At 50.9% G+C, this 140078-nt stretch overlaps 1 protein-coding gene across 1 annotated transcript; it reads right to left on the bottom strand.

Annotated features, from left to right (window-relative positions):
* Positions 1-20382: 20382 nt before the first annotated feature.
* Positions 20383-139194, bottom strand: LOC309806870 (death-inducer obliterator 1-like). The gene is given in 21 exon segments (XM_082625884.1): positions 20383-21222; positions 21225-21313; positions 21525-21569; positions 21571-22481; positions 22484-23622; positions 29775-29970; positions 30777-30866; positions 31594-31747; positions 32191-32719; positions 32943-33078; positions 33342-33446; positions 33606-33722; positions 34252-34411; positions 34659-35136; positions 45627-45840; positions 46629-46841; positions 48777-49098; positions 49762-50599; positions 51402-51514; positions 52033-52207; positions 138619-139194. Coding segments are annotated over 18 exon segments (6561 nt in total). The 5' UTR covers positions 50598-50599; positions 51402-51514; positions 52033-52207; positions 138619-139194; the 3' UTR covers positions 20383-20395.
* Between the last annotated feature and the right edge of the window lie 884 nt (positions 139195-140078).

Below are 140078 nucleotides of genomic sequence, written 5' to 3'. Positions count from 1 at the left end.
GGTTACAGTTCCCTCTATAGCACAGGGAACTATATTCAGTATCCTGTGATAGACCATAATGGAAAAGAATATGAAAAAGAATGTATGTATGTATATACATATATATATATATATATATATATATATATATATATACGTGTGTGTATATATATGTGTATATACATACATATACACCTGAGTCACTTGGCTCTACAGCAGAAATTAACACAACATTGTGAATCAACTATACTTCAATAAAATAAATTTAAAATAAAAAGGACAGAATTCCTACTGCACAGGAAAGGGAGAAGCAATAGTACAGCTGCACCTGGTAACTGGGGCTGGTGCGCAAGGACAAGTGGGTGCGGGGCGGCCCCCAGCCCCTCTTCAGGTGGAGGAGGGAAGACAAAGCAGGGGGGCAGCGCCACCGTCCTGCCCAATGACTCTGATGGTGACACGACAGAGGAGAGGGGAGCACTGCCCCAGAGAGTGAGAGACTGCCCCACAGCCCCAGAGCCTGGCTAGGGTTCAAGGTCATGAACCCAAAATGTCACCTCACAACAACTGTGTCACCAGTGATCCTGGATTGGGGCTGGACGGGGGAAAATGGTGTAGAGGATGTTATTGGGACACGAGGCAAAATTTGAATTACATAAGAGTATTACAGCAATGTGAAGTGTCCCGATTTGGGCCATTGTATTCTGGTTATGTAAGATAATGTAATATTCTTGAAAATCACACACTGAAGTGTTTGGGTATCAAGGGGCATGGTGCCCACAGTTTACCATCAAATGGTTGAGACTGCGAGAGACAGAACAAATGGGGCAAAATGTGAACAACTGGGGGTTCTGGGTAAAGCTGGGTGGGCACACAAGGAGCTCTTAGCACTCATCTTGGAATTTTCCTGCAAGTTTAAAATTCTATAAAAATTTTAATTACCATAAATAAATACAACGAATCATCTAAATCCTGGGTTCTACAGGCACCTGTCTGGCCCAATCTCTTCACAATCTCAGTGCCGTAGTAGAAACTGTGGGGTAGGAAGGACTGCTATAGCTTAGAGACAGAAAAACGTCACTGAAGGCAACACAGGAGCATGGCTGGGTGCTGGTGTGGAAAAACACGCAGCCATAAAAGTCACCTTTAGAACATCTGGGGGACATGGGAATACGGACTGGGTAGTAGATGGTACGAGACAATGACTATCGACCTTGTGAGGTGTGAAAACGGCACTGGCGTTACGTGGGCGACGCAGGCGTAAATATTTAGAGGTGACGGGTCATGGCATCTGTCATTGTCTTTGAAACTGTGCTGTGCGCGTGCACGTGTGTGTTAAACATGGTAAATGTTGACGGCTCAGACTAGGTGAGGGGAGGGCAGGTGTTCAGTGAACTCTGTGCTCATTAGAAAAATAAAACAAAGCGAACCACCTGCTAGCAGACTCGTTTACTCATTCTCAACTTCTCCACCTGACGCCTCCTGGGCACTGAAAACCTAGCCCGTCGGACACAGAACGTGGATTCCGCCCCACCCCATCCTGCTCGTCCACACGTCTTCCCATCTCAGGAAACGGCGCCACCCGCCCCCCTGCTCCAGCCAGACGCCCCTCCGTGATCCCCACTTCCTCTGCCCAGCAGCCCTACATCCAGCACCGCGGGCCCTGGCCAGTCACAGCAGAGCGGCTGCGGCCTCTGACCAGGCTCTGTGTCTCCACTCCTGCCCACCTCCAACCTCTCCTCCTGGAGTCCAGTCTCCCTGCTGCGCAGCAGGGAGAGCCATCTTTGCAGCCTGTCAACCAGACCCCACACCGGGATGGAGGTGGTCCATTCACCCTCGACCTCTTAGCCGCTTCCCTCCAGCCCACGGGGTCTCTGTCTTATTCAAGGTGCCCCCAGTGTCTGGGACACAAGCCTGGGTAGAGTCGGAACAGACCTGTGGGATGACATGTGTACTGAAATAATTTAAGAAAATCATGGAAGACTTTTGCGTATCACATCTTTCAAAATGTTCATGCAAGGAAGAGGGGGAAAGTCACTAAGGAAACAGGAAGGACACAAGGGTTTAAGCTACCTACATTCTAATTCCCCCCCAAATTGCTACTGACGTCACTTCAGCCTGTTTCCTGATGGGTCTTGTAATCCGACCCAGAAACAATCTACAACTTCAATGTAACTAAATTTCACAAATATTCAGGAAGCCTAAGACACATAAAAATTAATGGCCGGAAGTTTTTAACCCATTTAATCTTTGAGTAGAGATAGTGACAGTTAAGTTTTTTTATTGCTGTAAACACCTTCAGCATATTTGAAGGAATCATATAAATAAGAGTTTACCACTATTACGTACACACAGCCAACCATTAAATCATTGTTTTAAAAAGAAAAGCTTTATTTTTTTACAATAAACCAAGTCTATCGCTAAAAATTAATGTTAAAGAGTAACCACACTATAAATAACCAGAAATGATCCAATCAGCACAAACTGCACACAGGGATCGCTTTCAAAGGCAACTAAATATACAAGGAAAATAAGGAACTTGACGAACTTACGAAATACACAAGATGGAAATGCCCATAGGCACAGAAAAGGGAAACGGAGAGGACAAACTCTTAGCACTCAGCCCCAGGGGCCTCACTCAAGGCGGCCTGGGGCGCTCGGCCGGCCGCTGCCCCAGGATCTAGATACGGAAGGCTCTTTTGCAAAAGGTTCCACGTTTACAGTGCCAGCCTCAGCTCGGTTCTCTAACCAGGCCCGTGCTGCCATCAACGGCAGCGACTACACGACAGCCGGGACCAGCAGCAAAACCCGGACGCTCTTCACTAAGGCCTCATCTACAGCGGCCAGCTCCCCTTCAGTGGCCCACCAAGCCCAGTTGCGCTCCCTGGAAAGTTTCCTGTTTACTTCTCCTGGGCCAGGAGCAAGGACCAGGTCCAAGTCTCTAGACCAAGGATGGACCCAAACCCCCTGAAACTGGAAGCAAAATTGTGTGTGTGTTTCTTCTGGGCAGGACATTCTTTCACTCACCTGCCCTCCAGGTGCCAAGAAAGTCACAGAAGCTAGGATTCACAGCTTTGATCCTCCAGGGGTCCCGGTTCATAAAGGACCACAGACTACCAGCCGGTTAATATCCCCAAACCTGGTCTTTTTAGGGATGATTTACATCACAACTGGAGTCTTAGACCATCTTTAACTTTTACGTATTACCTTCAGATAATACGGCCCTTGTTTCTATTTCCCCACCTGTACGCTCAGAACTTTAGAGCAACTTTCTAAGGTAACAACAACAGCAGGAATTCACTAGATGCTCTGTAACTGCAGGCACTGGGCCAGACGCTACATTTCAGCTCGTTTACTTCCTGTGTCCCATCTACGCAGTAGGTAATATACCTTATTTTATAGACGAGAGACTCACGTGGAGAGATAATGTGTAGGAAGTTGATAAACTAGGGAATGGCAGAGCAAGAATTTAAACTTTTACCGTCAACATGTAGTACATATAAGGCTTTTTTTCAGACGGTAGGTGCTCAGTAAATGTTTATTAAATAAATATAAACCATGCCCATTATGATTCACGGTGAGTTCAGTGATGCCCATCACTTGGCGTGTATGTGCGGACACACCCTTAGGAAAGGGATCTAGCTGCCTAGCTTTAATATATCCCTTTAAAGAAATAAATTTCCACTGCTCCACACTGTAGGTTCAGAGATGAATATTTGTCTTGCTCAATCTCTATTTCCTGAGCCTAAAACAGAAACCGGTACAAAGTACTCAATAAATGACTAAGTTAATTAACTCTATGTTAGGGAATCATCCCGTACCCAGCTATAACAGAAAAAGTAACCACCTTTTGCTTCTACACAGAACAGCACAAATAAAATCCACAGATAAAACAACTTACATAAGCTGTAACTTCCTCCTTCTTCAATATCCTTAAAAGAACCAAGCAAAACGGAGTAACCCAGTGTGCAGGCGGACTCCCTCCCAGGAAGGCGGCCCCGGCCAGCACCTGGGAACTTAGATTTCGGGGGGGTTCCCACCACCATTGGTCACTGGCTTATGCTAAACACCAGCTTTCCTTCTGGGCGTCTGGGATTTGGCCGCGTGCCACCTAGGGAATACCCCCCACAACCAGCCCCCAGTAGGATCCATGGCCCCGAGTCTCTAAGGAGCTTTGCTGTCCGGGAACATGTCACCAGTGCTGGGGGGTGACAGGCATCCTGAGTGGCTCCACTGAGAGGTGTTCTGGGGAGCTGGCGCCTGGGGCCCCTAGACCTCTCCCCATGCGCCTCTGCTGACTTTGCTGGGTTCTTTGCCCAAAATAAATCAAAGCCATGAGTCCTCCTAACGAATCTTCAAACCTGGGGGTGGTCTTGGCTACCCCCATCCACCTAGCAAAGCAAGGTGACCATTGACTCTTGCCAGCTTTCCCTCCCTTGAACACAGAAGCGCCTGCACCATTGTTTTCTACAAAAAGGTGCCTGTTACCAGCACTGACTCTCATCAGCTTGGCGTCTAGGACAACTGTATACCACCGACGGCACGCATTACCTTCTACCTCTTTCCATGCGGTTGTGCCTCTCCCTCCGCTGGGACCTGCCCCGCGGGGGCCCGCTCTGCCTCTGCTCCCCGAGGGCGGCCTGGGGCGACTCCACCGACGGCCAAGCACCCTGCGCTGCTGTGGAGCCTTCACCCACATTCTGGAGCTCTCCAAGGGTTCTTCGTTCTATGTTTGTGTCCAACTGACGTATCCTACTCCGACTCCTCTTATTTCTTGCTTGTTTACATAGCGCTTCTTCTTTGCAAAAGAAGGAAAAAGTGGTATTTTAATTGTTCGGTTCTTCTAAACTTACCCTCGTGAATCCTGAATATATTTTTTGGTATTTTCGATCCAAGATATAAACATGAATGGGTAAGGAGCACACAGAACCAAACAAGAAGCGCTCCAAAATTCCATAGAAACATCCGGCACAAGGCTCTAGGTTTCAAACTATACAACTGAACATAAACTAAATTAAAATACCCCAGAGGGCTTTCCTGGTGGCGCAGCGGCTGAGAGTCCGCCTGCTGATGCAGGGGACACGGGTTCATGCCGCGGTCCGGGAAGATCCCACATGCCGCGGAGCGGCTGGGCCCGTGAGCCATGGCCACTGAGCCTGCACGTCCGGAGCCTGTGTTCCGCAACGGGAGAGGCCACAACAGTGAGAGGCCCACGTACCGCATAAAAAAAAACACCCCAGGTATTATGTAATCAATGCAGCTTATACAGCAATACAATCAAAAGTCCCCCTTTTAAATCAAGAGCCATTTTAACTGTCATCTATGAATAAAAAAACCAAGAAGTTGTTTGATTTTTCTGATACTCAGAATGGGAAAAAAAAAAACAAACCTAGAAATATTTTCTCCAAAAGATTTTCTTGATATGCAATTATTCTAAGATGACAACTGATATTCTAACTGCAATGCTCAGAAGAGGACAGAACCTAAGTGGTTTAGGATTAAACACGCCCTTCGGCTTCCCTGGTGGTGCAGTGGTTGAGAGTCCGCCTGCCGATGCAGGGGACACGGGTTCGTGCCCCGGTCCGGGAAGATCCCACATGCCGCAGAGCGGCCGGGCCCGTGAGCCATGGCCGCTGAGCCTGCACGTCCGGAGCCTGTGCTCCCCAACGGGAGAGGCCACAACAGTGAAGAGGCCCGCAAAAAAAAAAAAAAAGGGAAGGGATATCTGTATGTGCATGGCTGATGCATTTTGTTGTGCAGTGGAGGCTAACACAACATTGTAAAGCAACTATACTGCAATAAAAAAAAAATATTTAAAAAAAATAAAAATAAAAAAAAAAAATAAACACGCCCTCACCTTACAAGTGAGATTCCCCCCACAAAAGGAGTAATCACGTCATAGCTTTGACCTGTGCTACAGAAATATGTCAAATTTCCATCACAGTACAGCAGGCGTCTAATAAGTACCTGTGGTGATGTGCATTCCCGAGGTACCGTACAAAGCCAAACCCTCTACGGTGAAAGAATCACTTAACACACATTTCAGAATGGTGATAACTTCTCAAAAGACATAGAGAGGAATTCACAAGTATTGGTAATATTTTGGTTCCTCAGCTGAGTAGTCAGTACAGGGACTATTTTAATTTTAACCTTTATACCTTACAAATGCTCACATATACTTTCACGAGCAATGTGATAAGAACAATGGAAAATTAATCACTGGCGTGGGAGAAAGAAGGAGAGCTCCATCCCTACCCTGTCTTTATCAGCTCTTGAAAAGCTGAGTGTAAGCTGTGTTATTGTTGGATAACTCGAAAAAGAATGTTTTCCAGGAAAAACGGATTGAGGGTTAACATCAGGGGTAAGCAAAGTTTGCCTTCAGAAGTTTCTTTCTTTCTAAGACTTTCTGTATCACCTTGTGGCCTCTTGCTCCCAACTCAATCCTTTGCCCATCTGCAGATGGTCCCCTAAAGCTCTGAGCGGATTTCAGACTCCTGCCTCACTCATGAAGTATGAAATAAGAAACAAACAAACAAAAAAACCCTAAATTTGCTGTCAGTATCGAAAATGTACCTAAGTCTATCATGTTTCTGTTTAAGGAGGTTACTGTTAAGAAAAAGCAGCCCCTAAACTCAACGTTTCCAGGCCAAGGATAAAAGTGATGTTCAAACTTCGCAAGGATGTTCCAAGTGAGGTGACTGGGCAGAGGGACAGAAGGATTCCTAAGATGCAAGCAGGCTTCCCAGATCCTTTCATTGGTTTATAAACCACCGCTCTCCCCTCCCCCACCCGTGGCCAAAAAAAAAAAAGGGGGGGGCAGAGACATCAGGCAGGAGGAGAAAGCACCTGCCAGCTTCTGTTTTATCGCTTACCTCCTACTTTAATCCGAACCTGCTCAGGCAAAGCTTTGTTTCTACTACCCAAAGTCTGTTTAGTGGATTCAATTTACTTCTGATAACAGAAAGAAAATGCTCTCGGCAATCCAATATCCTGATGCTTGGTAGCTTCAAGTACACAACGTGAGTTACTAGAACTCTGGAAAACAATGAAGCAACAGCAACGTTATCAACAGGTGACAATCTCCTCTCTACGCGCAAATAAAAGGCACTTAAATAGAAGTAACGTCAAAGTTATTCACATGAACTTGAAGAACTTTAGGTGCACGACGGATTTTTAAATATCCCCGAACCACATAAATACTCTCGATTTTAACAAGTTATCGAGCTCAATGAAAGAAAGAAACATCCTTGGGACCTAACTAAAATACAATTTCTCCATTTAACACAAAAGAGCAAAGCTTCGCAAATCTTTCTCCCTACCTGTGTTTGTGAAAGATTACAATTTCCACTAGTAGAGCAACTCTTTGCAGTAAACAGAGGGCATGTAGATTGAAGAGCAGTAGCTGCAGCAGCGGTTTTGTTGTTCACTAATGTTCTACAGTTGTTTTGTGGCTGATGAAGTGGAACATTCATTAATTCGGAGGGATGGCGAGTAAGAGTTACCAAACTGCCAAGACAAGAGAAACCCAGAAACACATGAAGAGTATGCGGCAGGTAAGTTTCCTGAAACACCACAATCACTAACACTTGATTTTCTGGAATGGAACTCGAAGCTGTTACCACGAATGCCCCCCATCACGGAAATCTCTACAAAACAATTATCAGCTAGTGTTGTAGGGGACAAGTTCAAACTTTCTTCCTCACATTGGAAGGTGTGGCTGTGTGTCATCTTTTAGTTACACCTCCCTTCCCATTACACTTCTGACACCCATCTCTGCTTTTTTTTGGCCATCCTCCAAAATCTGACGACTATGGGCAAAGTGGGGAAAACTACAGGGTGGGGACACACAGAAAGCTGAGGAGACACCCTAGCAGACAGGCTCCTCCTCCCCGATAGTTGTTGCTGCGAGATCACTTATGGGCTGGCAGTCTGGCTCAAGGATGAAGCTGCATTTTACACTCAAAGCCTCACAACATGACGTCTGTCCTCCCAGGGGATGCATCTGTGCAAGATCAGGTCAGCCTCAACCTGAGTCAACAGACCGGGAAGCAGAGGTCTCTCCTGACATTTAGGTGGGTGATTTGGGGACAAAACCTTTCTTCCTCAGGAACATGTGTGCACTTACCTCAACTCCTCTCTCTTCCACATGCACACGCAGAGCGCACGCCGCAAAGGTAATGCTGCAGGCTGTGCACTTGATATCTGCTTGCTGTGCCTGCACAGAGCACACAAACTTTCAGCTCAGCCTCCAGACCCACTGAGGTCTGCTCCCTGTTAAGATGCAAGCTGCAGTGACGCCGCTGGTCTCTGCAGAAAACCCTGGTCTACATCCACACCGAGGCTGGTGCTTCTCTGCACAGGACCCTGGTCTACACCCTGATCCAGCCGGGCCCGCTCCCTGGGGCATGCACCCACTGGTTGAGCGCCATGCCAGGCTCGGGGGGATCCGCACCGCGCGGGGCTGGCGGGGGCTCGGCTGCTATGCTGTTGAAGCCGTCCTCCAGGCGGACGCGCACCGCCGACTTGGCCCGCACCTCGGTCGCGCCCTCCACGTTCTCCTTGCCGGCGCCGTCGGGCGCCTTGGGCCGGGGTGCGCCGGCGCCCGGCCCGTCGGCGCCCGGCGTCTTCTCGGCGGCGCGGGGCGCGCCCGCCTCGCTCAGCAGCATCATGCGCAGCTCCTGGAAGTCGATGTGGCCCAGGCACTGGTTGGCGCCCGCGAAGCCACCATCGGCCAGCGCAGGCGGCACAGCACCGGGTACACGGGCGGCGCGACCCCGCCGCCGCGCCCACGGCCGCAGCGAAGCCCCCCGCCGCTGCGCCCGGCGCCGCCGCCGCCAGGAAGCAAGAGTTGACGCGCGTCTCAGGCTCGCCGGCGGCCGCCGCCGCCTCCATGTGCGAGTAGAGGATGTGCTGCAGCTGCATGTACTCGATCTCCGTCATCTCCACAAGGCTCAGGTCGCTGGTCCTGAAACTCAGCCCCGCCTCGCCGAGCGCCGCGTCCGCGCCCTCGGGGCCCGCCGGCCCGCCCGCCTGCGGCGCCTCCTGCTGCCCGGGGCCCGACAGGCCTGCGCCAAAGGCGTGTGGCGCGCGGGCGGGCCGGCTGGGCCAGGCCGGGCCAGGCCGGGCGGCCGGGTACGCAGACACCGACGGCCGCGGCGGGCCTGCGCCGGCGCCCGCAATGGCGGACCCTCCCCGGCCCCACCTCGCCTCGCCCCGCCCCGCCCCGCCCCGCCCCGCCCCGCCCGGAGGCCCCACCCCGAGGGCGGCCCACACCCACCGCCCGCCCCGCCCCCGACGCGGCGCCCCGTCCCGAGCTGCGCGCACATGTAGGGGGCGCGGCGTTCTGCTGGCGGGGGCGCGGCGCGCGGGTCCAGGCCGTCCAAGTCCAGTGCCTGAGGGGCCAGACCACCCGGGTCGAGTGTCCGCAGGGCCGGGCCGCCCGGATCCCAATGTCCAAGGGGCCAGACGCCCGAGTCCAGTGTCCGAGGGTCAGACACACCTGGGTCGAGTGTCCGCGGGGCCGCCCGGGGCCTGGCCGGGTATCAGGGCGCACGCAAGAGACACCTCTCTAGGTAACGCTTCACCACCAGTCCACGTATCCACGGGGTGCCCTGCGGTCCCCCCCTTCTCGGGACACGAGGCCTGCAGTAAGCCCGAACAGTAGACAGCTGAGACAGCGGCCCCAAATACAGGTGTGACAAGGCAGGCTGTACGGAGGTGAAAACTCAGGCAGGTAAATCAATACACGTGGTGCACGGTTCCTCCTAGAACCGGCAGGGCTCGTGTAATCAATGCACTGGACAAACACTGGCCACTGATGAGCTGGAATGCACGTGCCATGTGGGTTCATCCTTTTAAAGTGCGCTCTTCAGTGGTAGTGTGTTCACATGCCTTCACCACAACCAGTTTTCGAACATTTTCATCACCCCAAAGAATCCCATACCCATTAGCACTCCCTAAACACTAACCTTCTTTTTGTCCCTATGGGTTTGCCAACCCTGGGTACGTCCTATAAATGGTAGCATAGAAGAGGTGGTCTGTAGAAGAATTATTTTTGCAGGCTCAAAATGATGACTGTACCCACCTCTCACCCTTACCCCCATCTCAACCACTGGCTGTTTTCTGTATGGGAACCACGTGGTTTAAAGAAAGGCCTGTGATTTAGGCAGTTTTCTTCCATCAGGCTCTGAATCGCTCATTCTGTCAGAGCTCAGACATCTATGGAGTGCTATTCATTTCTTCTGCAGTATCTTTTCTTTGAACAATGTAAGATCATCCTGCACTTCCCTGGAGGACCAGTGGTTAAGACTCCGTGCTTCCGCTGCAGGGGTTGCAGGTTCAATCCCTGGTAGGGGAACGAAGATCTCACGTGCCACGTGGCACAGCCAAAAAACTTTCAAAAAAAAAGTAAAAAGACAAAATATATATAAATTTGCTTTTCTTTTTGTCGACTTAATATGTCCCCAGTAGGATAATGATGGACCACTTACTCAAGAAAAGGTATCAGGTGTGGGGGGGGGGAAGAGCCCTTTTTCTCACACCTAACATAAAAATTAGTTTCAGATCATCGAAATACCTACATTTAAAAAGAAAATTATACAACTACTAAATATATAGGATGATATCGATAAAATCTTTGAGAAGATTCTAAGCGTGACATCAACACAGACCGTAATGTGCACAGGCTCGCCCTGGGGATCTTGTTTAAAAGCAGATTCTAATTCAGCAGGCCTAGGTGGGACCCGGAATGCCACCTTTCTAAGGAGGCCCCAGCTGACGTGTGTGCAGCTGATCAGTTGACCCCACTTTGAGCAGCAAGATCACGCAGTATGGTGAAATTTACAATGTTTCCAAAAGAAAATAAAATCAAGATTATATGCGACTTGGTTTTTCGCTTATTGGAAATAAAGACCTTTGGCACCTACACTGTTTTCTGTGTTTCTTGATTTGGGCGGATTCCTTGCAGATAACAGTTTTTGAGCCCTCTTTTATTTAGACATGAAACGTGAGAATGATCTGGCTTTAGTGGGACTTATTTTATAAATAAAATGTGAAGAAAATATAAAACATGTTTTTTTCAAACTCTAAACGTGGCTCCAAGTGGTTCTGGTGTAGCCCTCCAGGGGTAGCCCTCCTTAGCTGAGGACCCTGGCTGTAGGGTCAGGCAGAGCCCGGCGGAGCAGGTCAGGGCGGGAGAAAGGCCCCAGCGGGGCGCCCCTGAGCTAAGAACTAAACATGCAAAACAATAAATCAATGAATAAGTAAACAGCATCATGGACCGATGCGAAGGGCTGGCTTTCGAGAACAGGAGGAGCTGCTCTGTGGACAGGCCATCGTGCAGGGGGAGACCCCCAGTGGGTGGCAAAGTCAGTTTAGTGGCTCCGGAGTAACGGCCAGAGACCCAAGCACAGCATCCATGTGAGCCTCAAGGAATGTGGGCAAGCGTCGGACATGACACCGCTGTACAAATATATGCATTCGGTGGAACCAGCAGGGCTGGATAGCAAAACCAGATAGAGAATAGAGACATTACAAGAAATTAAAACTACAAAGCAATATTGGACATGAACAGATAGGCAGACATTCTTAACAAAAGCTTAGCAAATTGAATCCAACAAGATTTCTTAAAAGGAATAACTCATCGTAACCAAGTGGTGTTTATTCCAGGGATGCAAGTTTTGTTTACATTTGAAAATCAACCAATGTAAAATTACGATATTCATAGAGCAAAGTGGAAAACCATATGATTACCTCAAAAATGCAAAAAAAAAAAAGTGGCTGGCAAATCTAACATCCATTCCCGATAAAAATTCGGCAAACCAAGCATGGAGGGCAAGTTCCTCAACCTGATAAAGGGCGTACATGAAATTACCACACTTCACATCATACTTAAATGGCAAAAGACGGAATGTTTTCCCTCTCGATGAGGAAAAAGGAAAGATACCCACTGTCGCCACTTCTATTCAGCCTTGTGCTGGAGGGTCTGCTCGGCGTGACAGGGCAAGAGAAAGAAGAGCATGCAGGTGGGAAGACCAGAAGTGGAACTGTCTACTTTCTCCCTAGGCAGCACGGTGACCTAGGGAGAAACTCCTACAGAACCTACACAAAAGCCAGTGAGTTCAGCGAGGTCGGAGAACATAACAACATCCTAATACCAGTCATGTTCCTATACAATAGCGGTGGACATGCAGACCCTGCAATTAAAGTACAGTAGCGCCTACCATCACTCAAGCGCACACCGAGGTGTGAGTTTCACAGAATACGTATAGGACATGCATGTTGAATAGCATACGGGGTGCTTTCACTGCCCTAAAAATCCCGTGCTCTGCCTACCCAACCCTCTGCCCCTTTGCCCCCTGGCAGCTACCGATCCTCTTACTGTCTCCATAGTTCTGCCTTTTCCAGAGTGTCATAGAGGTGGCATCATGAGGCCTTTTCTGATTGGCTTCTTTCACTTAGTTAAATGCATTTCAGGTTCCTCTGTGTCTTTTCGTGGTTTGATAGCTGATTTCACTTAGTGCTGAATCACATTCCATTGTCTGTGTGGGACACCGTTTATTTATCCGTCACCTGCTGAAGGACATCTTGGTTGCTTCCAAGTTTTGGCAACTATGAATACAGCTGCTGTAAACATCCCTGTGCAGGCTTTTGTGTGGACATGGGTTTTAGCTCCTTTGGGTAGGTACCAGGGAGTGTGCTCCTGGAGCGTATGGTAAGCGGATGCTTAGTTTTGTAAGAAATAATCAAACCATCTTCCAAAGAGGCTGCACCATTCTGAATTCCCACTGGCGTGAACGAGAGCTCCTGTCATTCCGCATCCCCAGCCCCATCTGGTGTTGTCAGGGCTGCATGCTTTGGGCAGTCTACGAGGTGTGCTTGACGGCCTTTGGAAGACTCAGTTACTGTGCCGGCTAGGTGGCAACCCCGTGCGGGCCAGGGCGGGGGCGATGTCTCCCGGGACACGGTCTGGGCTCCGCAACCAGTGGTGCTCTTGCTCCAGGATTGCTGGATCTGGAATCAAGGGGTGCGAAGGGGGTGGCCCCTCTCCCTATTACCTCTCCTGATGCCCCGCAGAATCTGTGCTTCCTGTCCTGGGACTCTCGGTTCTAGAGGGCTCAGTCCCGAGGGGAAGAGAGCTTCCTCGCGGGCACGCAGTGAGGCTTCCTGGGGCCGTTGGTGGAGGCTGTGGCCTGGCCACTTGGGACCCTTCAGGCCCAAAGCTGGGGTGGCAGGGACCGACTATGCAGGGTGAGGAGCCAGAGAACCCAGGTCCTCTTCATCCTCCAGGCCGGTGGACAGCCACAGCGATGCCCACGGGCCTGAGGGATGAGGCTCAGACCCGTTAGAAGCAAAGGTTTGGGTCACCCACCAGGCCACGAACCCCCAGCACCTGCTCGGGGCCCCAGGGAGCGTGGACGGGTTCATGGAGGAGGGTCGTTGTTGGTACCAGCGCCGCGGCTGCAACCAGGAGTGACGGCTGTGACAGCCGCCCCTCCTCCTCCTTCTGATGGAAATGTGCCTGCGTGTTTATCCACCGCACGCTTTTGTTTTCTCCTCCTTGCTCATCCGTGGTCGAGTAGGATGCGACGAGAATGGCCGGCCTTATTCCCATGGTCTGCAGGACCGGGCAGCCCACCCTGAAGTGACGGGAGGTCCGGTCCCCTCTTCTGGGGGCGGGGACAGTGGCGATGGGGGCGCCGCGTTGGGTGGGAGGTGAGTTTGTGCCTGTCTTCCTTTAGGAATTTGGCTCAAAGGGCGGCTGTAAGCAAGGCATGCAGGCGCACGGGGGCCGAGATGATGGGCGCGGGGCGGCTAACTGGGCCCCTTTTGTGAGAAGCCCCTCTGCTGTGTGTTCGCGGTTGAGGGGATCAGCAGAGACAGTTCTGCACGAGATCTGGAGACCAGAAGGGGAGGAACAGCCACACCGATATTTCAACTCGGACGGTCGACCTGGGGTCACACGCGTAGCATTCGCCTTGTTGGGGGCAGTGTCCCCACTGGCCACGCCACCTCCCGGGCCCGCTCAGCCTCCCTCGGGCCAGGTGTGCCTGTAACCTCTATGACAGATTGTGCCAGCTTCTCAGGCCGGCTGTCTGCATCGTCCAGGCTGGAGGTAGAGAGAAACACGTGAGAGTGGCTAGTCCATCCTCGTGGGGCCCGGCCTGGCCTCACCTCGCCCTCCACGCCCTCCCCTCTGCCCATCCTTCCCGTCCAGCTCTGGCTGCAGCATCTCCCACAGCTGGGGCTAAGCCTGCAGACCAGGCCCTGATGCGTCCCCCCATCCCTGTCTCCCTCTTCTCTCCCTCACTCTCCTCTTCTCTCCCTCCCTCTCCTCTTCTCTCTGTCTCTCTCTGATCCAGATAACGAAGAGACGGTGAAACCCACGGCACCGGCGTCTCTAAACCATTTGCTGCGCATCGTGTTATTGCTGTGATTTGTGAGTTTTGTTCGCTCCTTAAGGAGTAAAAGAAACGGAGAAACCTTTGTTAGAGATGTGATTTCAATCAGCGGCTTAGGAGAATTCGATAAAATACCTTTGTGACCGATTTCTAAATATTTGGAAAAATTGTTCAGTATTTAATTTGGTGTTTAAGTGTTCGATATTGTGTTTAAATATCTCTAAAAGTATTGTTTAATAGATTTATAGGACTGAGAAATAGGACATTGAACAAAATACAAGTTTCCTGCTGCTTGCTCGAAAGTTCCTCAGCTAATAAAGTATTGATTAATCACACACACACACACACTCACGCAACGCACAGAAGGAAAGACAAACTAAAGGAAAGTTTGAGCAACTGCTTTTGAACTCCAAAGGAAATTAACGTGAGTTTGAGCTCGCGGGGTCAAGAGATGAACACTCCAGCGACGAGGGGCAGGGCAGCAGGAGTCAGAGGCCAGCAGAGGCAGGGAAGGGTCGAGTCTTCAGTTAAAACTGCAAAATCACAACACAGTAAGAGCAGCAAGTGGTGGAGCCTGTGCTGGAGAGAATCGGGTCCGAATGCCCAGCAGGGTAGAGGGATTCCAGGACTGGCCTAGAATAAGGCACGATGCAGCAGGACGCCAGAGCCAGGGATGCACAGGGCCGTCCTGACGGGGGTGATAGCGTGGCTGAGAAAAGCAGCGGCAGAGGGACCCGAGGCCGCTGCATGGGGCTCCTCTCCTTCCTTCTGCCCTCCTCCTCCCTCCCCACTCCTTGTTTTCCAAACAAAAGGAAAGCTTTCCTTTACCACTTGATTACACGGGTGGGGATCTTTTCTGAAATCCAAGAGTGCGCCACTACAGACGAAAGGTGCACATCGTCCAGGGAGAGAAGCGTGACCGCGGCCGGTTCGCCTTCCACACTTGAGCTGCTTTCTTTTCGTTCCTGACACGTGTGTGCGTGTGTGCCAGTGTGTGCACACGTGTGTGCGTATCCGTGTGCATGTGTGTGCACGGGGGCTGGGGCTTATCCCTGGGAGCTGCACTTGGTCTCCGTGTGCATCTGGGTGTTGCTCACGGTCAAAGTCACAAGTGCAAACAGCTGTGCCTGCGGCGCTGCCATCGGGCAGGACGCCCCCGTCCCCCAGATGCCTCCCTTGTGCTGCCCCTTAGAGGCCCCGCCACCCCCCCCATCTGCAACCTGCCCCCTCCAGCATGTCCCTCAGGGGGTCCTGCGGCCAGTGGCCTTGGTCTGGGGCCTCTCTCACTGGATGCACTTCCCTCCTCCCCGTGGCTGGGCCACGATCCACCCCTGTGTTGACTGAAGGGCATCAGGGTGGTTTCCTGGTGTAGGCAACTGTGAATAAATCACTCTAAGTACTTGGGTTCTCATCTCCTTGGGGTGACATTGCCCTCACTGATGATGCGTGCTTTGGGGTGAATGTCTAGCGGGGGGTGGCCGGCTTGTGTGGAATTTAATGACAAGTCACGGATTGGAAACCCGCAGCTCTTCTCCAGGGCGGTGCCACCTTCCCTCCCCGCCACCCCGCATCCTCGCCAGCGCTTGCTACAGTCACTTTTCTGACCCTTTACGTAAAGGGACACCCTGGGGTGGGGTCCACAGTGGCTGTATTCCTCTTCTTTTTCTCTGGCAGACCCCGATACCCTGATTTGCTGCCTTGTAGCCAGAGGTGGCCGTGTGCCAACCTGGCCAATGAGGTCAAACCAGACATTTCAAAGGGGAACAGAGGCTCTGTCCCTCCTGCTGGCTTCCTCCTATAACACTGAGGTGATGACGTGATGGCTGCAGGGGCAGCCTCCTTGCAAACACGAGGACAAGAGTCATGAGCTGAGGTTGGCAGAGCACGGGGGACCCTCAGTGACATTGCAAGCCGCTCCAGCCACCAGGGCTGCCTGCCTCACCCTCGTGTGAAGCTCGAAGATGGAAAAAGTCTCTGTGCTTCCTTGGTGACCCCCTCACCTGAACACCAGCAACATGGGTACAGGAAAAGTGGGCCAGAAACACCATTAAGAACAGTTGTCTCCAGATGGCGGCATTTGGGAGATCTTGATTTTCTTCGTACACCTCTTTCATTTCCCACATTCTGGGAACACACAGGACCCCACAAATCTCCAGGGAGCCCACATTCTCTGGAAAGTAGAAGTTAGAAACTTTTGAACGATGTGAAAAATGTAAATGATGCCTTTTTTAATATACAAATATATTTATATATTTTTATTTTTGGCCGCGTTGGGTCTTCGTTGCTGTGCACGGGCTTTCTCTAGTTGCGGAGAGTGGGGGCTACTCTTCGTTGCGGTGCGCGGGCTTCTCATTGCGGTGGCTCCTCTTGTTGCGGAGCACGGGCTCTAGGGCTCTAGAGCGCAGCCTCAGTAGTTGTGGCTCGCGGGCTTCGTTGCTCTGCGGCACATGGGATCTTCCTGGACCAGGGCTCGAAACCGTATTCCCTACACTGGCAGGTGGATTCTTTCCTTTTTTCTTTCTTTTTGTTTTTTTTTGCGGTACGCGGGCCTCTCACTGTTGTGGCCTCTCCCGCTGCGGAGCACAGGCTCCGGACGCGCAGGCTCAGCGGCCATAGCTCACGGGCCCAGCCACTCCACGGCATGTGGGATCATCCCAGACCGGGGCACGAACCTATGTCCCCTGCATCGGCAGGCGGACTCTCAACCACTGTGCCACCGGGGAAGCCCGGCAGGGGGATTCTCAACCACTGAAACACGAAGGAAGTCCTAAATGATGCTCTTGATGAATACTTGATAACTTTGGGAATTGCCCAGGTTATAAGAAGTGAAGAAAAGATACAAGAATGTATAGAATCCCAATTTTGTAAAAGAAAAATAGAGGGGAAAAAAGATTAAGGGAAAAGATACAGATGACTGCCCTTGGTGACCGCTGGGTGGAAAGTGTGGGTGGTGTTGGAGGGCCTCCCCTGTCCTAAATGTCTGATGGGAAGCAGGCGTCAGAGCCATCCCAAGCCAGGAGCTCCCACCCCCACCCTGAGGGGCCTCCCCAAGCCTTGCTCAGGCCCCTTCAAGGGCACAGCCAGTTGGTCCCCGTCGCCGTGCCCTCGCCCTGCTGTCTCCCTGGCCCTGGCCCTGCTGGTGCGCCGGTGGGGAGGGTCCGGCCCCTGGGGTGTGATCCTCCCTTGGAGGCTGCTTTCATCCTCCCCGACCGTTGCCTCTGCGGAGCTGGATGGGATACGGGGCCCTGCCAGGCACCGCGGCCCTCGAGGCCTCCAGCGGGAGGGAGTCCTCACGCCAGGTTTCCGGACAGCCAAGCTCTGCACGGCGCACCTGATTGCGTGTGAGTGACTTTGGCTAAACGGGGTCACGGGTTGGAGCCGTCAGGGCTGGTCCTGGAGGAGAGCAGGGGAAGCTGGCAGCGTGAGGACAGAGCTGCGGGTGCCGCGGGAGTATATTCTCTGCAGCAGATAAAGCAGGGGTTGGGGAGGATGCAAATGTCCCAGCTGTACTCCAGGGATGGAGGATTTTAAAACTTGGGTATATTTTCCCCGACGTTTTGGGAAAACTGCTTGGACATCAGCCTGCAGGCCGGAGGGACTCACGCGTTTTGGAGCCGGGCACCGTGCCCAGCCCTGCTCGGCGTCTATCCTGCAGGATTCGGGATTTCCTCTTTCGCAGGACCTCGCCGTAGGGCGGTCTTCGCCAAGGTCAGGCTAGCGCGGTGGGTTCTCCGTAGATGAGCGGCCACCCTCCAGGCCTCGCCTGGCCCGACGCCTTTCTGAGATGGCAGTGATGGCGGCGTCCCCTCGCGGGACCCCTGCTTTGCGACACTTGCCCCTGGTTTGTGCGCTCAGCCGAGTAAACCAGACCGTAAGTTACTGACTCTCCAGCCCACAGGGGTAGAGCCTGTCCTGCCCGAGGGATGTTTTCTGGCTGTCTGGGCTCACGGTGGGCATTGGGTGCACAAACTTGTTGAGAAGCTAAATGCTGGCACAAGGGCCACCACGTTGGGGCCAGTCACCGGTGGCCCTGAAGTTCAAGGGCAAGGCCCACACCTTTCTTCTCTTCTCCTCCCAGCGGCGGCCGCTTCCCTGACCTGAAGGCACCGCATCTGCTGGTCCAGCCCCTGCCCCTTATTCCACCCGCCAAGGCGCCTGGGCCACCAGCTCTGCCTCACCACACGCTCGTGACCAGCCCGGTGCTCCTTTAAGGCCCGAGTCAGCGGCCGGGACTTTTGGGTGCCTGCCGACCCTGTCGGTACCTTTGTCGACCGCCAGCCCCACCCCCACCCGGGACCACGTCTCTGTCATCCCCTGACCGTGCGCTTCTCCGTCCTTCCCTTCGTGGCCTCGGGCTTCCTGCTCGACATGGGGTCCTGTGCTGGAACCATCCCGGGAACGGGGTGCATCCGGCAGGCGTCTTCAGGCCAAAGGGCACCGATGCCCACACCACGCCGACTGCCAAGAAGCGGGAGCTGAGGCATCCCTCTCCAGACCCGACTTTCCAACGCGATGCCACACGAGACAGAAAACCTTCTGTAGGTGCTTATTCTACTTCAAGTAACAAAGCTATGAAGCTCCAGGTTTTAATGTACAGTGATATAATACTTTGCAATATAAAATACAATTTACAGAAATTTCTATCAAGTAAACCTAAACAAACACACTTGATTTTTTACATTTGTTGTATTTAAATTAGAAAAATTTTGTTTTACACCTAAAAAAGCCTTCACATGTCGTTAGATGTCGGAACTCGTCGCCACTTTAACGTAACCTAATGACAGGGTCTCTAACACCAATCACTCCAAATTGCTAAGTTCTCGATGTTCTCATAACTTAAACGTTTGTGCTAGAAACTGAAAAATCTGTAGTGATGTTCAATGGAACAGACTCCAAAGAAAAAATGGAATTCTCTAATTTTATGTTTGCAAAAGTAACTTTATGAAAATATAAAAAAATTATCAAAGTTTCTTGTACAGTCAAATAAATGAGCAAGTTTTTTCTCTCTTTCGCACTTCAGAAGTACTTGGAAAATACACATGACGAGAAGCGGTATCCTGTGTCTCACAGAGAAAAGCTTTCTAGTTGGCAGTTCTTAAGCTAGTATCACTATTTTCATCTCAGGCTTTACACAAATATTGTTCCGTTTCAACGACAAACGTCGAGATTTGTCACCTGACAAGTACCACAGTGCAGAGCTCGTGCACCTTTCCCGGGACAGAGAACGAACCGCTCAGATGGTAAAGTTCAACAAACAAAAACGTTTGTTCCTCATTATCCAAATCAAAGAAACCTACTCCCTCCACCCACCCTGCCTTTTAAAGTACACTTAATTGCTTTCTTTTCTCACTTTCTTTAGGCTGGTAAAATTTACACCTTTCAAAATAAATTGTTCTTTAAAATTCCACAATTTCTATTCAGATGTTGCTTTTAATCCTGTTTGGGGCTGGGGGGAACATGTAAGGCGATACCTAAACACTGAGCAAAACCAAGAAATGTGTTTTTGTTTCCTGGTTGAAATTTGTATTTCAAATTTCTTCATGACAACAGAAAGATGCACCTGTAAGTCTGGTGTTTCTCAACATTCCAGAGACGAGCCGACACAGCCATGCACAGAAACACGCGGCCGCCTGCCCCGAACCCTGTGAAGTTAGCTTCTGGAAACAGGTATCACAGATGAGAAGATGTCAGGAAAGGTATGGCTCTGAGGTCCACTAAACTCCCTTAAAATTTACAACAGTCAAGTTATGAGAAAAGATAACTTTATAATCTGAAAAGCAATATGCTCTTGTAGGTACTTTCCCATTTCAGTACATTCAAATGGACATGTTAAAGAGTTCTTAGTTTTTTGTTTTTACTTAAAAAGCGTCAGAATTGTAAAGGTGTGAAATTTGCTAAGAAATAATCACACACAAAATTACAGTAATTTCTCAAGTCCAGAAGGTTCTGTCCTGTGCGTCAGCTCCCAGCTCTTTCCAAGACCACCTACTTAGCACATGAGCGCGGCTTCACGGGCGGCCCTAGGTCTGGGTGGCGGGGGCGGCGCCCCGCAGGGCCGCGGCCTTGGGGTCCCGGGGTCGCTCCGGGCTCCGACTGCGGTCCCTCCGGCGCTCCTGCTCGCGGACCTTGTCGCCTTCGTGGTCCCTGCTGCAGGACCTCTCCCGGTCACGTCTGCGGTCGCGGTGGCAGCTCCATCCTCGGGCCCAGTGCCACTCGCGCCGCTCGCCCCTGCCCGCGTTGCGCTCGCGGCCGCGGTCCCACTCGCGGCCAGTGTCCTTGTCGCGGGGTTGGTCCCACTCTCGGCCTCGGTCCCAGTCCTGCTCGCGGCTCCAGGTCCGGCCGCGTTCCCCCTCCCATGGCTTCCCACGCTCCCGCTCGCGCCGCCGGTCCTCGAGGGCCTGGCCCAGGCGGCTGTCGGGCGGTGGGGCCTCGGGCTCCTCCGGGGCCTTGTCCCGGGGCCGCCCCTTGCAGCCTGGGCCTCTGTACTCGTGGCCCCTGACCTCGCCGAATTCGGCCTCGGGGCCTGGGGCCGGCGCGGTGGGTGGCGCGGGCGGGTGGCTGGGCAGCTCCAGCAGCGCCCGGGGCGCCGGCTTGGCTCCGGGGGTGGCCGGGCCCTGGCAGTGGAAGTGTGGAAGCACCGATTCGCTCTTCTCGGGGAAGGGAGTGGCCCCCCGGGGACCCCCTAAGGGCAAGGGCGCCGGTGCCCTCTGGCCGGTGAACCTGGGCGGCGAGTGGACCCTCTGCTCTTCGAACCGCTGAGGCTGCCTCCCCCTGGGTCCCGGCACGGATCCAGGAGCTTGACCCCGGGGGCCTTCAAACTGCCCAGGGTGTGGCCCCCTCGGCCCACAAAGTGGCCCGCGGGGGGGCCTCTCTGACCTCTGAACTGAGGGGGAGGAGGGCCACCTCGGGGTCCTTTAAACTGGGACAGCAGGGCCTCCCTGGTGGCGCAGTGGTTGAGAGTCCGCCTGCCGATGCAGGGGATGCGGGTTCGTTCCCCGGTCTGGGAGGATCCCATATGCCGCGGAGCGGCTGGGCCCGTGAGCCATGGCCGCTGAGCCTGCGCGTCCAGAGCCTGTGCTCCGCAACGGGAAAGGCCACAACAGTGAGAGGCCCGCATACGGAAAAAAAAAAAAAAAAAAAAACTGGGACAGCAGAGGCCTCCTCTGGCCCCCGAACTGCAAAGGCGTGGTGCCCGCTTCCCAGGAACGGGGCCTGCTCGGGCCCCTCGCTCTGGCCAGGGGGGCCCGAGGCCTCACCGTACGGGGCCTCCGGGAACTCCCTCTTCTCCCCGTGGGGGTCCTTGCGGTCTCCAAATGGAGGCGGCCCTGCTCCCCTGGGCCCGTCCACGTGGGAAACGGATGGGCCCCTCCCATCCCTGTAGGGAGGTGGCCCGTGTGGCCCTGAGAACAAAGAAGGGATGGGCCCGTTTGGGGGCCCGAATCTGCCTGGTGGAGGCCCCCCTCTCGGCCCATCGTTATTAGAATTCTCTTCCGAGAACGGAGGGACTGGCCCCCGTGGGCCTGTGAAATTGGGGCCGTGAAGGCCCGACATCCCGAGAACGCGCGGTGCAGGCTCCCGCTGGCCTTGGAACTGGGGCACAGGCCCCCCTTTCTCTGCTGCGGTGGGGAACGTGCCGGCCCCCTCACCCGGCCTGGGCTGTGGCTCTCTGTCTCCTGCGGTTTCAGCTGCCAGGGAGTCACGTTTTTCGGGAAACTGCGCATTTCTCTGATCCTCGTACTGGCAAGAGCCCAGAGGTTTTTCCTGAGAGGCGTACACTGGACCCGAGAAAGAATCCCTTCTTCCGGGAGGGTGGAAGGTCTGGCCGTCGTGCTGCCAAGGGAAGAGGGGCTGGAAGGAGGCGCCCTGCAGCGTGGGCAGCAGCACCTTCCGGGCAGGCCTGGCCGCGCCCTCCACGCCGGCCGCGCCCTCAGGCCCCGGGCTTTCTGTGGGCTCGCGCAGGGGGCCGTCCTGCTTGGCCGGCAGTGGGGCCTCTTCGCCCGGAGCCCACGGTGGAGGGGCTGACTCTGGCTCCGCCTGGGCTGGAAGTGGCCCCGGGGGAGCAGCGGCCCCTCCGGGCGCTACTCCGGCCGGCGGGGGCCTCGGGGCGCGGCCTCACTCTCGTTGCCCTCCGTGGCCAGCCGCCTGGCCTGCCGCGGGTCCCGGCTCAGCCGCGCCTCGGCGCTCGGGCCCGGGGCCTGGCTGCCAGCGGGGAGCGCGGGCTTGGGCGGCGGCGGCGACATGAGCGCGTCCGACACGGAGAAGTGGGCCATGGAGGCCCCGATGGCCGCCCTCTGCTGCCTGAGCGCCTCCTCCTGCTCCTCCACCTGCTTCTGCTGCTCCTCGATCTGCTTGGTGAGCTCCTCTATCATCTGCTGCCGCTCGGCCAGGGAGGGCGCCTGCAGGCCAGGCCCGCCGTGCGCGTCCACACACATTCTGGTGGGCAGGTCGTCGACGGTCACTTTGGCTTCTTCTAGGATCGTCTCGTCCTCCGGGTCATAGGCCACCTCCTCCCGCTCAGCTGCCTCCGCGGCCTTGTCCGTGTCCTGGCGTCTCCCGCGGTCTCCGAGCTGAGTGTCCAAGGCTCTCTCAGGACCGTACTCTTCCTCGGGGTCATACGGCCTGTCGTCTTCCTCCTCCTCCAGAGCTCTGTCTTTTGAGAGCTGACCAAACTGCTGGACAATTGGGTCCAGCAGAAGCGCCGACGGCACCCCGCCGCCGGCTTTGGCTCTCGAGTCTTGGTGGGGGGCTGGGGCCGACTCGGCAGGCTCTTTGGTGGGGGTGTCAAACGCCTTCTTCTTCCCAAAGAGAGTCTGCAGGATATATTCTAGGGGTGAAGCTGTTTTTGAAGAAGTAGTAGTGACAGAGGGAGCGGCCACCGCAACCGTCACTGACGCGGGTGATGCTGTGACAGTGTTCGTGGCTCCTGGTTTGAGCGACGACAGTATCCGTAACCCGGAAGATGAGGCCGGCGCACCTGGTGCTTCTGGAGGAGGGGATGGGGGTGGGGGAGACCCCGGGGGTGTGCTGCTGACAGCCGCGTCCCCTGGGCGCAGCGGGTACTTGCGGGGCTTCTTCTCAGGGAGCAGGGCTGCTGGCATTCTGGGGTGGACGGCATCCATTTCTTCTTGTGTCTGAATACGGGGCCGCTTCTCCTCTGTCTTGTCTGATTCGCCAGCATTTGAAGGCCGCTGTATTTTTTGGCAGATTACTAACCCCAGTATTATGTTTGGACGCGGTGACTCAAGACCTAAAAAGCAAAACAGTTGTGCAAATTTTAGAATCGAATTGTAGCTTTTGTCCTTCAGGGGTCAACTCTGGGTGTGAAGGGCAGCGGGGGGATGGTTTCCAGAGGGAGGAGGAGGGGGAAATTCTGTGGCAAAATAGAACCAAGTGTTCGAAGACCGGCTGCAAAAGATGCAGACTGCACCGCGCACCTGCCCAGCCTGACGGGCCCACAAACCACAAAACCAAGGGCCCAATGCACACGTGCGTTTGCCCAGTGCTAAAATTATTAGATTTTCAATTATACACAACGCTAGGGTAGAGGCGCGCTGGGGGAGGTGGGGAAGGCCAGCACGCACACACTCCAGGACGTTCACCTACTGGGAAGGAAGCCTGTATGTACCAGGATGTTTTCTAAACAAACTCTTAGCTGTGTTCCTTCATTTGCCTCTTGCTACAAATCAGGAAGGCAGCACCCCCTTTCGACTTTAACTTATGAGCTGCAATATGTAAATTAAGCTATTCATACTAAAATTAAAGGTTCAATTAAGGACCAATTCTACAACTCAATTATAATGATCAACAAAATTATACGGATCGATATAGCACACGCCCTTCGATAAATTCATGAGTCACTGGTGTCAAAATGACAATTGATGGGAAAAGTGATGCTGACCAAAATGCCTAAAACAAATGTTCTTGCAGGTTTAGAAAGACATTCAATGACCAGTAACTTCTCAAAAGCTACCGAACGCTCAGGTCTCTGTCAACACAGGACGTGCGGCTTAAAGCCCAAAGGTGTTCAGGACAGGGGCAACAGAGGTCAGATCTCGCGCACAACACGCTGGGAATTTCAGAACATTGCACAGTTCTTAAAACATCATGATTTCTTAACACATTCTTGGTCCACACATTCTGGATTGTGGTGCACTGGACCAGGAATGCTACTGTTTCTGTACGGCTCCGCCACCCTCACAGTAATAACAAACCTGGAATACCAACAGGGCAACAGAGAAGCCCACGTCACAGATCAGTAAGTTAGGGAGAAACGATAAACACGGCACCAAAATTTTGTTTCAACAGCATATTTTGAATTAATCAAATTGTATAAACTCAATTTACACATAAATCACTATTGTGTAAAAGACATTCATGCTATATATTTTTGGTTGACTCACTAAAAAAGAAAATCAGCACTGTTTTTCCTATTCTTTCTGTGATTTGAAGTTGATCACAGATCAAAGAGTTGTCCCTAGACACCCATTGTGTAGTTCTGAGCGCCTGTCACCCTTCCTAAATTCCAACAGAGATGGGGTGACATGCCGAGCACGAGGGTGGCGGATGTCCCATCCCGCCCCCGAGGAGGAGGAAGACCTGGCATGCCAGAGTGAGCTGGGCTGGCCCAGCATCCGCATGGATCGGCGAGGTACTGCTGGCCCCCCTCCCCACTGTGCTCAGCGCCTCGTTTCACAGGCTGACATTCAAGGGCTGAGGTGCCCATGAAGACACCCACTCATGATAAGAGGAATGGCTTCCAGAATGTCCTCTGCCTGCCCTTCTAATGACAGTGGTGACTCAGGGGAAGGAGGAGCTGGGCAAAGGAGGGCGTGGACACAGGAAGGCCAGGCCCACTGCACTGAGCATGGCATCCAGATGGTTCTGCTCAGATGTGAAAGATACTCTATCAAGTTCGCTTTCTAATCAAAATGAATTATTTTAACTTAAAATAGTAAATCTCTCACTCGCTGTAACAGCCACTTACTGAATAATTCACAGCTCACTAATATCCAGTCTGGGGCATAGTCAATAGCTCAACTAGCTCTCGTGGCCTTCTCTGGACCGACTCTCACCGACACGGCCCCAGAGCTGGCAGAACAGGTCCCCAGCCGAGCCACAAGCTGGAGCGTTGGCCAGCCCCGTGAGCAGGAGCAGCAGAGGAATGTGCTCGGCCACGCGGGCGGGGGCGGGGAGGGCTGGGGAGCCCTGGCCGGGGGCGTCCTCTCAGCAGCCCAGGGCCCACGACTGTCCTCACTGTCCTCAATGCAGATGGGCTATGCTACCTGTGAAGAGCTTAACCTCTAAGGTGCCAACACCAGGGCTTGCGGCATGAATCACGTTTCAGGTCAAAGATGCTGTGTGTGGAGGCTAAGGCACTGCGTTAAATCCAGGGAGATGGGGTCCTGTCCTCGGGAGGTGTGCCAGCCCTACAACTTGCAACAGCTTTATATGCCTCCTAACAAAAATGATACACCCCCGACTTGGCAAAATTCTCTAGACTCTACCCTTTGCGGTCACAGGCATCACAGGTGAGGGTAGGATTCAATTACTTAACATTTACATTTGTTTCGAAAACAGTAAACTCCCTGGAGACCAGCATCTAACTAAGCAGCTAGTATTTTTAAATGCTTTCAGCTCTCAACTACTTCATCTACACACACCCGTAAGCGATCTAATAAAGCTCCAGAGTTGGAGGAGTGTTAGTTATGCATTTCCCCACTAATCTTCCCCAGGATTTTACATTTGAATTGGGCTGTTTTTGAAGCAGTCAAACCTTCTCTACTTCACCTGTGCACGTTATGGCTGCATGGAGACCTGAAATGTAACTAGCACCGTGGAGATGACTTACTCGTGGAAGAATATGATTCACTGTGCTACCGGGGTCTCGGCAGTGACCTTTAGGGAGGTGAGGGCACGTCTGGCTCCACCCCACTCCGCAACCTCACGACAGGCGCCTGGCAACGGCACGCTGGACACAGTCAAAGGGCTACTACCACTGGGGCGGTGGCAGGGGCAGCTTTCCCCCGAAGGCCCCATTTTCTGCCTGGGGCCCCTGTGGGCGCGCCCACTGTTGAGTGTGACCCCTGGAGAGGAAAGGGCGCCCCGAGACGGCGCAGCAGCAGTGAGCACGCTGCCTGCGTGCAGAGACAGGGCTCCCTCCGGGGGCCCGGGGCGCCCCACCGGCTCCGCACAGGGCCTCTGTCCCATGGTTACAAGGGGGGTGCTTACTTACCGACCTCCCTTTGAGGGCAGTGGTGAGGCTTATGACTCATCAAGTAGATGAGAACTAGGTGGAAGGCCACTGAACTATCATTTCCAGACAAGGGGTACTGGTCAGACTGAGCACCGGGGCGTCAGCACCCCTGCCCGACCCCCTCCAAATTGCGGGAGCAAACGTGTCCACAATGTCCCGTGTGGATGAAACGAGCCTTCCTAGCTGCATGTAGGTCCCCGAGTCTTCACGGTGAAAGAAAGGGTCAGCCCCAGACCACCCGTACAAAGAGAGAAGTGGACAAACCCAGGGACGAGGGACAGCTGAAAAGGTGTGTGTGGATTTCCTGAGCCAAGACCCAAACCAGGATCTGTGTCCGGGTGTGTCAGCAACAGGGCCGCGGGGGAAGCAGCCCCCATGCACCTTGGACGTGGCACGGCGGGAGACGAGGTTTACTTTTAATTAAGAAACCAGCTGAAAGCTGCCCAACTATCAAATGAGGCTTTTACCCCTAAATCAACCTGGCATGCTCCACTATTCAGTATTTACAGTGAACACCTTCTTATGGTCTGAGTCTGACAAGACAAAACGTCCACCTCTGCGGGGACAGAAACTGTGCTGGAGTTAGCAGCAACCATCCTCAAAGAGGACTTGGGCAGAGACCCAGCAAATACAGGGAGAAGCAGCTGCCCGCCCGCCACACTCGGCTCCCATGCAGACTTCGCCCGCTCCCACTCTTGGGTCCCTAAGACCTGAGCAAAGCCAGGGCTCCGCGTCCCAGTGAGGAGAGCGTCGTCCATCCGTCCGTCCGCCCGCCCGTGTCCAGGCGCCCCCAGCGCAGCACCGCCGCCTGCACAGCCAGAAGCACACTGGCGTCGGCTGAGGCAAAGCCAGGTGGAGACACTCCTCCGTCACAGTGCACCTGGATGGGCACCAAGAGCTACCAAATGGTTCAAATTCAGACAAACGATGGCCAGTTTCCATGAAATATTCATTGATTTCAAAGGAGAGAGAAGCACTTTCCATTCAGCACCATTTTGCCTTTGATTACAACACCTGTACACAGCTACGCAGGAAGACACGCAGAAACTGAAGACGTGCTTTTATCTGACAATACTGCAAGTCACGGAAACGGTCTGCTATTCAGGAAGCAGTTAAGAGTGAGGACAGAAGGCAGACACCACGGATGGAGCCAGCCTAAGAGAATGGCCCTCTCCCGGCAGTGCCTCGGAAGGCAGGTCCCTGTCCTCTGCTCAGGGTGGTCCACACCTTAGATGCCCGAGGGCCCTCGACAGGCGCCCCCCACCCCCTCGGGAGGGCCGGGCACCCTGGCCTAGGCCCAGCGTCCCATCTGACTGCTCTTCCTTCCGTGAATAAAGCCCTTAGAATTAAAAACATATATACTAAATTAAACAAGCTGAGATTTAGAAGCCCTTCGATTGAAAAAAAAAGTCTTTAAACGTTTATGGTAAAATTTCCCGTACAATCACGTTTCCAAAACCCCTCCTACTACTTTATTTTAATGAAACATTCGTTCTCTATTGTGGATGAACACCTGCAGGCTTTTGAGCATCCCCTTCAGGAAGTGACAGCCTTGGCAATGCAGGTGGAGGAGTGATGTCCACTCTGCTGGTCATCAAGTGTGGTCACTTAGCAGACGAGGTGGGCGCCCTGCCCAGCCTTCCTCGTCCCCGTGTCACCCCGGAACACCCAGCGCGGCCCCCTCCCTCTGCCAGCCGGGCCCCAACCCAGCACTGCACCAGCTCCCGCCGCGGCTCCGACTGGGGATTTCCTCGGTGGCCCCTGCGCCCCTGCCTCCTCACCACGCCTGACCTCATCCACCTCTGCCCCGCTCAGGGTCTGTCTGTGGCCCCGAACCTGGCAGCCCCCTGCTCGTGTGACCAGGTGCACCGGGACGGTGTCAGGCAAGACCCCATCGCGGGCTCTGCAGGTGGAGCCGTGAGAGGGGCTCCAACACGGGTGAAACAGGGCTTCGTCACCTCCCAGGTCCCGCTGCTACAGACACGCAGAGTGTGCGTGTCACAGGATCTACGCTCACACTAGGCCCCGCACAGGCTTCCGCCCTTGTGACTGACCGGAGGCTCTTCACGGTATCGGAAAGTCGGCTTCACCACCGTCACCGCTGCGTCAGGAACACGGCGTCCAGGGAGCCGGCCGGCGCCCCAGGAGCTGCCCGCCAAGAACCTCGGCCACAGCCCTCCCTGCTGCCCGTCAGGCGGCACCGCTTTAGCGCGAGGAATGGGACAGCCCCCCGGAGAGCTTGGCTTCTAACGTGTTTGGCACTGAGACAGTTCCGTGTGTTGTGTCAGGGGACACGAGCCCTGCGGTCACGGGGACCGACCAGGACGCTGGGCCCAGCCGCAGAGCCGCCGGGGCGCGTAAGTGCCTGGCCGCGGCAGGGGCGCTGGCCATGGACATGGAGGCGCCGGGCGTGGGCATAGCTACTGCCTCTAGAAGCAGGTGCTTCAAGAGCCCTCACCGCGGGTTACACTCAGCATCTTTTAGGCTTAGCCGTTTTGGGGGCGCCATGGACAAGGAGACACTCCCATTTAGGCGAGACTTAAGTCCCGTCAACTTCTCAGGGTTAAGGGGAGTTGGGTCCCCAGAGACCACGCCCCCCCTTGGAATCACCCTTAGCTCCCTTGAGAAGCCTGAACTTTCTTTCTGGTCAGCCTGGAAATAATTCTTTAGAAGCAGCACTTTCTAAGGAATGAGTGAACAAAACGTGGTCTGCCAAAGACAAGAATTCGAGCAGCAGATTTCAAAGTGACTATTTCTAGAACTAGCTCCTGTCTCTCAACGCTATTTTTCGTTTCTCCTCAAAACGAATGCCTGCAGCGAAGAGGCTCTGCCTGACGCCTGCAAGGAGCCAAGCCCGCAGGCCAGGCCCAGGCCCCGCCCTCCCGGCACTGCCCAGCCCCTGCCAGCAACACCCTGCTCATGCCAGGCGGGCGGGCTCCGGATAGGGTTGTCCCTCTTCACAGGACTTTTCTAAGACAATGCACACCTTCCTCAGGGGACCTCCCGTGCCACCCTCCACTATCCGCTGCTTCACCCCTGTTCCCAAGTTCCGCTGCCAAAGGCCGGGTCTAGGTGAGGCACGCAGCTCGCTGGGACGGACTCCGCAGGGCGTGGGGGGGACGTGTGGGCGGAAGCCTGGGGCCTACCTGGTCCCTCAAAGGGCAGGAGTTTGGAGGGGACGGGGTCCGCGGCGCTCAGCGGGATCAGGTAGAAGTCCTTGACGTGCCTGCTGTTGTTTACCACGACGCCAAAGCGGCCGCAGCTACTGAAATAGGAGTACAGAGAGACGTAGGCCACCTCCTCCTCCTCCGTCGCGGGGTGGAAGCGGATCAGACACAGCTCCTGCAACAAACAGAGGGCGGGGAGCATTGACCTGCGGCCACTCGGAAAGGCAGCCACTTCTCCTTGCACCTAAGCCCCAAAAGCAGGAGGGAAGCGAGGAGAGAAGCGACCAGCCCTGATTCTGACTGTCACAGCCCTGCTGCCCAACACATCAGAACAATGAGCTGCTGAAGAGGACACAGGCCCGAGTCTCAAGACTGCTGGGTTTGATCTTGGTTTCGGAGGACCTGCTTTAAAACTACTTAGCCCCACTGTCCTCAACACAGAGCCCACCTCCTGGGGCTCTCGTACTGATGGGGTACTCTGTGTGCAGGGCCAGTCTGGGGCAGCGTCTGACACAGAGCTAAGTGACCACTAAGCGTGCGATGAGCTGCCCGCACCTCCGAAACGGGAGGGCTGAACTAGACCAGGGTCGTAACCCTTCTGTGACCCCAGTGAAAACCAGAGCCCCTCCCCCAAAGAGCACTGCACACGCAGACACACAGCTGCGTCCGCATCTCAGCGGTTCAGACTCCAGCCCAGCCGCCTCCCCCGACCTCTCCTCCATCAGCTCAGACAACAAGGGACACAGCATCTGTATTTCTAACTCTGAACCGCACATGCGCTCTCACAAAGCTTCCACCGTCGTGCTACTCAGACCCCCCTTCACAGGTTAGCCAGCTGTCAACTTCAACGTCCAGCTGCAAACATCTCACCAACTACAGACAGTTTAAGTAGTAACGCGCAAGACGAGATGTCAAAGAAAGAGCCGTGTGTAAACAAACCCCTTCTCCCTTGGGTGCAGAGGTCAGACTGTGGGCAGGTACCTTAGACACCGAAGACCTGAGTTTGCCGACGTAATCCCAGACTGTCTTCGGGGCAATCCGTCCGCCGATGTGAATTGTGTCGGGCAGGTCCTAAGTGAAATGAGCTCTGATTCAATGGCCGGTGGAACCGTGGCCGTCACAGAGAGACACACCCCAAACTACCCGAGATTCACAACTAAGACAACTGCAACTATCCCAAACACAGCGGCAATAACTGTGTCAAATGTTGCTTAGTTGACTAACATCCGGGATTATGAGTGACCAAACCCAAGGGTGGTAGGAGGATAACCTTCTGCTAAATAGGATGACATTTAGCAAAGTGTGTTACTGTTGTCTTTTATGAACATACACATACAGGAAAGATCCAGGTATGTCTCAGAAGAGACTGAGCACTCTTTGTTAAGTCTGAAACGCTAGCGCTGTTTCGTTAATTTTGAAAAATAAAAGACCTGTCATGTGCACCCCTCCACACCAGGGCAGGTCACCCGTGCCTGGCCACACCTGCAGTGGGCACATGCACACCCAGCTTTTGCACAAGCTCTAGCGGAACAGAGGGAGAAGGAAGACAAGCTTCAGCTTTTTCAGAAAAGAGGGAGGGTCTGATTTCTCATTTGAATTTTCGCCACTGTCCAAACTGCGTAACCTGCTGACTCGGCCCGGCAACCCCTATTTTGCCTTCAGAGGTGCTTGTGCGTCCAGACACTCAGCAGGAAGGTGGTCACACGCCTGACTCCAGCGCGGGATCAGACTGCCTTTGGAAAACGCGCGCGTGCACGCACATGCACACACACACACTTCTCTCCCTCCTGGTTCTAACCTCACTGAGATAATCAAAATATCCAGAGACAGGAAACGCCTTAGTGACAAACTTCGCTACACTCTGCATGTTAATGAATCCTTTCCAAATGGTGCTGAGTTGAGACAAAAAGAGGGTGGTATCTCCTTCTGGAGGGGACTGGGACTCCGAGATGCTGTAAAACAAAACCACAGAAAATACGTGAATCTTTCTCTGCCCAAAGAATCCCCAAGATTTATTTATTTATTTATTCATTTAACGTGTTTATAAAAGCAAAGTGAATTCCTGCAAGTTTTGATAGCTTACTTTTTCAAATTAATTACCTTCATCATAATGATATGAACATTCTGGTCAAAGAAATATAAACTATATAGGCAATCAACTGGGTGGCTGTAAATTCAAATTCCAGTTTTCAACAACTATATGTCTAAGGTGATAATTAGTCATCCTAAAACTGAAGCTTTAAAAAAATGCCTTTCTAAAATAGAAAATTGAGGAGAGTTGTATATCTGGGTGGATTTCAGAGCCAAACGACTGAATCACTCATTACTGCTCCTTTGTTCATCTGAAAGAAAGGCCACAGCTCAGCTGCTCAGACCACACACACGGGGGCAGCACCTGATGCTTGGCGACGGCGGGACCGACAGGAGGTATCTGGGCTCGGGCAACGTGGACGGCTTGACCAAGATGGACTTGGGCACCGTCACGGAGGTCGGCAGAGGCTTCGGGACATCCTGTCGGGGCTCTGCTGGGTGGGCGCTGCCTGGGCGGGCTGCCGAGGGAGCCGTGCCCGTGCTCGGCCTGCCTGGTGCAGTCCTGGGGTCTCGGCCGGACACCGTGACTGTGGTGAGCACTGCGCCGCCACCAGGGGCCGGGCAGGGGGCGCCTTCCAGGGCGGAGGGCTCGGGGTGGCCGTCCGCTGGAGGCACCGGGAGGGACTTTCCCTCCAAATGGGCGCGAGCAGCGCTTTCCAGGTCTGGCTCCAAGGTGTTTTCAGGCAGAGTTTCTGGGGCCGCATCATCGGCTGAGCTGAGAGCGGGCTCAGAGGCAGAGCTGTCACGCTTGGACCTTGAGTCCTCCTTCTTGGCAGAAGTTGACCACTTTCGTCTTTGCGGAGCTGGCTCATCTTCCGACGATGGAACCTGACCTGGAGAACAGAAGGCAGGCCTTCGTGAGAAGTCCCACACATTCGAGAGCAAAGCCTTCCCATGGGCAGACAGACGATCACTGCTTTAAAACAACAACACTATAAAGGTAGGGGCTCACTTCCTAAGCTTGAAGAAACAATTCTAGCCTTTCCACTGTGTAACTTGGTATGAATGCAGCCGTCCTGAGAAGGGTCTCCACAGTCTCCCCCCGGATCTGCTCACCTGTGCAGATCTTACAGTTCCGGTCAAAGAGGTGTGTGCGGTGCTGCCCGGTCGTGTCCTGCAGCATGCCGCCGCCAAGGCCCAGCAGCGGTACCGCGCTCCTCTCGGGGGCCGCCCGCACCGATTCTTGCTGTTCCTAAAGCACAAGAAGCAGAGGAGGTCATCTCTTTCCCACCCCCTCTCCAAATTAGCAGCACCCATGGAAAAAACATCTCACGTGATGAAGAACCACTGAAAAAAGAGGAAAAGGACTACTGAACACAAGTACTTGAGAAGCAATACAACCACACACACTTGTGTCAGCTCAGTGTCTTGCCCAGTAATTCAGGCACCTAACAACGTCTGGAACGGGATCATCTTTGTCAATTCTCGTGAGCACTGGAAATCCTAAACGCTTACATCACAATCTGATACTGGCGGAGAATCTTCCATATCGGGAATAGTTTCCGGTTTAACGGTCGGCTTCTTAGTCTCATTATGCAAGTTAGTTCCGGACTCCATCACCTAAGATGAAAAAGACAGACAAACGTGAACCCTTAGCCCTTCTTTCCCAAGGGGACTCTCTCATGCCAATAGGCTATTAATTCACTCGGGGGTGGGGTTGGGGGCAGCGTTGGTGTCAGGCTTCTGGCATCCGCAGCCGCCTCTCCCGTCGGCACACACAGGATTTGACGATCTCTCTTTCCACATGGAAAGCCCTTTGGAGACAAGTTCTTCTGGCTTCATTCTCACAAGTTTTGCCAAAGAGATTTCTTCACGCAGAACACGATGGAAGAGCCCCTGTAAACAAACATCTCTTGTTCACTCGTTCAAAACCCTCTAAGATACTGGAGAGGATGTGGGCAGCAAGGCAAGCCCCTGCCCCGCGGCAGGACGAGGGCCCAGAGCCTCCCATCGAAGCTTGGAGAACAGGGGCCCTGAATTCGGGCAGCTGATCTCCAGTATCCCACCGCACTAACCCTGCTACAAAGACCACTTCACAGAAAACACAATTGACTGAAGAAGGTACAGTGTTAGGGACAAAGGTAGAAGAAATCCCTTCTGCCAGCGGGTTAACAAGGCGAAATGGAAAGTCAGAGTATGTGCCCTGCTTCTAAACACAGGCAAGAGGTCAAGAGGACGGTCCAGACAGCGTGGGCCCCGGCAGGCACACAGGCGCGCAGGTGGCAAGAACCTCAGCTGGCGAGCGCCTGGCCCCACGGGAACAGCATGCCACTCACCCGCAGCCGCAGGGGGACCCAGTGCCCTAACCCAGGCCTGGGCAGCCCCTGGCCAGGACTGCCCCCATTCCCGACGGTCGGACACGCACCTGGTCGTTGGGGTCCTTGAGGCTGAACATGAGGCTGCGGTACTTGCTCTTGTACCGACTGTCTGTGACTCGGAACAAGTTAAACATCTCCTTCTCGAGGTGCAGTGCAATTTTTCCTACTTCATTTTCTGTCATGATTAAGTCATCGCTGTCAGTGACTCTAGATGGAATGAAAAAAGCCCCACGGTAACTGCTGCACTTACCATGCCACATGGGATCTCAGCTCCCCAACCAGGGATGGAACCCCGGTGCCCCCTGCAGTGGAAGCACGGAGTCTTAACCACTGGACGCCAGGGAAGTCCCACATGTGACATTTTTCTTAAACAGCAGGGCCATCGTGAAACAACCACCCTTTACGTGGAAAATTTTCCACTTCAACAGATAAGAAACAAAGTGGAACAGCCCACCTTTTCCACAAGATCTCCTTCAAGGAGCGTCGTACGTTTTGCCGAATTTGAGAATTTGGCTGTGACGAGGCGGGGCGCGCGGGGCCCAGGCGTCCCGGGGCTGCAGAGGCCAGGGGAACCGAGGTGGTCCCAGGCTTCCTGATGGCGCCCACCGAAGCAGCGGAGCTGGGGAACTTTCTGGAAGCAGACGTGGCAGCAACAGGCGCCAGCCTTGCCTGCTTGGCCGAGGGAGTGCTGCCCGAGGGGGAGGGGGCAGCCGAGAGCCACGGCCTCTTGGGGATGGTGCCCTTGAACCCCGGTGGCAACTTTTTGATGGCCGGTTTGGCTGCCGCCGCATTTGCAAAAGGAGGGGACTTCTTTGGAAGGAGACTTCTGGGCGAGGGTTGCTTGAGGCCCCCCGAGGAGCCTGGAGGAGCCACCTTCTTCGGCACCGCCGCCACCGCCGCCTTGGCCTCTGCGCGTCTGTCCTCCTTCACGGCTGAAAGGAGAGGGGCCGCTTAGTGAGGCAGGGGTGCAGGGGACCCCACACAGCATGTGCACCCGAAACCAGCAAAGCTAATAACCAGGCATCACTGTGAGACAGATTTAAAGAGGATTTTTAAAGTAACTGTTAAATTCAGAAAAGGAGTGTAAACAGGGCTACCAGCAACATTTACGATACTGAATATACTTTGTTTCAGAGAGAAATGCGTTAGTATTAAAACTTTTACTTCAACCGATAAACCAGTAAGCGATCAAAGGCTTGATCTGAACCGTTAGCTTAGCCTGGAACTCCAAGGCCAAATTTCGCTGTATCAAGAGAAGGCATAGATTTCAAAGACCACTCGCATGGAGAGTCCCAGTGCAGTTTTTGGTGAACAGGGGCTTAGAAACTCTTTCCAGGGTGGATCAGACACATTCTCTTCGAATGCATACCCAAGCCCCACCTCGGGGGCCCTTGGGGCACTGGAAGGACTAGCGAGAGTCCACCCTGGGGTTAGGGGCTCACAGGTGCTCATCGTCCTCTTGGACAAGAGTCAACTGGACACGGTTAATAAATATATAGAATGTTGGCAGAAAACTGCAACATGGGGGGAGACCAGTTACTTTTACACTAGGAGCTCGGTGGCAGGAACGCCACCTGCGGTCATTCACGTTCCCATTCACACCCCTCTAGTAGTAGCTCGCTATGGGGTAAGACAGTAGGTTAGCACTTTTAATGCAAACAAGGATTACAGCCCAAAGCTAAAATGAGAATCTTTATGCCAGTACTTCGCATGGACTGATTCCGCTTAATCCTGTATCAGACTACCAGAATTACAGTCAGAGGCAAGCAAGGAGGTTCATCCTAAGACCAGTCCCTCGGTCTTAGGGGCGAGCGGCCCAGCAGACGTCCATGGGGAGCCGTGACGGAGAGCTGGAGCGTGTTCCCAGATGGCCCCGCTCAGGCCCACCGCCCAGAACATCTGGGACCCAGGGCAGAACGGGGTGGGGGGGGGCAGGCAGGTCCAGGGAGCAAGCCAGGAGAGCACAGGGACACCACCTAGGGCCACGTCACACAGGACCGACGGAGAAGCCGCCTCCCCAGGCGCAGGCTTTTCTCAAACTACCCACAGCGCAATGAGTCCCCACATGCTAAACAGGAGACTTCGAGATGCTCTAGCAGCCTTCCGATTTTACGCAGGGGTTGAACGCCCACCAATGCCAGTCGGCTGCCGGTGCTTCTTGCAACTGTCCTAGTGAAGCAGGGAGAAAATCTGAAGTCCGGGGACAGAGGTGAGACCCTGTCTACAAATAAGGCCTGACCCCACAAGAGCCCCCAAGGCGTTCACAGCCTACACCCTGCGTGACCATCCTGGCGAAGGGCCGAGCGCTGCCCTCAGGACTGCCTTCCTCCAGCACTGGTCAGGCCAGTTCAGCCACAGGTGTTAAAAGCCCAGGGACCGCAAGATTTTTCCATTGCATAGTACAGGTGAAATTACCTATTTTTAGAAACTTTGCAACAGCGCTACACACATCCAAAACTTAGAACCCTGTCAGAAGTACTTCATTGTCATCAAGCAACAATCCTGACTGCAAATCTCCTATTTTCATCTCACAGAGCACCCCCCCAACCTTATGTCCCCTTGTCCACGGTGTCCCAATCACTGGCCCCACGTGTGCCGGCACCCCCGGGCTATGCTGTCCAGGCTTTCCCAAGACCACCCGCTCCCCGCTGAGCAGCACGCTTGTGCTCGACATCCACCCTGCTGGCTGTCACCCACGTCCCGTCAGCAAGTCACAGCTGTCTGACAAAGGAGGAACTGGCCACGTCATAGGAGCTAAGAACTATGTTTCTACGTATATTATTCATCAGCTCAAATCCATATTCCTAAGGCGCTACCATACCTCAGTACATGGAAACTTATCTTTACCAGCTCAGCCTCGGCTAACGGGGTCCACAGCACCTCATCTAGGCGGGGGGTGGGGGGAGAGACTGCTAGAGCTTAAGTTAAATGAAATGGACAGAGGCCCCTCTTCTTGGGGGAAGGAACGAGAGTGGAGTGGAGCGGGACGCGGTGCCAGCTGTGACTGCCAGCAGGGGATGAAGGAACAAACCCGTCAGGATTAAAATCGAGTCCTAAAACCAGCTCACTCACTGACTTTATACAAACTTTGCTGCGATTATTTTAGTAGCACACTTTTAAGCAACTCTAAAAAGCTGGCCTAAGGGGCTTCCAGAATTCTCAATGAGGCACCCATGATGGGGCCTCAAACACATCTTACCATGTGACATTTACATTGTTTCAAGTGAGAATTCCTGTTGACTCCGAACACATTCACTCCCTAAGATCAACGCTCCTACTGGTCTAACCGGTGTTTTGTCTCATTCAGGGAAAACAGAAGCCAGGAGCTTAATTTTAGGACATTCACAGTACAGGTGATTAAAGTGACCTGCTATCCAAGAGTGGTAACGGCAAATGAACGTACTCTATTTAAAAAGCAGGGGATGGCTTTCCTTAACCATTGTGCTGCTCTTCTAGAAGATTAGCTGCTTCTGGCTTTTATTTTTATTTTTTATTTTTTTGTTTTGTTTTATTTTTTTTTGCGGTACGCGGGCCTCTCACTGCTGTGGCCTCTCCCGTTGCGGAGCACAGGCTCCGGACGCGCAGGCTCAGCGGCCATGGCTCACGGGCCCAGACGCTCCGCGGCACGTGAGATCTTCTCGGACCGGGGCACGAACCTGTGTCCCCTGCATCGGCAGGCGGACTCTCAACCACTGCGCCACCAGGGAAGCCCCTGCTTCTGGCTTTTAAAAGTCAACTTTCATTATCCCTCACCTGCGTCTCAGAGCGTATGTGAGTATGATTACATAAATAAAAAGTTGGTAAAATGTGGAAACTGGTGGACCCCAACAAGTCAGCTCTATCCCTCTTCTACTTTGAGGAAAAATGCTCAAAACAGAAAACAGGTGCATGTGGTCCCACCGTCAGCTGGATGCGGGTTAGCTGCTGCTGGAATGGCAGTGACACCATGTCGTGCCAAAGCGTCTGACAGCGACAGAAGCATTACTTCTGAGTAGAGCTAAAATCACATCTGCAAATTCTTCATCCAAATTCCCTTTTAACTGTATTATGTGTATACATTCACAGAAGAGCAAGGCGTAACCAACCGACCTCGAAGCGCCAGTTCTAGAACAGGACAGCAGCCCACCCACCCCCGGCAGAGTGGCTCCAGCAGTGGCAGGGCCCCCAGTGCTGCCAGCTCGAGGCAGGGTGACCACCTGCCCACGTGCCGGACAGAGACGGCCTCCTCGGAATGTACACCCAGTCTGGGCCATCCCGGGGGCTGCCGATGGGGAAAAGAGTGGCCCAAGTTCCAGGCCAGGTGCTGTCTCGGGGAGCAGATACAGGAGGAAAGGCTGGCCGGTGGCCAGGCCACCGCCCCAGATGACGTCGTTTCTGCTGCGTCTGGCCATTGGTTTCTACTGGAAACGAGTTGTTTGTGGTGAAGCCCGGCAGGAACCAGGCAGGCCGGTGCGCTCAGGGACCAGCAACAATCTAATTGGCTAACTTCCCAGGAAGCATGAAACTGGGGGCCTTGCCACACGGCAAGGTGGGCCATGCTGCTATGGCATTGCTGGCCACTGGGTGGCACTGGTGGGCCTTCGAGGGGACAGGAGGAAAAGGGAGTGGAAGCTGTGTTACTGGGAGCAGCCAGTGCTGTGCAGCAGCACAAGGAACCGGCGCCTGGCAAGAGCCGAGTCGCACCGCACAGCACAGCATCGCGTGGCTCCCGCCCAGTCACAGCTCAGGGACAGCCGTTGCCGGGGTGGGCCCTCACAGGGACCAGTGAGAAACCCTGAGGGACGGTCACTGCTTTATACCTTTCGTCCTGCCCCAAAGAGGTGCCAAGTTACCCTAAAAATCCCCAGATATGAGGCTTTCAGTCACACTGACACGGTGGGGGGCAGGGGGGGAGACACTACTCAGAATGATTGGCTGTAAATGCCAAAGGAATCGAAGAGCTTCGGATGTGACCAGGCGCCAAGCAAGCCCACGGGGTGCAGGTCGGAGCGTCCCCTCCCCCCCGCCATTCCCACAGGGCCCCAGATCCACCCAGGCTCAGTGGTGAGGCCGAGGCAGCTACCGCCACAAGGCCCGGGTAACGTAACGGGACCAGCCAGGGCTCAGAGGACACAGTGGACCAGCGGCAGGGGTTGGGGGGAGTGGACTCTGCTCACTGTGACATCAGTTCTAATTTCAGCTCAGCCTGACACGTGTACGAAGACATTTCTCATTACAACTTTGTTTCTTGGCTGTCAAGACTTTAGTGTGAAAAGTCAAGTAGCAAGAGAGAACCATTTTACTTTTGTGCCTTTGCTTAAATAGTTTGCAGTGAATTATTCCTGTAGAAGTTATGCTTACACAGAAACAGAGACAATCCCCACCGAAGACTTGGGAGGCCTGATCTCCATCTCTGGGGCCCTCACGCCAGCTGCCCTCCATCGCTAGGGGTCTGTATGTGGGTCCACAGCCAAACTGCCATGATCTGGGGCTACACAAAGCTTGTCCAGATTGACTTCTTCTTACTGATGTGCAGTATGTGAGCGACTTACACCTCAAGAGAGGTGCACAGAACTGGCCGTAACAAGCTTGCAAAAAACCAAGTACGCCTCCGGAGGCAAATGGACCCTTCCTTCTTTTCAGAGTTTCACAGATTTTGAAAACCAAAACCCAATTCACGCTGGACTGGTAATATATGAAAAAAATGGTCACATCACCCTCCAGCACGAACCACGAGAAGGAAACGGGGCCGAGGCTGTGTGTGAGGCAGGCGTTCCGCTCTCCTGTCTACGCCAACTGCACTGGCGGGGACGGGCCGCCAGACCTGACGCTCAGCTGCAAGTAGAGCTGCTGCTTTCCCTCATCTCCAAGACCCGCCAACAGGCACTGTCACCACTTTGACAAGGTTCAACTGTAACTGTTATCTGTGCCTGCGCCATCTGCTACTTCAAGCAACATGAGGGGGTCGAGGGCGTGATAAGACTCTGGGGCACAGAGCCCGCGGCACCTGCTGACCCCGGCGGGTTTAGCGGCCGTTACCTTTGTGCTCGTCTTGCTGTCGCCCCCAGGTGCATGGCAACGCCCCGACCTTCGTTGACAGAAATCAAAGTGGAAACCCTTCTTATCGATCTTCCAGGTTTACTTCTTTAACTTTCAGAAGGTAGGACTACGACTATGTGCACGGTGAGGTGCAACACGCAAAAAATCAAAAACATTACTTTACAGCTTCAAGTATACCTGAGACTCCTACACCGTGTGGGAGGGTTTACAGTTGCATCTTCAGAAAGATCCCATGGGACTCGATGCCACCTAAGGGACTCTGCCGCGGGACCGTCTGTGAATAGTGCCACAGGAGATGCAGAGCCCCAGAGGCCACATGAAGGCCAAAGGGCAGGTGAGGTGAGCAGGACCAATCCTGCTAGAAACTTCTACCCCGACCCCCCGCTAAAGCACAAGAACTAAGGGGGGCAGCCAGGATACATCTGAGGGTCTCTGTCAGAAAAAGTACATGTACATGCAAAACCTTCCCTGCACTAACTTTCTGAACAGTTGTCTATTAAAAAAAAAAAACCTGTAAAAAGTAAAACACTTAAAAATACGAGAGAATGCCAATGACCAAGAAAATTCCAGGTATTTGGATAACATTAAAAACAGCTGTCAAGGTAAATCCTCATCAGGACAAGTTTTGGTTCTCTCTCCAAATGGGGGGAGGAAATTGGTGAGATGTACAAGGCTGCTTTGTCCCCACCCACATTTTTTTGCCACTGCAGATCTGGAAGAGACAGAGAAAAACAGCTCGTGTAGCTGATAAAACATGCCTCTCCCACCGTTCCATTCCTACCAAACACCCCTTGGTCCAGGCAGCGCCCCCCATCTATGTCACCATGGGGACCTGTCTTCTCTTACTACCTGTGAAGCGTGCTCCCGGAACTCACACCACCGATCCCTGTGAAACCCGCGCCCCCAGATCCACTTCGCCACAGCACAGGAACCGGACGTGTGGCACACGGAGACCACGGGGCAACGCTTACGTCAGGGCAGGATGCTAACACATCACTGGACCTGGGTGCACAGGTTCTGCCAGGGGTCCCCATTTCAATTCTCAAACCTACACGGAACTGCAGAAATCGGATTTTCTAGTCAAAATTTATTCAGGTCCCCAGAGTTTCAAGTCATCTCGGAGCCATTTAGGGAGCCCCAAACATGGGAACATGTACCTATGCCTAACACAATTCCACTTCCAAACCCTAAGCAACCAGGGCCACTTTAGAAGAACATCTTCAGCCCTCTTCGTGCCTGTGCCTGGACAGTAACGAGAGGCGATGAAGAGGAAATGAAGAGAAACCATGAGGAGGACTACGAGACACAGGGACCTGGGGGGAAATACAATGGCAACTGTTTCCCTAAGTTACACTGTTTTTGTTTTCAGAAAGTCTGAAAAACAATTTAAAAAACTCATCAGAGAACAAGTGGGTGTTAATCCCATCACTGTGAGGACCTTAAGATCTACTGACTGCCCCACGAGAGAAGCAGGTCAGAGCCTCTGTGTAGCAAGGTCTTGCCCACGATGCTCATGCAAGGCTGCCCTGAACCCACAACCCAAAGCCAGTGCCAATGGCCTGGGAGAAGTGGGGTGGGGGCAGAGCACCTCCAGGGGCCGCACACTGGCTGCCTAAGGATCCACCCAAGCCCTGACCCGAGTCCAGGGCAACATGGGAAACGCCCCCTCCGAAGAGCGGTCCCGGCATCACCTGCACCCAGAAACATATCACGCTCTGCAGCCAGGGAGGCGGGTGGGGGCGTGGTGGGGATGCAGGGCTCTGCTGAGTGTGTGCGGGGGGCCCCCTCCCATTGTGCCTGTGTGTGGGGACCCGCGGAAGGTCCACAGCCACTGCCACTGTCAAGTAATGGTTTGGGGAAGAGGCAGAGGCACAGCTGCTGCTCACCGAGGCTCAAGTCCGGTGTTTACCTTCGACCTTTTACACTCCTCCCAATCATCTTTTGGGAAGATGACATTTCTGGGATAACAGAAAATGATCAGAAGCAACTAGCTCAACAGCATGTCCCTTATGCAGGCTACAAGCTGTGGCTATCCATCCACGTACTTCTGAGACGTAAATGTGCTACAGTCATCAAGACAGTGTGGTACTGGCACAAAAACAGAAAGATAGATCAATGGAACAGGATAGAAAGCCCAGAGATAAACCCACGCACATATGGTCACCTTATCTTTGATAAAGGAGGCAGGAATGTACAGTGGAGAAAGGACAGCCTCTTCAGTAAGTGGTGCTGGGAAAACTGGACAGGTCCATGTAAAAGTATGAGATTAGATCACTCCCTAACACCATACACAAAAATAAGCTCAAACTGGCCTAAAGACAGAAATGTAAGGCCAGAAACTATCAAACTCTTAGAGGAAAACATAGGCAGAACACTCTATGACATAAATCACAGCAAGATCCTTTTGGACCCACCTCCTACAGAAATGGAAATAAAAACAAAAATAAACACATGGGACCTAATGAAACTTCAAAGCTTTTGCACAGCAAAGGAAACCATAAACAAGACCAAAACACAACCCTCAGAATGGGAGAAAATATTTGCAAATGAAGCAACTGACAAAGGATTCATCTCCAAAATTTATAAGCAGCTTATGCAGCTCAATAGCAAAAAAAAAAACAAACAACCCAATCCAAAAATGGGCAGAAGACCTAAATAGACATTTCTCCAAAGAAGATATACAGATTGCCAACAAACACATGAAACAATGCTCAACATCATTAATCCTTAGAGACGTGCAAATCAAAACTACAATGAGATATCATCTCACACCAGTCAGAATGGCCATCATCCAAAAACCTAGAAACAATACATGCTGGAGAGGGTGTGGAGAAAAGGGAACACTCTTGCACTGCTGGTGGGAATGTGAATTGGTAGAGCCACTATGGAGAACGGTATGGAGGTTCCTTAAAAAACTACAAATAGAACTACCAGATGACCCAGCAATCCCACTACTGGGCATATACCCTGAGAAAATCATAATTCAAAAGGAGTCACGTACCAAAATGTTCATTGCAGCTCTATTTACAATAGCCCGGAGATGGAAACAACCTAAGTGTCCATCATCCAATGAATGGATAAAGAAGATGCGGCACATATATACAATGGAATACTACTCGGCCATAAAAAGAAACGAAATTGAGCTATTTGTCATGAGGTGGATGGACCTAGAGTCTGTCATACAGAGTGACGTAAGTCAGAAAGAGAAAGACAAATACCGTATGCTAACACATAGATATGGAATTTAAGAAAAGAAAACGTCATGAAGAACCTAGGGGTACAACAGGAATAAAGACACAGACCTACTTGAGAATGGAGGATATGGGGAGGGGGAAGGGTAAGCTGTGACAAGGCGAGAGAGAGGCATGGACACACATACACTACCGAACGTAAGGTAGATAGCTAGTGGGAAGCAGCCACATAGCAAAGGGAGATCAGCTCGGTGCTCTGTGACCACCTAGAGGGGAGGGATAGGGAGGGTGGGAGGGAGGGAGACGCAAGAGGGAAGGGATATGGGAACAGACGTATATGTATAACTGATTCGCTTTGTTATAAAGCAGAAACTAATTTAAAAAAATGCGCTGGGAAGGTGGTCAGTGAGGAGGTGATGTGCAGAGGAGGGGGGTGGGACAGAGGGAAGAGAAACCCGGCCTGTGAGCAGAGCCACCACCTCCTTGAGGCCGGGCTCCCCGCCCCTCCACCCCAATCTTCCCTCAAAAACCGGGAAGTCAGAACTGGGGATAAGTAAGCACCCACCCCTCCCCCAAACCCCGCCAGCTTTCCTTTCTCACTGTGCGCCCTACATCTGACTCCACACTCCGAGCCTGGGGGCAGTCTCCCGATTCTGGTCGACAGAGATGGAAATCAACTGAATTGAAATCAATCACCCAGGGTTTTGTGGCTACACCTCGGTTTCCCTTTCATTCTGTCACGTGCCTATAACCAACTGAGAACATTCAGCCCAGGATTCCAACATGACGGCTCCCCACCCATTCACAGCTGGGCGATGCTTATATTTAGGTCCACTCGTAACCCCTGTAGAGGCGCTACGGTGTAGAGGTGCTATAACTTGATGGATGTTTGCGACACGTTGTTAGCATGAAGTTCTTGGTTCAAACAACCTGAGGTGTATTGAGACTCATTTTAATATAGCAACTGGTTAATTCTATATTTAACCACTCACTCCAAAAATCCAAAAATAAATACACAAATAAATCTGTATATAGACATACACACACACAGTATTGCTTGGCAGTTTACTTGCAACGCCATTTCTTAGGTCTTGGGTCATTTACATTCTCAAAATGCATCTAGTTATGCAGTCTTCTAACCGCACTACATCCACGAGGCCTTCCCTCAGGCCACTGGCCTAAACAGCCGGCTGAGAGGAGGAAGCAGCACGTGGCTATAATCCTGGAATTTAGGGCCATTTAACCTCTTGTGCTTTTTAAAAAAGTTGCAAGAGTATAAAAGATAGCATAAATAAAAACACAAAATGACCTTAATCATAGAAAAATAAGAATAAGATGTGCCCCAGAGCAATTTAAATTTCTAAAATTTAATTTTGGAGAATGAGCTGAGAAAAAGAAGAAAGAGAAAAGATTCAAGCTGCATGATCTCATCTGGGATTGCAAAGGTCTGTCTGAACTTGAAGCCTGGGTGGCATGACCCAGCAGTGCACGCCAAGACTCCTGGTCTGGGTGCTGCTCAGAGTGGAGAGACATTGTGCTCACTTACTTTCAAGCACGGGAAGCAGGGTAAACAGCCTTCAAGGCTGGCATGTGTGTTTATGTTGTGTGTAGTATGTGAATTGGACATAAAAAAAATTCCGGTTTGGTCAAGAATAATATAACTCCTGCAAATCATGCTTCAGTTGAAAATCAGCTACAACACTACTGTGCTGATAGTAATAGGCTCCCACAATATGCAAAGAAGTGAGGGTCACGTGTGCTGGGAGCAGACTGTGTGGAAAGGCCCCCGCGTGGAGAGCCCGCGGCGGTGACGGCGCAGTGGTGAACACCTGGATGACGGCGGACCCTGAGTGCCGGGCAGCGCGCCCCCTTGTCAGATTCTGCTGAAGATACTACACATACTTACCAGAGCCTGATAATAAAGAAAAGCGATTAAAGACATCAGTCGTCGGAGGTGAGACATTCAGCAACGGGGCTGGTACAGCTTTTTGGAAACACGGACAGGAAGTCCCGACAGACTAAGGATGGGCACGCGGGGCTCAGGAGGCCTCCTGGACTTGGGCAAGGGCTTTGATCTCTGCAGGTGCAGCAGAAAACACGGCTAGAACTCCTAGCTCTGGACAGGCCCGAGTGCACGGCCGTCCAGAAAGACCGGGAAGGGTCCAGAGCTCCCCCCACCGGGTGATACATACATTTATACAACAGTGGCGGCCAGGGGGCGGCAGTCTTTTCTGGCTTTACTGCATTGTAATTGTGGTCGCTGGCCCATGACGGCGTGCTGCTCTCACAGGGCGGCTCCTTAGCGAGGACCTCACTCCTTGGAGGCACTACCGCCACCTTCCTCGCTGTGTTCTCCTTCTTGTCTGGAGCCGGTCTCTTGTGCACAGAAGAGATTTTAATGCCTGCCTGGATAATCAGTAAAGCAACAATCATGAACGAGGTCAGAAATTAACCTTTGCGCATTGCACTCTGCAGTGAGGGTCACGACTCAATCAGCTCCTGGACCATCCTAAGCCCAATGCACTGCATCTGCTCAGCAGAGGGCTTGGCTACTCCCCGACATCCAGCAGGCCCGCATCAACATCCGAACGATGAGAAGGTCCCTGACACAACAACCCGTCAACCTAGCATCCTGATGAGGCGCTAGGCCGCCAGGATATCCGAGGGGCCGTGGAGTGAGGCAGTGAAGCAAGGCGGAGAGCACGGCAGACCGGGGACCCGTGTGAGAACGCGCCCAAGCAGCACGGACAGGCAGGAGCTGCAGACACAACAGCACGTGGAGAAAGGACAGGCGTACAAACGACATCCCTGTACCCCACCACTCAGTGCGGTGCCCCCAGAACCCACTGGCCACCCCGCTGACTGTGTGTCAACTCCCCGCACAGACTCCAGCAGGGACCACTCTCCTCCCAGCGGGGCTGGCGTGTGGGTGGAGAGCTATTCCACGCAGCAGCCGGTTCCCACGTTTCTATCAGTTAATCCCTCGGCAGGAGGCGGAGAAGGAAAACATGAGAACACGTGCCTATTTGTCATTTCGACAAGAACACTGGTGGGCAAGGCGGAGGGCAGTGTGAAGGTGCCTGCATCCCGTCCGGGCCTGTGTGCCCTACACTCTCCAAATCAACCCACCGAGCCTGTAACCTCCAGACGCTCATGGTTTGAACTACACAAATGGTTGGTTTCAGTCAACTTACCTGAACGCTCCATTTCTGAAGAATGATTTTTTCCGGCTTTGTCTTGGGTTTCTCTTTAGGTTTTGGTTTCTCCTCTTTCCCTGCACTCAGGAAGCGCATGGTGGCCGCGGCGTGTTTCCGGATACACTCGCTGCTGCAGTAGACAGAGTCGGGCTGCGCCACGCTCGAGCACCCGGGGCCAACGCATCTGGCGGCACCAGGCGCCTCTAGGACCTGCAGGATCAGACGTGGCTTCAGTGTACTCACCCACTAGGTGGGTATGGCACTTTGTAACATAACTATTTATGGTACCGAGATGACTGCTTTTAATCATGTATGAAAAAACTATGAATAAACATGTACCTTTGTTTATTCAAAACACACAAATCTACCTCCCCTGAGGAAGGCCCTCGGGTTCTTACCTGCCCTTCAGCCACGCAAGAAGGGCGGAACCCTAAGCGGACCCGGCGCTCACGCTGCGCACTTCTGAACACAATGGGGTTTCACACCACAAGTAGGTTCCCTTATCGGGCAAATGGGCAGGGATTTTACCAACGAATTAAGATCCCAAGTGAGAGGATTCTGAGTTAGTCCAAAGGGTCCAACTTCATCAACTGAAAACCCTTCAAAGAGGAACTGAGCCTCCAGAAGATAGAGGATTCCACTGCTGCCTCTGCTGAGAGGGCGCCCATGCCTAGGCTCGGCGGGCAAGGTTGGGAGATGACACCCAGGACACCCAGTTAAACGTGGCTCTCAGAAACAACAGATCACTTTTTGCTATTATCAGGCCACAAAAATTGCCCGGGATATATTTTTCATGCTAAACCAAGTCAGAGCTTTTGGAAGTGGATCTTTCCCCAGCCGAGCCTCTGATACCTCAGGCCCCACAGACACCTGGAGGGCAGTCTTGGAAGACCCAGAGCAGAGGGGGCCCAGCTAAGCCAGGCCTGGATTTCGGAGCTAATAAATGTGTGTTGTTTAAGCTGCTGAACAAGTCTGTGGTTGCCTGCCGTGCGGTAGGAACCTGGTTCACTACAAGGGCTGAACACAGCTGTCCATGATCACTAGAGCATGTTCTGGTGGTCGAGACTAATAACATACATGAACATACCCCTCCAATGTACTGGAGCAAAATCTTAAATCTCAAATTATGCACTTAATTGTTTTTCCTCCACAGAATCCAAGTTTTACTCAGAGAAATACTTAAGTTTCTGGGTAGTCTCAAACACATCAGCAATCACAGGACGTTTCCTACTGACTTCCATTTCCATTCATTCTCTTCCTTACCAGTTCTCATCATACTTCCACTCGATGCCTCCTCATACGCCCATGATAGGTAAAATTTAAACGGTCCAGCCCTCGAGGCTACCTCAGTGCAAGGGGGAGACGGCGGGAAGCTAGGACACGGCCACCGCAAGGGCGTCTGCATGCCCAACACTGGCTAGAGCACAGGCTGTGGGGGCGGCATGGGCCCCCAATTCAAGGAAGGCCTGGGGTGAAAACATGCTCTGAGTAGGACGATCATGAGAGCCTCAGACAGCTCTCAAGATCCACGGAATCCATGACAAAAAATCCTGCCCTTGGGCAGGAGACACGAGTGAACAGAGTTGGGAAAGGAGAAAACACAGCTGCACAAGCACTGGTGAGTGGGAGAACACCATAACAGAGGGCGTGCCAGCCGCAGCTGTCTTGTCAGCCTGGGGACCCGTGCGGTCACCACCGCTGGCCTTGGCATCTTGCTGCGAGGAAGGGACTAGACCACTGGTTCTCTCAAGGCGCTGACGGGTACTATAGGTGCACACGTGCCCCTGTGACTCAAAAATAATTTTGTTTGTTCACATATGTACTTCAAACTCCGGATCCATTCATGAGAAAACTTAAGGGAAGACTTACAAAAGTGAGTCCACTTATGGAAAATGTTAAGTCAGTAATAACAGCATAGGAGATAGATATGATTAACAAACATAGAGAAAGAATAGACAGGCGTGCCAGCCTTAAGCAGGTGCATGGACCTGGGAGCTCGCAGAGCCCAGCCCCGCGCCCAATGCCACTCCTGGGAAGAGCTAACTTATCTCAGGAAACAAACGCTTCTGTCTTGATGTTTCTGCCAACGGCAGCTGAGGGCTCCACAGTCACCTCTACCGCTGACCTTGGGAGACAGGTACTTACGGGCTGGAGTATCTTGAGTTTTTTCTTGCAACTTGGGTTGGCAGCTTTCTCAATTCTAACCTTAATTCCTTGGTCTTCATTCGATTTCTGCTCCACGATTCCTATACTTGTACAGTCCATGCCGTCGGCATCTGCAGGTCTCGACCTCGAGTCCTGCGTGCCTGTGGTCTCGGAGCTGGGCTCGTCCTGCACTTGCAGGATGGTGCAGTTTGGGCAGATGTAATCCTGCCCGTTCCTTTCCAAGAGCCTCCCTCGAGCCTCAGAAATGCCCACACAGTCGCCATGAAACCATTCTTCACATCGGTCACAGCAAATCATAAACCTGGAATGATAAAATAAGGAATGGAGATTATTATTAGTATTAGGAATGGAAAGTGAGAGACCAACTCAATTTTAAACACAAGTCAAATTTCAACATTCTATTATGAAAAAAACAAAAATATTACAGACACGTGGACGGAACAGAATAAAGAGCATCCACGTGCCCCTCTCAATTTTACTAACATTCAATCAAATTTGCTTCCTCTTTTCTTTCAGGGGAGCACTCTGCCCTGGACACCACAGTTCTTGTCCACAGGAGGGCAGCCATGCCTTTACCCGCCCCCTCCCTGAGCTGCCCCAACGTCCACACCACAGCCCAGTCGCAGCCGCTCTGGAGCAGCGTCACCCAGCGAGCTCTCTGGGACAGCAGATCCTCTCTGGTCCAGGCCGCCCTGTCCGTGGCTGCTGGGACCGAGGCAGCCAATGTCCCACGCCAGCCCCCACCTCGGTGGAGGGTGTGGCTCTTGGCAGTGCCCACCCATGCCATATTTGTTTTTGTTTTTTGACAATGACTTGCTCGTCTTTCCCAAGAGAACAAGTCCCTCATTCAGGCCACCCTGGGACTCTCTAAACTAAGACGAATGGAAAACCCTCTCTGGCACTTTCCACACCTCGGACTCCCCCCCGGAAGCCTGGGCAGCCACTTCATCCCCCCACGACCCACCTGTTGTTGTGAGGCTGGCGGCACAGGCAGTACAGGGCATTGGGGTCGTACACCTCACATGCGGGCTTGTGTCGGACTGCGTCTCCGGGTTCCTCTGCATTCCCCCCTGGGGCCGCCCTCCCTTCCAGCTGGCTCTCTCTGTCCATTTTCGCCGCCTGGGACGCAGCCCCCAGGTCGGCCTCCGGCTCCTGCGGGACGGGCCGCGAACCCTCCATCGCATCGCCTGCCTCAGCATCCACGGTCTCCACCGGGTCCTCCTCCCGATGCTTCTTCCTCAGACGGTTCTGGATGCCCTTTGGGGGCCTGTCGGTGGGCTCCTGCTCGCGCTTTCTCCGCAGGCCATTCTGGAGTTCTTTCAAAGTCAAACCGTCACTGTGGCTATTGGAGGTGTCAATCTCGTCGCCACGCCCTCTGGCCTTTACCGAGGAGGCCGTTCGTTCCTTAGCACCCGTGCAGCCAGACCTGGGACCGCTATTCCCGTCCGAGGTGCTCTCCATGCTCCCCTCGGAGGCGCTCTCCGCTTCTGTCACTGGACAGGACGCCGGCTCCTCTGAGGCCTCTAGGGACACGGAGGTGCCCCTCCGGCCCCGGCGCCGGACCGTGGTCGGGAACTCCTCCACCCGCTCCGTACGCTTCGGCTGCCTTCCGCTGCGACGCAGCGACGGGCTCTGCTGCTGCCGGGGCAGCGGCTCCAGGGCATCCACCTCCGCATCCCCGGCGCCCTCGCGCTTGCCGATGGTGCTCCTCCGGAACCTCCACGTCTTCCTGAACACTTTGCTGGTGGGCTTGATGGCCTTGGGCGCGTCCTCACCACTCGGGTCATCCTCCTCGTCCATACCTAACAGGGAAATGCAACCAAACCACGCCAGGCGTCAGCCAGGGCCGCGGTCCAGGCCCAGGACCGGCACCCACCAGCCACGAGAGTGCACCAGAAGGGGCACCACCCACACGGAGGAAACCCAGACACAGTGAATCGCAAGAATTCTCCACCTACAAAAACCGAAGGCTTTTCCTAAAGTGCGCGGAGAGGATTCAAGGTGATCTCTGAAGAAAAGTGTAACAGTTACGGAGCTAATGTTCAGCAGAAACACACAGCTAACAAACCAAATCTGTGCATCTGTCAACTGCTGAGGACGAGGATTTGGACAAGAGGTAGCGGGGAAAGAGGAAGCGAGCAGCAGTGCTGCCAGGACAGGACAGGGTGGCGGGTGCCTCGGCCTCGCCCGCACAGAGACGCGGGGCCCACCTGGCTCTGCCCGCAGAGCTCGGTGGACAGAACGCCGTGCTGGCTCTGGGCCTAGTGCTTGGAAGCCCCGAGCTGCGTGTGAGACGTCTGACCACGTTGCTGGAGGGATCACGTGGAGATGGGGGATTCGGACCCTGAACACCCACACCCAGCCCCCGCTGAGCCCTGCCCAGATTCCCGAGCCACGACTGTGTTGACACAAGATGGGCCCATCCAGCTCTGCACGCAGGGTCTGCAGCAGCAGACGATCAGGACACTGAGAAAATTCTGACCCACGCAGCACCGGTGGTATTTATTTCTTCTCTCCTCTTTCTAACAGACTGTTTAAACGGTCGTGTTTGTGAAAACTTCACTCCTGTTTAAAATGAAAAAGCCTGAAAAAGATAGTATAGACCTTGGGAAGTTTTTCCCAAGCTGCGCGGGCTTCAATTACATTTAAATGCTAACGATGACTCAGGTTTTATGCCATGAGCCATCCCAGGGGAAGGACTAGTACAGAATGGAAACCTTCAAACAGAAAACATACAAAATTAAAAATCACACGTAACTGAACTCTCTTTTTGGTTCCCACTAAGTATGGTCACCTCCCATTTCCATGTCCAGGTCTGCAACTCCCCCACCCTGGGCCTGGACCCACACTCTCCCAGGCCACTTGGAAGCTTGCAGGAGTAGCTGTGACATCAGCACCTGTGCCACCAAGGACCACGCCACTGTCCTGGTCACCCAAGTCTTTCTGCAGGAAGGACTCTCCTCTACAAAACACAGTTCTCACCAGAGACAACATACAACGTCATCGTAAATGCACTAAAGAAACCACCCATGTAAAAATAAAGTAGTACTCCGAATCAGATTCTTAACACACAATTAGACACTCTTCAAGAAATCTTGGGCTAAAGCTTAAACCACTGCAAACAAATACTAATGTCACATCAGTTTCTTTACATATAATGCCGCTTTTGAAATAGAAAACATGACATTAAAACTTAAAATTGTGTTGCTGGCGTTTAACACTATTGCCACGTTACCTGCCCCACACGGAAGCTTGGGCGCTTCTTCCGACTTCCCAGAAACAATGAAAACCTGGCCGATGCAACTGTGGGGTCCAAGGGAAGCGCCAAGCCCCGAAACCCTGCTGCTGCCGGTCACTATTCACAGATTACAATGCAGATTATCTCGAGACAGTCACCACGGAGTAAGCTCCTAAAAGAAGACAACAAAACCGCTTAAAGATTTAAAGCAACTATAACTAAAATCATGTTTAAGAAAAAAAAGGCATGAAGCTTTCCAAACAATCTCTTATTTGAATGTACATTACATGACCCACAAAGACACTGGGCGAGTCGACAAACAATATCCACAAAACAAAGTCCCCTGCTTCCTTAAGGACTTTTAAAGAAGGGAAGATACTTTGACTACACTCTGAAAGCAGGGGGCCGGAAAGGCCTCCGCTTGCGCACTGGTGGGGAGGAAGCTGGTGGGCAGAGGGCAGAGGCCTCAGTGGGAAGGAGGGTTTCAAAACTGATCACTGGTACCAGCTGCTTTCCAATTACAATCGTACTTTTAAGACGGACCCAGGTCAGTAAAAACCCAGAGACAGAGAGAAAGGAACAAAACATGAAAAGATGAACAAAAAAATTACACATGAAAGTCATTATTTAGAAATTCTTTTCTTTTTAAATCTATTTATTTAAGTTTTGGCTGTGTTGGTCTCTGTTGCTGTGCGTGGGTTTTCTCTAGTTGCAGTGAGCGGGGGCTACTCTTCATTGTGGTGCATGGGCTTCTCATTGCGGTGGCTGCTCTTGTTGTGGAGCACGGGCTCTAGGCGCATGGCTTCAGTAGTTGTGGCACGCGGGCTCAGTAGTTGTGGCTCGTGGGCTCTAGAGCACAGGCTCAGTAGTTGTCGTACACGGGCTTAGTTGCTCTGCTGCATGTGGGATCTTAAGTTCCCTGACCAGGGATCAAACTCGTGTCCCCTGCCTCGGCAGGCGGATTCTGAACCACTGTGCCACCAGGGAAGCCCTAGAACACTATACCTATGTCAGCCTTTTAGTTAAAAATCTAAGGAAGATTTCAGAGGACTAATGTGATGATGATTGAACATCACCAGGGTACAGCTCATCTATGTGTATTTACATATTTAAAGAACGTTTCTCCTCCTGTGCCCTCATTCAATCACGAAACCTAGTTTGCTCCACAAATGTGTCTCTGTTTCTAGGTAAGTCCGCAGTGTTAACATTTTAACACATTTTGCTTTCTAGACCCAGGACTCCCTGCCCGCAACTCACCTCTTCCTCACCTCACACCAACTGCCTCCCCTGTAACTGTGGTCTCCTTGGGTGACCTCAGAGCAAACATTCCGTCCCACCTCCTTTTAAAGAGATAGCGACCATCTCACTCTGGTCACACCCGGCCCCCCATGGCCGGCCACCACCTCTCTCACATATGGTCAACCCATCTCAAAATGAGAAACTTCTCAGGAGAAACTGTTCAAAACAGTGAACATTTATAAAAGCAAAGAAAGTACGATGGTCTCAGGAATTTACAAGTTTTTAAGGTTTGTGTTAATCTGAACCACCCACCCAAGAAGAAACCCATGCCTCTGGATTTGACTTCTGAATCGTCAGAAAAGGAAACTCCAGCTATCTCTGTTAAGTGGAATGAAGTACTTTATTCAGAATAGATCATATCATTTTAGATCATCTGGTTCGTTTTGGTTCTTTTTTTTGATTTTACATTTGCAAGATCGCTTCCATAATTTCTTCCCAGAAATTCTAAGGTAAAATTTCACGTCACGAAACAAAAACAAACCCCTATGATCAAGGCAAAAGTTAAAAGAGAAGAATTGTGTTCTGTTCCCAACACAACTTAAAATGTGGGTCCACACACAACGGCAGGTCACCAAACGGTGGTCACACCGTACTAGTAACAACTTTTCCCCAGAGGAAAAGAACGGTGGGCGGTCATCCCTGAAACTGGGAAAAAGAAAACCTGGAGGCGAACATGATGCACTGAGATAGTTTTGTATCTTTACATTTCTAAGTGCAAATGTCCTCTCAGCTGAAAACGGCTCCACTTCCTAAGCAGACCTAGGAACACCAACACGAAACCTTAGGTTCCCCCAGGCCACCCAAGGGCAGGAAGCAGCCCACCACCTCCCAGGCAGCTCTCCAACGTTTTGCTGTCAAGGTCCCTTTATACCCCTAAAAACTGAGGACCCCAAAGAGCGGTTGCTCATGTGGGATATGTATGTCCAAAATTAATCCTGAGAAAGGCTTTCAGAATTGTGGATGTTCCCTGATACCACATCAAACCTCGACGGGCCGCAGTGCCATGAAAACCACTTGTGACACGAATCTGCAACCACAGCCATGAATGCTCCGCACCTTCCTGCGTCGTAACGCACTCTGAAAACATCTTTTGCCTATGTGCACGGTGGCCAGTTGGACACATGCAGAGTCCACACGCTGGCACATTTCATTAGACGACGTGAGACGCATCTCTTAATGTGAGCGCCCATCTCCTGAAATGTCTTTCATTACTGGGAAGCCATCAAGCTCAGGGTGGCAGATAAAAGCTTTTCCAAATGCTAATTTTCCTTTAACACCGGAATTTTGTCATCAGTAACAAATATAGTCAGCTGATTTCCTCGAGTCTCACACTGTGCATCTTCGAGGTAACGCCTGACACACACCACCTGAAAAATGCAGTCCATCGGCACTGCTCTGCGGCCCCTGGCTGCGGGCGCCTCTGGCCCCTCAGGGGCACTACCGGGAACCTCTGTGCCAGCAGTGCAAACGCCGACCCGGCAGGGCTGGCTCACGAGGCCGACTGTGACCCTGGACAGGGCTTCTGAGCTCTTCGCCTCCAAAGGGTTTCAAAACACCCCATTTCCGGTAGCTCAAGAACATTCTGGATACACGCCAAGCACTCACACGAATCCGCACTCCAGTGTCCGAGGAGAGGACACATTTGCTTCCACAAAACTGTTCTAAAGCCCCACTTCGTCTTCCCTTCAGACTATACAACCCTTGGAAAACGTTAAGCTGCCAGAAGTGATTTTCTTTCGAGCAAAACCCAAAATACGCTCCCCAAACAAACAACGTGGGTGCTGCCCGACTCTACAAGCACGTAAATCTGAAGGCTCCACTACTACAAAGCTCGCCACAGGTAAGTAACCGCATCTTACCCCTCTGAAGATGCTTAGTTCTATGGACTGGAGACTCATTTCTCTGAGATACTTTAAAATGTCATATAGAACCACAATGAAGCTCCTATTTTCACAGCACAACAAACACGAGAAAACAGTTGCGGCTTCTCAAAAACATAACACACAAGCGTGCACCTGCCCTGCCCACCTAGCGGCAAAACAAGGTGGTCCTCCGAATCTCACACCCCGAAACAACATTCAAGGCTAACACTTTTAATTTTGAAACAATTCTAACCTGCGGGTCACAAATTATATCCAGTGCTACAACAGAACCTCATTATTTCGGTCACAAATTATATCCAATGCTACAACGTAACCTCATTATTTCGGACTCTGCTAACTCAACTTATGGTTCTAACAGGCTGGGCCAAAGTTCACAGTTACTGATATTTCACGTTAAGAGTCGTCCGTCTCATGACGAATCCTTTGCTGGGGATGAGGAGGCATTGAGAAGGTGCTGAAAGTTCTATGAAGTACTGAAAACAGCAAGCTTTCACAAGTTCACAAGCCTCTTGCACAATTCCGTTTTTATTAATGGGACAGTCACTAACGAGGCCACGCCCAGGAATTTGAGAGGACATGCGACATCCTGCCGCCCTGGCAGCGGTCCCTCTCAGCGACCCCACGCTCATCCTGACTCGACTGCCCCAGTGGCACTGCAGTCCTTTAGGTGGCCAATCCAAAGTCTGCTGCTTGCCAAGTAACACTGTCATTCAAATTCCACTGAAGCAAAAGGACCCACAGCACGATAAGCTTCTCAAGCGGTAACTACAGAGAGAAATCTAGGAACCACCTGCTGTCCAAAATTTCTTAGGTGTTTTTGCTTCACGGGTCTGTGCAGACAAAAAGTCAACCTTGTGGCTGAAAAGCTCGCCACGACTGGTGCCTCGGCAAAGCTCTGGTGAGGCCGGGACCCCAGCTCCCCCTTGGCGGGCGGGCAGCGGGCACTCTGGTTTCTCTCTATCCACTTCCTAGTGAAAACACAGGCTTGTGACCTCGGTGGGCAGCTCTCCAAAAGCGCTTCAGGAACAACCAGCAGAGCCACCTGAATGCGTCCAGGGTTAAGGTGGAGGCAACGAGGCTTTCCCTGTCCTCTACGGAACCGCTTGCTCCCTTGGATGGACTCCTGCTGGCGTCTGCACGTTTGTCTCCCCGGAGCCCTCCTGAATGGGATATCTGCCCTGGAAAAGAGGCCCCAGAGCCCACCTGGCCCTGCCACCGGGACCCAACTGCCCCGGCATCTTGACCTCGGGCCTCCCGCCTTCAGAGCTGCAAGAAATCAAGTCCACTGTGTCAAAGCTCCTAGCCTGTGGTCCTTGCCACGGCAGCCCGAGGGCACTGAGGCAGCTCCCTCTTGTCTCTCAAGGAACAAGAAGACATGGCTTCAAACACTGGCAAGGGACTCTCTGAATCCTACACCCTGGGGGTTGGTGCTTGTAAGACAAGGCCCCCGCCAGGGTCTTAGGGACCCTCTGAACTGCACAGGCTCCTGTCCTCACCGAGTCTGCAAGATGGGGCAGGTCTGGCTAAACGCCCAGGACAACACTGGGATGGGCCCCCAAACGGGAGCCTCCCCCATCCTTCCCCAACCAAGACAGAGGGTGTGACTGTGAGGTGGGGGGGAGGGAGGGTCACAGACGGGACCTGGGCACAGTAAGTCGCTCCCCAGGACAGTCAGCCCTGCTGGGCACCTCAGGGGTTGCTTCCTAGGGACCCTGATCCTCCAGCTCCGCCCCCCTAACCACCCACCCTACCGCTTTCATGTCCGCAGTGGTCTGTCTGGGCCCCGAGTGCACCCGGGCTGGCTACTCCCTTCCAGCACCCACGGGGGCACTGCTGCCAGATCCCCGTGTCACCCGTAGCACCCAGTGCAGGCCCGGTGCACCGTGTCTCGCTGCGGCAAGAGCCGTTGCTAAGGATCCGGTGAGAGGCTGTGGGTGAGGACAGCCTACGGTAAAGGCAAAATGCCACCGTTCCCTCAGGCCCAAAGACCCCTGGGGCCTCCTCACCCACAGCGCACCCCGGCTGTACTCTGGGGCTCTGGTTCCCGCCGGTCCACTTTGAGGGGGACGTGTGCACTGAACCCTCTTCACTGGGGACCACAAACTAGCCAGATAGTCCACGCTTTTCCCAAAAAGCGAGAACGTGGTGGAGGGCCCCCTGAAAACATTGCCTATCTTCTTAAAGGTAACCCATTTCCCCAGGTGTTAAAGTTCAGAGTCAACTGCCTTTTGAAATTCCCATTTCTCAACAACAAGAGCATTTCTAACCATGACCTACAGCAGAGGTTCTCAAAGTGTGGCCCCCGGGCCTTTCAGGAGGGGCCCCCCAAGGTCAAACTATTTGCACAACACTAAGGGAACAGACGTGGTGGTTTCTCAGAAGCCAAAAGACAGAGATAGGACGAAGGAGACCAGAGAATCCGGCTACTGTCGCTTAAGCCAGACGTTCAGGAGGCCTGCAAAACCCTAGGACAACACTACCTTTCCCATTAAATTGTTTTTCTTTTGGAACATAGTTGCCATAAAGTGTTATTTACGTTATTATTTTTAAGTATATTTAAATGTCTCATTTTTAATGCCAAATATGGAAAATATCAATAGACACAACATAAACAAAAGCCCTCCGGGGTCCTTGTTAATTTTAGGTGCAAAGGGGTCGGTCTGAGTATGGCCAACGGCACAGACTTGACACTACTGGCTACTTCAAAGGGCTGCTCTTGATGGGCCAGTGAGACGGAAGGGCCGTGACAGTGACGCTCCAGGAGGCTGCTCTCCCAGACCCTCCCCACCTCTCCTCGGATGACTGAGAAGCCACCGGTTATGAAACGGCAGCATTCAGAGGGACGGCCACCCAAGTCCAAAGAGAAAATGGCTGGAGGAAGAAACCAAAGGCCTGCTGCTTCTCACAAGTACGTGCTTCATGAGTGGAGCTGCATCTCATGCCACAGGCCAAGGGGCAAAAGTAATGCTTGGAGACCGTGGAAATGCAAACGTCAAGAATTCAACTGTATACTTGAGCCGGAATCTTCCTTTCTTTCTCTGAGATTAGAAGAGGCCAATGTCTACCTTTGGGGGGCAGTGGGGAAGGTCCAAGCTTAAATAAAGCAGTTATTAAATAAAAACAGGATTTTACAGATCCACGCAGAGCTCAACTTGAGGCAACTTCTCCGACTCCTGCCACCACTGCCCGGGTCGCGAAAGTGCAGAAGAAAGCCACCTTACTACTAAAAACACAAATACTGTTTAAATTACAATCTAACAAACCGAAAGAGTCAATGGCTAGCACTGACCTAGCCCTGTCTCCATGGGGCACTGGGGGCATTTCAGGGGGACCACTCCTTGTGCCGGCTCAGCATGCCAAGTCCTGACCAAGGCAGCCCCCAGTGTCCTCCTCCGCTGACCACAGCATGACCACACCCACACACCAACAAGTAGGGTAAGTCCTCTGATAAGCAGAGAGGGGGCTGGGAGGCTCAAGGGGCAGCACCACGGAAGAAGGCAGGCTTCACACCAGGGTGTCCCTGCCTTCAGTCCCAACTACAAACCTATCAAACTCGTGTCCCCTGCCTCGGCAGGCGGATTCTTAACCACTGTGCCACCAGGGAAGCCCTAGAACACTATACCTATGTCAGCCTTTTAGTTAAAAATCTAAGGAAGATTTCAGAGGACTAATGTGATGATGATTGAACATCACCAGGGTACAGCTCATCTATGTGTATTTACATATTTAAAGAACGTTTCTCCTCCTGTGCCCTCATTCAATCACGAAACCTAGTTTGCTCCACAAATGTGTCTCTGTTTCTAGGTAAGTCCGCAGTGTTAACATTTTAACACATTTTGCTTTCTAGACCCAGGACTCCCTGCCCGCAACTCACCTCTTCCTCACCTCACACCAACTGCCTCCCCTGTAACTGTGGTCTCCTTGGGTGACCTCAGAGCAAACATTCCGTCCCACCTCCTTTTAAAGAGATAGCGACCATCTCACTCTGGTCACACCCGGCCCCCCATGGCCGGCCACCACCTCTCTCACATATGGTCAACCCATCTCAAAATGAGAAACTTCTCAGGAGAAACTGTTCAAAACAGTGAACATTTATAAAAGCAAAGAAAGTACGATGGTCTCAGGAATTTACAAGTTTTTAAGGTTTGTGTTAATCTGAACCACCCACCCAAGAAGAAACCCATGCCTCTGGATTTGACTTCTGAATCGTCAGAAAAGGAAACTCCAGCTATCTCTGTTAAGTGGAATGAAGTACTTTATTCAGAATAGATCATATCATTTTAGATCATCTGGTTCGTTTTGGTTCTTTTTTTTGATTTTACATTTGCAAGATCGCTTCCATAATTTCTTCCCAGAAATTCTAAGGTAAAATTTCACGTCACGAAACAAAAACAAACCCCTATGATCAAGGCAAAAGTTAAAAGAGAAGAATTGTGTTCTGTTCCCAACACAACTTAAAATGTGGGTCCACACACAACGGCAGGTCACCAAACGGTGGTCACACCGTACTAGTAACAACTTTTCCCCAGAGGAAAAGAACGGTGGGCGGTCATCCCTGAAACTGGGAAAAAGAAAACCTGGAGGCGAACATGATGCACTGAGATAGTTTTGTATCTTTACATTTCTAAGTGCAAATGTCCTCTCAGCTGAAAACGGCTCCACTTCCTAAGCAGACCTAGGAACACCAACACGAAACCTTAGGTTCCCCCAGGCCACCCAAGGGCAGGAAGCAGCCCACCACCTCCCAGGCAGCTCTCCAACGTTTTGCTGTCAAGGTCCCTTTATACCCCTAAAAACTGAGGACCCCAAAGAGCGGTTGCTCATGTGGGATATGTATGTCCAAAATTAATCCTGAGAAAGGCTTTCAGAATTGTGGATGTTCCCTGATACCACATCAAACCTCGACGGGCCGCAGTGCCATGAAAACCACTTGTGACACGAATCTGCAACCACAGCCATGAATGCTCCGCACCTTCCTGCGTCGTAACGCACTCTGAAAACATCTTTTGCCTATGTGCACGGTGGCCAGTTGGACACATGCAGAGTCCACACGCTGGCACATTTCATTAGACGACGTGAGACGCATCTCTTAATGTGAGCGCCCATCTCCTGAAATGTCTTTCATTACTGGGAAGCCATCAAGCTCAGGGTGGCAGATAAAAGCTTTTCCAAATGCTAATTTTCCTTTAACACCGGAATTTTGTCATCAGTAACAAATATAGTCAGCTGATTTCCTCGAGTCTCACACTGTGCATCTTCGAGGTAACGCCTGACACACACCACCTGAAAAATGCAGTCCATCGGCACTGCTCTGCGGCCCCTGGCTGCGGGCGCCTCTGGCCCCTCAGGGGCACTACCGGGAACCTCTGTGCCAGCAGTGCAAACGCCGACCCGGCAGGGCTGGCTCACGAGGCCGACTGTGACCCTGGACAGGGCTTCTGAGCTCTTCGCCTCCAAAGGGTTTCAAAACACCCCATTTCCGGTAGCTCAAGAACATTCTGGATACACGCCAAGCACTCACACTCCAGTGTCCGAGGAGAGGAAACATTTGCTTCCACAAAACTGTTCTAAAGCCCCACTTCGTCTTCCCTTCAGACTATACAACCCTTGGAAAACGTTAAGCTGCCAGAAGTGATTTTCTTTCGAGCAAAACCCAAAATACGCTCCCCAAACAAACAACGTGGGTGCTGCCCGACTCTACAAGCACGTAAATCTGAAGGCTCCACTACTACAAAGCTCGCCACAGGTAAGTAACCGCATCTTACCCCTCTGAAGATGCTTAGTTCTATGGACTGGAGACTCATTTCTCTGAGATACTTTAAAATGTCATACAGAACCACAATGAAGCTCCTATTTTCACAGCACAACAAACACGAGAAAACAGTTGCGGCTTCTCAAACACATAACACACAAGCGTGCACCTGCCCTGCCCACCTAGCGGCAAAACAAGGTGGTCCTCCGAATCTCACACCCCGAAACAACATTCAAGGCTAACACTTTTAATTTTGAAACAATTCTAACCTGCGGGTCACAAATTATATCCAGTGCTACAACAGAACCTCATTATTTCGGTCACAAATTATATCCAATGCTACAACGTAACCTCAGTATTTCGGACTCTGCTAACTCAACTTATGGTTCTAACAGGCTGGGCCAAAGTTCACAGTTACTGATATTTCACGTTAAGAGTCGTCCGTCTCATGACGAATCCTTTGCTGGGGATGAGGAGGCATTGAGAAGGTGCTGAAAGTTCTATGAAGTACTGAAAACAGCAAGCTTTCACAAGTTCACAAGCCTCTTGCACAATTCCGTTTTTATTAATGGGACAGTCACTAACGAGGCCACGCCCAGGAATTTGAGAGGACATGCGACATCCTGCCGCCCTGGCAGCGGTCCCTCTCAGCGACCCCACGCTCATCCTGACTCGACTGCCCCAGTGGCACTGCAGTCCTTTAGGTGGCCAATCCAAAGTCTGCTGCTTGCCAAGTAACACTGTCATTCAAATTCCACTGAAGCAAAAGGACCCACAGCACGATAAGCTTCTCAAGCGGTAACTACAGAGAGAAATCTAGGAACCACCTGCTGTCCAAAATTTCTTAGGTGTTTTTGCTTCACGGGTCTGTGCAGACAAAAAGTCAACCTTGTGGCTGAAAAGCTCGCCACGACTGGTGCCTCGGCAAAGCTCTGGTGAGGCCGGGACCCCAGCTCCCCCTTGGCGGGCGGGCAGCGGGCACTCTGGTTTCTCTCTATCCACTTCCTAGTGAAAACACAGGCTTGTGACCTCGGTGGGCAGCTCTCCAAAAGCGCTTCAGGAACAACCAGCAGAGCCACCTGAATGCGTCCAGGGTTAAGGTGGAGGCAACGAGGCTTTCCCTGTCCTCTACGGAACCGCTTGCTCCCTTGGATGGACTCCTGCTGGCGTCTGCACGTTTGTCTCCCCGGAGCCCTCCTGAATGGGATATCTGCCCTGGAAAAGAGGCCCCAGAGCCCACCTGGCCCTGCCACCGGGACCCAACTGCCCCGGCATCTTGACCTCGGGCCTCCCGCCTTCAGAGCTGCAAGAAATCAAGTCCACTGTGTCAAAGCTCCTAGCCTGTGGTCCTTGCCACGGCAGCCCGAGGGCACTGAGGCAGCTCCCTCTTGTCTCTCAAGGAACAAGAAGACATGGCTTCAAACACTGGCAAGGGACTCTCTGAATCCTACACCCTGGGGGTTGGTGCTTGTAAGACAAGGCCCCCGCCAGGGTCTTAGGGACCCTCTGAACTGCACAGGCTCCTGTCCTCACCGAGTCTGCAAGATGGGGCAGGTCTGGCTAAACGCCCAGGACAACACTGGGATGGGCCCCCAAACGGGAGCCTCCCCCATCCTTCCCCAACCAAGACAGAGGGTGTGACTGTGAGGTGGGGGGGAGGGAGGGTCACAGACGGGACCTGGGCACAGTAAGTCGCTCCCCAGGACAGTCAGCCCTGCTGGGCACCTCAGGGGTTGCTTCCTAGGGACCCTGATCCTCCAGCTCCGCCCCCCTAACCACCCACCCTACCGCTTTCATGTCCGCAGTGGTCTGTCTGGGCCCCGAGTGCACCCGGGCTGGCTACTCCCTTCCAGCACCCACGGGGGCACTGCTGCCAGATCCCCGTGTCACCCGTAGCACCCAGTGCAGGCCCGGTGCACCGTGTCTCGCTGCGGCAAGAGCCGTTGCTAAGGATCCGGTGAGAGGCTGTGGGTGAGGACAGCCTACGGTAAAGGCAAAATGCCACCGTTCCCTCAGGCCCAAAGACCCCTGGGGCCTCCTCACCCACAGCGCACCCCGGCTGTACTCTGGGGCTCTGGTTCCCGCCGGTCCACTTTGAGGGGGACGTGTGCACTGAACCCTCTTCACTGGGGACCACAAACTAGCCAGATAGTCCACGCTTTTCCCAAAAAGCGAGAACGTGGTGGAGGGCCCCCTGAAAACATTGCCTATCTTCTTAAAGGTAACCCATTTCCCCAGGTGTTAAAGTTCAGAGTCAACTGCCTTTTGAAATTCCCATTTCTCAACAACAAGAGCATTTCTAACCATGACCTACAGCAGAGGTTCTCAAAGTGTGGCCCCCGGGCCTTTCAGGAGGGGCCCCCCAAGGTCAAACTATTTGCACAACACTAAGGGAACAGACGTGGTGGTTTCTCAGAAGCCAAATGACAGAGATAGGACGAAGGAGACCAGAGAATCCGGCTACTGTCGCTTAAGCCAGACGTTCAGGAGGCCTGCAAAACCCTAGGACAACACTACCTTTCCCATTAAATTGTTTTTCTTTTGGAACATAGTTGCCATAAAGTGTTATTTACGTTATTATTTTTAAGTATATTTAAATGTCTCATTTTTAATGCCAAATATGGAAAATATCAATAGACACAACATAAACAAAAGCCCTCCGGGGTCCTTGTTAATTTTAGGTGCAAAGGGGTCGGTCTGAGTATGGCCAACGGCACAGACTTGACACTACTGGCTACTTCAAAGGGCTGCTCTTGATGGGCCAGTGAGACGGAAGGGCCGTGACAGTGACGCTCCAGGAGGCTGCTCTCCCAGACCCTCCCCACCTCTCCTCGGATGACTGAGAAGCCACCGGTTATGAAACGGCAGCATTCAGAGGGACGGCCACCCAAGTCCAAAGAGAAAATGGCTGGAGGAAGAAACCAAAGGCCTGCTGCTTCTCACAAGTACGTGCTTCATGAGTGGAGCTGCATCTCATGCCACAGGCCAAGGGGCAAAAGTAATGCTTGGAGACCGTGGAAATGCAAACGTCAAGAATTCAACTGTATACTTGAGCCGGAATCTTCCTTTCTTTCTCTGAGATTAGAAGAGGCCAATGTCTACCTTTGGGGGGCAGTGGGGAAGGTCCAAGCTTAAATAAAGCAGTTATTAAATAAAAACAGGATTTTACAGATCCACGCAGAGCTCAACTTGAGGCAACTTCTCCGACTCCTGCCACCACTGCCCGGGTCGCGAAAGTGCAGAAGAAAGCCACCTTACTACTAAAAACACAAATACTGTTTAAATTACAATCTAACAAACCGAAAGAGTCAATGGCTAGCACTGACCTAGCCCTGTCTCCATGGGGCACTGGGGGCATTTCAGGGGGACCACTCCTTGTGCCGGCTCAGCATGCCAAGTCCTGACCAAGGCAGCCCCCAGTGTCCTCCTCCGCTGACCACAGCATGACCACACCCACACACCAACAAGTAGGGTAAGTCCTCTGATAAGCAGAGAGGGGGCTGGGAGGCTCAAGGGGCAGCACCACGGAAGAAGGCAGGCTTCACACCAGGGTGTCCCTGCCTTCAGTCCCAACTACAAACCTATCAAACTCGTGTCCCCTGCCTCGGCAGGCGGATTCTTAACCACTGTGCCACCAGGGAAGCCCTAGAACACTATACCTATGTCAGCCTTTTAGTTAAAAATCTAAGGAAGATTTCAGAGGACTAATGTGATGATGATTGAACATCACCAGGGTACAGCTCATCTATGTGTATTTACATATTTAAAGAACGTTTCTCCTCCTGTGCCCTCATTCAATCACGAAACCTAGTTTGCTCCACAAATGTGTCTCTGTTTCTAGGTAAGTCCGCAGTGTTAACATTTTAACACATTTTGCTTTCTAGACCCAGGACTCCCTGCCCGCAACTCACCTCTTCCTCACCTCACACCAACTGCCTCCCCTGTAACTGTGGTCTCCTTGGGTGACCTCAGAGCAAACATTCCGTCCCACCTCCTTTTAAAGAGATAGCGACCATCTCACTCTGGTCACACCCGGCCCCCCATGGCCGGCCACCACCTCTCTCACATATGGTCAACCCATCTCAAAATGAGAAACTTCTCAGGAGAAACTGTTCAAAACAGTGAACATTTATAAAAGCAAAGAAAGTACGATGGTCTCAGGAATTTACAAGTTTTTAAGGTTTGTGTTAATCTGAACCACCCACCCAAGAAGAAACCCATGCCTCTGGATTTGACTTCTGAATCGTCAGAAAAGGAAACTCCAGCTATCTCTGTTAAGTGGAATGAAGTACTTTATTCAGAATAGATCATATCATTTTAGATCATCTGGTTCGTTTTGGTTCTTTTTTTTGATTTTACATTTGCAAGATCGCTTCCATAATTTCTTCCCAGAAATTCTAAGGTAAAATTTCACGTCACGAAACAAAAACAAACCCCTATGATCAAGGCAAAAGTTAAAAGAGAAGAATTGTGTTCTGTTCCCAACACAACTTAAAATGTGGGTCCACACACAACGGCAGGTCACCAAACGGTGGTCACACCGTACTAGTAACAACTTTTCCCCAGAGGAAAAGAACGGTGGGCGGTCATCCCTGAAACTGGGAAAAAGAAAACCTGGAGGCGAACATGATGCACTGAGATAGTTTTGTATCTTTACATTTCTAAGTGCAAATGTCCTCTCAGCTGAAAACGGCTCCACTTCCTAAGCAGACCTAGGAACACCAACACGAAACCTTAGGTTCCCCCAGGCCACCCAAGGGCAGGAAGCAGCCCACCACCTCCCAGGCAGCTCTCCAACGTTTTGCTGTCAAGGTCCCTTTATACCCCTAAAAACTGAGGACCCCAAAGAGCGGTTGCTCATGTGGGATATGTATGTCCAAAATTAATCCTGAGAAAGGCTTTCAGAATTGTGGATGTTCCCTGATACCACATCAAACCTCGACGGGCCGCAGTGCCATGAAAACCACTTGTGACACGAATCTGCAACCACAGCCATGAATGCTCCGCACCTTCCTGCGTCGTAACGCACTCTGAAAACATCTTTTGCCTATGTGCACGGTGGCCAGTTGGACACATGCAGAGTCCACACGCTGGCACATTTCATTAGACGACGTGAGACGCATCTCTTAATGTGAGCGCCCATCTCCTGAAATGTCTTTCATTACTGGGAAGCCATCAAGCTCAGGGTGGCAGATAAAAGCTTTTCCAAATGCTAATTTTCCTTTAACACCGGAATTTTGTCATCAGTAACAAATATAGTCAGCTGATTTCCTCGAGTCTCACACTGTGCATCTTCGAGGTAACGCCTGACACACACCACCTGAAAAATGCAGTCCATCGGCACTGCTCTGCGGCCCCTGGCTGCGGGCGCCTCTGGCCCCTCAGGGGCACTACCGGGAACCTCTGTGCCAGCAGTGCAAACGCCGACCCGGCAGGGCTGGCTCACGAGGCCGACTGTGACCCTGGACAGGGCTTCTGAGCTCTTCGCCTCCAAAGGGTTTCAAAACACCCCATTTCCGGTAGCTCAAGAACATTCTGGATACACGCCAAGCACTCACACGAATCCGCACTCCAGTGTCCGAGGAGAGGACACATTTGCTTCCACAAAACTGTTCTAAAGCCCCACTTCGTCTTCCCTTCAGACTATACAACCCTTGGAAAACGTTAAGCTGCCAGAAGTGATTTTCTTTCGAGCAAAACCCAAAATACGCTCCCCAAACAAACAACGTGGGTGCTGCCCGACTCTACAAGCACGTAAATCTGAAGGCTCCACTACTACAAAGCTCGCCACAGGTAAGTAACCGCATCTTACCCCTCTGAAGATGCTTAGTTCTATGGACTGGAGACTCATTTCTCTGAGATACTTTAAAATGTCATATAGAACCACAATGAAGCTCCTATTTTCACAGCACAACAAACACGAGAAAACAGTTGCGGCTTCTCAAACACATAACACACAAGCGTGCACCTGCCCTGCCCACCTAGCGGCAAAACAAGGTGGTCCTCCGAATCTCACACCCCGAAACAACATTCAAGGCTAACACTTTTAATTTTGAAACAATTCTAACCTGCGGGTCACAAATTATATCCAGTGCTACAACAGAACCTCATTATTTCGGTCACAAATTATATCCAATGCTACAACGTAACCTCAGTATTTCGGACTCTGCTAACTCAACTTATGGTTCTAACAGGCTGGGCCAAAGTTCACAGTTACTGATATTTCACGTTAAGAGTCGTCCGTCTCATGACGAATCCTTTGCTGGGGATGAGGAGGCATTGAGAAGGTGCTGAAAGTTCTATGAAGTACTGAAAACAGCAAGCTTTCACAAGTTCACAAGCCTCTTGCACAATTCCGTTTTTATTAATGGGACAGTCACTAACGAGGCCACGCCCAGGAATTTGAGAGGACATGCGACATCCTGCCGCCCTGGCAGCGGTCCCTCTCAGCGACCCCACGCTCATCCTGACTCGACTGCCCTAGTGGCACTGCAGTCCTTTAGGTGGCCAATCCAAAGTCTGCTGCTTGCCAAGTAACACTGTCATTCAAATTCCACTGAAGCAAAAGGACCCACAGCACGATAAGCTTCTCAAGCGGTAACTACAGAGAGAAATCTAGGAACCACCTGCTGTCCAAAATTTCTTAGGTGTTTTTGCTTCACAGGTCTGTGCAGACAAAAAGTCAACCTTGTGGCTGAAAAGCTCGCCACGACTGGTGCCTCGGCAAAGCTCTGGTGAGGCCGGGACCCCAGCTCCCCCTTGGCGGGCGGGCAGCGGGCACTCTGGTTTCTCTCTATCCACTTCCTAGTGAAAACACAGGCTTGTGACCTCGGTGGGCAGCTCTCCAAAAGCGCTTCAGGAACAACCAGCAGAGCCACCTGAATGCGTCCAGGGTTAAGGTGGAGGCAACGAGGCTTTCCCTGTCCTCTACGGAACCGCTTGCTACCTTGGATGGACTCCTGCTGGGGTCTGCACGTTTGTGTCCCCGGAGCCCTCCTGAATGGGATATCTGCCCTGGAAAAGAGGCCCCAGAGCCCGCCTGGCCCTGCCACCGGGACCCAACTGCCCTGGCATCTTGACCTCGGGCCTCCCGCCTTCAGAGCTGCAAGAAATCAAGTCCACTGTGTCAAAGCTCCTAGCCTGTGGTCCTTGCCACGGCAGCCCGAGGGCACTGAGGCAGCTCCCTCTTGTCTCTCAAGGAACAAGAAGACATGGCTTCAAACACTGGCAAGGGACTCTCTGAATCCTACACCCTGGGGGTTGGTGCTTGTAAGACAAGGCCCCCGCCAGGGTCTTAGGGACCCTCTGAACTGCACAGGCTCCTGTCCTCACCGAGTCTGCAAGATGGGGCAGGTCTGGCTAAACGCCCAGGACAACACTGGGATGGGCCCCCAAACGGGAGCCTCCCCCATCCTTCCCCAACCAAGACAGAGGGTGTGACTGTGAGGTGGGGGGGAGGGAGGGTCACAGACGGGACCTGGGCACAGTAAGTCGCTCCCCAGGACAGTCAGCCCTGCTGGGCACCTCAGGGGTTGCTTCCTAGGGACCCTGATCCTCCAGCTCCGCCCCCCTAACCACCCACCCTACCGCTTTCATGTCCGCAGTGGTCTGTCTGGGCCCCAAGTGCACCCGGGCTGGCTACTCCCTTCCAGCACCCACGGGGGCACTGCTGCCAGATCCCCGTGTCACCCGTAGCACCCAGTGCAGGCCCGGTGCACCGTGTCTCGCTGCGGCAAGAGCTGTTGCTAAGGATCCGGTGAGAGGCTGTGGGTGAGGACAGCCTACGGTAAAGGCAAAATGCCACCGTTCCCTCAGGCCCAAAGACCCCTGGGGCCTCCTCACCCACAGCGCACCCCGGCTGTACTCTGGGGCTCTGGTTCCCGCCGGTCCACTTTGAGGGGGACGTGTGCACTGAACCCTCTTCACTGGGGACCACAAACTAGCCAGATAGTCCACGCTTTTCCCAAAAAGCGAGAACGTGGTGGAGGGCCCCCTGAAAACATTGCCTATCTTCTTAAAGGTAACCCATTTCCCCAGGTGTTAAAGTTCAGAGTCAACTGCCTTTTGAAATTCCCATTTCTCAACAACAAGAGCATTTCTAACCATGACCTACAGCAGAGGTTCTCAAAGTGTGGCCCCCGGGCCTTTCAGGAGGGGCCCCCCAAGGTCAAACTATTTGCACAACACTAAGGGCACAGACGTGGTGGTTTCTCAGAAGCCAAATGACAGAGATAGGACGAAGGAGACCAGAGAATCCGGCTACTGTCGCTTAAGCCAGACGTTCAGGAGACCTGCAAAACCCTAGGACAACACTACCTTTCCCATTAAATTGTTTTTCTTTTGGAACATAGTTGCCATAAAGTGTTATTTACGTTATTATTTTTAAGTATATTTAAATGTCTCATTTTTAATGCCAAATATGGAAAATATCAATAGACACAACATAAACAAAAGCCCTCCGGGGTCCTTGTTAATTTTAGGTGTAAAGGGGTCGGTCTGAGTATGGCCAACGGCACAGACTTGACACTACTGGCTACTTCAAAGGGCTGCTCTTGATGGGCCAGTGAGACGGAAGGGCCGTGACAGTGACGCTCCAGGAGGCTGCTCTCCCAGACCCTCCCCACCTCTCCTCGGATGATTGAGAAGCCACCGGTTATGAAACGGCAGCATTCAGAGGGACGGCCACCCAAGTCCAAAGAGAAAATGGCTGGAGGAAGAAACCAAAGGCCTGCTGCTTCTCACAAGTACGTGCTTCATGAGTGGAGCTGCATCTCATGCCACAGGCCAAGGGGCAAAAGTAATGCTTGGAGACCGTGGAAATGCAAACGTCAAGAATTCAACTGTATACTTGAGCCGGAATCTTCCTTTCTTTCTCTGAGATTAGAAGAGGCCAATGTCTACCTTTGGGGGGCAGTGGGGAAGGTCCAAGCTTAAATAAAGCAGTTATTAAATAAAAACAGGATTTTACAGATCCACGCAGAGCTCAACTTGAGGCAACTTCTCCGACTCCTGCCACCACTGCCCGGGTCGCGAAAGTGCAGAAGAAAGCCACCTTACTACTAAAAACACAAATACTGTTTAAATTACAATCTAACAAACCGAAAGAGTCAATGGCTAGCACTGACCTAGCCCTGTCTCCATGGGGCACTGGGGGCATTTCAGGGGGACCACTCCTTGTGCCGGCTCAGCATGCCAAGTCCTGACCAAGGCAGCCCCCAGTGTCCTCCTCCGCTGACCACAGCATGACCACACCCACACACCAACAAGTAGGGTAAGTCCTCTGATAAGCAGAGAGGGGGCTGGGAGGCTCAAGGGGCAGCACCACGGAAGAAGGCAGGCTTCACACCAGGGTGTCCCTGCCTTCAGTCCCAACTACAAACCTATCAAACTCGTGTCCCCTGCCTCGGCAGGCGGATTCTTAACCACTGTGCCACCAGGGAAGCCCTAGAACACTATACCTATGTCAGCCTTTTAGTTAAAAATCTAAGGAAGATTTCAGAGGACTAATGTGATGATGATTGAACATCACCAGGGTACAGCTCATCTATGTGTATTTACATATTTAAAGAACGTTTCTCCTCCTGTGCCCTCATTCAATCACGAAACCTAGTTTGCTCCACAAATGTGTCTCTGTTTCTAGGTAAGTCCGCAGTGTTAACATTTTAACACATTTTGCTTTCTAGACCCAGGACTCCCTGCCCGCAACTCACCTCTTCCTCACCTCACACCAACTGCCTCCCCTGTAACTGTGGTCTCCTTGGGTGACCTCAGAGCAAACATTCCGTCCCACCTCCTTTTAAAGAGATAGCGACCATCTCACTCTGGTCACCCCCGGCCCCCCATGGCCGGCCACCACCTCTCTCACATATGGTCAACCCATCTCAAAATGAGAAACTTCTCAGGAGAAACTGTTCAAAACAGTGAACATTTATAAAAGCAAAGAAAGTACGATGGTCTCAGGAATTTACAAGTTTTTAAGGTTTGTGTTAATCTGAACCACCCACCCAAGAAGAAACCCATGCCTCTGGATTTGACTTCTGAATCGTCAGAAAAGGAAACTCCAGCTATCTCTGTTAAGTGGAATGAAGTACTTTATTCAGAATAGATCATATCATTTTAGATCATCTGGTTCGTTTTGGTTCTTTTTTTTGATTTTACATTTGCAAGATCGCTTCCATAATTTCTTCCCAGAAATTCTAAGGTAAAATTTCACGTCACGAAACAAAAACAAACCCCTATGATCAAGGCAAAAGTTAAAAGAGAAGAATTGTGTTCTGTTCCCAACACAACTTAAAATGTGGGTCCACACACAACGGCAGGTCACCAAACGGTGGTCACACCGTACTAGTAACAACTTTTCCCCAGAGGAAAAGAACGGTGGGCGGTCATCCCTGAAACTGGGAAAAAGAAAACCTGGAGGCGAACATGATGCACTGAGATAGTTTTGTATCTTTACATTTCTAAGTGCAAATGTCCTCTCAGCTGAAAACGGCTCCACTTCCTAAGCAGACCTAGGAACACCAACACGAAACCTTAGGTTCCCCCAGGCCACCCAAGGGCAGGAAGCAGCCCACCACCTCCCAGGCAGCTCTCCAACGTTTTGCTGTCAAGGTCCCTTTATACCCTTAAAAACTGAGGACCCCAAAGAGCGGTTGCTCATGTGGGATATGTATGTCCAAAATTAAACCTGAGAAAGGCTTTCAGAATTGTGGATGTTCCCTGATACCACATCAAACCTCGACGGGCCGCAGTGCCATGAAAACCACTTGTGACACGAATCTGCAACCACAGCCATGAATGCTCCGCACCTTCCTGCGTCGTAACGCACTCTGAAAACATCTTTTGCCTATGTGCACGGTGGCCAGTTGGACACATGCAGAGTCCACACGCTGGCACATTTCATTAGACGACGTGAGACGCATCTCTTAATGTGAGCGCCCATCTCCTGAAATGTCTTTCATTACTGGGAAGCCATCAAGCTCAGGGTGGCAGATAAAAGCTTTTCCAAATGCTAATTTTCCTTTAACACCGGAATTTTGTCATCAGTAACAAATATAGTCAGCTGATTTCCTCGAGTCTCACACTGTGCATCTTCGAGGTAACGCCTGACACACACCACCTGAAAAATGCAGTCCATCGGCACTGCTCTGCGGCCCCTGGCTGCGGGCGCCTCTGGCCCCTCAGGGGCACTACCGGGAACCTCTGTGCCAGCAGTGCAAACGCCGACCCGGCAGGGCTGGCTCACGAGGCCGACTGTGACCCTGGACAGGGCTTCTGAGCTCTTCGCCTCCAAAGGGTTTCAAAACACCCCATTTCCGGTAGCTCAAGAACATTCTGGATACACGCCAAGCACTCACACGAATCCGCACTCCAGTGTCCGAGGAGAGGACACATTTGCTTCCACAAAACTGTTCTAAAGCCCCACTTCGTCTTCCCTTCAGACTATACAACCCTTGGAAAACGTTAAGCTGCCAGAAGTGATTTTCTTTCGAGCAAAACCCAAAATACGCTCCCCAAACAAACAACGTGGGTGCTGCCCGACTCTACAAGCACGTAAATCTGAAGGCTCCACTACTACAAAGCTCGCCACAGGTAAGTAACCGCATCTTACCCCTCTGAAGATGCTTAGTTCTATGGACTGGAGACTCATTTCTCTGAGATACTTTAAAATGTCATACAGAACCACAATGAAGCTCCTATTTTCACAGCACAACAAACACGAGAAAACAGTTGCGGCTTCTCAAACACATAACACACAAGCGTGCACCTGCCCTGCCCACCCAGCGGCAAAACAAGGTGGTCCTCCGAATCTCACACCCCGAAACAACATTCAAGGCTAACACTTTTAATTTTGAAACAATTCTAACCTGCGGGTCACAAATTATATCCAGTGCTACAACAGAACCTCATTATTTCGGTCACAAATTATATCCAATGCTACAACGTAACCTCAGTATTTCGGACTCTGCTAACTCAACTTATGGTTCTAACAGGCTGGGCCAAAGTTCACAGTTACTGATATTTCACGTTAAGAGTCGTCCGTCTCATGACGAATCCTTTGCTGGGGATGAGGAGGCATTGAGAAGGTGCTGAAAGTTCTATGAAGTACTGAAAACAGCAAGCTTTCACAAGTTCACAAGCCTCTTGCACAATTCCGTTTTTATTAATGGGACAGTCACTAACGAGGCCACGCCCAGGAATTTGAGAGGACATGCGACATCCTGCCGCCCTGGCAGCGGTCCCTCTCAGCGACCCCACGCTCATCCTGACTCGACTGCCCTAGTGGCACTGCAGTCCTTTAGGTGGCCAATCCAAAGTCTGCTGCTTGCCAAGTAACACTGTCATTCAAATTCCACTGAAGCAAAAGGACCCACAGCACGATAAGCTTCTCAAGCGGTAACTACAGAGAGAAATCTAGGAACCACCTGCTGTCCAAAATTTCTTAGGTGTTTTTGCTTCACAGGTCTGTGCAGACAAAAAGTCAACCTTGTGGCTGAAAAGCTCGCCACGACTGGTGCCTCGGCAAAGCTCTGGTGAGGCCGGGACCCCAGCTCCCCCTTGGCGGGCGGGCAGCGGGCACTCTGGTTTCTCTCTATCCACTTCCTAGTGAAAACACAGGCTTGTGACCTCGGTGGGCAGCTCTCCAAAAGCGCTTCAGGAACAACCAGCAGAGCCACCTGAATGCGTCCAGGGTTAAGGTGGAGGCAACGAGGCTTTCCCTGTCCTCTACGGAACCGCTTGCTACCTTGGATGGACTCCTGCTGGGGTCTGCACGTTTGTGTCCCCGGAGCCCTCCTGAATGGGATATCTGCCCTGGAAAAGAGGCCCCAGAGCCCGCCTGGCCCTGCCACCGGGACCCAACTGCCCTGGCATCTTGACCTCGGGCCTCCCGCCTTCAGAGCTGCAAGAAATCAAGTCCACTGTGTCAAAGCTCCTAGCCTGTGGTCCTTGCCACGGCAGCCCGAGGGCACTGAGGCAGCTCCCTCTTGTCTCTCAAGGAACAAGAAGACATGGCTTCAAACACTGGCAAGGGACTCTCTGAATCCTACACCCTGGGGGTTGGTGCTTGTAAGACAAGGCCCCCGCCAGGGTCTTAGGGACCCTCTGAACTGCACAGGCTCCTGTCCTCACCGAGTCTGCAAGATGGGGCAGGTCTGGCTAAACGCCCAGGACAACACTGGGATGGGCCCCCAAACGGGAGCCTCCCCCATCCTTCCCCAACCAAGACAGAGGGTGTGACTGTGAGGTGGGGGGGAGGGAGGGTCACAGACGGGACCTGGGCACAGTAAGTCGCTCCCCAGGACAGTCAGCCCTGCTGGGCACCTCAGGGGTTGCTTCCTAGGGACCCTGATCCTCCAGCTCCGCCCCCCTAACCACCCACCCTACCGCTTTCATGTCCGCAGTGGTCTGTCTGGGCCCCAAGTGCACCCGGGCTGGCTACTCCCTTCCAGCACCCACGGGGGCACTGCTGCCAGATCCCCGTGTCACCCGTAGCACCCAGTGCAGGCCCGGTGCACCGTGTCTCGCTGCGGCAAGAGCTGTTGCTAAGGATCCGGTGAGAGGCTGTGGGTGAGGACAGCCTACGGTAAAGGCAAAATGCCACCGTTCCCTCAGGCCCAAAGACCCCTGGGGCCTCCTCACCCACAGCGCACCCCGGCTGTACTCTGGGGCTCTGGTTCCCGCCGGTCCACTTTGAGGGGGACGTGTGCACTGAACCCTCTTCACTGGGGACCACAAACTAGCCAGATAGTCCACGCTTTTCCCAAAAAGCGAGAACGTGGTGGAGGGCCCCCTGAAAACATTGCCTATCTTCTTAAAGGTAACCCATTTCCCCAGGTGTTAAAGTTCAGAGTCAACTGCCTTTTGAAATTCCCATTTCTCAACAACAAGAGCATTTCTAACCATGACCTACAGCAGAGGTTCTCAAAGTGTGGCCCCCGGGCCTTTCAGGAGGGGCCCCCCAAGGTCAAACTATTTGCACAACACTAAGGGCACAGACGTGGTGGTTTCTCAGAAGCCAAATGACAGAGATAGGACGAAGGAGACCAGAGAATCCGGCTACTGTCGCTTAAGCCAGACGTTCAGGAGACCTGCAAAACCCTAGGACAACACTACCTTTCCCATTAAATTGTTTTTCTTTTGGAACATAGTTGCCATAAAGTGTTATTTACGTTATTATTTTTAAGTATATTTAAATGTCTCATTTTTAATGCCAAATATGGAAAATATCAATAGACACAACATAAACAAAAGCCCTCCGGGGTCCTTGTTAATTTTAGGTGTAAAGGGGTCGGTCTGAGTATGGCCAACGGCACAGACTTGACACTACTGGCTACTTCAAAGGGCTGCTCTTGATGGGCCAGTGAGACGGAAGGGCCGTGACAGTGACGCTCCAGGAGGCTGCTCTCCCAGACCCTCCCCACCTCTCCTCGGATGATTGAGAAGCCACCGGTTATGAAACGGCAGCATTCAGAGGGACGGCCACCCAAGTCCAAAGAGAAAATGGCTGGAGGAAGAAACCAAAGGCCTGCTGCTTCTCACAAGTACGTGCTTCATGAGTGGAGCTGCATCTCATGCCACAGGCCAAGGGGCAAAAGTAATGCTTGGAGACCGTGGAAATGCAAACGTCAAGAATTCAACTGTATACTTGAGCCGGAATCTTCCTTTCTTTCTCTGAGATTAGAAGAGGCCAATGTCTACCTTTGGGGGGCAGTGGGGAAGGTCCAAGCTTAAATAAAGCAGTTATTAAATAAAAACAGGATTTTACAGATCCACGCAGAGCTCAACTTGAGGCAACTTCTCCGACTCCTGCCACCACTGCCCGGGTCGCGAAAGTGCAGAAGAAAGCCACCTTACTACTAAAAACACAAATACTGTTTAAATTACAATCTAACAAACCGAAAGAGTCAATGGCTAGCACTGACCTAGCCCTGTCTCCATGGGGCACTGGGGGCATTTCAGGGGGACCACTCCTTGTGCCGGCTCAGCATGCCAAGTCCTGACCAAGGCAGCCCCCAGTGTCCTCCTCCGCTGACCACAGCATGACCACACCCACACACCAACAAGTAGGGTAAGTCCTCTGATAAGCAGAGAGGGGGCTGGGAGGCTCAAGGGGCAGCACCACGGAAGAAGGCAGGCTTCACACCAGGGTGTCCCTGCCTTCAGTCCCAACTACAAACCTATCAAACTCGTGTCCCCTGCCTCGGCAGGCGGATTCTTAACCACTGTGCCACCAGGGAAGCCCTAGAACACTATACCTATGTCAGCCTTTTAGTTAAAAATCTAAGGAAGATTTCAGAGGACTAATGTGATGATGATTGAACATCACCAGGGTACAGCTCATCTATGTGTATTTACATATTTAAAGAACGTTTCCCCTCCTGTGCCCTCATTCAATCACGAAACCTAGTTTGCTCCACAAATGTGTCTCTGTTTCTAGGTAAGTCCGCAGTGTTAACATTTTAACACATTTTGCTTTCTAGACCCAGGACTCCCTGCCCGCAACTCACCTCTTCCTCACCTCACACCAACTGCCTCCCCTGTAACTGTGGTCTCCTTGGGTGACCTCAGAGCAAACATTCCGTCCCACCTCCTTTTAAAGAGATAGCGACCATCTCACTCTGGTCACCCCCGGCCCCCCATGGCCGGCCACCACCTCTCTCACATATGGTCAACCCATCTCAAAATGAGAAACTTCTCAGGAGAAACTGTTCAAAACAGTGAACATTTATAAAAGCAAAGAAAGTACGATGGTCTCAGGAATTTACAAGTTTTTAAGGTTTGTGTTAATCTGAACCACCCACCCAAGAAGAAACCCATGCCTCTGGATTTGACTTCTGAATCGTCAGAAAAGGAAACTCCAGCTATCTCTGTTAAGTGGAATGAAGTACTTTATTCAGAATAGATCATATCATTTTAGATCATCTGGTTCGTTTTGGTTCTTTTTTTTGATTTTACATTTGCAAGATCGCTTCCATAATTTCTTCCCAGAAATTCTAAGGTAAAATTTCACGTCACGAAACAAAAACAAACCCCTATGATCAAGGCAAAAGTTAAAAGAGAAGAATTGTGTTCTGTTCCCAACACAACTTAAAATGTGGGTCCACACACAACGGCAGGTCACCAAACGGTGGTCACACCGTACTAGTAACAACTTTTCCCCAGAGGAAAAGAACGGTGGGCGGTCATCCCTGAAACTGGGAAAAAGAAAACCTGGAGGCGAACATGATGCACTGAGATAGTTTTGTATCTTTACATTTCTAAGTGCAAATGTCCTCTCAGCTGAAAACGGCTCCACTTCCTAAGCAGACCTAGGAACACCAACACGAAACCTTAGGTTCCCCCAGGCCACCCAAGGGCAGGAAGCAGCCCACCACCTCCCAGGCAGCTCTCCAACGTTTTGCTGTCAAGGTCCCTTTATACCCTTAAAAACTGAGGACCCCAAAGAGCGGTTGCTCATGTGGGATATGTATGTCCAAAATTAAACCTGAGAAAGGCTTTCAGAATTGTGGATGTTCCCTGATACCACATCAAACCTCGACGGGCCGCAGTGCCATGAAAACCACTTGTGACACGAATCTGCAACCACAGCCATGAATGCTCCGCACCTTCCTGCGTCGTAACGCACTCTGAAAACATCTTTTGCCTATGTGCACGGTGGCCAGTTGGACACATGCAGAGTCCACACGCTGGCACATTTCATTAGACGACGTGAGACGCATCTCTTAATGTGAGCGCCCATCTCCTGAAATGTCTTTCATTACTGGGAAGCCATCAAGCTCAGGGTGGCAGATAAAAGCTTTTCCAAATGCTAATTTTCCTTTAACACCGGAATTTTGTCATCAGTAACAAATATAGTCAGCTGATTTCCTCGAGTCTCACACTGTGCATCTTCGAGGTAACGCCTGACACACACCACCTGAAAAATGCAGTCCATCGGCACTGCTCTGCGGCCCCTGGCTGCGGGCGCCTCTGGCCCCTCAGGGGCACTACCGGGAACCTCTGTGCCAGCAGTGCAAACGCCGACCCGGCAGGGCTGGCTCACGAGGCCGACTGTGACCCTGGACAGGGCTTCTGAGCTCTTCGCCTCCAAAGGGTTTCAAAACACCCCATTTCCGGTAGCTCAAGAACATTCTGGATACACGCCAAGCACTCACACTCCAGTGTCCGAGGAGAGGAAACATTTGCTTCCACAAAACTGTTCTAAAGCCCCACTTCGTCTTCCCTTCAGACTATACAACCCTTGGAAAACGTTAAGCTGCCAGAAGTGATTTTCTTTCGAGCAAAACCCAAAATACGCTCCCCAAACAAACAACGTGGGTGCTGCCCGACTCTACAAGCACGTAAATCTGAAGGCTCCACTACTACAAAGCTCGCCACAGGTAAGTAACCGCATCTTACCCCTCTGAAGATGCTTAGTTCTATGGACTGGAGACTCATTTCTCTGAGATACTTTAAAATGTCATACAGAACCACAATGAAGCTCCTATTTTCACAGCACAACAAACACGAGAAAACAGTTGCGGCTTCTCAAACACATAACACACAAGCGTGCACCTGCCCTGCCCACCCAGCGGCAAAACAAGGTGGTCCTCCGAATCTCACACCCCGAAACAACATTCAAGGCTAACACTTTTAATTTTGAAACAATTCTAACCTGCGGGTCACAAATTATATCCAGTGCTACAACAGAACCTCATTATTTCGGTCACAAATTATATCCAATGCTACAACGTAACCTCAGTATTTCGGACTCTGCTAACTCAACTTATGGTTCTAACAGGCTGGGCCAAAGTTCACAGTTACTGATATTTCACGTTAAGAGTCGTCCGTCTCATGACGAATCCTTTGCTGGGGATGAGGAGGCATTGAGAAGGTGCTGAAAGTTCTATGAAGTACTGAAAACAGCAAGCTTTCACAAGTTCACAAGCCTCTTGCACAATTCCGTTTTTATTAATGGGACAGTCACTAACGAGGCCACGCCCAGGAATTTGAGAGGACATGCGACATCCTGCCGCCCTGGCAGCGGTCCCTCTCAGCGACCCCACGCTCATCCTGACTCGACTGCCCTAGTGGCACTGCAGTCCTTTAGGTGGCCAATCCAAAGTCTGCTGCTTGCCAAGTAACACTGTCATTCAAATTCCACTGAAGCAAAAGGACCCACAGCACGATAAGCTTCTCAAGCGGTAACTACAGAGAGAAATCTAGGAACCACCTGCTGTCCAAAATTTCTTAGGTGTTTTTGCTTCACGGGTCTGTGCAGACAAAAAGTCAACCTTGTGGCTGAAAAGCTCGCCACGACTGGTGCCTCGGCAAAGCTCTGGTGAGGCCGGGACCCCAGCTCCCCCTTGGCGGGCGGGCAGCGGGCACTCTGGTTTCTCTCTATCCACTTCCTAGTGAAAACACAGGCTTGTGACCTCGGTGGGCAGCTCTCCAAAAGCGCTTCAGGAACAACCAGCAGAGCCACCTGAATGCGTCCAGGGTTAAGGTGGAGGCAACGAGGCTTTCCCTGTCCTCTACGGAACCGCTTGCTACCTTGGATGGACTCCTGCTGGGGTCTGCACGTTTGTGTCCCCGGAGCCCTCCTGAATGGGATATCTGCCCTGGAAAAGAGGCCCCAGAGCCCGCCTGGCCCTGCCACCGGGACCCAACTGCCCTGGCATCTTGACCTCGGGCCTCCCGCCTTCAGAGCTGCAAGAAATCAAGTCCACTGTGTCAAAGCTCCTAGCCTGTGGTCCTTGCCACGGCAGCCCGAGGGCACTGAGGCAGCTCCCTCTTGTCTCTCAAGGAACAAGAAGACATGGCTTCAAACACTGGCAAGGGACTCTCTGAATCCTACACCCTGGGGGTTGGTGCTTGTAAGACAAGGCCCCCGCCAGGGTCTTAGGGACCCTCTGAACTGCACAGGCTCCTGTCCTCACCGAGTCTGCAAGATGGGGCAGGTCTGGCTAAACGCCCAGGACAACACTGGGATGGGCCCCCAAACGGGAGCCTCCCCCATCCTTCCCCAACCAAGACAGAGGGTGTGACTGTGAGGTGGGGGGGAGGGAGGGTCACAGACGGGACCTGGGCACAGTAAGTCGCTCCCCAGGACAGTCAGCCCTGCTGGGCACCTCAGGGGTTGCTTCCTAGGGACCCTGATCCTCCAGCTCCGCCCCCCTAACCACCCACCCTACCGCTTTCATGTCCGCAGTGGTCTGTCTGGGCCCCAAGTGCACCCGGGCTGGCTACTCCCTTCCAGCACCCACGGGGGCACTGCTGCCAGATCCCCGTGTCACCCGTAGCACCCAGTGCAGGCCCGGTGCACCGTGTCTCGCTGCGGCAAGAGCTGTTGCTAAGGATCCGGTGAGAGGCTGTGGGTGAGGACAGCCTACGGTAAAGGCAAAATGCCACCGTTCCCTCAGGCCCAAAGACCCCTGGGGCCTCCTCACCCACAGCGCACCCCGGCTGTACTCTGGGGCTCTGGTTCCCGCCGGTCCACTTTGAGGGGGACGTGTGCACTGAACCCTCTTCACTGGGGACCACAAACTAGCCAGATAGTCCACGCTTTTCCCAAAAAGCGAGAACGTGGTGGAGGGCCCCCTGAAAACATTGCCTATCTTCTTAAAGGTAACCCATTTCCCCAGGTGTTAAAGTTCAGAGTCAACTGCCTTTTGAAATTCCCATTTCTCAACAACAAGAGCATTTCTAACCATGACCTACAGCAGAGGTTCTCAAAGTGTGGCCCCCGGGCCTTTCAGGAGGGGCCCCCCAAGGTCAAACTATTTGCACAACACTAAGGGCACAGACGTGGTGGTTTCTCAGAAGCCAAATGACAGAGATAGGACGAAGGAGACCAGAGAATCCGGCTACTGTCGCTTAAGCCAGACGTTCAGGAGACCTGCAAAACCCTAGGACAACACTACCTTTCCCATTAAATTGTTTTTCTTTTGGAACATAGTTGCCATAAAGTGTTATTTACGTTATTATTTTTAAGTATATTTAAATGTCTCATTTTTAATGCCAAATATGGAAAATATCAATAGACACAACATAAACAAAAGCCCTCCGGGGTCCTTGTTAATTTTAGGTGTAAAGGGGTCGGTCTGAGTATGGCCAACGGCACAGACTTGACACTACTGGCTACTTCAAAGGGCTGCTCTTGATGGGCCAGTGAGACGGAAGGGCCGTGACAGTGACGCTCCAGGAGGCTGCTCTCCCAGACCCTCCCCACCTCTCCTCGGATGATTGAGAAGCCACCGGTTATGAAACGGCAGCATTCAGAGGGACGGCCACCCAAGTCCAAAGAGAAAATGGCTGGAGGAAGAAACCAAAGGCCTGCTGCTTCTCACAAGTACGTGCTTCATGAGTGGAGCTGCATCTCATGCCACAGGCCAAGGGGCAAAAGTAATGCTTGGAGACCGTGGAAATGCAAACGTCAAGAATTCAACTGTATACTTGAGCCGGAATCTTCCTTTCTTTCTCTGAGATTAGAAGAGGCCAATGTCTACCTTTGGGGGGCAGTGGGGAAGGTCCAAGCTTAAATAAAGCAGTTATTAAATAAAAACAGGATTTTACAGATCCACGCAGAGCTCAACTTGAGGCAACTTCTCCGACTCCTGCCACCACTGCCCGGGTCGCGAAAGTGCAGAAGAAAGCCACCTTACTACTAAAAACACAAATACTGTTTAAATTACAATCTAACAAACCGAAAGAGTCAATGGCTAGCACTGACCTAGCCCTGTCTCCATGGGGCACTGGGGGCATTTCAGGGGGACCACTCCTTGTGCCGGCTCAGCATGCCAAGTCCTGACCAAGGCAGCCCCCAGTGTCCTCCTCCGCTGACCACAGCATGACCACACCCACACACCAACAAGTAGGGTAAGTCCTCTGATAAGCAGAGAGGGGGCTGGGAGGCTCAAGGGGCAGCACCACGGAAGAAGGCAGGCTTCACACCAGGGTGTCCCTGCCTTCAGTCCCAACTACAAACCTATCAAACTCGTGTCCCCTGCCTCGGCAGGCGGATTCTTAACCACTGTGCCACCAGGGAAGCCCTAGAACACTATACCTATGTCAGCCTTTTAGTTAAAAATCTAAGGAAGATTTCAGAGGACTAATGTGATGATGATTGAACATCACCAGGGTACAGCTCATCTATGTGTATTTACATATTTAAAGAACGTTTCCCCTCCTGTGCCCTCATTCAATCACGAAACCTAGTTTGCTCCACAAATGTGTCTCTGTTTCTAGGTAAGTCCGCAGTGTTAACATTTTAACACATTTTGCTTTCTAGACCCAGGACTCCCTGCCCGCAACTCACCTCTTCCTCACCTCACACCAACTGCCTCCCCTGTAACTGTGGTCTCCTTGGGTGACCTCAGAGCAAACATTCCGTCCCACCTCCTTTTAAAGAGATAGCGACCATCTCACTCTGGTCACCCCCGGCCCCCCATGGCCGGCCACCACCTCTCTCACATATGGTCAACCCATCTCAAAATGAGAAACTTCTCAGGAGAAACTGTTCAAAACAGTGAACATTTATAAAAGCAAAGAAAGTACGATGGTCTCAGGAATTTACAAGTTTTTAAGGTTTGTGTTAATCTGAACCACCCACCCAAGAAGAAACCCATGCCTCTGGATTTGACTTCTGAATCGTCAGAAAAGGAAACTCCAGCTATCTCTGTTAAGTGGAATGAAGTACTTTATTCAGAATAGATCATATCATTTTAGATCATCTGGTTCGTTTTGGTTCTTTTTTTTGATTTTACATTTGCAAGATCGCTTCCATAATTTCTTCCCAGAAATTCTAAGGTAAAATTTCACGTCACGAAACAAAAACAAACCCCTATGATCAAGGCAAAAGTTAAAAGAGAAGAATTGTGTTCTGTTCCCAACACAACTTAAAATGTGGGTCCACACACAACGGCAGGTCACCAAACGGTGGTCACACCGTACTAGTAACAACTTTTCCCCAGAGGAAAAGAACGGTGGGCGGTCATCCCTGAAACTGGGAAAAAGAAAACCTGGAGGCGAACATGATGCACTGAGATAGTTTTGTATCTTTACATTTCTAAGTGCAAATGTCCTCTCAGCTGAAAACGGCTCCACTTCCTAAGCAGACCTAGGAACACCAACACGAAACCTTAGGTTCCCCCAGGCCACCCAAGGGCAGGAAGCAGCCCACCACCTCCCAGGCAGCTCTCCAACGTTTTGCTGTCAAGGTCCCTTTATACCCTTAAAAACTGAGGACCCCAAAGAGCGGTTGCTCATGTGGGATATGTATGTCCAAAATTAAACCTGAGAAAGGCTTTCAGAATTGTGGATGTTCCCTGATACCACATCAAACCTCGACGGGCCGCAGTGCCATGAAAACCACTTGTGACACGAATCTGCAACCACAGCCATGAATGCTCCGCACCTTCCTGCGTCGTAACGCACTCTGAAAACATCTTTTGCCTATGTGCACGGTGGCCAGTTGGACACATGCAGAGTCCACACGCTGGCACATTTCATTAGACGACGTGAGACGCATCTCTTAATGTGAGCGCCCATCTCCTGAAATGTCTTTCATTACTGGGAAGCCATCAAGCTCAGGGTGGCAGATAAAAGCTTTTCCAAATGCTAATTTTCCTTTAACACCGGAATTTTGTCATCAGTAACAAATATAGTCAGCTGATTTCCTCGAGTCTCACACTGTGCATCTTCGAGGTAACGCCTGACACACACCACCTGAAAAATGCAGTCCATCGGCACTGCTCTGCGGCCCCTGGCTGCGGGCGCCTCTGGCCCCTCAGGGGCACTACCGGGAACCTCTGTGCCAGCAGTGCAAACGCCGACCCGGCAGGGCTGGCTCACGAGGCCGACTGTGACCCTGGACAGGGCTTCTGAGCTCTTCGCCTCCAAAGGGTTTCAAAACACCCCATTTCCGGTAGCTCAAGAACATTCTGGATACACGCCAAGCACTCACACGAATCCGCACTCCAGTGTCCGAGGAGAGGACACATTTGCTTCCACAAAACTGTTCTAAAGCCCCACTTCGTCTTCCCTTCAGACTATACAACCCTTGGAAAACGTTAAGCTGCCAGAAGTGATTTTCTTTCGAGCAAAACCCAAAATACGCTCCCCAAACAAACAACGTGGGTGCTGCCCGACTCTACAAGCACGTAAATCTGAAGGCTCCACTACTACAAAGCTCGCCACAGGTAAGTAACCGCATCTTACCCCTCTGAAGATGCTTAGTTCTATGGACTGGAGACTCATTTCTCTGAGATACTTTAAAATGTCATACAGAACCACAATGAAGCTCCTATTTTCACAGCACAACAAACACGAGAAAACAGTTGCGGCTTCTCAAACACATAACACACAAGCGTGCACCTGCCCTGCCCACCCAGCGGCAAAACAAGGTGGTCCTCCGAATCTCACACCCCGAAACAACATTCAAGGCTAACACTTTTAATTTTGAAACAATTCTAACCTGCGGGTCACAAATTATATCCAGTGCTACAACAGAACCTCATTATTTCGGTCACAAATTATATCCAATGCTACAACGTAACCTCAGTATTTCGGACTCTGCTAACTCAACTTATGGTTCTAACAGGCTGGGCCAAAGTTCACAGTTACTGATATTTCACGTTAAGAGTCGTCCGTCTCATGACGAATCCTTTGCTGGGGATGAGGAGGCATTGAGAAGGTGCTGAAAGTTCTATGAAGTACTGAAAACAGCAAGCTTTCACAAGTTCACAAGCCTCTTGCACAATTCCGTTTTTATTAATGGGACAGTCACTAACGAGGCCACGCCCAGGAATTTGAGAGGACATGCGACATCCTGCCGCCCTGGCAGCGGTCCCTCTCAGCGACCCCACGCTCATCCTGACTCGACTGCCCTAGTGGCACTGCAGTCCTTTAGGTGGCCAATCCAAAGTCTGCTGCTTGCCAAGTAACACTGTCATTCAAATTCCACTGAAGCAAAAGGACCCACAGCACGATAAGCTTCTCAAGCGGTAACTACAGAGAGAAATCTAGGAACCACCTGCTGTCCAAAATTTCTTAGGTGTTTTTGCTTCACAGGTCTGTGCAGACAAAAAGTCAACCTTGTGGCTGAAAAGCTCGCCACGACTGGTGCCTCGGCAAAGCTCTGGTGAGGCCGGGACCCCAGCTCCCCCTTGGCGGGCGGGCAGCGGGCACTCTGGTTTCTCTCTATCCACTTCCTAGTGAAAACACAGGCTTGTGACCTCGGTGGGCAGCTCTCCAAAAGCGCTTCAGGAACAACCAGCAGAGCCACCTGAATGCGTCCAGGGTTAAGGTGGAGGCAACGAGGCTTTCCCTGTCCTCTACGGAACCGCTTGCTACCTTGGATGGACTCCTGCTGGGGTCTGCACGTTTGTGTCCCCGGAGCCCTCCTGAATGGGATATCTGCCCTGGAAAAGAGGCCCCAGAGCCCGCCTGGCCCTGCCACCGGGACCCAACTGCCCCGGCATCTTGACCTCGGGCCTCCCGCCTTCAGAGCTGCAAGAAATCAAGTCCACTGTGTCAAAGCTCCTAGCCTGTGGTCCTTGCCACGGCAGCCCGAGGGCACTGAGGCAGCTCCCTCTTGTCTCTCAAGGAACAAGAAGACATGGCTTCAAACACTGGCAAGGGACTCTCTGAATCCTACACCCTGGGGGTTGGTGCTTGTAAGACAAGGCCCCCGCCAGGGTCTTAGGGACCCTCTGAACTGCACAGGCTCCTGTCCTCACCGAGTCTGCAAGATGGGGCAGGTCTGGCTAAACGCCCAGGACAACACTGGGATGGGCCCCCAAACGGGAGCCTCCCCCATCCTTCCCCAACCAAGACAGAGGGTGTGACTGTGAGGTGGGGGGGAGGGAGGGTCACAGACGGGACCTGGGCACAGTAAGTCGCTCCCCAGGACAGTCAGCCCTGCTGGGCACCTCAGGGGTTGCTTCCTAGGGACCCTGATCCTCCAGCTCCGCCCCCCTAACCACCCACCCTACCGCTTTCATGTCCGCAGTGGTCTGTCTGGGCCCCAAGTGCACCCGGGCTGGCTACTCCCTTCCAGCACCCACGGGGGCACTGCTGCCAGATCCCCGTGTCACCCGTAGCACCCAGTGCAGGCCCGGTGCACCGTGTCTCGCTGCGGCAAGAGCTGTTGCTAAGGATCCGGTGAGAGGCTGTGGGTGAGGACAGCCTACGGTAAAGGCAAAATGCCACCGTTCCCTCAGGCCCAAAGACCCCTGGGGCCTCCTCACCCACAGCGCACCCCGGCTGTACTCTGGGGCTCTGGTTCCCGCCGGTCCACTTTGAGGGGGACGTGTGCACTGAACCCTCTTCACTGGGGACCACAAACTAGCCAGATAGTCCACGCTTTTCCCAAAAAGCGAGAACGTGGTGGAGGGCCCCCTGAAAACATTGCCTATCTTCTTAAAGGTAACCCATTTCCCCAGGTGTTAAAGTTCAGAGTCAACTGCCTTTTGAAATTCCCATTTCTCAACAACAAGAGCATTTCTAACCATGACCTACAGCAGAGGTTCTCAAAGTGTGGCCCCCGGGCCTTTCAGGAGGGGCCCCCCAAGGTCAAACTATTTGCACAACACTAAGGGCACAGACGTGGTGGTTTCTCAGAAGCCAAATGACAGAGATAGGACGAAGGAGACCAGAGAATCCGGCTACTGTCGCTTAAGCCAGACGTTCAGGAGACCTGCAAAACCCTAGGACAACACTACCTTTCCCATTAAATTTTCTTTTGGAACATAGTTGCCATAAAGTGTTATTTACGTTATTATTTTTAAGTATATTTAAATGTCTCATTTTTAATGCCAAATATGGAAAATATCAATAGACACAACATAAACAAAAGCCCTCCGGGGTCCTTGTTAATTTTAGGTGTAAAGGGGTCGGTCTGAGTATGGCCAACGGCACAGACTTGACACTACTGGCTACTTCAAAGGGCTGCTCTTGATGGGCCAGTGAGACGGAAGGGCCGTGACAGTGACGCTCCAGGAGGCTGCTCTCCCAGACCCTCCCCACCTCTCCTCGGATGATTGAGAAGCCACCGGTTATGAAACGGCAGCATTCAGGGGGACGGCCACCCAAGTCCAAAGAGAAAATGGCTGGAGGAAGAAACCAAAGGCCTGCTGCTTCTCACAAGTACGTGCTTCATGAGTGGAGCTGCATCTCATGCCACAGGCCAAGGGGCAAAAGTAATGCTTGGAGACCGTGGAAATGCAAACGTCAAGAATTCAACTGTATACTTGAGCCGGAATCTTCCTTTCTTTCTCTGAGATTAGAAGAGGCCAATGTCTACCTTTGGGGGGCAGTGGGGAAGGTCCAAGCTTAAATAAAGCAGTTATTAAATAAAAACAGGATTTTACAGATCCACGCAGAGCTCAACTTGAGGCAACTTCTCCGACTCCTGCCACCACTGCCCGGGTCGCGAAAGTGCAGAAGAAAGCCACCTTACTACTAAAAACACAAATACTGTTTAAATTACAATCTAACAAACCGAAAGAGTCAATGGCTAGCACTGACCTAGCCCTGTCTCCATGGGGCACTGGGGGCATTTCAGGGGGACCACTCCTTGTGCCGGCTCAGCATGCCAAGTCCTGACCAAGGCAGCCCCCAGTGTCCTCCTCCGCTGACCACAGCATGACCACACCCACACACCAACAAGTAGGGTAAGTCCTCTGATAAGCAGAGAGGGGGCTGGGAGGCTCAAGGGGCAGCACCACGGAAGAAGGCAGGCTTCACACCAGGGTGTCCCTGCCTTCAGTCCCAACTACAAACCTATCAAACTCGTGTCCCCTGCCTCGGCAGGCGGATTCTTAACCACTGTGCCACCAGGGAAGCCCTAGAACACTATACCTATGTCAGCCTTTTAGTTAAAAATCTAAGGAAGATTTCAGAGGACTAATGTGATGATGATTGAACATCACCAGGGTACAGCTCATCTATGTGTATTTACATATTTAAAGAACGTTTCTCCTCCTGTGCCCTCATTCAATCACGATACCTAGTTTGCTCCACAAATGTGTCTCTGTTTCTAGGTAAGTCCGCAGTGTTAACATTTTAACACATTTTGCTTTCTAGACCCAGGACTCCCTGCCCGCAACTCACCTCTTCCTCACCTCACACCAACTGCCTCCCCTGTAACTGTGGTCTCCTTGGGTGACCTCAGAGCAAACATTCCGTCCCACCTCCTTTTAAAGAGATAGCGACCATCTCACTCTGGTCACCCCCGGCCCCCCATGGCCGGCCACCACCTCTCTCACATATGGTCAACCCATCTCAAAATGAGAAACTTCTCAGGAGAAACTGTTCAAAACAGTGAACATTTATAAAAGCAAAGAAAGTACGATGGTCTCAGGAATTTACAAGTTTTTAAGGTTTGTGTTAATCTGAACCACCCACCCAAGAAGAAACCCATGCCTCTGGATTTGACTTCTGAATCGTCAGAAAAGGAAACTCCAGCTATCTCTGTTAAGTGGAATGAAGTACTTTATTCAGAATAGATCATATCATTTTAGATCATCTGGTTCGTTTTGGTTCTTTTTTTTGATTTTACATTTGCAAGATCGCTTCCATAATTTCTTCCCAGAAATTCTAAGGTAAAATTTCACGTCACGAAACAAAAACAAACCCCTATGATCAAGGCAAAAGTTAAAAGAGAAGAATTGTGTTCTGTTCCCAACACAACTTAAAATGTGGGTCCACACACAACGGCAGGTCACCAAACGGTGGTCACACCGTACTAGTAACAACTTTTCCCCAGAGGAAAAGAACGGTGGGCGGTCATCCCTGAAACTGGGAAAAAGAAAACCTGGAGGCGAACATGATGCACTGAGATAGTTTTGTATCTTTACATTTCTAAGTGCAAATGTCCTCTCAGCTGAAAACGGCTCCACTTCCTAAGCAGACCTAGGAACACCAACACGAAACCTTAGGTTCCCCCAGGCCACCCAAGGGCAGGAAGCAGCCCACCACCTCCCAGGCAGCTCTCCAACGTTTTGCTGTCAAGGTCCCTTTATACCCCTAAAAACTGAGGACCCCAAAGAGCGGTTGCTCATGTGGGATATGTATGTCCAAAATTAATCCTGAGAAAGGCTTTCAGAATTGTGGATGTTCCCTGATACCACATCAAACCTCGACGGGCCGCAGTGCCGTGAAAACCACTTGTGACACGAATCTGCAACCACAGCCATGAATGCTCCGCACCTTCCTGCGTCGTAACGCACTCTGAAAACATCTTTTGCCTATGTGCACGGTGGCCAGTTGGACACATGCAGAGTCCACACGCTGGCACATTTCATTAGACGACGTGAGACGCATCTCTTAATGTGAGCGCCCATCTCCTGAAATGTCTTTCATTACTGGGAAGCCATCAAGCTCAGGGTGGCAGATAAAAGCTTTTCCAAATGCTAATTTTCCTTTAACACCGGAATTTTGTCATCAGTAACAAATATAGTCAGCTGATTTCCTCGAGTCTCACACTGTGCATCTTCGAGGTAACGCCTGACACACACCACCTGAAAAATGCAGTCCATCGGCACTGCTCTGCGGCCCCTGGCTGCGGGCGCCTCTGGCCCCTCAGGGGCACTACCGGGAACCTCTGTGCCAGCAGTGCAAACGCCGACCCGGCAGGGCTGGCTCACGAGGCCGACTGTGACCCTGGACAGGGCTTCTGAGCTCTTCGCCTCCAAAGGGTTTCAAAACACCCCATTTCCGGTAGCTCAAGAACACTCTGGATACACGCCAAGCACTCACACTCCAGTGTCCGAGGAGAGGACACATTTGCTTCCACAAAACTGTTCTAAAGCCCCACTTCGTCTTCCCTTCAGACTATACAACCCTTGGAAAACGTTAAGCTGCCAGAAGTGATTTTCTTTCGAGCAAAACCCAAAATACGCTCCCCAAACAAACAACGTGGGTGCTGCCCGACTCTACAAGCACGTAAATCTGAAGGCTCCACTACTACAAAGCTCGCCACAGGTAAGTAACCGCATCTTACCCCTCTGAAGATGCTTAGTTCTATGGACTGGAGACTCATTTCTCTGAGATACTTTAAAATGTCATACAGAACCACAATGAAGCTCCTATTTTCACAGCACAACAAACACGAGAAAACAGTTGCGGCTTCTCAAAAACATAACACACAGGCGTGCACCTGCCCTGCCCACCCAGCGGCAAAACAAGGTGGTCCTCCGAATCTCACACCCCGAAACAACATTCAAGGCTAACACTTTTAATTTTGAAACAATTCTAACCTGCGGGTCACAAATTATATCCAGTGCTACAACAGAACCTCATTATTTCGGTCACAAATTATATCCAATGCTACAACGTAACCTCATTATTTCGGACTCTGCTAACTCAACTTATGGTTCTAACAGGCTGGGCCAAAGTTCACAGTTACTGATATTTCACGTTAAGAGTCGTCCGTCTCATGACGAATCCTTTGCTGGGGATGAGGAGGCATTGAGAAGGTGCTGAAAGTTCTATGAAGTACTGAAAACAGCAAGCTTTCACAATTTCACAAGCCTCTTGCACAATTCCGTTTTTATTAATGGGACAGTCACTAACGAGGCCACGCCCAGGAATTTGAGAGGACATGCGACATCCTGCCGCCCTGGCAGCGGTCCCTCTCAGCGACCCCACGCTCATCCTGACTCGACTGCCCCAGTGGCACTGCAGTCCTTTAGGTGGCCAATCCAAAGTCTGCTGCTTGCCAAGTAACACTGTCATTCAAATTCCACTGAAGCAAAAGGACCCACAGCACGATAAGCTTCTCAAGCGGTAACTACAGAGAGAAATCTAGGAACCACCTGCTGTTCAAAATTTCTTAGGTGTTTTTGCTTCACGGGTCTGTGCAGACAAAAAGTCAACCTTGTTGCTGAAAAGCTCGCCACGACTGGTGCCTCGGCAAAGCTCTGGTGAGGCCGGGACCCCAGCTCCCCCTTGGCGGGCGGGCAGCGGGCACTCTGGTTTCTCTCTATCCACTTCCTAGTGAAAACACAGGCTTGTGACCTCGGTGGGCAGCTCTCCAAAAGCGCTTCAGGAACAACCAGCAGAGCCACCTGAATGCGTCCAGGGTTAAGGTGGAGGCAACGAGGCTTTCCCTGTCCTCTACGGAACCGCTTGCTCCCTTGGATGGACTCCTGCTGGCGTCTGCACGTTTGTGTCCCCGGAGCCCTCCTGAATGGGATATCTGCCCTGGAAAAGAGGCCCCAGAGCCCGCCTGGCCCTGCCACCGGGACCCAACTGCCCCGGCATCTTGACCTCGGGCCTCCCGCCTTCAGAGCTGCAAGAAATCAAGTCCACTGTGTCAAAGCTCCTAGCCTGTGGTCCTTGCCACGGCAGCCCGAGGGCACTGAGGCAGCTCCCTCTTGTCTCTCAAGGAACAAGAAGACATGGCTTCAAACACTGGCAAGGGACTCTCTGAATCCTACACCCTGGGGGTTGGTGCTTGTAAGACAAGGCCCCCGCCAGGGTCTTAGGGACCCTCTGAACTGCACAGGCTCCTGTCCTCACCGAGTCTGCAAGATGGGGCAGGTCTGGCTAAACGCCCAGGACAACACTGGGATGGGCCCCCAAACGGGAGCCTCCCCCATCCTTCCCCAACCAAGACAGAGGGTGTGACTGTGAGGTGGGGGGGAGGGAGGGTCACAGACGGGACCTGGGCACAGTAAGTCGCTCCCCAGGACAGTCAGCCCTGCTGGGCACCTCAGGGGTTGCTTCCTAGGGACCCTGATCCTCCAGCTCCGCCCCCCTAACCACCCACCCTACCGCTTTCATGTCCGCAGTGGTCTGTCTGGGCCCCGAGTGCACCCGGGCTGGCTACTCCCTTCCAGCACCCACGGGGGCACTGCTGCCAGATCCCCGTGTCACCCGTAGCACCCAGTGCAGGCCTGGTGCACCGTGTCTCGCTGCGGCAAGAGCTGTTGGTAAGGATGCGGTGAGAGGCTGTGGGTGAGGACAGCCTACGATAAAGGCAAAATGCCACCGTTCCCTCAGGCCCAAAGACCCCTGGGGCCTCCTCACCCACAGCGCACCCCGGCTGTACTCTGGGGCTCTGGTTCCCGCCGGTCCACTTTGAGGGGGACGTGTGCACTGAACCCTCTTCACTGGGGACCACAAACTAGCCAGATAGTCCACGCTTTTCCCAAAAAGCGAGAACGTGGTGGAGGGCCCCCTGAAAACATTGCCTATCTTCTTAAAGGTAACCCATTTCCCCAGGTGTTAAAATTCAGAGTCAAGTGCCTTTTGAAATTCCCATTTCTCAACAACAAGAGCATTTCTAACCATGACCTACAGCAGAGGTTCTCAAAGTGTGGCCCCCGGGCCTTTCAGGAGAGCCCCCCCAAGGTCAAACTCTTTGCACAACACTAAGGGCACAGACGTGGTGGTTTCTCAGAAGCCAAAAGACAGAGATAGGACGAAGGAGACCAGAGAATCCGGCTACTGTCGCTTAAGCCAGACGTTCAGGAGACCTGCAAAACCCTAGGACAACACTACCTTTCTCATTAAATTGTTTTTCTTTTGGAACACAGTTTCCATAAAGTGTTATTTACGTTATTATTTTTAAGTATATTTAAATGTCTCATTTTTAATGCCAAATATGGAAAATATCAATAGACACAACATAAACAAAAGCCCTCTGGGGTCCTTGTTAATTTTAGGTGCAAAGGGGTCAGTCTGAGTATGGCCAACGGCACAGACTTGACACTACTGGCTACTTCAAAGGGCTGCTCTTGATGGGCCAGTGAGACGGAAGGGCCGTGACAGTGACGCTCCAGGAGGCTGCTCTCCCAGACCCTCCCCACCTCTCCTCGGATGACTGAGAAGGCACCGGTTATGAAACGGCAGCATTCAGAGGGATGGCCACTCAAGTCCAAAGAGAAAATGGCTGGAGGAAGAAACCAAAGGCCTGCTGCTTCTCACAAGTACGTGCTTCATGAGTGGAGCTGCATCTCATGCCACAGGCCAAGGGGCAAAAGTAATGCTTGGAGACCTTGGAAATGCAAACGTCAAGAATTCAACTGTATACTTGAGCCGGAATCTTCCTTTCTTTCTCTGAGATTAGAAGAGGCCAATGTCTACCTTTGGGGGGCAGTGGGGAAGGTCCAAGCTTAAATAAAGCAGTTATTAAATAAAAACAGGATTTTACAGATCCACGCAGAGCTCAACTTGAGGCAACTTCTCCGACTCCTGCCACCACTGCCCGGGTCGCGAAAGTGCAGAAGAAAGCCACCTTACTACTAAAAACACAAATACTGTTTAAATTACAATCTAACAAACCGAAAGAGTCAATGGCTAGCACTGACCTAGCCCTGTCTCCATGGGGCACTGGGGGCATTTCAGGGGGACCACTCCTTGTGCCGGCTCAGCATGCCAAGTCCTGACCAAGGCAGCCCCCAGCGTCCTCCTCCGCTGACCACAGCATGACCACACCCACACACTAACAAGTAGGGTAAGTCCTCTGATAAGCAGAGAGGGGGCTGGGAGGCTCAAGGGGCAGCACCACGGAAGAAGGCAGGCTTCACACCAGGGTGTCCCTGCCTTCAACCCCAACTGCAAACCTAACAGCTAGGTGTGCTGCCCAGGGAAATGGGGACAACTGTGAAACTCCATCGTGTCAAGTGCCAGTCAGAGTATGATAAATAGCCTGTGTCATTTGTAAGGGGGCTCCCAGCATGCCTTTTTTTTTTAAAAAATTAAGGGACACAAACCAATGTCCATCACCAGGCGACCAGCTTGAGAAAAACCCAGAAACAGCCATATGATGCAATTCTTTAAGACTGTAATTAAAGGATGATGAACTCCACAGCCCCTGCCATGGAAAGAGCCCCACACCCTTGAGCGAAGCCAGCAGGTAACAGTTCCCAGCACATCTTGACCCCCACCCCCACCCTGCCCCAACCAAGTTCACAAACACATCCACAGCTGTAACTGGGCTTCCAAATGGTGCCATTTCTGGGGTTTCTGCTTTCTTTATATCCTTTCATATTTTATATCCTTTCTTTATATCCTAATTTTCTCTATATATAAAGTTATCTTTGCAACCTATACACAGTATAGCTCTCTTTACATTGGGGGAGAACCTCACTTCCCTTCCTGTAGTAAAGGTGTATTAAATACCTCTTGAGTGTCTCTATCAGCATATGAAAAACAAAACCATAGCACCTAAGTTTGACACTCAAGAGAGAAACTTCTGCTTCACAAATTACAACCAAGATAATCACACCGACTAAGTAGGTTGTACAATCACGGCTACAACAATTCTTATTAAAATGCGTACAATTACCTATTCAACTTCACGCAACTACTTACCCTCAAAATTAGAGGTGACCTTTCAACAATGCAGGAACTGGACTCCCATCCATTTCCCGTGTATAACTTATACTTGGCCTCCGTATACAGCAGACTGTGCAGTACCGTACTATTTACTATTGGAAAAAGTCCCTGTGTAAGTGCACCCGGACCGTTCAAACCCATGTTGTTCAAGGGTCAACTACACTACTCAAAAAAATAAAATGAAGAGAACAGTACGGAGGTTCCTTTAAAAACTAGAGTTGCTGTATGATCCAGCAATCCCAGTCCTGGGCATGTATCAACCTAGATGTCCACTGATGGATGCAATGGATAAAGAAGATGTGGTTAATGTATACATCAAAACATTACTCAGCTATAATGAAATGCCATTTGCAGCAACATACATGGACCCAGAGATTATTATACTAAATGAAATCCGAGAAAGACGAATATATATCACTTATATGTGGAATCTAAAAAACCTGACATAAATAAACTTACTTATTACAAAACAGAAATAGACTCAGACATAGAAAACAAAGTGTATCCCACGGCCCGCATGCTCGGGCAGGGGGATAAATTAGAGTTTGGAATTTTTTTAAAAAAAGGCCTAAGCGAGAGACTCCAGGAAGTGTGGGAGCTTAAGATCAACGGAGCTCAATGTAGACCGTTAGGCCTCCTCCTTCCCAAATAGTACATGTCCATTAGCTTTTAGTCACACAGCCTTTGCAGTGGAATTAACACACATCATTTGATGCTGGCCTTAAAGAGAGTAACATTAGGTTTCCACTGTACCTGACGCCACCATTTAAGTAAGAAGAAATGCAAAAGGGACTCTTTAAGGAAAGTGTTTCTTAAAGGACTTCCCGAAGCCACCAGTTGTATGAGAAATCAGGCCTCTACTGGACACAGTGCCAACTGCAGGGACCCAAGGACAACAGTGAACTGACCTGTAAACATTCAATCTTCGCTCTGTAAGAGCCAAATGGAAGTCACTTGGTAGCTTGCAACACGTGTATAAAAAAGGTAAAACACGTCATGTTAACAGAAATAAAAAACAATCAGTACCTGGAACATCTGGAAAACACACACAAAAAAGACCCAGTCCGCGGGCTGCCAGGGAAGGGGCTCCGCGCCAATAAGGCACCCTGTGCTCAGTCACGGAGAGACTTCCAGTGTCAACAGCAGGACCCACAACTCCACCGCCAAGAAGAAAACGGGAGCCGAGTCCCCACTCCAAACCCTCCCCGCCTCACCAAGAAGATAAACCCCACCCACACGAAGGGCCACCTGAAGCACTGGGCGTCGCCCCGTGTCCAGGTTCCAGTGACGCATTTCCTCCACAAGCCATGGTGATGCTCACACACGCATACATGCTGGGAGGGGCACTGCTCGCCAGAAAGAAATGGTGACCCCCGGTAACAGCAGACAATCAGGGGAGGGGCCCACTGCCCAACTTTTAATTCTGCCCTTTCTTATCAGAGCATAACTCGCTTCGCCTGGAACAGCCTGAGTTTAATCGAATACTAATAGAAGACAGTTCTCGGTGGAAAATCAGAAGGAAATTAAAGATACACCTTATTCCTAAACTCACTGCTAACCTAAGTCTGCAAGAACACGGGCAGCTAGCAAACAGAAGGTGCTCAGGAAATGCATTAGGCAGAACGCTTCACAACAGGGTTGGGGCTGGGCCTCCCCAGGCGACCCCTGAGACGTCTCTGCCGTGTTAAGATGGGAGAGCAGAGGACTAGACGTGGAGACGTGTATGGTCAATACACGCCACCCTCAAGTGCCAACAAGGGGCCCCAGGCTCCAGGGACATGGCTGCCGACCCTCACAGGACCCCATTACACACGTCTCCAGGGCTGGGAAGGCCACCCTTCTGGTCCCTGCTACAACCAGGGTGCTTGGCACACAGGATGCAATAAATGTTTGTTGAATACAACAAGAAATCGTTCTAAAGGTCACAGATCTTATTTCCTTAAAATCCATGACTAAGATATGGGGATATGTGCATGTGGATAGCTGATTCACTTTGTTATAAAAGAGAAACTAACAAACCATTTTAAGCAACTATACTCCAATAAAGAGGTTGGAAAAAAAAATCCAGGGCTAAAGCACCTTTCTTGGAAACATGAAGGCAGGGACTACGTAGCTCTGGGGAAATCATGGAACATTTGTTTGGGGTTGGCCCAACGGCCCAGTTAGAACCCAGCTCTGCAATCTGGATTGCTGGATCTGCAATCAAGGGGTGCGAATGCGGTGGCCCCTCTATCTATTACCTCTCCTGATGCCCCGCAGAATCTGTGTTTCCTGTTCTGTGACTCTCGGATCTAGAGGGCTCAGTCCCGAGGGGAAGAGAGCTTCCTCGCAGGGACGCAGTGAGGCTTCCTGGGGCCGTCGCGGGAGGCTGTGGCCTGGCCACTTGGGACTCTTCAGGCCCAAAGCAGGGGTGGCAGGGCCCGACTGTCCAGGGTGAGGAGCCGGAGAACCCAGGTCCTCTTCGTCCTCCAGGCCGGTGGACAGCCACAGCGATGCCCTCGGGCCCGACGGCTGAGGCTCAGACCCGGCAGAAGCAAAGGTTTGGGTCACCCACCAGGCCACGGACTCCCAGCAGCTGCTCGGGGGCCCAGGGAGCGTGGACGGGTTCATGGAGGAGGGTCGTTGTCGGTACCAGCGCAGCGGCTGCCACCAGGAGTGACGGCTGTGACAGCCGCGCCTCATCCTGCTTCTGATGGAAACATGCCTGCGTGTTTATCCACCGCACGCTTTTGTTTTCTCCTCCTTGCTCGTCCCTGGTCGCGTTGGATGCGACGGGAATGGCCGGCCTTATTTCCATGGTCTGCAGGACCGGGCAGCCCGCCCAGAAGTGATGGGAGGTCCGGTCCCCTCTCCTGGGGGCGGGGACAGTGGCGAGGTGGGCGTCGTGTTGGGTGGGAGGTGAGTTTGTGCCTGTCTTCCTTTGGGAATTTGGCTCAAAGGGCGGCTGAAAGCAAGGCATGCAGGCACGCGGGGGGCCGAGATGATGGGTCCACTCACCCACGCACAGTAAGGCCAATCTAGAGACACTGGCTTGCAGTGAAAGAAAGTGCAGCTTTTATTGCGGGTGCCAAACAAGAACTTCAGGTCTTTTGAGCAATAGCTGCCCACACTGCTTGTTTGGCACCTGCAAGAAACGCTGAACTTATTTTCACCGCAACTGGTGGCAGCAAATTGGCTTTACTGTGTGCAGGCAAGTGGACCCACAACTGGTTCAGTACCATTCAGCCTCATCAATAAACAAACAGCAAGGAAAATAGGAAAGGGGAGCCATAACAGATTAAAAGGTATTTAAGAGCTATGAACCAAATGCAGTCTTTGGATACTGATTTAAGTAAGTCAACAGTAAAAAGACACTTGTGAGCCAATCAGAGAAATCTGGACAGGGATGGAGATTAAGGAAGATGATGATGACGTGATTGTGCTTTTAAACAGCCCTTTTCTTTTTAGAGATACATTTGTGAATCAAAATGATATGACATCTGGAAATGCTTTAAAAGAACTCAGTGACGGTGGGAGGATGGCGATGTATAGGTGAAACAAAGTTATGCCTGAAGCTGAGTTATTGCACACAGGAGTTCATTATTCTAGCCTCTCCGTTTTTGTGCATGTATACATTTCTGTAAGTTTTTGTTTTTAAGCACAGCATTCCTACACAATTAAGTCTAAGTTTATATGTTTTTATTGCGGTAAAATATATATAACATAAAATTTGCCATTTTTTACCATTTGGAAGTGTACAATTCAGTGGCTTAAGTACATTCACAATGTTGTGTAAACATCACCGTTATCTATTTGCAGCACTTTCTCATCTCCCCAAACGGAAACTCTGTCCCTGTGAAACATGTTCCCTCCATCCATCTGCCTCCCCCAGTCTCTGGCCCCCCTCATTCCACTTTTTGACGTTATGAATCTGATGACTCTAGGTACTTCATGTAAGTGGAATCATACAGTATTTGTCTTTTTGTGTCTGCCTTTTCCCGGTCAGCAGCCTGTTTTGGAGGTCCATCTATATTGTGAGGCATGTGTCAGAACTTCATTCCTTTTCATGGCTGAATAGTAATCCATTGGCTGTACAGACATTCTGCTTATCCATTCGTCTGTTGATTGGATTGTTTCCACCTTTTGGTGACTATGAATAAAGCGGCTACGAACACTGGTATACAAATATCTGTTTCAGTCCCTGCTTTCTATTCTTCTGGGTAATTCCTATTCTTTTGGGTCATATGGTAATTCTGTGTTTCACTTTTTGAGGACCCACCAGCTGCACCATTTTACATTCCCACCAGCAATCCCGAGGGCTGCAATTTCTCCACATCCTCACCAACACTTGTTATTTTCTTTTCTAAGAGCCACAGCCAATGGGTGTGAACTGCTATCTCACATCCATTAACGTGCTTTTGATTTGCATTTCCCTGATCATTAGTGATGTTGAGCATCTTTTCATGTGCTTATTGGCCATGTGCTTATCTTCTGTGGGGAAATGTCTATTCAAGTCCTTTGCCCATTTTTGAATTGTGCTGCCTCTTTGTCGCTGGACTACAATAGGTTTATATTTAATTTGTGTCCAGGAAGGGAAGTATAAGCGCTCTCTCTGCTGCCACTGCACTGACTTCTGAGTCATCTGGAACGGCTGGAGCACTCCACCTGTCCACACGCTAAGTGGCATCCCAACCAAGGCCATCTGCCATTTGCAACAACTGTCTATGCTCAGAAGCTATATCTGCACATAAATACATTCTAATTTCCTTCCCCAAATTTAAAAGATTTTCGGGCCTCCCTGGTGGCGCAGTGGTTGAGAGTCCGCCTGCCGATGCAGGGGATACGGGTTCGTGCCCCGGTCTGGGAGGATCCCATATGCCGCGGAGCGGCTGGGCCCGTGAGCCACGGCCGCTGGGCCTGCGCATCCGGAGCCTGTGCTCCGCAACGGGAGAGGCCACAACAGTGAGAGGCCCGCATACCGCAAAAAGAATAGGAAAAAAAAAATAAATAAATAAAAGATTTTCAACGGGTCTTAATGCAATGTAAGATGAACCATGGTTTGATATATTGGTGTCTATATTCTGACACCCAAAGCCCAACTATAAAATATTTGCCTATATTGGAGAAGGTAGAATTTACCTTTGAGAATACCTAAATAGAAGTCCGAAGGAAGACAAGAATCATCTCTCAGATGTAAGAAAGTACTTCAAGAGATTTTCTAAACAATCGTCATAAAATGAGGTGGATAGCCCTGGGCACCCGTCTTTATTTTGAATACTTCTGCCAGCAGTGGGGTTAAGGTGTGGCTCAGTCTAGACTCTCACGAGGTCCCTGCGACTCAGTTCATGGGAACTTGGGGTGACCGTGAAAGAGGGAGACAAGTGGACACCTCCCGCCCTTGACTGCCTCAAAGGGAAGCTACTAATTGTTACTCTGCTCTCTCAAGTAGCGTCTATTTCAATGAAACTTAAGTGAAATAGCTGAGTTTGAAGGGATTTTTACAACTCATCAGACACCCTGAGATGACCTCTGGTCAAAGTTGGATATTCACATTAAATTTGTAAATAGGAGAAGGTCAATAATAAAAACTATTTTTCGTAGGAAAAAGAAAGACTGTTCCAATTACATGTCAAGAAATTATACCAGGAAGTCAGGAAGAGGAAGAAAACTGGTGTCATCTGTACAGAGAGACGAGAGACTTCAAGGAAAAGGGTTAATGAAACCAAGAGGGGTGACAAACTTCGGGGCCCAGGTGGGAGGGTGTGCCCCCGACACTCAGCCACGCTGAGAGCCCCACAGAGATGGGACAAGGCCAGTCACGGCGGGAGATGCCACGGGGGCTCTCAGAACCACAGGTCTGACAGACAAGAGAGGACAGGAAAGGCCTGAACCACAATTCGTAACCTCAACCTAATAAACATACAGAATTCGCCTAACAGAGAATGCACATCCTTTCCAAATAAACACAGAATTTTAAAAAATTGACCACATAAGAGGTCACAATGGAAGTCTCAACAAGATTTTTAAAACTGCCATCTTCACTGATCACAATGTGATAAATAAATGGGAGGAATAGATAAAATGCTGTCCTTACAAAGAACAGTCTTATCTGCAAAACGGAAACAGACTCACAGACATAGAGAACAGACTGGTGGTTGTCAAGGGGGTGGGGGTGGGGGATTGATGGAGTGGGAGCTTGGGGTTAGCAGATGCAAACTATTACATATAGGATGGATAAACAAGGTCCTAACCCTATATAGGGTTACAGTTCCCTGTATAGCACAGGGAACTATATTCAGTATCCTGTGATAGACCATAATGGAAAAGAATATGAAAAAGAATGTATGTATGTATGTATATATACATATATATATATATATATATACGTGTGTGTATATATATGTGTATACACATATATATACACCTGAGTCACTTGGCTCTACAGCAGAAATTAACACAACATTGTGAATCAACTATACTTCAATAAAATAAATTTAAAATAAAAAGGACAGAATTCCTACTGCACAGGAAAGGGAGAAGCAATAGTACGGCTGCACCTGGTAACTGGGGCTGGTGCGCAAGGACAAGTGGGTGCGGGGCGGCCCCCAGCCCCTCTTCAGGTGGAGGAGGGAAGACAAAGCAGGGGGGCAGCGCCACCGTCCTGCCCAATGACTCTGATGGTGACACGACAGAGGAGAGGGGAGCACTGCCCCAGAGAGTGAGAGACTGCCCCACAGCCCCAGAGCCTGGCTAGGGTTCAAGGTCATGAACCCAAAATGTCACCTCACAACAACTGTGTCACCAGTGATCCTGGATTGGGGCTGGACGGGGGAAAATGGTGTAGAGGATGTTATTGGGACACGAGGCAAAATTTGAATTACATAAGAGTATTACAGCAATGTGAAGTGTCCCGATTTGGGCCATTGTATTCTGGTTATGTAAGATAATGTAATATTCTTGAAAATCACACACTGAAGTGTTTGGGTATCAAGGGGCATGGTGCCCACAGTTTACCATCAAATGGTTGAGACTGCGAGAGACAGAACAAATGGGGCAAAATGTGAACAACTGGGGGTTCTGGGTAAAGCTGGGTGGGCACACAAGGAGCTCTTAGCACTCATCTTGGAATTTTCCTGCAAGTTTAAAATTCTATAAAAATTTTAATTACCATAAATAAATACAACGAATCATCTAAATCCTGGGTTCTACAGGCACCTGTCTGGCCCAATCTCTTCACAATCTCAGTGCCGTAGTAGAAACTGTGGGGTAGGAAGGACTGCTATAGCTTAGAGACAGAAAAACGTCACTGAAGGCAACACAGGAGCATGGCTGGGTGCTGGTTTGGAAAAACACGCAGCCATAAAAGTCACCTTTAGAACATCTGGGGGACATGGGAATACGGACTGGGTAGTAGATGGTATGAGACAATGACTATCGACCTTGTGAGGTGTGAAAACGGCACTGGCGTTACGTGGGCGACGCAGGCGTAAATATTTAGAGGTGACGGGTCATGGCATCTGTCATTGTCTTTGAAACTGTGCTGTGCGCGTGCACGTGTGTGTTAAACATGGTAAATGTTGACGGCTCAGACTAGGTGAGGGGAGGGCAGGTGTTCAGTGAACTCTGTGCTCATTAGAAAAATAAAACAAAGCGAACCACCTGCTAGCAGACTCGTTTACTCATTCTCAACTTCTCCACCTGACGCCTCCTGGGCACTGAAAACCTAGCCCGTCGGACACAGAACGTGGATTCCGCCCCACCCCATCCTGCTCGTCCACACATCCTCCCATCTCAGGAAACGGCGCCACCCGCCCACCTGCTCCAGCCACACGCCCCACCGTGATCCCCACTTCCTCCGCCCAGCAGCCCTACATCCAGCACCGCGGGCCCTGGCCAGTCTCAGCAGAGCGGCTGCGGCCTCTGACCAGGGTCTGTCTCTCCACTCCTGCCCACCCCCAACCTCTCCTCCTGGAGTCCCGTCTCCCTTTTGCACAGCAGGGAGAGCCATCTTTGCAGCCTGTCAACCAGACCCCACACCGGGATGGAGGTGGTCCATTCACCCTCGACCTCTTAGCCACTTCCCTCCAGCCCACGGGGTCTCTGTCTTATTCAAGGTGCCCCCAGTGTCTGGGACACAAGCCTGGGTAGAGTCGGAACAGACCTGTGGGATGACATGTGTACTGAAATAATTTAGGAAAATCACGGAAGACTCTTGTGTATCACATCTTTCAAAATGTTCATGCAAGGAAGAGGGGGAAAGTCACTAAGGAAACAGGAAGGACACAAGGGTTTAAGCTACCTACATTCTAATTCCCCCCCAAATTGCTACTGACGTCACTTCAGCCTGTTTCCTGATGGGTCTTGTAATCCGACCCAGAAACAATCTACAACTTCAATGTAACTAAATTTCACAAATATTCAGGAAGCCTAAGACACATAAAAATTAATGGCCGGAAGTTTTTAACCCATTTAATCTTTGAGTAGAGATAGTGACAGTTAAGTTTTTTTATTGCTGTAAACACCTTCAGCATATTTGAAGGAATCATATAAATAAGAGTTTACCACTATTACGTACACACAGCCAACCATTAAATCATTGTTTTAAAAAGAAAAGCTTTATTTTTTTACAATAAACCAAGTCTATCGCTAAAAATTAATGTTAAAGAGTAACCACACTATAAATAACCAGAAATGATCCAATCAGCACAAACTGCACACAGGGATCGCTTTCAAAGGCAACTAAATATACAAGGAAAATAAGGAACTTGACGAACTTACGAAATACACAAGATGGAAATGCCCATAGGCACAGAAAAGGGAAACGGAGAAGACAAACTCTTAGCACTCAGCCCCAGGGGCCTCACTCCAGGCGGCCTGGGCCGCTCGGCCGGCCGCTGCCCCAGGATCTAGATACGGAAGGCTCTTTTGCAAAAGGTTCCACGTTTACAGTGCCAGCCTCAGCTCGGTTCTCTAACCAGGCCCGTGCTGCGGTCAATGGCAGCGACTACACGACAGCCAGGACCAGCAGCAAAACCCGGACGCTCTTCACTAAGGCCTCATCTACAGCGGCCAGCCCCACTTCAGTGGCCCACTAAGCCCAGTTGCGCTCCCTGGAAAGTTTCCTGTTTACTTCTCCTGGGCCAGGAGCAAGGACCAGGTCCAAGTCTCTAGACCAAGGATGGACCCAAACCCCCTGAAACTGGAAGCAAAATTGTGTGTGCGTTTCTTCTGGGCAGGACATTCTTTCACTCACCTGCCCTCCAGGTGCCAAGAAAGTCACAGAAGCTAGGATTCACAGCTTTGATCCTCCAGGGGTCCCGGTTCATAAAGGACCACAGGCTACCAGCCGGTTAATATCCCCAAACCTGGTCTTTTTAGGGATGATTTACATCACAACTGGAGTCTTAGACCATCTTTAACTTTTACGTATTACCTTCAGATAATACGGCCCTTGTTTCTATTTCCCCACCTGTACGCTCAGAACTTTAGAGCAACTTTCTAAGGTAACAACAACAGCAGGAATTCACTAGATGCTCTGTAACTGCAGGCACTGGGCCAGACACTACATTTCAGCTCCTTTACTTCCTGTGTCCCATCTACGCACTAGGTAATATACCTATCTTATAGACGAGAGACTCAGGGGGAGAGGTAAAGAATGTGTAGGAAGTTGTTAAACTAGGGAAGAGCAGAGCAAGAATTTAAACTTTTACCGTCAACACGTAGTACATATAAGGCTTTTCTTCAGACGGTAGGTGCTCAGCAAATGTTTATTAAATAAATATAAACCATGCCCATTATGATTCATGGTGAGTTCAGTGATGCCCATCACTTGGCGTGTATGTGCGGACACACCCTTAGGAAAGGGATCTAGCTGCCTAGCTTTAATATATCCCTTTAAAGAAATAAATTTCCACCGCTCCACACTGTAGGTTCAGAGATGAATATTTGTCTTGCTCAATGCTCTATTTCCTGAGCCTAAAACAGAAACCGGTACAAAGTACTCAATAAATGACTAAGTTAATTAACTCTATGTTAGGGAATCATCCCGTACCCAGCTATAACAGAAAAAGTAACCACCTGTTGCTTCTACACAGAACAGCACAAATAAAATCCACAGATAAAACAACTTACATAAGCTGTAACTTCCTCCTTCTTCAATATCCTTAAAAGAACCAAGCAAAACGGAGTAACCCAGTGTGCAGGCGGACTCCCTCCCAGGAAGGGGGCCCCGGCCAGCACCTGGGAACTTAGATTTCGGGGGGGTTCCCACCACCATTGGTCACTGGCTTATGCTAAACACCAGCTTTCCTTCTGGGCGTCTGGGATTTGGCCGCGTGCCACCTAGGGAATACCCCCCACAACCAGCCCCCAGTAGGATCCATGGCCCCGAGTCTCTAAGGAGCTTTGCTGTCCGGGAACATGTCACCAGTGCTGGGGGGTGACAGGCATCCTGAGTGGCTCCACTGAGAGGTGTTCTGGGGAGCTGGCGCCTGGGGCCCCTAGACCTCTCCCCATGCGCCTCTGCTGACTTTGCTGGGTTCTTTGCCCAAAATAAATCAAAGCCATGAGTCCTCCTAACGAATCTTCAAACCTGGGGGTGGTCTTGGCTACCCCCATCCACCTAGCAAAGCAAGGTGACCATTGACTCTTGCCAGCTTTCCCTCCCTTGAACACAGAAGCGCCTGCACCATTGTTTTCTACAAAAAGGTGCCTGTTACCAGCACTGACTCTCATCAGCTTGGCGTCTAGGACAACTGTATACCACCGACGGCACGCATTACCTTCTACCTCTTTCCATGCGGTTGTGCCTCTCCCTCCGCTGGGACCTGCCCCGCGGGGGCCCGCTCTGCCTCTGCTCCCCGAGGGCGGCCTGGGGCGACTCCACCGACGGCCAAGCACCCTGCGCTGCTGTGGAGCCTTCACCCACATTCCGGAGCTCTCCAAGGGTTCTTCGTTCTATGTTTGTGTCCAACTGACGTATCCTACTCCGACTCCTCTTATTTCTTGCTTGTTTACATAGCGCTTCTTCTTTGCAAAAGAAGGAAAAAGTGGTATTTTAATTGTTCGGTTCTTCTAAACTTACCCTCGTGAATCCTGAATATATTTTTTGGTATTTTCGATCCAAGATATAAACATGAATGGGTAAGGAGCACACAGAACCAAACAAGAAGCGCTCCAAAATTCCATAGAAACATCCGGCACAAGGCTCTAGGTTTCAAACTATACAACTGAACATAAACTAAATTAAAATACCCCAGAGGGCTTTCCTGGTGGCGCAGCGGCTGAGAGTCCGCCTGCTGATGCAGGGGACACGGGTTCATGCCGCGGTCCGGGAAGATCCCACATGCCGCGGAGCGGCTGGGCCCGTGAGCCATGGCCACTGAGCCTGCACGTCCGGAGCCTGTGTTCCGCAACGGGAGAGGCCACAACAGTGAGAGGCCCACGTACCGCATAAAAAAAAACACCCCAGGTATTATGTAATCAATGCAGCTTATACAGCAATACAATCAAAAGTCCCCCTTTTAAATCAAGAGCCATTTTAACTGTCATCTATGAATAAAAAAACCAAGAAGTTGTTTGATTTTTCTGATACTCAGAATGGGAAAAAAAAAAACAAACCTAGAAATATTTTCTCCAAAAGATTTTCTTGAGATGCAATTATTCTAAGATGACAACTGATATTCTAACTGCAATGCTCAGAAGAGGACAGAACCTAAGTGGTTTAGGATTAAACACGCCCTTCGGCTTCCCTGGTGGTGCAGTGGTTGAGAGTCCGCCTGCCGATGCAGGGGACACGGGTTCGTGCCCCGGTCCGGGAAGATCCCACATGCCGCAGAGCGGCCGGGCCCGTGAGCCATGGCCGCTGAGCCTGCACGTCCGGAGCCTGTGCTCCCCAACGGGAGAGGCCACAACAGTGAAGAGGCCCGCAAAAAAAAAAAAAAAGGGAAGGGATATCTGTATGTGCATGGCTGATGCATTTTGTTGTGCAGTGGAGGCTAACACAACATTGTAAAGCAACTATACTGCAATAAAAAAAAAATATTTAAAAAAAATAAAAAAAATAAATAAATAAACACGCCCTCACCTTACAAGTGAGATTCCCCCCACAAAAGGAGTAATCACGTCATAGCTTTGACCTGTGCTACAGAAATATGTCAAATTTCCATCACAGTACAGCAGGCGTCTAATAAGTACCTGTGGTGATGTGCATTCCCGAGGTACCGTACAAAGCCAAACCCTCTACGGTGGAAGAATCACTTAACACACATTTCAGAATGGTGATAACTTCTCAAAAGACATAGAGAGGAATTCACAAGTATTGGTAATATTTTGGTTCCTCAGCTGAGTAGTCAGTACAGGGACTATTTTAATTTTAACCTTTATACCTTACAAATGCTCACATATACTTTCACGAGCAATGTCATAAGAACAATGGAAAATTAATGACTGGCGTGGGAGAAAGAAGGAGAGCTCCATCCCTACCCTGTCTTTATCAGCTCTTGAAAAGCTGAGTGTAAGCTGTGTTATTGTTGGATAACTCGAAAAAGAATGTTTTCCAGGAAAAACGGATTGAGGGTTAACATCAGGGGTAAGCAAAGTTTGCCTTCAGAAGTTTCTTTCTTTCTAAGACTTTCTGTATCACCTTGTGGCCTCTTGCTCCCAACTCAATCCTTTGCCCATCTGCAGATGGTCCCCTAAAGCTCTGAGCGGATTTCAGACTCCTGCCTCACTCATGAAGTATGAAATAAGAAACAAACAAACAAAAAAACCCTAAATTTGCTGTCAGTATCGAAAATGTACCTAAGTCTATCATGTTTCTGTTTAAGGAGGTTACTGTTAAGAAAAAGCAGCCCCTAAACTCAACGTTTCCAGGCCAAGGATAAAAGTGATGTTCAAACTTCGCAAGGATGTTCCAAGTGAGGTGACTGGGCAGAGGGACAGAAGGATTCCTAAGATGCAAGCAGGCTTCCCAGATCCTTTCATTGGTTTATAAACCACCGCTCTCCCCTCCCCGACCAGTGGCCAAAAAAAAAAAAGGGGGGGGGCAGAGACATCAGGCAGGAGGAGAAAGCACCTGCCAGCTTCTGTTTTATCGCTTACCTCCTACTTTAATCCGAACCTGCTCAGGCAAAGCTTTGTTTCTACTACCCAAAGTCTGTTTAGTGGATTCAATTTACTTCTGATAACAGAAAGAAAATGCTCTCGGCAATCCAATATCCTGATGCTTGGTAGCTTCAAGTACACAACGTGAGTTACTAGAACTCTGGAAAACAATGAAGCAACAGCAACGTTATCAACAGGTGACAATCTCCTCTCTACGCGCAAATAAAAGGCACTTTAACAGAAGTAACGTCAAAGTTATTCACATGAACTTGAAGAACTTTAGGTGCACGACGGATTTTTAAATATCCCCGAACCACATAAATACTCTCGATTTTAACAAGTTATCGAGCTCAATGAAAGAAAGAAACATCCTTGGGACCTAACTAAAATACAATTTCTCCATTTAACACAAAAGAGCAAAGCTTCGCAAATCTTTCTCCCTACCTGTGTTTGTGAAAGATTACAATTTCCACTAGTAGAGCAACTCTTTGCAGTAAACAGAGGGCATGTAGATTGAAGAGCAGTAGCTGCAGCAGCGGTTTTGTTGTTCACTAATGTTCTACAGTTGTTTTGTGGCTGATGAAGTGGAACATTCATTAATTCGGAGGGATGGCGAGTAAGAGTTACCAAACTGCCAAGACAAGAGAAACCCAGAAACACATGAAGAGTATGTGGCAGGTAAGTTTCCTGAAACACCACAATCACTAACACTTGATTTTCTGGAATGGAACTCGAAGCTGTTACCACGAATGCCCCCCATCACGGAAATCTCTACAAAACAATTATCAGCTAGTGTTGTAGGGGACAAGTTCAAACTTTCTTCCTCACATTGGAAGGTGTGGCTGTGTGTCATCTTTTAGTTACACCTCCCTTCCCATTACACTTCTGACACCCATCTCTGCTTTTTTTTGGCCATCCTCCAAAATCTGACGACTATGGGCAAAGTGGGGAAAACTACAGGGTGGGGACACACAGAAAGCTGAGGAGACACCCTAGCAGACAGGCTCCTCCTCCCCGATAGTTGTTGCTGCGAGATCACTTATGGGCTGGCAGTCTGGCTCAAGGATGAAGCTGCATTTTACACTCAAAGCCTCACAACATGACGTCTGTCCTCCCAGGGGATGCATCTGTGCAAGATCAGGTCAGCCTCAACCTGAGTCAACAGACGGGGAAGCAGAGGTCTCTCCTGACATTTAGGTGGGTGATTTGGGGACAAAACCTTTCTTCCTCAGGAACATGTGTGCACTCACCTCAACTCCTCTCTCTTCCACATGCACACGCAGAGCGCACGCCGCAAAGGTAATGCTGCAGGCTGTGCACTTGATATCTGCTTGCTGTGCCTGCACAGAGCACACAAACTTTCAGCTCAGCCTCCAGACCCACTGAGGTCTGCTCCCTGTTAAGATGCAAGCTGCAGTGAGGCCGCTGGCCTCTGCAGAAAACCCTGGTCTACATCCACACCGAGGCTGGTGCTTCTCTGCACAGGACCCTGGTCTACACCCTGATCCAGCCGGGCCCGCTCCCTGGGGGATGCACCCACTGGTTGAGCGCCATGCCAGGCTCGGGGGGATCCGCACCGCGCGGGGCTGGCGGGGGCTCGGCTGCTATGCTGTTGAAGCCGTCCTCCAGGCGGACGCGCACCGCCGACTTGGCCCGCACCTCGGTCGCGCCCTCCACGTTCTCCTTGCCGGCGCCGTCGGGCGCCTTGGGCCGGGGTGCGCCGGCGCCCGGCCCGTCGGCGCCCGGCGTCTTCTCGGCGGCGCGGGGCGCGCCCGCCTCGCTCAGCAGCATCATGCGCAGCTCCTGGAAGTCGATGTGGCCCAGGCACTGGTTGGCGCCCGCGAAGCCACCATCGGCCAGCGCAGGCGGCACAGCACCGGGTACACGGGCGGCGCGACCCCGCCGCCGCGCCCACGGCCGCAGCGAAGCCCCCCGCCGCTGCGCCCGGCGCCGCCGCCGCCAGGAAGCAAGAGTTGACGCGCGTCTCAGGCTCGCCGGCGGCCGCCGCCGCCTCCATGTGCGAGTAGAGGATGTGCTGCAGCTGCATGTACTCGATCTCCGTCATCTCCACAAGGCTCAGGTCGCTGGTCCTGAAACTCAGCCCCGCCTCGCCGAGCGCCGCGTCCGCGCCCTCGGGGCCCGCCGGCCCGCCCGCCTGCGGCGCCTCCTGCTGCCCGGGGCCCGACAGGCCTGCGCCAAAGGCGTGTGGCGCGCGGGCGGGCCGGCTGGGCCAGGCCGGGCCAGGCCGGGCGGCCGGGTACGCAGACACCGACGGCCGCGGCGGGCCTGCGCCGCCCGCCCGCAATGGCGGACCCTCCCCGGCCCCACCTCGCCCCGCCCCGCCCCGCCCGGAGGCCCCACCCCGAGGGCGGCCCACACCCACCGCCCGCCCCGCCCCCGCCGCGGCGCCCCGTCCCGAGCTGCGCGCACATGTAGGGGGCGCGGCGTTCTGCTGGCGGGGGCGCGGCGCGCGGGTCCAGGCCGTCCAAGTCCAGTGCCTGAGGGGCCAGACCACCCGGGTCGAGTGTCCGCAGGGCCGGGCCGCCCGGATCCCAATGTCCAAGGGGCCAGACGCCCGAGTCCAGTGTCCGAGGGTCAGACACACCTGGGTCGAGTGTCCGCGGGGCCGCCCGGGGCCTGGCCGGGTATCAGGGCGCACGCAAGAGACACCTCTCTAGGTAACGCTTCACCACCAGTCCACGTATCCACGGGGTGCCCTGCGGTCCCCCCCTTCTCGGGACACGAGGCCTGCAGTAAGCCCGAACAGTAGACAGCTGAGACAGCGGCCCCAAATACAGGTGTGACAAGGCAGGCTGTACGGAGGTGAAAACTCAGGCAGGTAAATCAATACACGTGGTGCACGGTTCCTCCTAGAACCGGCAGGGCTCGTGTAATCAATGCACTGGACAAACACTGGCCACTGATGAGCTGGAATGCACGTGCCATGTGGGTTCATCCTTTTAAAGTGCGCTCTTCAGTGGTAGTGTGTTCACATGCCATCACCACAACCAGTTTTCGAACATTTTCATCACCCCAAAGAATCCCATACCCATTAGCACTCCCTAAACACTAACCTTCTTTTTGTCCCTATGGGTTTGCCAACCCTGGGTACGTCCTATAAATGGTAGCATAGAAGAGGTGGTCTGTAGAAGAATTATTTTTGCAGGCTCAAAATGATGACTGTACCCACCTCTCACCCTTACCCCCATCTCAACCACTGGCTGTTTTCTGTATGGGAACCACGTGCTTTAAAGAAAGGCCTGTGATTTAGGCACAGTTTTCTTCCATCAGGCTCTGAATCGCTCATTCTGTCAGAGCTCAGACATCTATGGAGTGCTATTCATTTCTTCTGCAGTATCTTTTCTTTGAACAATGTAAGATCATCCTGCACTTCCCTGGAGGACCAGTGGTTAAGACTCCGTGCTTCCGCTGCAGGGGGTGCAGGTTCAATCCCTGGTAGGGGAACGAAGATCTCACGTGCCACGTGGCACAGCCAAAAAACTTTCAAAAAAAAAAAGTAAAAAGACAAAATATATATAAATTTGCTTTTCTTTTTGTCGACTTAATATGTCCCCAGTAGGATAACGATGGACCACTTACTCAAGAAAAGGTATCAGGTGTGGGGGGGGGAAAAAAGAGCACTTTTTCTCACACCTAACATAAAAAGTAGTTTCAGGTCATCGAAATACCTACATTTAAAAAGAAAATTATACAACTACTAAATATATAGAATGATATCGATAAAATCTTTGAGAAGATTCTAAGCGTGACATCAACACAGACCGTAATGTGCACAGGCTCGCCCTGGGGATCTTGTTTAAAAGCAGATTCTAATTCAGCAGGTCTAGGTGGGACCCGGAATGCCACCTTTCTAAGGAGGCCCCAGCTGACGTGTGTGCAGCTGATCAGTTGACCCCACTTTGAGCAGCAAAATCACGCAGTATGGTGAAATTTACAATGTTTCCAAAAGAAAATAAAATCAAGATTATATGCGACTTGGTTTTTCGCTTATTGGAAATAAAGACCTTTGGCACCTACATTGTTTTCTGTGTTTCTTGATTTGGGCGGATCCCTTGCAGATAACAGTTTTTGAGCCCTCTTTTATTTAGACATGAAACGTGAGAATGATCTGGCTTTAGTGGGACTTATTTTATAAATAAAATGTGAAGAAAATATAAAACATGTTTTTTTCAAACTCTAAACGTGGCTCCAAGTGGTTCTGGTGTAGCCCTCCAGGGGTAGCCCTCCTTAGCTGAGGACCCTGGCTGTAGGGTCAGGCAGAGCCCGGCGGAGCAGGTCAGGGCGGGAGAAAGGCCCCACCGGGGCTCCCCTGAGCTAAGAACTAAACATGCAGAACAATAAATCAATGAATAAGTAAACAGCATCATGGACCGATGCGAAGGGCTGGCTTTCGAGAACAGGAGGAGCTGCTCTGTGGACAGGCCATCGTGCAGGGGGAGACCCCCAGTGGGTGGCAAAGTCAGTTTAGTGGCTCCGGACTAACGGCCAGAGACCCAAGCACAGCATCCATGTGAGCCTCAAGGAATGTGGGCAAGCGTCGGACATGACACCGCTGTACAAATACATGCATTCGGTGGAACCAGCAGGGCTGGATAGCAAAACCAGATAGAGAATAGAGACCTTACAGGAAATTAAAACTACAGGCAATATTGGACATGAACAGATAGGCACACATTCTTAACAAAAGCTTAGCAAATTGAATCCAACAAGATTTCTTAAAAGGAATAACTCATCGTAACCAAGTGGTGTTTATTCCAGGGATGCAAGTTTTGTTTACATTGGAAAATCAACCAATGTAAATTACGATATTCATAGAGCAAAGTGAAAACCCATATGATTACCTCAAAAATGAAAACAAAAAAGTGGCTGGCAAATCTAACATCCTTTCCCGATAAAAATTCGGCAAACCAAGCATGGAGGGCAAGTTCCTCAACCTGATAAAGGGCGTACATGAAATTACCACACTTCACATCATACTTAAATGGCAAAAGACGGAATGTTTTCCCTCTCGATGAGGAAAAAGGAAAGATACCCACTGTCGCCACTTCTATTCAGCCTTGTGCTGGAGGGTCTGCTCGGCGTGACAGGGCAAGAGAAAGAAGAGCATGCAGGTGGGAAGACCAGAAGTGGAACTGTCTACTTTCTCCCTAGGCAGCACGATGACCTAGGGAGAAACTCCTACAGCACCTACACAAAAGCCAGTGAGTTCAGCGAGGTCGGAGAACATAACAACATCCTAATACCAGTCATGTTCCTATACAATAGCGGTGGACATGCAGACCCTGCAATTAAAGTACAGTAGCGCCTACCATCACTCAAGCGCACACCGAGGTGTGAGTTTCACAGAATACGTATAGGACATGCATGTTGAATAGCATACGGGGTGCTTTCACTGCCCTAAAAATCCCGTGCTCTGCCTACCCAACCCTCTGCCCCTTTGCCCCCTGGCAGCTACCGATCCTCTTACTGTCTCCATAGTTCTGCCTTTTCCAGAGTGTCATAGAGGTGGCATCATGAGGCCTTTTCTGATTGGCTTCTTTCACTTAGTTAAATGCATTTCAGGTTCCTCTGTGTCTTTTCGTGGTTTGATAGCTGATTTCACTTAGTGCTGAATCACATTCCATTGTCTGTGTGGGACACCGTTTATTTATCCGTCACCTGCTGAAGGACATCTTGGTTGCTTCCAAGTTTTGGCAACTATGAATACAGCTGCTGTAAACATCCCTGTGCAGGCTTTTGTGTGGACATGGGTTTTAGCTCCTTTGGGTAGGTACCAGGGAGTGTGCTCCTGGAGCGTATGGTAAGCGGATGCTTAGTTTTGTAAGAAATAATCAAACCATCTTCCAAAGAGGCTGCACCATTCTGAATTCCCACTGGCGTGAACGAGAGCTCCTGTCATTCCGCATCCCCAGCCCCATCTGGTGTTGTCAGGGCTGCATGCTTTGGGCAGTCTACGAGGTGTGCTTGACGGCCTTTGGAAGACTCAGTTACTGTGCCGGCTAGGTGGCAACCCCGTGCGGGCCAGGGCGGGGGCGATGTCTCCCGGGACACGGTCTGGGCTCCGCAACCAGTGGTGCTCTTGCTCCAGGATTGCTGGATCTGGAATCAAGGGGTGCGAAGGGGGTGGCCCCTCTCCCTATTACCTCTCCTGATGCCCCGCAGAATCTGTGCTTCCTGTCCTGGGACTCTCGGTTCTAGAGGGCTCAGTCCCGAGGGGAAGAGAGCTTCCTCGCGGGCACGCAGTGAGGCTTCCTGGGGCTGTCGGTGGAGGCTGTGGCCTGGCCACTTGGGACTCTTCAGGCCCAAAGCAGGGGTGGCAGTGCCCGACTGTCCAGCGTGAGGAGCCGGAGAACCCAGGTCCTCTTCATCCTCCAGGCTGGTGGACTGCCACACCGATGCCCTCGGGCCCGACGGCTGAGGCTCAGACCCGGCAGAAGCAAAGGTTTGGGTCACCCACCAGGCCACGAACTCCCAGCAGCTGCTCGGGGGCCCAGGGAGCGTGGACGGGTTCATGGAGGAGGGTCGTGGAGTGACGGCTGTGACAGCCGCGCCTCGTCCTGCTTCTGATGGAAACGTGCCCGCGTGTTTATCCACCGCACGCTTTTGTTTTCTCCTCCTTGCTCGTCCCTGGTCGCGTAGGATGCGACGGGAATGGCCGGCCTTATTCCCATGGTCTGCAGGACCGGGAAGCCCGCCCAGAAGTGACGGGAGGTCCGGTCCCCTCTCCTGGGGGCGGGGACAGTGGCGAGGAGGGCGTCGTGTTGGGTGGGAGGTGAGTTTGTGCCTGTCTTCCTTTGGGAATTTGGCTCAAAGGGCGGCTGTAAGCAAGGCATGCAGGCACGCGGGGGGCCGAGATGATGGGTCCACTCACCCAAATTTGGGTCCACTCACCCACGCACAGTAAGGCCAATCTACTGACACTGGCTTGCAGTGAAAGAAAGTGCAGCTTTTATTGCGGGTGCCAAACAAGAACTTCAGGTCTTTTGAGCATTAGCTGCCCACACCGCTTGTTTGGCACCTGCAAGAAACGCTGAACTTTTTTTCACCGCAACTGGTGGCAGCAAATTGCCTTTACTGTGCGCAGGCAAGTGGACCCAAATAGCGTTCAGTACCATTCAGCCTCATCAATAAACAAACAGCAAGGAAAATAGGAAAGGGGAGCCATAACAGATTAAAAGGTATTTAAGAGCTATGAACCCAATGCAGTCTTTGGATACTGATTTAAGTAAGTCAACAGTAAAAAGACACTTGTGAGCCAATCAGAGAAATCTGGACAGGGATGGAGATTAAGGAAGATGATAATGACGTGATTGTGCTTTTAAACAGCCCTTTTCTTTTTAGAGATACATTTGTGAATCAAAATGATATGACATCTGGAAATGCTTTAAAAGAACTCAGTGACGGTGGGAGGATGGCGATGTATAGGTGAAACAAAGTTATGCCTGAAGCTGAGTTATTGCACACGGGAGTTCATTATTCTAGTCTCTCCGTTTTTGTGCATGTATACATTTCTGTAAGTTTTTGTTTTTAAGCACAGCATTCCTACACAATTAAGTCTAAGTTTATATGTTTTTATTGCGGTAAAATATATATAACATAAAATTTGCCATTTTTTACCATTTGGAAGTGTACAATTCAGTGGCTTAAGTACATTCACAATGTTGTGTAAACATCACCGTTATCTATTTGCAGCACTTTCTCATCTCCCCAAACTCAAACTCTGTCCCTGTGAAACATGTTCCCTCCATCCATCTGCCTCCCCCAGTCTCTGGCCCCCCTCATTCCACTTTTTGATATTATGAATCTGATGACTCTAGGTACTTCATGTAAGTGGAATCATACAGTATTTGTCTTTTTGTGTCTGCCTTTTCCCAGTCAGCATCCTGTTTTGGAGGTCCATCTATAGTGTGAGGCATGTGTCAGAACTTCATTCCTTTTCATGGCTGAATAGTAATCCATTGGCTATACAGACATTCTGCTTATCCATTCGTCTGTTGATTGGATTGTTTCCACCACTTGGATTGTTTCCACCTTTTGGTGACTATGAATAAAGCGGCTACGAACACTGGTATACAAATATCTGTTTCAGTCCCTGCTTTCTATTCTTCTGGGTAATTCCTATTCTTTTGGATCATATGGTAATTCTGTGTTTCACTTTTTGAGGACCCACCAGCTGCACCATTTTACATTCCCACCAGCAATCCCGAGGGCTGCAATTTCTCCACATCCTCACCAACACTTGTTATTTTCTTTTCTAAGAGCCACAGCCAATGGGTGTGAACTGCTATCTCACATCCATTAACGTGCTTTTGATTTGCATTTCCCTGATCATTAGTGATGTTGAGCATCTTTTCATGTGCTTATTGGCCATGTGCTTATCTTCTGTGGAGAAATGTCTATTCAAGTCCTTTGCCCATTTTTGAATTGTGCTGCCTCTTTGTTGCTGGACTACAATAGGTTTATATTTAATTTGTGTCCAGGAAGGGAAGTATAAGCGCTCTCTCTGCTGCCACTGCGCTGACTTCTGAGTCATCTGGAACGGCTGGAGCACTCCACCTGTCCACACGCTAAGTGGCATCCCAACCAAGGCCATCTGCCATTTGCAACAACTGTCTATGCTCAGAAGCTATATCTGCACATGAATACATTCTAATTTCCTTCCCCAAATTTAAAAGATTTTCAACGGGTCTTAATGCAATGTAAGATGAACCATGGTTTGATATATTGGTGTCTATATTCTGACACCCAAAGCCCAACTATAAAATATTTGCCTATATTGGAGAAGGTAGAATTTACCTTTGAGAATACCTAAATAGAAGTCCGAAGGAAGACAAGAATCATCTCTCAGATGTAAGAAAGTACTTCAAGAGATTTTCTAAACAATCGTCATAAAATGAGGTGGATAGCCCTGGGCACCCGTCTTTATTTTGAATACTTCTGCCAGCAGTGGGGTTAAGGTGTAGCTCAGTCTAGACTCTCACGAGGTCCCTGCGACTCAGTTCATGGGAACTTGGGGTGACCGTGAAAGAGGGAGACAAGTGGACACCTCCCGCCCTTGACTGCCTCAAAGGGAAGCTACTAATTGTTACTCTGCTCTCTCAAGTAGCGTCTATTTCAATGAAACTTAAGTGAAATAGCTGAGTTTGAAGGGATTTTTACAACTCATCAGACACCCTGAGATGACCTCTGGTCAAAGTTGGATATTCACATTAAATTTGTAAATAGGAGAAGGTCAATAATAAAAACTATTTTTCGTAGGAAAAAGAAAGACTGTTCCAATTACATGTCAAGAAATTATACCAGGAAGTCAGGAAGAGGAAGAAAACTGGTGTCATCTGTACAGAGAGACGAGAGACTTCAAGGAAAAGGGTTAATGAAACCAAGAGGGGTGACAAACTTCGGGGCCCAGGTGGGAGGGTGTGCCCCCGACACTCAGCCACGCTGAGAGCCCCACAGAGATGGGACAAGGCCAGTCACGGCGGGAGATGCCACGGGGGCTCTCAGAACCACAGGTCTGACAGACAAGAGAGGACAGGAAAGGCCTGAACCACAATTCGTAACCTCAACCTAATAAACATACAGAATTCGCCAAACAGAGAATGCACATCCTTTCCAAATAAACACAGAATTTTAAAAAAATTGACCACATAAGAGGTCACAATGGAAGTCTCAACAAGATTTTAAAAACTGCCATCTTCACTGATCACAATGTGATAAATAAATGGGAGGAATAGATAAAATGCTGTCCTTACAAAGAACAGTCTTATCTGCAAAACGGAAACAGACTCACAGACATAGAGAACAGACTGGTGGTTGTCAAGGGGGTGGGGGTGGGGGATTGATGGAGTGGGAGCTTGGGGTTAGCAGATGCAAACTATTACATATAGGATGGATAAACAAGGTCCTAACCCTATATAGGGTTACAGTTCCCTCTATAGCACAGGGAACTATATTCAGTATCCTGTGATAGACCATAATGGAAAAGAATATGAAAAAGAATGTATGTATGTATATACATATATATATATATATATATATATATACGTGTGTGTATATATATGTGTATATACATACATATACACCTGAGTCACTTGGCTCTACAGCAGAAATTAACACAACATTGTGAATCAACTATACTTCAATAAAATAAATTTAAAATAAAAAGGACAGAATTCCTACTGCACAGGAAAGGGAGAAGCAATAGTACGGCTGCACCTGGTAACTGGGGCTGGTGCGCAAGGACAAGTGGGTGCGGGGCGGCCCCCAGCCCCTCTTCAGGTGGAGGAGGGAAGACAAAGCAGGGGGGCAGCGCCACCGTCCTGCCCAATGACTCTGATGGTGACACGACAGAGGAGAGGGGAGCACTGCCCCAGAGAGTGAGAGACTGCCCCACAGCCCCAGAGCCTGGCTAGGGTTCAAGGTCATGAACCCAAAATGTCACCTCACAACAACTGTGTCACCAGTGATCCTGGATTGGGGCTGGACGGGGGAAAATGGTGTAGAGGATGTTATTGGGACACGAGGCAAAATTTGAATTACATAAGAGTATTACAGCAATGTGAAGTGTCCCGATTTGGGCCATTGTATTCTGGTTATGTAAGATAATGTAATATTCTTGAAAATCACACACTGAAGTGTTTGGGTATCAAGGGGCATGGTGCCCACAGTTTACCATCAAATGGTTGAGACTGCGAGAGACAGAACAAATGGGGCAAAATGTGAACAACTGGGGGTTCTGGGTAAAGCTGGGTGGGCACACAAGGAGCTCTTAGCACTCATCTTGGAATTTTCCTGCAAGTTTAAAATTCTATAAAAATTTTAATTACCATAAATAAATACAACGAATCATCTAAATCCTGGGTTCTACAGGCACCTGTCTGGCCCAATCTCTTCACAATCTCAGTGCCGTAGTAGAAACTGTGGGGTAGGAAGGACTGCTATAGCTTAGAGACAGAAAAACGTCACTGAAGGCAACACAGGAGCATGGCTGGGTGCTGGTTTGGAAAAACACGCAGCCATAAAAGTCACCTTTAGAACATCTGGGGGACATGGGAATACGGACTGGGTAGTAGATGGTATGAGACAATGACTATCGACCTTGTGAGGTGTGAAAACGGCACTGGCGTTACGTGGGCGACGCAGGCGTAAATATTTAGAGGTGACGGGTCATGGCATCTGTCATTGTCTTTGAAACTGTGCTGTGCGCGTGCACGTGTGTGTTAAACATGGTAAATGTTGACGGCTCAGACTAGGTGAGGGGAGGGCAGGTGTTCAGTGAACTCTGTGCTCATTAGAAAAATAAAACAAAGCGAACCACCTGCTAGCAGACTCGTTTACTCATTCTCAACTTCTCCACCTGACGCCTCCTGGGCACTGAAAACCTAGCCCGTCGGACACAGAACGTGGATTCCGCCCCACCCCATCCTGCTCGTCCACACATCCTCCCATCTCAGGAAACGGCGCCACCCGCCCACCTGCTCCAGCCACACGCCCCACCGTGATCCCCACTTCCTCCGCCCAGCAGCCCTACATCCAGCACCGCGGGCCCTGGCCAGTCTCAGCAGAGCGGCTGCGGCCTCTGACCAGGGTCTGTCTCTCCACTCCTGCCCACCCCCAACCTCTCCTCCTGGAGTCCCGTCTCCCTTTTGCACAGCAGGGAGAGCCATCTTTGCAGCCTGTCAACCAGACCCCACACCGGGATGGAGGTGGTCCATTCACCCTCGACCTCTTAGCCACTTCCCTCCAGCCCACGGGGTCTCTGTCTTATTCAAGGTGCCCCCAGTGTCTGGGACACAAGCCTGGGTAGAGTCGGAACAGACCTGTGGGATGACATGTGTACTGAAATAATTTAGGAAAATCACGGAAGACTCTTGTGTATCACATCTTTCAAAATGTTCATGCAAGGAAGAGGGGGAAAGTCACTAAGGAAACAGGAAGGACACAAGGGTTTAAGCTACCTACATTCTAATTCCCCCCCAAATTGCTACTGACGTCACTTCAGCCTGTTTCCTGATGGGTCTTGTAATCCGACCCAGAAACAATCTACAACTTCAATGTAACTAAATTTCACAAATATTCAGGAAGCCTAAGACACATAAAAATTAATGGCCGGAAGTTTTTAACCCATTTAATCTTTGAGTAGAGATAGTGACAGTTAAGTTTTTTTATTGCTGTAAACACCTTCAGCATATTTGAAGGAATCATATAAATAAGAGTTTACCACTATTACGTACACACAGCCAACCATTAAATCATTGTTTTAAAAAGAAAAGCTTTATTTTTTTACAATAAACCAAGTCTATCGCTAAAAATTAATGTTAAAGAGTAACCACACTATAAATAACCAGAAATGATCCAATCAGCACAAACTGCACACAGGGATCGCTTTCAAAGGCAACTAAATATACAAGGAAAATAAGGAACTTGACGAACTTACGAAATACACAAGATGGAAATGCCCATAGGCACAGAAAAGGGAAACGGAGAAGACAAACTCTTAGCACTCAGCCCCAGGGGCCTCACTCCAGGCGGCCTGGGCCGCTCGGCCGGCCGCTGCCCCAGGATCTAGATACGGAAGGCTCTTTTGCAAAAGGTTCCACGTTTACAGTGCCAGCCTCAGCTCGGTTCTCTAACCAGGCCCGTGCTGCGGTCAATGGCAGCGACTACACGACAGCCAGGACCAGCAGCAAAACCCGGACGCTCTTCACTAAGGCCTCATCTACAGCGGCCAGCCCCACTTCAGTGGCCCACTAAGCCCAGTTGCGCTCCCTGGAAAGTTTCCTGTTTACTTCTCCTGGGCCAGGAGCAAGGACCAGGTCCAAGTCTCTAGACCAAGGATGGACCCAAACCCCCTGAAACTGGAAGCAAAATTGTGTGTGCGTTTCTTCTGGGCAGGACATTCTTTCACTCACCTGCCCTCCAGGTGCCAAGAAAGTCACAGAAGCTAGGATTCACAGCTTTGATCCTCCAGGGGTCCCGGTTCATAAAGGACCACAGGCTACCAGCCGGTTAATATCCCCAAACCTGGTCTTTTTAGGGATGATTTACATCACAACTGGAGTCTTAGACCATCTTTAACTTTTACGTATTACCTTCAGATAATACGGCCCTTGTTTCTATTTCCCCACCTGTACGCTCAGAACTTTAGAGCAACTTTCTAAGGTAACAACAACAGCAGGAATTCACTAGATGCTCTGTAACTGCAGGCACTGGGCCAGACACTACATTTCAGCTCCTTTACTTCCTGTGTCCCATCTACGCACTAGGTAATATACCTATCTTATAGACGAGAGACTCAGGGGGAGAGGTAAAGAATGTGTAGGAAGTTGTTAAACTAGGGAAGAGCAGAGCAAGAATTTAAACTTTTACCGTCAACACGTAGTACATATAAGGCTTTTCTTCAGACGGTAGGTGCTCAGCAAATGTTTATTAAATAAATATAAACCATGCCCATTATGATTCATGGTGAGTTCAGTGATGCCCATCACTTGGCGTGTATGTGCGGACACACCCTTAGGAAAGGGATCTAGCTGCCTAGCTTTAATATATCCCTTTAAAGAAATAAATTTCCACCGCTCCACACTGTAGGTTCAGAGATGAATATTTGTCTTGCTCAATGCTCTATTTCCTGAGCCTAAAACAGAAACCGGTACAAAGTACTCAATAAATGACTAAGTTAATTAACTCTATGTTAGGGAATCATCCCGTACCCAGCTATAACAGAAAAAGTAACCACCTGTTGCTTCTACACAGAACAGCACAAATAAAATCCACAGATAAAACAACTTACATAAGCTGTAACTTCCTCCTTCTTCAATATCCTTAAAAGAACCAAGCAAAACGGAGTAACCCAGTGTGCAGGCGGACTCCCTCCCAGGAAGGGGGCCCCGGCCAGCACCTGGGAACTTAGATTTCGGGGGGGTTCCCACCACCATTGGTCACTGGCTTATGCTAAACACCAGCTTTCCTTCTGGGCGTCTGGGATTTGGCCGCGTGCCACCTAGGGAATACCCCCCACAACCAGCCCCCAGTAGGATCCATGGCCCCGAGTCTCTAAGGAGCTTTGCTGTCCGGGAACATGTCACCAGTGCTGGGGGGTGACAGGCATCCTGAGTGGCTCCACTGAGAGGTGTTCTGGGGAGCTGGCGCCTGGGGCCCCTAGACCTCTCCCCATGCGCCTCTGCTGACTTTGCTGGGTTCTTTGCCCAAAATAAATCAAAGCCATGAGTCCTCCTAACGAATCTTCAAACCTGGGGGTGGTCTTGGCTACCCCCATCCACCTAGCAAAGCAAGGTGACCATTGACTCTTGCCAGCTTTCCCTCCCTTGAACACAGAAGCGCCTGCACCATTGTTTTCTACAAAAAGGTGCCTGTTACCAGCACTGACTCTCATCAGCTTGGCGTCTAGGACAACTGTATACCACCGACGGCACGCATTACCTTCTACCTCTTTCCATGCGGTTGTGCCTCTCCCTCCGCTGGGACCTGCCCCGCGGGGGCCCGCTCTGCCTCTGCTCCCCGAGGGCGGCCTGGGGCGACTCCACCGACGGCCAAGCACCCTGCGCTGCTGTGGAGCCTTCACCCACATTCCGGAGCTCTCCAAGGGTTCTTCGTTCTATGTTTGTGTCCAACTGACGTATCCTACTCCGACTCCTCTTATTTCTTGCTTGTTTACATAGCGCTTCTTCTTTGCAAAAGAAGGAAAAAGTGGTATTTTAATTGTTCGGTTCTTCTAAACTTACCCTCGTGAATCCTGAATATATTTTTTGGTATTTTCGATCCAAGATATAAACATGAATGGGTAAGGAGCACACAGAACCAAACAAGAAGCGCTCCAAAATTCCATAGAAACATCCGGCACAAGGCTCTAGGTTTCAAACTATACAACTGAACATAAACTAAATTAAAATACCCCAGAGGGCTTTCCTGGTGGCGCAGCGGCTGAGAGTCCGCCTGCTGATGCAGGGGACACGGGTTCATGCCGCGGTCCGGGAAGATCCCACATGCCGCGGAGCGGCTGGGCCCGTGAGCCATGGCCACTGAGCCTGCACGTCCGGAGCCTGTGTTCCGCAACGGGAGAGGCCACAACAGTGAGAGGCCCACGTACCGCATAAAAAAAAACACCCCAGGTATTATGTAATCAATGCAGCTTATACAGCAATACAATCAAAAGTCCCCCTTTTAAATCAAGAGCCATTTTAACTGTCATCTATGAATAAAAAAACCAAGAAGTTGTTTGATTTTTCTGATACTCAGAATGGGAAAAAAAAAAACAAACCTAGAAATATTTTCTCCAAAAGATTTTCTTGAGATGCAATTATTCTAAGATGACAACTGATATTCTAACTGCAATGCTCAGAAGAGGACAGAACCTAAGTGGTTTAGGATTAAACACGCCCTTCGGCTTCCCTGGTGGTGCAGTGGTTGAGAGTCCGCCTGCCGATGCAGGGGACACGGGTTCGTGCCCCGGTCCGGGAAGATCCCACATGCCGCAGAGCGGCCGGGCCCGTGAGCCATGGCCGCTGAGCCTGCACGTCCGGAGCCTGTGCTCCCCAACGGGAGAGGCCACAACAGTGAAGAGGCCCGCAAAAAAAAAAAAAAAGGGAAGGGATATCTGTATGTGCATGGCTGATGCATTTTGTTGTGCAGTGGAGGCTAACACAACATTGTAAAGCAACTATACTGCAATAAAAAAAAAATATTTAAAAAAAATAAAAAAAATAAATAAATAAACACGCCCTCACCTTACAAGTGAGATTCCCCCCACAAAAGGAGTAATCACGTCATAGCTTTGACCTGTGCTACAGAAATATGTCAAATTTCCATCACAGTACAGCAGGCGTCTAATAAGTACCTGTGGTGATGTGCATTCCCGAGGTACCGTACAAAGCCAAACCCTCTACGGTGGAAGAATCACTTAACACACATTTCAGAATGGTGATAACTTCTCAAAAGACATAGAGAGGAATTCACAAGTATTGGTAATATTTTGGTTCCTCAGCTGAGTAGTCAGTACAGGGACTATTTTAATTTTAACCTTTATACCTTACAAATGCTCACATATACTTTCACGAGCAATGTCATAAGAACAATGGAAAATTAATGACTGGCGTGGGAGAAAGAAGGAGAGCTCCATCCCTACCCTGTCTTTATCAGCTCTTGAAAAGCTGAGTGTAAGCTGTGTTATTGTTGGATAACTCGAAAAAGAATGTTTTCCAGGAAAAACGGATTGAGGGTTAACATCAGGGGTAAGCAAAGTTTGCCTTCAGAAGTTTCTTTCTTTCTAAGACTTTCTGTATCACCTTGTGGCCTCTTGCTCCCAACTCAATCCTTTGCCCATCTGCAGATGGTCCCCTAAAGCTCTGAGCGGATTTCAGACTCCTGCCTCACTCATGAAGTATGAAATAAGAAACAAACAAACAAAAAAACCCTAAATTTGCTGTCAGTATCGAAAATGTACCTAAGTCTATCATGTTTCTGTTTAAGGAGGTTACTGTTAAGAAAAAGCAGCCCCTAAACTCAACGTTTCCAGGCCAAGGATAAAAGTGATGTTCAAACTTCGCAAGGATGTTCCAAGTGAGGTGACTGGGCAGAGGGACAGAAGGATTCCTAAGATGCAAGCAGGCTTCCCAGATCCTTTCATTGGTTTATAAACCACCGCTCTCCCCTCCCCGACCAGTGGCCAAAAAAAAAAAAGGGGGGGGGCAGAGACATCAGGCAGGAGGAGAAAGCACCTGCCAGCTTCTGTTTTATCGCTTACCTCCTACTTTAATCCGAACCTGCTCAGGCAAAGCTTTGTTTCTACTACCCAAAGTCTGTTTAGTGGATTCAATTTACTTCTGATAACAGAAAGAAAATGCTCTCGGCAATCCAATATCCTGATGCTTGGTAGCTTCAAGTACACAACGTGAGTTACTAGAACTCTGGAAAACAATGAAGCAACAGCAACGTTATCAACAGGTGACAATCTCCTCTCTACGCGCAAATAAAAGGCACTTTAACAGAAGTAACGTCAAAGTTATTCACATGAACTTGAAGAACTTTAGGTGCACGACGGATTTTTAAATATCCCCGAACCACATAAATACTCTCGATTTTAACAAGTTATCGAGCTCAATGAAAGAAAGAAACATCCTTGGGACCTAACTAAAATACAATTTCTCCATTTAACACAAAAGAGCAAAGCTTCGCAAATCTTTCTCCCTACCTGTGTTTGTGAAAGATTACAATTTCCACTAGTAGAGCAACTCTTTGCAGTAAACAGAGGGCATGTAGATTGAAGAGCAGTAGCTGCAGCAGCGGTTTTGTTGTTCACTAATGTTCTACAGTTGTTTTGTGGCTGATGAAGTGGAACATTCATTAATTCGGAGGGATGGCGAGTAAGAGTTACCAAACTGCCAAGACAAGAGAAACCCAGAAACACATGAAGAGTATGTGGCAGGTAAGTTTCCTGAAACACCACAATCACTAACACTTGATTTTCTGGAATGGAACTCGAAGCTGTTACCACGAATGCCCCCCATCACGGAAATCTCTACAAAACAATTATCAGCTAGTGTTGTAGGGGACAAGTTCAAACTTTCTTCCTCACATTGGAAGGTGTGGCTGTGTGTCATCTTTTAGTTACACCTCCCTTCCCATTACACTTCTGACACCCATCTCTGCTTTTTTTTGGCCATCCTCCAAAATCTGACGACTATGGGCAAAGTGGGGAAAACTACAGGGTGGGGACACACAGAAAGCTGAGGAGACACCCTAGCAGACAGGCTCCTCCTCCCCGATAGTTGTTGCTGCGAGATCACTTATGGGCTGGCAGTCTGGCTCAAGGATGAAGCTGCATTTTACACTCAAAGCCTCACAACATGACGTCTGTCCTCCCAGGGGATGCATCTGTGCAAGATCAGGTCAGCCTCAACCTGAGTCAACAGACGGGGAAGCAGAGGTCTCTCCTGACATTTAGGTGGGTGATTTGGGGACAAAACCTTTCTTCCTCAGGAACATGTGTGCACTCACCTCAACTCCTCTCTCTTCCACATGCACACGCAGAGCGCACGCCGCAAAGGTAATGCTGCAGGCTGTGCACTTGATATCTGCTTGCTGTGCCTGCACAGAGCACACAAACTTTCAGCTCAGCCTCCAGACCCACTGAGGTCTGCTCCCTGTTAAGATGCAAGCTGCAGTGAGGCCGCTGGCCTCTGCAGAAAACCCTGGTCTACATCCACACCGAGGCTGGTGCTTCTCTGCACAGGACCCTGGTCTACACCCTGATCCAGCCGGGCCCGCTCCCTGGGGGATGCACCCACTGGTTGAGCGCCATGCCAGGCTCGGGGGGATCCGCACCGCGCGGGGCTGGCGGGGGCTCGGCTGCTATGCTGTTGAAGCCGTCCTCCAGGCGGACGCGCACCGCCGACTTGGCCCGCACCTCGGTCGCGCCCTCCACGTTCTCCTTGCCGGCGCCGTCGGGCGCCTTGGGCCGGGGTGCGCCGGCGCCCGGCCCGTCGGCGCCCGGCGTCTTCTCGGCGGCGCGGGGCGCGCCCGCCTCGCTCAGCAGCATCATGCGCAGCTCCTGGAAGTCGATGTGGCCCAGGCACTGGTTGGCGCCCGCGAAGCCACCATCGGCCAGCGCAGGCGGCACAGCACCGGGTACACGGGCGGCGCGACCCCGCCGCCGCGCCCACGGCCGCAGCGAAGCCCCCCGCCGCTGCGCCCGGCGCCGCCGCCGCCAGGAAGCAAGAGTTGACGCGCGTCTCAGGCTCGCCGGCGGCCGCCGCCGCCTCCATGTGCGAGTAGAGGATGTGCTGCAGCTGCATGTACTCGATCTCCGTCATCTCCACAAGGCTCAGGTCGCTGGTCCTGAAACTCAGCCCCGCCTCGCCGAGCGCCGCGTCCGCGCCCTCGGGGCCCGCCGGCCCGCCCGCCTGCGGCGCCTCCTGCTGCCCGGGGCCCGACAGGCCTGCGCCAAAGGCGTGTGGCGCGCGGGCGGGCCGGCTGGGCCAGGCCGGGCCAGGCCGGGCGGCCGGGTACGCAGACACCGACGGCCGCGGCGGGCCTGCGCCGCCCGCCCGCAATGGCGGACCCTCCCCGGCCCCACCTCGCCCCGCCCCGCCCCGCCCGGAGGCCCCACCCCGAGGGCGGCCCACACCCACCGCCCGCCCCGCCCCCGCCGCGGCGCCCCGTCCCGAGCTGCGCGCACATGTAGGGGGCGCGGCGTTCTGCTGGCGGGGGCGCGGCGCGCGGGTCCAGGCCGTCCAAGTCCAGTGCCTGAGGGGCCAGACCACCCGGGTCGAGTGTCCGCAGGGCCGGGCCGCCCGGATCCCAATGTCCAAGGGGCCAGACGCCCGAGTCCAGTGTCCGAGGGTCAGACACACCTGGGTCGAGTGTCCGCGGGGCCGCCCGGGGCCTGGCCGGGTATCAGGGCGCACGCAAGAGACACCTCTCTAGGTAACGCTTCACCACCAGTCCACGTATCCACGGGGTGCCCTGCGGTCCCCCCCTTCTCGGGACACGAGGCCTGCAGTAAGCCCGAACAGTAGACAGCTGAGACAGCGGCCCCAAATACAGGTGTGACAAGGCAGGCTGTACGGAGGTGAAAACTCAGGCAGGTAAATCAATACACGTGGTGCACGGTTCCTCCTAGAACCGGCAGGGCTCGTGTAATCAATGCACTGGACAAACACTGGCCACTGATGAGCTGGAATGCACGTGCCATGTGGGTTCATCCTTTTAAAGTGCGCTCTTCAGTGGTAGTGTGTTCACATGCCATCACCACAACCAGTTTTCGAACATTTTCATCACCCCAAAGAATCCCATACCCATTAGCACTCCCTAAACACTAACCTTCTTTTTGTCCCTATGGGTTTGCCAACCCTGGGTACGTCCTATAAATGGTAGCATAGAAGAGGTGGTCTGTAGAAGAATTATTTTTGCAGGCTCAAAATGATGACTGTACCCACCTCTCACCCTTACCCCCATCTCAACCACTGGCTGTTTTCTGTATGGGAACCACGTGCTTTAAAGAAAGGCCTGTGATTTAGGCACAGTTTTCTTCCATCAGGCTCTGAATCGCTCATTCTGTCAGAGCTCAGACATCTATGGAGTGCTATTCATTTCTTCTGCAGTATCTTTTCTTTGAACAATGTAAGATCATCCTGCACTTCCCTGGAGGACCAGTGGTTAAGACTCCGTGCTTCCGCTGCAGGGGGTGCAGGTTCAATCCCTGGTAGGGGAACGAAGATCTCACGTGCCACGTGGCACAGCCAAAAAACTTTCAAAAAAAAAAAGTAAAAAGACAAAATATATATAAATTTGCTTTTCTTTTTGTCGACTTAATATGTCCCCAGTAGGATAACGATGGACCACTTACTCAAGAAAAGGTATCAGGTGTGGGGGGGGGAAAAAAGAGCACTTTTTCTCACACCTAACATAAAAAGTAGTTTCAGGTCATCGAAATACCTACATTTAAAAAGAAAATTATACAACTACTAAATATATAGAATGATATCGATAAAATCTTTGAGAAGATTCTAAGCGTGACATCAACACAGACCGTAATGTGCACAGGCTCGCCCTGGGGATCTTGTTTAAAAGCAGATTCTAATTCAGCAGGTCTAGGTGGGACCCGGAATGCCACCTTTCTAAGGAGGCCCCAGCTGACGTGTGTGCAGCTGATCAGTTGACCCCACTTTGAGCAGCAAAATCACGCAGTATGGTGAAATTTACAATGTTTCCAAAAGAAAATAAAATCAAGATTATATGCGACTTGGTTTTTCGCTTATTGGAAATAAAGACCTTTGGCACCTACATTGTTTTCTGTGTTTCTTGATTTGGGCGGATCCCTTGCAGATAACAGTTTTTGAGCCCTCTTTTATTTAGACATGAAACGTGAGAATGATCTGGCTTTAGTGGGACTTATTTTATAAATAAAATGTGAAGAAAATATAAAACATGTTTTTTTCAAACTCTAAACGTGGCTCCAAGTGGTTCTGGTGTAGCCCTCCAGGGGTAGCCCTCCTTAGCTGAGGACCCTGGCTGTAGGGTCAGGCAGAGCCCGGCGGAGCAGGTCAGGGCGGGAGAAAGGCCCCACCGGGGCTCCCCTGAGCTAAGAACTAAACATGCAGAACAATAAATCAATGAATAAGTAAACAGCATCATGGACCGATGCGAAGGGCTGGCTTTCGAGAACAGGAGGAGCTGCTCTGTGGACAGGCCATCGTGCAGGGGGAGACCCCCAGTGGGTGGCAAAGTCAGTTTAGTGGCTCCGGACTAACGGCCAGAGACCCAAGCACAGCATCCATGTGAGCCTCAAGGAATGTGGGCAAGCGTCGGACATGACACCGCTGTACAAATACATGCATTCGGTGGAACCAGCAGGGCTGGATAGCAAAACCAGATAGAGAATAGAGACCTTACAGGAAATTAAAACTACAGGCAATATTGGACATGAACAGATAGGCACACATTCTTAACAAAAGCTTAGCAAATTGAATCCAACAAGATTTCTTAAAAGGAATAACTCATCGTAACCAAGTGGTGTTTATTCCAGGGATGCAAGTTTTGTTTACATTGGAAAATCAACCAATGTAAATTACGATATTCATAGAGCAAAGTGAAAACCCATATGATTACCTCAAAAATGAAAACAAAAAAGTGGCTGGCAAATCTAACATCCTTTCCCGATAAAAATTCGGCAAACCAAGCATGGAGGGCAAGTTCCTCAACCTGATAAAGGGCGTACATGAAATTACCACACTTCACATCATACTTAAATGGCAAAAGACGGAATGTTTTCCCTCTCGATGAGGAAAAAGGAAAGATACCCACTGTCGCCACTTCTATTCAGCCTTGTGCTGGAGGGTCTGCTCGGCGTGACAGGGCAAGAGAAAGAAGAGCATGCAGGTGGGAAGACCAGAAGTGGAACTGTCTACTTTCTCCCTAGGCAGCACGATGACCTAGGGAGAAACTCCTACAGCACCTACACAAAAGCCAGTGAGTTCAGCGAGGTCGGAGAACATAACAACATCCTAATACCAGTCATGTTCCTATACAATAGCGGTGGACATGCAGACCCTGCAATTAAAGTACAGTAGCGCCTACCATCACTCAAGCGCACACCGAGGTGTGAGTTTCACAGAATACGTATAGGACATGCATGTTGAATAGCATACGGGGTGCTTTCACTGCCCTAAAAATCCCGTGCTCTGCCTACCCAACCCTCTGCCCCTTTGCCCCCTGGCAGCTACCGATCCTCTTACTGTCTCCATAGTTCTGCCTTTTCCAGAGTGTCATAGAGGTGGCATCATGAGGCCTTTTCTGATTGGCTTCTTTCACTTAGTTAAATGCATTTCAGGTTCCTCTGTGTCTTTTCGTGGTTTGATAGCTGATTTCACTTAGTGCTGAATCACATTCCATTGTCTGTGTGGGACACCGTTTATTTATCCGTCACCTGCTGAAGGACATCTTGGTTGCTTCCAAGTTTTGGCAACTATGAATACAGCTGCTGTAAACATCCCTGTGCAGGCTTTTGTGTGGACATGGGTTTTAGCTCCTTTGGGTAGGTACCAGGGAGTGTGCTCCTGGAGCGTATGGTAAGCGGATGCTTAGTTTTGTAAGAAATAATCAAACCATCTTCCAAAGAGGCTGCACCATTCTGAATTCCCACTGGCGTGAACGAGAGCTCCTGTCATTCCGCATCCCCAGCCCCATCTGGTGTTGTCAGGGCTGCATGCTTTGGGCAGTCTACGAGGTGTGCTTGACGGCCTTTGGAAGACTCAGTTACTGTGCCGGCTAGGTGGCAACCCCGTGCGGGCCAGGGCGGGGGCGATGTCTCCCGGGACACGGTCTGGGCTCCGCAACCAGTGGTGCTCTTGCTCCAGGATTGCTGGATCTGGAATCAAGGGGTGCGAATGGGGTGGCCCCTCTCCCTATTACCTCTCCTGATGCCCCGCAGAATCTGTGCTTCCTGTCCTGGGACTCTCGGTTCTAGAGGGCTCAGTCCCGAGGGGAAGAGAGCTTCCTCGCGGGCACGCAGTGAGGCTTCCTGGGGCTGTCGGTGGAGGCTGTGGCCTGGCCACTTGGGACTCTTCAGGCCCAAAGCAGGGGTGGCAGTGCCCGACTGTCCAGCGTGAGGAGCCGGAGAACCCAGGTCCTCTTCATCCTCCAGGCTGGTGGACTGCCACACCGATGCCCTCGGGCCCGACGGCTGAGGCTCAGACCCGGCAGAAGCAAAGGTTTGGGTCACCCACCAGGCCACGAACTCCCAGCAGCTGCTCGGGGGCCCAGGGAGCGTGGACGGGTTCATGGAGGAGGGTCGTGGAGTGACGGCTGTGACAGCCGCGCCTCGTCCTGCTTCTGATGGAAACGTGCCCGCGTGTTTATCCACCGCACGCTTTTGTTTTCTCCTCCTTGCTCGTCCCTGGTCGCGTAGGATGCGACGGGAATGGCCGGCCTTATTCCCATGGTCTGCAGGACCGGGAAGCCCGCCCAGAAGTGACGGGAGGTCCGGTCCCCTCTCCTGGGGGCGGGGACAGTGGCGAGGAGGGCGTCGTGTTGGGTGGGAGGTGAGTTTGTGCCTGTCTTCCTTTGGGAATTTGGCTCAAAGGGCGGCTGTAAGCAAGGCATGCAGGCACGCGGGGGGCCGAGATGATGGGTCCACTCACCCAAATTTGGGTCCACTCACCCACGCACAGTAAGGCCAATCTACTGACACTGGCTTGCAGTGAAAGAAAGTGCAGCTTTTATTGCGGGTGCCAAACAAGAACTTCAGGTCTTTTGAGCATTAGCTGCCCACACCGCTTGTTTGGCACCTGCAAGAAACGCTGAACTTTTTTTCACCGCAACTGGTGGCAGCAAATTGCCTTTACTGTGCGCAGGCAAGTGGACCCAAATAGCGTTCAGTACCATTCAGCCTCATCAATAAACAAACAGCAAGGAAAATAGGAAAGGGGAGCCATAACAGATTAAAAGGTATTTAAGAGCTATGAACCCAATGCAGTCTTTGGATACTGATTTAAGTAAGTCAACAGTAAAAAGACACTTGTGAGCCAATCAGAGAAATCTGGACAGGGATGGAGATTAAGGAAGATGATAATGACGTGATTGTGCTTTTAAACAGCCCTTTTCTTTTTAGAGATACATTTGTGAATCAAAATGATATGACATCTGGAAATGCTTTAAAAGAACTCAGTGACGGTGGGAGGATGGCGATGTATAGGTGAAACAAAGTTATGCCTGAAGCTGAGTTATTGCACACGGGAGTTCATTATTCTAGTCTCTCCGTTTTTGTGCATGTATACATTTCTGTAAGTTTTTGTTTTTAAGCACAGCATTCCTACACAATTAAGTCTAAGTTTATATGTTTTTATTGCGGTAAAATATATATAACATAAAATTTGCCATTTTTTACCATTTGGAAGTGTACAATTCAGTGGCTTAAGTACATTCACAATGTTGTGTAAACATCACCGTTATCTATTTGCAGCACTTTCTCATCTCCCCAAACTCAAACTCTGTCCCTGTGAAACATGTTCCCTCCATCCATCTGCCTCCCCCAGTCTCTGGCCCCCCTCATTCCACTTTTTGATATTATGAATCTGATGACTCTAGGTACTTCATGTAAGTGGAATCATACAGTATTTGTCTTTTTGTGTCTGCCTTTTCCCAGTCAGCATCCTGTTTTGGAGGTCCATCTATAGTGTGAGGCATGTGTCAGAACTTCATTCCTTTTCATGGCTGAATAGTAATCCATTGGCTATACAGACATTCTGCTTATCCATTCGTCTGTTGATTGGATTGTTTCCACCACTTGGATTGTTTCCACCTTTTGGTGACTATGAATAAAGCGGCTACGAACACTGGTATACAAATATCTGTTTCAGTCCCTGCTTTCTATTCTTCTGGGTAATTCCTATTCTTTTGGATCATATGGTAATTCTGTGTTTCACTTTTTGAGGACCCACCAGCTGCACCATTTTACATTCCCACCAGCAATCCCGAGGGCTGCAATTTCTCCACATCCTCACCAACACTTGTTATTTTCTTTTCTAAGAGCCACAGCCAATGGGTGTGAACTGCTATCTCACATCCATTAACGTGCTTTTGATTTGCATTTCCCTGATCATTAGTGATGTTGAGCATCTTTTCATGTGCTTATTGGCCATGTGCTTATCTTCTGTGGAGAAATGTCTATTCAAGTCCTTTGCCCATTTTTGAATTGTGCTGCCTCTTTGTTGCTGGACTACAATAGGTTTATATTTAATTTGTGTCCAGGAAGGGAAGTATAAGCGCTCTCTCTGCTGCCACTGCGCTGACTTCTGAGTCATCTGGAACGGCTGGAGCACTCCACCTGTCCACACGCTAAGTGGCATCCCAACCAAGGCCATCTGCCATTTGCAACAACTGTCTATGCTCAGAAGCTATATCTGCACATGAATACATTCTAATTTCCTTCCCCAAATTTAAAAGATTTTCAACGGGTCTTAATGCAATGTAAGATGAACCATGGTTTGATATATTGGTGTCTATATTCTGACACCCAAAGCCCAACTATAAAATATTTGCCTATATTGGAGAAGGTAGAATTTACCTTTGAGAATACCTAAATAGAAGTCCGAAGGAAGACAAGAATCATCTCTCAGATGTAAGAAAGTACTTCAAGAGATTTTCTAAACAATCGTCATAAAATGAGGTGGATAGCCCTGGGCACCCGTCTTTATTTTGAATACTTCTGCCAGCAGTGGGGTTAAGGTGTAGCTCAGTCTAGACTCTCACGAGGTCCCTGCGACTCAGTTCATGGGAACTTGGGGTGACCGTGAAAGAGGGAGACAAGTGGACACCTCCCGCCCTTGACTGCCTCAAAGGGAAGCTACTAATTGTTACTCTGCTCTCTCAAGTAGCGTCTATTTCAATGAAACTTAAGTGAAATAGCTGAGTTTGAAGGGATTTTTACAACTCATCAGACACCCTGAGATGACCTCTGGTCAAAGTTGGATATTCACATTAAATTTGTAAATAGGAGAAGGTCAATAATAAAAACTATTTTTCGTAGGAAAAAGAAAGACTGTTCCAATTACATGTCAAGAAATTATACCAGGAAGTCAGGAAGAGGAAGAAAACTGGTGTCATCTGTACAGAGAGACGAGAGACTTCAAGGAAAAGGGTTAATGAAACCAAGAGGGGTGACAAACTTCGGGGCCCAGGTGGGAGGGTGTGCCCCCGACACTCAGCCACGCTGAGAGCCCCACAGAGATGGGACAAGGCCAGTCACGGCGGGAGATGCCACGGGGGCTCTCAGAACCACAGGTCTGACAGACAAGAGAGGACAGGAAAGGCCTGAACCACAATTCGTAACCTCAACCTAATAAACATACAGAATTCGCCAAACAGAGAATGCACATCCTTTCCAAATAAACACAGAATTTTAAAAAAATTGACCACATAAGAGGTCACAATGGAAGTCTCAACAAGATTTTAAAAACTGCCATCTTCACTGATCACAATGTGATAAATAAATGGGAGGAATAGATAAAATGCTGTCCTTACAAAGAACAGTCTTATCTGCAAAACGGAAACAGACTCACAGACATAGAGAACAGACTGGTGGTTGTCAAGGGGGTGGGGGTGGGGGATTGATGGAGTGGGAGCTTGGGGTTAGCAGATGCAAACTATTACATATAGGATGGATAAACAAGGTCCTAACCCTATATAGGGTTACAGTTCCCTCTATAGCACAGGGAACTATATTCAGTATCCTGTGATAGACCATAATGGAAAAGAATATGAAAAAGAATGTATGTATGTATATACATATATATATATATATATATATATATACGTGTGTGTATATATATGTGTATATACATACATATACACCTGAGTCACTTGGCTCTACAGCAGAAATTAACACAACATTGTGAATCAACTATACTTCAATAAAATAAATTTAAAATAAAAAGGACAGAATTCCTACTGCACAGGAAAGGGAGAAGCAATAGTACGGCTGCACCTGGTAACTGGGGCTGGTGCGCAAGGACAAGTGGGTGCGGGGCGGCCCCCAGCCCCTCTTCAGGTGGAGGAGGGAAGACAAAGCAGGGGGGCAGCGCCACCGTCCTGCCCAATGACTCTGATGGTGACACGACAGAGGAGAGGGGAGCACTGCCCCAGAGAGTGAGAGACTGCCCCACAGCCCCAGAGCCTGGCTAGGGTTCAAGGTCATGAACCCAAAATGTCACCTCACAACAACTGTGTCACCAGTGATCCTGGATTGGGGCTGGACGGGGGAAAATGGTGTAGAGGATGTTATTGGGACACGAGGCAAAATTTGAATTACATAAGAGTATTACAGCAATGTGAAGTGTCCCGATTTGGGCCATTGTATTCTGGTTATGTAAGATAATGTAATATTCTTGAAAATCACACACTGAAGTGTTTGGGTATCAAGGGGCATGGTGCCCACAGTTTACCATCAAATGGTTGAGACTGCGAGAGACAGAACAAATGGGGCAAAATGTGAACAACTGGGGGTTCTGGGTAAAGCTGGGTGGGCACACAAGGAGCTCTTAGCACTCATCTTGGAATTTTCCTGCAAGTTTAAAATTCTATAAAAATTTTAATTACCATAAATAAATACAACGAATCATCTAAATCCTGGGTTCTACAGGCACCTGTCTGGCCCAATCTCTTCACAATCTCAGTGCCGTAGTAGAAACTGTGGGGTAGGAAGGACTGCTATAGCTTAGAGACAGAAAAACGTCACTGAAGGCAACACAGGAGCATGGCTGGGTGCTGGTTTGGAAAAACACGCAGCCATAAAAGTCACCTTTAGAACATCTGGGGGACATGGGAATACGGACTGGGTAGTAGATGGTACGAGACAATGACTATCGACCTTGTGAGGTGTGAAAACGGCACTGGCGTTACGTGGGCGACGCAGGCGTAAATATTTAGAGGTGACGGGTCATGGCATCTGTCATTGTCTTTGAAACTGTGCTGTGCGCGTGCACGTGTGTGTTAAACATGGTAAATGTTGACGGCTCAGACTAGGTGAGGGGAGGGCAGGTGTTCAGTGAACTCTGTGCTCATTAGAAAAATAAAACAAAGCGAACCACCTGCTAGCAGACTCGTTTACTCATTCTCAACTTCTCCACCTGACGCCTCCTGGGCACTGAAAACCTAGCCCGTCGGACACAGAACGTGGATTCCGCCCCACCCCATCCTGCTTGTCCACACGTCTTCCCATCTCAGGAAACGGCGCCACCCGCCCACCTGCTCCAGCCACACGCCCCACCGTGATCCCCACTTCCTCTGCCCAGCAGCCCTACATCCAGCACCGCGGGCCCTGGCCAGTCACAGCAGAGCGGCTGCGGCCTCTGACCAGGCTCTGTGTCTCCACTCCTGCCCACCTCCAACCTCTCCTCCTGGAGTCCAGTCTCCCTGCTGCGCAGCAGGGAGAGCCATCTTTGCAGCCTGTCAACCAGACCCCACACCGGGATGGAGGTGGTCCATTCACCCTCGACCTCTTAGCCGCTTCCCTCCAGCCCACGGGGTCTCTGTCTTATTCAAGGTGCCCCCAGTGTCTGGGACACAAGCCTGGGTAGAGTCGGAACAGACCTGTGGGATGACATGTGTACTGAAATAATTTAAGAAAATCACGGAAGACTTTTGCGTATCACATCTTTCAAAATGTTCATGTAAGGAAGAGGGGGAAAGTCACTAAGGAAACAGGAAGGACACAAGGGTTTAAGCTACCTACATTCTAATTCCCCCCCAAATTGCTACTGACGTCACTTCAGCCTGTTTCCTGATGGGTCTTGTAATCCGACCCAGAAACAATCTACAACTTCCATGTAACTAAATTTCACAAATATTCAGGAAGCCTAAGACACATAAAAATTAATGGCCGGAAGTTTTTAACCCATTTAATCTTTGAGTAGAGATAGTGACAGTTAAGTTTTTTTATTGCTGTAAACACCTTCAGCATATTTGAAGGAATCATATAAATAAGAGTTTACCACTATTACGTACACACAGCCAACCATTAAATCATTGTTTTAAAAAGAAAAGCTTTATTTTTTTACAATAAACCAAGTCTATCGCTAAAAATTAATGTTAAAGAGTAACCACACTATAAATAACCAGAAATGATCCAATCAGCACAAACTGCACACAGGGATCGCTTTCAAAGGCAACTAAATATACAAGGAAAATAAGGAACTTGACGAACTTACGAAATACACAAGATGGAAATGCCCATAGGCACAGAAAAGGGAAACGGAGAGGACAAACTCTTAGCACTCAGCCCCAGGGGCCTCACTCAAGGCGACCTGGGGCGCTCGGCCGGCCGCTGCCCCAGGATCTAGATACGGAAGGCTCTTTTGCAAAAGGTTCCACGTTTACAGTGCCAGCCTCAGCTCGGTTCTCTAACCAGGCCCGTGCTGCCGTCAACGACAGCGACTACACGACAGCCGGGACCAGCAGCAAAACCCGGACACTCTTCACTAAGGCCTCATCTACAGCGGCCAGCCCCCCTTCAGTGGCCCACCAAGCCCAGTTGCGCTCCCTGGAAAGTTTCCTGTTTACTTCTCCTGGGCCAGGAGCAAGGACCAGGTCCAAGTCTCTAGACCAAGGATGGACCCAAACCCCCTGAAACTGGAAGCAAAATTGTGTGTGTGTTTCTTCTGGGCAGGACATTCTTTCACTCACCTGCCCTCCAGGTGCCAAGAAAGTCACAGAAGCTAGGATTCACAGCTTTGATCCTCCAGGGGTCCCGGTTCATAAAGGACCACAGACTACCAGCCGGTTAATATCCCCAAACCTGGTCTTTTTAGGGATGATTTACATCACAACTGGAGTCTTAGACCATCTTTAACTTTTACGTATTACCTTCAGATAATACGGCCCTTGTTTCTATTTCCCCACCTGTACGCTCAGAACTTTAGAGCAACTTTCTAAGGTAACAACAACAGCAGGAATTCACTAGATGCTCTGTAACTGCAGGCACTGGGCCAGACGCTACATTTCAGCTCGTTTACTTCCTGTGTCCCATCTACGCAGTAGGTAATATACCTTATTTTATAGACGAGAGACTCACGTGGAGAGATAATGTGTAGGAAGTTGATAAACTAGGGAATGGCAGAGCAAGAATTTAAACTTTTACCGTCAACATGTAGTACATATAAGGCTTTTTTTCAGACTGTAGGTGCTCAGTAAATGTTTATTAAATAAATATAAACCATGCCCATTATGATTCACGGTGAGTTCAGTGATGCCCATCACTTGGCGTGTATGTGCGGACACACCCTTAGGAAAGGGATCTAGCTGCCTAGCTTTAATATATCCCTTTAAAGAAATAAATTTCCACTGCTCCACACTGTAGGTTCAGAGATGAATATTTGTCTTGCTCAATCTCTATTTCCTGAGCCTAAAACAGAAACCGGTACAAAGTACTCAATAAATGACTAAGTTAATTAACTCTATGTTAGGGAATCATCCCGTACCCAGCTATAACAGAAAAAGTAACCACCTTTTGCTTCTACACAGAACAGCACAAATAAAATCCACAGATAAAACAACTTACATAAGCTGTAACTTCCTCCTTCTTCAATATCCTTAAAAGAACCAAGCAAAACGGAGTAACCCAGTGTGCAGGCGGACTCCCTCCCAGGAAGGCGGCCCCGGCCAGCACCTGGGAACTTAGATTTCGGGGGGGTTCCCACCACCATTGGTCACTGGCTTATGCTAAACACCAGCTTTCCTTCCGGGCGTCTGGGATTTGGCCGCGTGCCACCTAGGGAATACCCCCCACAACCAGCCCCCAGTAGGATCCATGGCCCCGAGTCTCTAAGGAGCTTTGCTGTCCGGGAACATGTCACCAGTGCTGGGGGGTGACAGGCATCCTGAGTGGCTCCACTGAGAGGTGTTCTGGGGAGCTGGCGCCTGGGGCCCCTAGACCTCTCCCCATGCGCCTCTGCTGACTTTGCTGGGTTCTTTGCCCAAAATAAATCAAAGCCATGAGTCCTCCTAACGAATCTTCAAACCTGGGGGTGGTCTTGGCTACCCCCATCCACCTAGCAAAGCAAGGTGACCATTGACTCTTGCCAGCTTTCCCTCCCTTGAACACAGAAGCGCCTGCACCATTGTTTTCTACAAAAAGGTGCCTGTTACCAGCACTGACTCTCATCAGCTTGGCGTCTAGGACAACTGTATACCACCGACGGCACGCATTACCTTCTATCTCTTTCCATGCGGTTGTGCCTCTCCCTCCGCTGGGACCTGCCCCGCGGGGGCCCGCTCTGCCTCTGCTCCCCGAGGGCGGCCTGGGGCGACTCCACCGACGGCCAAGCACCCTGCGCTGCTGTGGAGCCTTCACCCACATTCCGGAGCTCTCCAAGGGTTCTTCGTTCTATGTTTGTGTCCAACTGACGTATCCTACTCCGACTCCTCTTATTTCTTGCTTGTTTACATAGCGCTTCTTCTTTGCAAAAGAAGGAAAAAGTGGTATTTTAATTGTTCGGTTCTTCTAAACTTACCCTCGTGAATCCTGAATATATTTTTTGGTATTTTCGATCCAAGATATAAACATGAATGGGTAAGGAGCACACAGAACCAAACAAGAAGCGCTCCAAAATTCCATAGAAACATCCGGCACAAGGCTCTAGGTTTCAAACTATACAACTGAACATAAACTAAATTAAAATACCCCAGAGGGCTTTCCTGGTGGCGCAGCGGCTGAGAGTCCGCCTGCTGATGCAGGGGACACGGGTTCATGCCGCGGTCCGGGAAGATCCCACATGCCGCGGAGCGGCTGGGCCCGTCAGCCATGGCCACTGAGCCTGCACGTCCGGAGCCTGTGTTCCGCAACGGGAGAGGCCACAACAGTGAGAGGCCCACGTACCGCATAAAAAAAAACACCCCAGGTATTATGTAATCAATGCAGCTTATACAGCAATACAATCAAAAGTCCCCCTTTTAAATCAAGAGCCATTTTAACTGTCATCTATGAATAAAAAAACCAAGAAGTTGTTTGATTTTTCTGATACTCAGAATGGGAAAAAAAAAAAACAAACCTAGAAATATTTTCTCCAAAAGATTTTCTTGATATGCAATTATTCTAAGATGACAACTGATATTCTAACTGCAATGCTCAGAAGAGGACAGAACCTAAGTGGTTTAGGATTAAACACGCCCTTGGGCTTCCCTGGTGGTGCAGTGGTTGAGAGTCCGCCTGCCGATGCAGGGGACACGGGTTCGTGCCCCGGTCCGGGAAGATCCCACATGCCGCAGAGCGGCCGGGCCCGTGAGCCATGGCCGCTGAGCCTGCACGTCCGGAGCCTGTGCTCCCCAACGGGAGAGGCCACAACAGTGAAGAGGCCCGCAAAAAAAAAAAAAAAAGGGAAGGGATATCTGTATGTGCATGGCTGATGCATTTTGTTGTGCAGTGGAGGCTAACACAACATTGTAAAGCAACTATACTGCAATAAAAAAAAAATATTTAAAAAAAATAAAAATAAAAAAAAATAAAATAAACACGCCCTCACCTTACAAGTGAGATTCCCCCCCACAAAAGGAGTAATCACGTCATAGCTTTGACCTGTGCTACAGAAATATGTCAAATTTCCATCACAGTACAGCAGGCGTCTAATAAGTACCTGTGGTGATGTGCATTCCCGAGGTACCATACAAAGCCA

This window comes from Mesoplodon mirus (assembly GCF_964341445.2).
Source record: "Mesoplodon mirus genome assembly, chromosome: 6".
Lineage (NCBI taxonomy): Eukaryota > Metazoa > Chordata > Mammalia > Artiodactyla > Ziphiidae > Mesoplodon > Mesoplodon mirus.
This window is presented reverse-complemented; position numbering and strand designations above follow the sequence as displayed.